The sequence below is a fragment of the Somniosus microcephalus genome, chromosome 2 (genome assembly GCF_052327205.1).
Source record: "Somniosus microcephalus isolate GS21.2 chromosome 2, FLI_Smic_1.0, whole genome shotgun sequence".
NCBI lineage: Eukaryota > Metazoa > Chordata > Chondrichthyes > Squaliformes > Somniosidae > Somniosus > Somniosus microcephalus.
Genome location: NC_140988.1, coordinates 360,154,452 through 360,298,630, shown reverse-complemented (window position 1 = coordinate 360,298,630; position 144,179 = coordinate 360,154,452). Strand labels below are relative to the sequence as shown.

At 47.5% G+C, this 144,179-nt stretch overlaps 1 protein-coding gene across 1 annotated transcript; it reads right to left on the bottom strand.

Moving 5' to 3' along the window:
• Positions 1–73,286: 73,286 nt before the first annotated feature.
• eif2ak3 (eukaryotic translation initiation factor 2-alpha kinase 3) lies at positions 73,287–142,225 on the bottom strand. Its single transcript, XM_085975540.1, has 16 exons — positions 141,098–142,225; positions 123,605–123,799; positions 121,553–121,686; positions 120,818–121,052; positions 120,504–120,678; positions 117,347–117,484; positions 113,044–113,166; positions 107,795–108,018; positions 106,123–106,235; positions 100,988–101,110; positions 99,689–99,838; positions 92,683–93,427; positions 83,163–83,330; positions 82,962–83,063; positions 81,994–82,056; positions 73,287–78,983 (listed from the first exon to the last, which is right to left on the bottom strand). Exons 1-16 carry the CDS (start codon positions 141,302–141,304, stop codon positions 78,807–78,809), a joined length of 3,072 nt encoding a protein of 1,023 aa, XP_085831666.1. The 5' UTR covers positions 141,305–142,225; the 3' UTR covers positions 73,287–78,806.
• Positions 142,226–144,179: the final 1,954 nt, after the last annotated feature.

Genomic DNA, 144,179 nt, shown 5'->3' with positions numbered 1-144,179 from the left:
GGGGGGGGGGGGGGTTTCCGGAGGCCGGGGACGGGAGCGCAGGCAGGTGCTGGCAGGCGGCCAACAACAAAAATGGCCGCCCCGCACCTCGCCTTTAATTTGCACCTCCCCGGCCGCAGGTACGCCACCCTGACCCTGTCGGACATAGCGTCTGCGGTAAATCAGGGGGCGCGCTCGAAGGTCGCGGCCAGGGTGTGAGCGGGGCGCTGCACACACCGATGACGTGCTCCAGCCCAGGTAACATCCTGGTGAATCTCCTCTGCACCCTCTTCAATGCAATCACATCCTTCCTATAGTGTGGCGACCAGAACTGCACACAGTATTCCAGCTGTGGCCTAACTAGCGTTTTGTACAGCTCCATCATAACCTCCCTGCTCTTATATTTTATGCCTCGGTTAATGAAGGCAAGTATCCCATATGCCTTTTTAACCACCTTATCTACCCATCCTGCTGCCTTCGGGGATCTATGTACATGCATACCAAGGTCCCTCTGATCCTCTGTCCTTCCTAGGGTCCTACCATTCATTGCGTATTCCCTTGCCTTGTTAGTCCTCCCAAAATGCATCACCTCACACTTTTCAGGGTTAAATTCCATTTGCCACTGTTCTGCCCATCTGACCAACACATCTATATCGTCCTTAGCCTGAGGCTTCCCTCCTCGCTATTTACCACTCCACCAATTTTCATGTCATCTGCGAACTTACTGATCATACCTCCTACATTCATATCTAAATCATTAATGTACACTACAGCAAAGGATCTAGCACCAATCCCTGCGGTACACCACTGGACACAGGCTTCCAGTCACAAAAACAACCTTCGACCATCACCCTCTGCCTCCTGCCACTAAGCCAATTTTGGATCCAATGTGCCAAATTGCCCTGGATCCCATGGGCTCTTACCTTCTTTCAGGGAGATTTTGAATCATTTACTTCCACAATAAAATGCACATTCCTCTCTAACACGTTATAATTAATTATCTCTGACTGTCAACATCTTCTGGGCTGAGTTTTTGGTCTGTTTTATGTAAGGGGTTTTTCGATCGCCGAGGTCTCTCTCTCTCTCTCTCTTTATCTAGAGGCCTCGCTCTCTTGCACAGTGATACACCGAGTGGTTCGACCCACTCACCCCTTAGGTTCTATACACTGGACTTTGAGGCAGGAACTGCAATGCAGAGAATACTCTATAGACCAAGTTTAATGAAACAAAGTGAAATTTTATTGCCAAAGGAAAACATTGAATATCAGCCAATAAGGTACATGGGAGGGGAAAACAAATCATAATACAGTACTAGCCAACATATCTACAGGCATATTATGTTTTACAAGGTTCATCCTGAAATAGGGAAACAAACGTAACGTCGAGGGACAACAACGCATTGTTAAATTATTCCCAAAATGCCCACCCCCTAAGCCTAGCTAGATTAGATTATGAGGGGCCAGAAACATGCTCACCAATCCCAGTTAGAAACATAGAGGTTTTGAAGTCTGCGTTTTGATCCTATAAGAACATAAGAAATAGGAGCAGGAGTAGGCCAATCGGCCCCTCGAGCCTGCTCCGCCATTCAATAAGATCATGGCTGATCTGATCCTAACTGCCAATCTACTATCACAGAACCATCTCCTGAATCTAACAGAATTAGACACACGAAATAGGAGCAGGATCAGGCTACACGGCCCCTGGGCCTGCTCCGCTACCCACAGGGCCATGTCCGATCCGAACCTAGACTCATGTCCAAATCCCTGCCCGCTCCCCGTAACCCTTAATTCCCTTTACTTCTAGGAAACTGTCTATTTCTGTTTTAAATTTATGTAATGATGTAGCTTCTACAGCTTTTTGGGGCAGCATATTCCATGGACCTACCACCCTCTGAGTGAAGTAGTTCCTCCTCATCTCAGTTTTGAAAGAGCAGCCCCTTATTCTAAGACTATGCCCCCTAGTTCTAGTTTCACCCATCATCGGGAACATCCTCCCCGCATCCACCCAATCCAACCCCTTCACAATCTTATATGTTTCAATAAGATCGCCTCTCATTCTTCTGAACTCCAATGAGTAGAGTCCCAATCTACTCAACCTCTCCTCATATGTCCATCCCCGGGATTAACCAAGTGAACCTTCTTTGTACTGACTCGAGAGCAAGTATGTCTTTTCTTAAGTATGGACACCAAAACTCAGGCGTCCTGTCTCCACGTGGTCAGCGGAATGCAGCGGGCTGCGACACACTCTTTCCTCCCTCGGGGTAATGGACTCAGACAGGCTGGATGTTAGCAGGCCTGGACATCAGTGTGGAGAGAGGCCATCTGTTTTACCATTGTCATATGGGTTTCTTCGCGTCTCGTCAACGTCCCGGGGTTGGTCGATGATCTCCCAACAGTTACCCCGGGGCTGGATGCTGACTTGATCTCCCCTCTCGAATCTCGATCCTCCGTCGTCTCCACTCGAACTCTGCACCAATGAAGCTGATGCTCCTCAATGGCTACCGAAAACCCGATGGTCTCTGCTCCCAATTCCCTCTCTGGGCTTTTACCCCAGGTCTCTGATCCGAATTCCTTCCTCTACCCTTCAACACTACCCCAGGACTCCAGTTATACTTTTCAAGGAGGCCCTTATCTCCCGCCAAATCAAGGTTAGTCTTTGTTTAACTTTTGGCGAGCTTGTAGCTCAGCGGGGTAGTCTTTGTTTTTAAAGTATCTTCGGGCTGGCCGGTAACTGCCATCTCTGGTCTGGAACGACCCTGTATTGTCTTTAATGTCCTTCTTCGAACGTGAATCTGTTCCCCTTTGTCCGGGTAAACATTTAGATGGCCTTTATCTACAGGCCGATCTGATCGGATCTGCATCCAATCTATATGCATGGGGCTCTGTCTGGTTTCGTTTTCCCTGAAACTGCCTTCCAGAACCTACTGTGGGCTGAATCCACAAAAGCTGTCTGGGGACTGCAGGAACCATTTTAAAGTGTCCCAAAAGCTGGTCACGGGGTCTGGCGGCCATTTTGTGTGTCCCTTTTTCTGGGCTTCTTTTAAAACAGTCTTTAAAATTAAGGCCTTTTCTGCCAATAGACCCTTATAGGACAATGTTCAATTTTGCAAATTCTACATTTATCCTTTTTCTTTGTTAAAATGTAAGCATTGTGTTAGATAAAAACTGCAAAATTTATCAGTTAAATGCCTATTGAGAGGGCTATGAACAAGAGACAATAATTTTATGGTGTAATTAAATGCTTAAAACTGCTGACTGCGATCACTTTGTAGGAGGTTTAGCAAACTGCACTAAAAAAAAAACTTCAGGAGGCTGTCAACATGTTAATGGAATGGGCAGACTGGTTACAGATGCAATGTAATGTGAAGAAGTGTGGGAGGAATAACAGGGAATGGTAGTTTATAATTAATGGAAAGAGGGTGTGGATAAACACAGGGTTCAAATACATAATTCCCTGCAGGATTTTGTCAAAAGCCTAACTGAAGTCCATGTAGACTACAGCAACTGCACTACCCTCATCCATACACCTAGTCATCCCCTCGAAAAACTCAATCAAATTGGTTAGACATGATCTCCCCCTGACAAAGCTATGCTAACTATCCTTGATTAATCCTTGCCTCTCCAAGTGGAGACTAATTTTGTCCCTCAGAATTTTTTCCAATAATTTTCCTACCACTGATGTTAGGCTCAGTGGCCTGTAATTCCCTGGTTTATCCCTACTATCCTTCTTGAATAATGGTACTACGTTAGCTGTTCTCCAGTCCTCTGGCACCTCCCCTGTGGCCAGAGTGTTCTGAAAATTTGTGTCAGAGCCCCTGCAATCTCTTCCCTTGCCACACACAGCAGCCTGGGATACATCTCGTCTGGGCCTGGGATTTATCCACTTTTAAGCCCGCTAAAACCGCTAGTACCTCCTCCCTCTCAATACTAATTTGTTCAAGTATATCACAATCCCCCTGCCTGATTTCTATGCCTACATCGTCCTTCTCCATAGTGAACACAGATGCAAAATATTCATTTAAAACCTCACCTACATCTTCCAGCTCTACACACAGATTGCCACTTTGGTCCCAAATGGGCCCTACTCTTTCCCTGGTTATCCTCTTAATATACTTATAAAACACCTTGGGATTTTCCTTTATTTTGCCCGCCAGTGTTTTTTCATGCCCCCTCTTCGCTCTCCTAATTTCTTTTTTAAGTTCCCCCCAGCACTTTCTATATTTCTCCAGGGCTTCCACTGTTTTTAGTCCTTTGTATCTGCCAAAAGCCTCCATTTTTTCCCTAATCCATTCTTGTATATCCCTTGACATCCAGAGTTCCCTGGGCTTGTTGGTCCCACCCTTGACCTTTACGGGAACATATTGGCGCTGTACTCTCTATTTCCTTTCTGAAAGACTCCCACTGCTCTGATGTGGATTTTCCTACAAGTATCTGATCCCAGTCCACTTTGGCCAGATCCTGCCTTATCATATTAAAATCAGCCTTCCCCCAATTTAGAACCTTTACTTCCGGTCCATCCTTGTCCTTTTCCATGACTACTGTTAAGTCTGTGTGTTATAATGAGAATTATTACACAGACCACAAGAGTAACTTTTAACAGGTCTTTACTAGTTGAAGGTCAGGGCGGAACTGCCCAATAAATCATTACACAGCACTTATATACCGGTGTGGTCACCACCGGTATTACAGTATACAGCAGCCAAGATAAAGTAGTGCAACCCTTAAAATAGTTCTCTTAAAGGTGGAACAGTTACATACACTACAATCCTCCCTTTTTAGGTTAACAGTATATATTCCCATTAAACATAACATCATAACATATATACACAACTTCATGTAAAAACAGTTCACAGATTCAGTCTCTCTGGAGGCTTCCTGACTCGGTCCGGATAACGCCTCGGTGGTGTAGTAGTTTTCGGTGGTGTAGTAGGTTCTTTTGGCAAGGTCGATTCGGCTTGAATGTCAGTGTCGGGTTCATCTGGTTCCAGTATCACCGGATCGGAGGTAGATACTATGGGTATCTCTGCTTCATCATTAGGCGTATAGAGTTGTGGTGTAGGTTGTCCCTTTTCGGATGACGCTATGATCTGGTCAGCATGGCGCCTTATTATGCTTTCACCAATGTCCACGGTATACATCAGCGGTCCTAGTCGTGTGCAAATAGTTCCAGGCTGCCATTTCTCGGTACGGTAGTCCCGGGCCAAAACTTGTTGACCTATCTGGAAGGTTCTAGTTGGCCTTTCATTCATGCCTTGAAATTGCCGGTTCTCTACGTCCCTTCTGATGTTTGGCTTGATCAAATCCAGCCGGCATCTTAGTCTTCTATTGAAAAACATCATGGCGGGAGTTTGGTTTGTGACCGCATGTGTTGCATTCCTGTATGCCAACAAGAAGTTATCTACCTTATGTTGTAGATTTATGTCTTCATTACCCATGGCCTTTATGGCCTTCTTGAAGGTCTGGACAAACCTTTCAGCTAATCCATTGGTGGCGGGATGGTATGGGGCGGACGTGTAGTGCTTAACCACATTGTTTTTTAAGAACTTCCTGAATTCTTCGGACACAAATTGCGGTCCATTATCAGAACAGATCTGTTCCGGCAGCCCATTCCTGGCAAATATGGTCCTTAATACTGTGATGGTTTTTTCCGTGGTGGTGGAGGACATCTTTATTACCTCCGGCCACTTGGAGTGTGCATCCACCGCGATTAAGAACATTGAGTCCATAAATGGACCAGCAAAGTCGATATGTACCCTTTGCCATGGAGATGAGGGCCACTCCCATGGATGCAGAGGAGCTTGTGGTGGGGCGTTTTGGACCTTCTGGCATCCTAGACAGCTCTTGGTCATTTCTTCGATGTCTCCATCGATACCCGGCCACCACACGAACGCTCTGGCTAGGTTCTTCATTTTCACTCCACCCAGATGCCCCTCGTGAAGCTCCTTTAGCACTTTATGCTGGAGTTTGGGTGGAATCACCACTCTGGATCCACACATCAAAGTTCCTCGGCACACTGACAGCTGTTCTCTTCTTTGCGAAAATGCTGGCAACAGTGGTTCGCCATGTGCTGGCCATCCCTTCACCGTTAAATCGTAGACTCGAGAGAGAGTCGGGTCATTTCTTGTTTCCTTTTCGATCGTAGAATTTGTTACTGGTAGACATTCCACTATGGTTGAGTGGAACATCTCTACTGGGTCCACTGTAGGCGCCTCTTCTACCGTTGGCAACGGTAGGCGTGATAAACCGTCAGCATTCCCATGCTGTTTTGATCCTTTGTATTCTATGTCATATTGGTGTGCCCCTAGGAAAAGGGACCACCTCTGTAGCCTTTGCGCTGTCATAATGGAAACGCCCTTTTTAGGGTTGAATATGGATACCAACGGCTGGTGGTCTGTCAGCAGTGTAAACTTCTGGCCCTGCAGGTAATGATTAAACTTCTTTACTCCCCACACCAGGCCGAGAGCCTCTCTATCTATCTGAGCATAGTTGCGCTCAGCGGAGGTCAATGATCTGGGTGCAAATGCGACTGGCCTTTCCGAGCCATTTGGCAACTTGTGTGAGAGTACTGCTCCAATACCATAAGGAGAAGCATCACAAGCTAAACGAATAGGTAGCATTGGGTTGAAGTGAGCCAACACTTCCTCCGAGGTGATCAATGTCTTGCTTTTGCGAAAGGCCTTCTTACAGTCTTCGCTCCACTTCCACGGTACTTCTTTCTGCAAAAGAGCATTCAGCGGGTGCAGCACCGTGGATAGATTTGGCAGAAACTTATGGTAATAGTTAATCAACCCTAGGAACGATCTCAACTGGGATACATTTTCCGGAGCGGGAGCCTTCACAACAGCTTCGATCTTGTCAGGTGACTTGTGCAGCCCCTCCTGGTCAATGACATGACCACAGTACGAGATCCGTTTCTGAAAGAACTCACATTTCTGGCGATTAACTCGAAGGCCATATTCCTTCAACCTGGTGAGCACCAGTTTCAAATTTGCAAGGTGTTCCTCATCGTCATCTCCTGTAATCAGGATGTCGTCCAAGTAACATTGAGTGCTTGGAATTCCCTGTAATACCTGCTCCATGGCCCTCTGCCAAATTGCCGGAGCCGAAGCCACTCCAAAAACCAGTCTATTATATCGATACAAGCCTCTGTGCATGCTGATTGAGAGATACTGGCGCGACTCTTCCTCAACTTCCATCTGTAAGTACGCTTGCGCCAGGTCTATCTTGGTGACGCGTTTCCCGCCAGACAATGAAGCAAAGCTATCCTCAATCCGCGGAAGCGGATATTGCACCGTGTGAAGCACCGGATTAACTGTGATCTTGAAGTCTCCACAGATGCGGACCTTCCCCGGTTCCCCTGGCTTGTTACTCGATGAACGCTTCATGACGGGAACAATGGGCGTGGCCCACTCACTCCAGTCCACCTTAGACAGTACTCCTGAATGTTCCAGCCCTTCCAGCTCAGCTTCCACAGGTCGTATCGCATACGGTACCGGTCTGGCTTTGAAAAATTTTGGGTTTGCATGTTCTGCAATCTTGATTTTTGCCTTAATTCCTCTTAGTGTTCCCAGTCCCTGTTGGAACACCTCTTTAGCCTCATCCAATATTCTGGACAATCGTTCAGGTTTGACATCTTTTTTTCCGGAATCTACCGTTATTGCGTTTAGGGAGTGCCAGTCCATATTTATTTTTCTGATCCACTCCCGTCCCAGAAGTGGTGGACCTCCCTCAGGTAGTGCATATAAGTCCATTCCTTGGTGTTCTTTGCCCTTGTGTATCACCTTGACTTTTATCTTTCCGATGGGGTATACTTTTTGCCCCGTGTATGTCTGCAATACTATCTCCGTATCCCGTAGGGGAATATGTTTGAATAACTTTTTGTAATCTTGCTTATTCATGACCGTCAACGCCAATCCGGTGTCCAATTCCATCTTCACTTGGACTCCTGCTATCTGCAGTGTGACCCAGATAGTTTGTCGGTCAGCTTCCTTACTCACGTTGTGAATTCTCAGACTACCCAGTTCCTTGCTGTTGGAGTCTGAATCCGAATTCTGTTCATCCGAACTCTTCTCAGCCACCTTATGTACCTTTCTGCACTTTTCCTGTGGTGACTTTTTGTTGCTGGTCTTCTTTCCTGACCGGCATACTTTAGCTATGTGACCAAGCTTGCCACATTTTCTACATTCCTGGTTTTTAAACCAGCATTGGTTCTGATCGTGTGTTGTCTTTCCACAACGATAACATTTCGTTGTACCCAAAGCCATTTGATCTACGCTGAGTACCGCTGCCTTCAGCTGCATTTCCGCAGTGCCTCTCGCTGCGGCTTCGTGCGATGCTGCAATAGTGACAGCCTTATCAAGTGTAAGATCATTCTCTTCAAGTAGCCGCTTTTGTGTTCCTTCTTTCGACAACCCACACACGAATTTGTCTCTCAGTGCCTCTGTCAGGCTTTCCCCAAACTGGCAGTATTTCGCTAGCTTACGCAGTTCAATTAAATACTCCGCGTTGCTTTCCTCTTTCAGTTGCGTTCTCGCATAAAATTTAAATCGTTCCGCTAACATCAGTGGTGTGTGGTTCAAATGATTCTTCAGGACAGCAACAATTTTAGTGAAAGTCTGATCCGCCGGTTTAGCTGGTGATAGAAGATGCTTCAATAGCCCGTATGTCTTCGCACCCATTGAGTTTAGTAAGGTTAGTGCTTTATCTTCATCTGATATTTTATTTGCCTTACAATATATCTCTATGCGTTCTACATACGTGGCCCAATCTTCAACATCGGGATCGAAATCGTTGATGTTACCACGCTTAGGCATCCTCGCGATCTTCTTGAGAAACAAAAGAATTATTATTATTTTTTTTTCTTTTACAAAATGGCGGTTTCCCGTGCTTGTCTTCTTCCCCCGCCTCCGAAAATGGCGGCTTCCCGCATTTGCCTTTCTCCCCCACTGGCTGTAATGGCAATTGCCGTATTGCTGCGTTCGCCCTCCCCCAGCGGTTTTCAAATCGTGCCTCCCAGCCCCTCTTGCAGTCCGGTCCTTTCCCCCCGGCTGCGGCTAAGTTCTCCGCGGTTTTTTTATTTTTTATTTTCTCCCGCGCCTTACGCTGACCCCGCGGCCTCGGTAGCTGCCCGGCCTTTTTCACCGGTCGCGGTCGAGCTCTCTCTCGACGCTGTTGCATCTCCCAGCCCGCTTGCAGCCCGGTCTTTTGCACCGGCTGCGTTTGCATTCACCGCGGCTTCCGTGCCTTACGCTGCCCCAGTCTCAGCGCCTCTGGCCCTGACTTCTGTCCGGCTCTTTTCCCCGGCCGTGGTCGAGTTCTCCGCCCTTATATCCTCCGTTTTTTTTTGTTATTTTCTCCCTTACTCACAGTCAACGTGGCCGACTTGCTGCTCGTCGCTGATCGGCTTACCCACCACCGTGATAGAAGGGATGATCACTGCCTGTTGCTGATGGAAGGCTTCGTGTCAGAATTCTTCCTTTGCTCTGCAGACCCGAGTCTTTTCTCAGCAGAATGATGAGGGCGGATGCCTCCTCTCGACGCCCGTTAAACTGCCTTGGATGTATCTCTGCCGCAGGGTAAGATCGTACTCGTCGCCACTGTTAAGTCTGTGTGTTATAATGAGAATTATTACACAGACCACAAGAGTAACTTTTAACAGGTCTTTACTAGTTGAAGGTCAGGGCGGAACTGCCCAATAAATCATTACACAGCACTTATATACCGGTGTGGTCACCACCGGTATTACAGTATACAGCAGCCAAGATATAGTGCAACCCTTAAAATAGTTCTCTTAAAGGTGGAACGGTTACATACACTACAACTACCTTAAATCTCACCGAATTATGGTCACTGTCACCAAAATGCTCTCCTACTGACACTTCTACTACTTGCCTGGCTACATTGCCTAGAATTAGGTCCAGTACCGCCCCCTCTCTTGTAAGACTTTCTACATGCTGGCTCAAAAAGCTGTCCTGGATGCACTAAGAATTCCGCACCCTCTAAGCCTTTCACACTCTGACTATCCCAGTTAATATTGGGGAAGTTGAAATCCCCTATTATTACCCTATTATTTCTACACTTCTGAGATTTGCCTACATATCTGTTCCTCTATCTCCCCCTGACTGTTTGGGGGCCTATAGTACACTCCCAGCAAAGTGCTTGCCCCCTTTTTGTTTTTAAGTTCTACCCATATGCCCTCATTAGAGGAAATTGCTAAGATATCATCCCTCCTTACAGCCGTAGTTGACTCCTTGATTAATATTGTGACACCCCCTCCTCTTTTACACCCCCCTCTGTCTCGCCTGAAGATTCTATACCCCAGAATATTGAGCTGCCAGTCCTGCCCCTCTCCCTCAACCATGTCTCTGTGATAACAATATCATACTCCCATGTGTTCATCAACACCTTCAATTCATCTGCCTTACTCGCAAGACTCCTTGCATTAAAATAAATGCCATCCAGCCTTGCCATACTCCCTTGCGCCGTTACATATTTGCTCTGCCTTCCAGGCTGACTTGTTTTTTCCTCTATATTTGGCTGTGCATCACCCTCTACTATAGCTCCACTCCGTATCCCATCCCCCTGCCAAGTTAGTTTAAATCCCCCCCAACAGTACTAGCAAACCTCCCCACAAGGATGTTGGTCCTGTTCCGGTTCAGGTGCAACCCATCCGACTTGTACAGGTCCCACCTTCCCCAGAAGCAGACCCAATGATCCAGGAAACTAAAGCCCACCCTCCTGCACCAACGCTTTAGCCATGCATTCATCTGCTCTATCCTCCTATTGCTATACTCACTAGCACGTGGCACCGGGAGTAATCCAGAGATTACAACATTTGAGGTCCTGCTTTTTAATCTGCCACCTAGTTCCCTAAACACTTGTTGCACCACAGCCACCTGAACAAGCAGACAGGGTCTGAGGTTAACAGCTCATTTGATGGACAGCAATAACGTAGCATTCCCTCAGTACTGGAGTGTCAATCCAGATTATGTGCTGGGTATCCTGGGTTGGATCTTGACCCTACAACCCTCTGACACAGATTTTAATGCCTTCATTCAGATCACTTCTATAAACCGTGAATAGCAGAGGTCTCAGGACTGATCCCCAGCAGTGCTCCACAGTCCATTAAATTACAAATGGCATATGTAACATCACTCAGGCCAGAATTTTCCCCTAAAAGAATGGGTGGGTTTGGAATGTGGGGGCAGTTAAATTGTTAAAAATGGGATTCCCGGCCTGATCCCGACTCCAACCTGCCAGCTTCCGGTTTTAACGGAGGCGGGTGACAAACCCGCTCTCAGGGAGTGTTACCTCAATTTAAATATTGTAATGAGGCTGGAAGACTCTTTCCCCCGTCCATTTTGTGTTTAACTGCCTGTGGACGGGTTTCATACAATTCGTGAAACCCGGCAGTTAAATCGAGGCTGGGAATGCTGCACCCAGGGGGTAAGTGGATTTATACCTACCTCCTGGATCCAGGGTCCCTGCCTAACCCACCCCTTGCGATCGGAGACCCCCCCATCCCCCACCGATGATGCGGAGGTCAGCTACAATCCTCCCTCCCCCCCCGCCAACCCCATTGATGCACCAGCCGACCCCCCCCCCACCCCTATCGCCGATCCCCCCCAATACCTGGCCAACCACCCCCACCCCCCGTCCTCCGTCGACCCCCCTCCTGTGATCCCCGATGCCGACCCCTCTCAATCTGGCTGGCTGCGGGCAGGAATCCGAGGCCTCGCATTCAACGCAGGCCCTGCCGTTAAAGTGGGCAGGGCCTGCAGGAGTCCCGGCCTCCCGGGTTTCCTGCCCACCTCAGAGGCCCCACCCCCCGGCCCCCAACTTGCCTCCCTGGAGAAAATTCCAGCCTCGGTGCCATGTGGGGTCAGGTGTCAGCTGTGGTTCAGTTGGTAGCACTTTCGCTTCTGAGTCAGAAGGTTGTGGGTTCGCAGTCCCACTCCAGGGCCTTGAGCACAAAATCTACGCAGACACTTAGGAGGTGCCGTCTTTCAGACGAGACATTAAACCAAGGCCCCGTCTGCTCTCTCAGGTGGACGTTAAAAGATCCCCTGCCACTATTTTGAAGAGCAGGGGAGTTATCCCCGGTGTCCTGGCCAATATTTAACCCTCAAGCAACATCACTAAAACAGATGACCTGGTCATTATCACTTTGCTGTTTGTGGGACCTTGCTATGTGCAAAATTGGCTGCTGTGTTTCCTGCATTATAACAGTGACAACACTTCACAAAAAAAGTACTTGATTGGCTGTAAACGGCTTTGGTACATCCTGAGGTTGTGAAAGGCGCTATATAAATGCAAGTCTTTCTTTATGTTAGCACTATCAGATCAATGTCACATGGCCATCTCAAAAGAGGGGTGACACTGATCTAGCACCCATAGGGAGTACACCCCAGGGAATTTTACGAATCTATATTCCATCTTAAATAATGGTACGATCCTCGGTCAAAAATTGTTCAATTTCTTTTCTCCTCCTCTACCCAATCAACAAATTTTAATCACCTCTCTCCGAACATGATCATTTTGAATTAATTTTAATCATGTTCTGGTGAAGAAGCGACGTGATTACAAAATCTGCCAAAAATAGTTTCGGCATTTATGCATAGCTGCCAAAGGAACAATTATTAGGGGCTTGGAGGCTCCTCAGGATGATATCGTTAATTAGGAGATATATCTACTGGTGCAAGAAATGCTAATGTACGTAGCTGGAAATATGCTAAAAACATAAGAAATAGGAGGAGTAGGCCAATCGGCCCCTCGAGCCTGCTCCGCCATTTAATAAGATCATGGCTGATCTGATCCTAACCGCCAATCCACTATCACAGAACCATCTCCTGAATCTAACAGAATTAGACACACGAAATAGGAGCAGGATCAGGCTACGCGGCCCCTGGGCCCGCTCCGCTACCCACAGGGCCATGACCAATCCGAACCTAGACTCATGTCCAAATTCCTGCCCGCTCCCCGTAACCCTTAATTCCCTTTACTTCTAGGAAACTGTCTATTTCTGTTTTAAATTTATGTAATGATGTAGCTTCTACAGCTTTTTGGGGCAGCATATTCCATGGACCTACCACCCTCTGAGTGAAGTCATTCCTCCTCATCTCAGTTTTGAAAGAGCAGCCCCTTATTCTAAGACTATGCCCCCTAGTTCTAGTTTCACCCATCATCAGGAACATCCTCCCCGCATCCACCCAATCCAACCCCTTCACAATCTTATATGTTTCAATAAGATCGCCTCTCATTCTTCTGAACTCCAATGAGTAGAGTCCCAATCTACTCAACCTCTCCTCATATGTCCATCCCCGGGATTAACCGAGTGAACCTTCTTTGTACTGACTCGAGAGCAAGTATGTCCTTTCTTAAGTATGGACACCAAAACTGTATGCAGTATTCCAGGTGCGGTCTCACCAATACCTTGTACAACTGAAGCAATACCTCCCTATTTTTATATTCTATCCCCCTAGCAATGAAAGCCAACATTCCATTGGCCTTCTTAATCACTTGCTGCACCTGCATACTAACCTTTTGAGTTTCGTGCACCAGGACCCCCAGATCCCTTTGTACTTCAGTACTTTCCAGTTTCTTGCCATTAAGATAATAACTTGCTCTACGATTTTTCCTGCCAAAGTGCATAACCTCACACTTTCCAGTATTGTGTTCCATCTGCCAAATCTCTGCCCACTTACTTAGCCTGTCTATGTCCCCTTGCAGGTTTTTTATGTCCTCCTCACTCACTACTTTCCCTCCCATCTTAGTATCATCTGCAAACTTTGATATGTGACACTCGGTCCCCTCCTCCAAATCATTAATATAGATTGTAAAGAGTTGGGGACCCAGCACTGACCCCTGCGGAACACCACTAGTTACTGATTGCCAGTCTGAGAAGGAACCATTTATCGCAACTCTCTGCCTTGTTAGATAGCCAATCCTCGATCCATGCCAGAATATTACCCCCAATCCCGTGATTTTTTATCTTAAGCAATAATCTTTTGTGTGGCACCTTGTCAAATGCCTTTTGGAAGTCTAAATACACTACGTCCACTGGTTCCCCTTTATCCACCCTATATGTTACTTCCTCAAAGAACTCCAGCAAATTTGTCAAACATGACTTCCCTTTCATAAAACCATGCTGACTTTGTCCTATTAAATTATAATTATCCAAATGTCCTGTTACTGTCTCCTTAATAATGGACTCCAAAATTTTACCTACCACAGATGTTAGGCTAACCGGTCTATAGTTTCCAGCCTTCTGTCTACTGCCCTTTTTAAATAAGGGTGTTACATTAGCAGTTTTCCAGTCTGCCGGGACCTTTGCTGAGTCCAGGGAGTTTTGGAAAATTACCAATGCATCCACAATCCCTACCACCACTTCCCTCAAGACCCTAGGATGTAAGCCATCAGGTCCAGGTGATTTATCCGCCTTGAGTCCCATTATTTTACCGAGTACCACTTCCTTAGTGATTTTGATCGTGTTTAGCTCCTCCCCCCCATAGCCCCCTGTTTGTCCAGTGTTGGGATATTCTTAGTGTCTTCTACTGTAAAGACTGATACAAAATATTCAGTGTTTTTGCCATCTCCATATTCCCCACCATTAATTTCCCGGTCTCATCCTCTAAGGGACCAACATTTACATTAGCCACCCTTTTTCTTTTTATATAACTATAAAAACTCTTACTATCTGTTTTTATATTTTTTGCTAATTTACTTTCATAATCTATCTTCCCTTTCTTAATCAATCTTTTTGTTATTTTTTGCTGTCTTTTAAAGTTTTCCCAATCCTCTATCCTCCCACTAGATTTGGCTACCTTATATGCCCTTGTTTTTAGTTGAATACTATCCTTAATTTCTTTACTTATCCACGGATGGCTGTCTTTTCTTTTACACCCTTTTCTTCTCAGTGGAATATATTTTTTTTGGAAGTTGTAAAATAACTCCTTAAATGTACACCACTGATCATGTATCGTCTTACCCTTTAATCTATTTTCCCAATCCACTCTACTCAATTCCGCTCTCATACCTTCATAGTCTCCTTTATTCAAGCTTAGCACGCTTGTTTGAGATCCAACCTTCTCACCCTCTAATTGAATATGGAATTCAACCATGCTATGGTCACTCATTCCAAGGGGATCCTTTACTAGGACATTTTTAATTAATCCTGTCTCGTTACACAGGACCAGATCTAAGGTTGCTTGCCCCCTGGTCGGTTCAGTTACATACTGCTCAAGAAACCCATCCTCAATCCTCAAACAACTCACGGAACTGAAAAATGGCCCAATTCTTGAGTCTGTGTGAAGCTGAGGCTTGTACCTCATGTAATATTCAATTGCCAAGTCTCGGTCCTTATTCTAGGTCGCTGCTTACATCTCAATTAGAATGCTAATCTGTAATCATGGCCATTTGCTGGATTTTTTTCCCTCCACTTTCTCTGATGAGGGGATTTCAGTTAACGTGGAGAGACTGGAGAAGCTGGGATTGTTCTCCTTAGAGCAGAGAAGGTTAAGAGGAGATTTAATGGAGGCGTTCAAAATGATGAAGGGTTTTGATAGAGTAATTAAGGAGAACCAGTTTCCACAGCCACGATGGGTTGACTGGCCTCCTTCTACACTGTATGATCCTGTGATTCTATGAATCGAGGCAGTCGGCTATGAAGAGGAGGAGCACTGAAGGAATGCCAACATCCACATCTGCAGACTGCGGTGAATATACCTCGCACTGACAGATGATTAGTGAATGCAGATGCTCCCATTTCCAGAGGAAGCCTTCACCCAACCCCTCCAAACTGGTCACAAGTGGGAACCCTGGCCAATTTCTCCCCCGCCCCCACTTCCACCTCACTCATTACCCCAGGAACACCGAGGTCAATTTTAGTGCCCCAAACAGCTAACTCTGCACAGACTGGGTGTAGTGTCCACGTATCAATAACACACGGACTGCAGGAGAATGGTAATAACAGGTGTTTACTGAACAGAGGGTATGCTGGAACTAACTGTACAAATTACTACATGGTGTTATATACAGGTGTGGTCACTACTGGTACTGCAGTATACAGGGGCTGTAAAAGATAGTTCCTCTCTTAAAGGTACATACGTTACAATTCCTCCCCTTTTAGATAAACAGTACATAACATTCATTTAACATTTAAATAACTAATTACAATTACAATTTTCTTTGTACTATATACACATCAGCTGAAAGTAATCATTTATAAATTCAGTCTTTGAGGAGGCTTCCTGATCCTGTCTGGATAGCGCCTTTCTCGAGTATCCTGTTCTTGCGGCGGAGTCGATTCTGGCTCATTGTCATTGGTTGGTTCGTCAGCTTCCAATACAACCGATTCTGAGGTAGACGCAATCTGTACTTCGGGTTCATCACCAGGTGCGTATGATCGTGGCATGGGTTTGACTTGATCCTGTGACTCTAGAATCTGGTCAGCATGGCGTCTCACGATGCTCTCTCCAACGTCCACTGTGTACATTAGTGGTCCCTGCCATGTGCATATCGTTCCTGGCTGCCATTTTTCTGTTCGGTAGTCGCGGGCCAAGACTGGTTGCCCTATCTTGAAGCTCCTGGTTGGCTTCTCATTGATGTGCTGGAATTGCTTATTCTCAACATCTCGTCTTATGTTTGGTTTGAGCCAATCCAGGCGACATCTTAACCTTCGGTTAAAGAACATCATGGCTGGAGCTTGGTTGGTGACTGCATGTGTCGCATTCCGGTAAGCAAACAAGAAATTATCCACCTTGTGTTGCAGTGGTATGTTGTCGTTATACATCGCCTTTAATAGCTTTTTTAAAGGTTTGAACAAACCTCTCAGCCAATCCATTTGTGGCTGGATGATATGGGGCGGATGTGTAATGCTTTACCCCATTATTCCTCAAAAACCTCCGGAGATCCTCGGACACAAACTGTGGTCCATTGTCGGAGCAAATCTGTTCTGGCAAGCCATTCCTGGCGAAGATGGTCTGTAGGACTGCAATAGTTTTCTCCGTGGTGGTGGTGGACATTTTGATGACCTCTGGCCATTTCGAACGTGCATCCACGGCAATTAAAAACATTGAGTCCATAAATGGACCAGCAAAATCAATGTGTACCCGTTGCCATGGAGATGAGGGCCACTCCCATGGGTGTAGCGGGGCCTGTGGTGGAGCATTTTGGACTTTCTGGCATCCTGTGCATCTCTTGGTCATTTCCTCGATTTCTTTATCAATTCCCGGCCACCACACAAGCGCCCTGGCTAGGCTCTTCATTTTTACCCCTCCCAGATGACCCTCATGAAGCTCATTGAGCACTCTCTCTCTCAACTTGGGTGGAATTACCACTCGAGATCCACACATCAAGGTCCCCCGGCACACTGACAGCTGTTCTCTCCTTGGTGAGAATGCTGGCAACAGTGAGTCGCCATGTGCTGGCCATCCCTTCACTGTCAAATCATAGACCCGAGCGTGTGTTGGGTCATTTCGGGTTTCCTTCTCTATACTTGAGTTTGTAACAGGTAGACATTCGACTATGGTCGCATGGAATATCTCAACAGGGTCCACTGCAGGTGCTTCCTCCACCGTACGCAGCGGCAGGCGCGACAGCCCATCAGCGTTTCCATGCTGTTTCGTGCCCTTATACTCTATTTCGTATTGATGTGCCCCTAGAAAAAGGGACCATCTTTGCAGCCATTGCGCCGTCATCACCGGAACGCCCTTCTTTGGGTTAAAAATGGAGACAAGAGGCTGGTGATCAGTCAGTAAGGTGAATTTCTGCCCGTGCAGATAGTGATTGAACTTCACCTCCCACACCAGGCTGAGGGCCTCCCTGTCAATCTGGGCATAGTTACGCTCGGCTGAGGTTAACGAGCGTGACGCAAAGGCTATTGGCCTCTCTGAACAGTCAAGGAATTTGTGCGACAGCACCGCTCCAATGCCATAGGGAGGCGCATCATATGCCAACCGAATCGGTAGTGTTGGATTGTAGTGGGCCAATACTTCTTTTGAAGTGATTAGGCATTTACATTTCTGAAAGGCACGCTTACACTCATCACTCCATTTCCATGCTACTCCAGTTTGCAGCAGGGCGTTCAGTGGGTGCAGAATTGTAGACAAATTTGGCAAGAACTTATGGTAGTAGTTCACCAACCTGAGGAACGACCTCAGTTGCGACACATTTTCCGGTGCTGGAGCCTTGACTACTGCCTCAATCTTGTCTGGTGACTTATGTAACCCCTCTTCATCAATCACGTGGCTACAATACGAGATTTGCTTCCTGAAAAACTCGCATTTGGGGCGGTTGGCTCGTAGCTCATATTCTTGTAATCTAGTGAGCACCTGCTCCAGGTTACATAGATAGATACATAGAAGATAGGAGCAGGAGTAGGCCATTCGGCCCTTCGTGCCTGCTCCGCCATTCGATGAGATCATGGCTGATCCTTTAATTCAGTATCCCGTCCCCGCCTTCTCTCCGTAACCCTTAACCCCTTTTGCCCGTAGAAATATATCTAATTCCCTCTTAAATATATTTAATGAGCTGGCGTACACTGCCCTCTGTGGCAATGAGTTCCACAGGTTCACCACTCTCTGAGTGAAGAAATTCCCCCTCATCTCTGTCCTAAATGGTTTAGCCCTTATCCTTAAATTATGTCCTCTAGTTCTGTTCTCACCCGCCAAGGGAAACATTCCTTCTGCATCCAGTCTGTCTAGACCTGTCAGAATTTTATACACTTCTATGAGGTCCCCTCTCAATCTTCTAAACTCCAGTGTGTACATCCCTAAACTACATAGTCTCTCCTCATAGGTCATTCCCGCCATTCCTGGTATCAGCCTGGTGAATCGCCGCTGCACCCCCTCCATGGCAAGAACATCCTTCCTCAGATGAGGCGACCAAAACTGTACACAGTACTCGAGGTGTGGTCTCACCAGTGCCCTGTACAGCTGCAGCAAGGTATCCCTGTTCCTGTATTCTAACCCTTTTGCTATGAAGGCCAGCATACCATTTGCCTTCTTGACCGCCTGTTGCACCTGCATGCTCGCCTTCAGTGACTGGTGTACAAGAACACCCAGGTCTCTCTGTACTTCCCCCTCTCCCAATCTATTGCCATTTAAATAATAATTTGCCCTCCCGTTCCTGCACCCAAGGTGGATAACTTCGCACTTGTCCACATTATAGTGCATCTGCCATTTATCCGCCCAATCGCCCAGTCTGTCCAAATCGCTCTGGAGCTTCCTGGTCTCTTCCTCTGAGCCCACCCCCCCTCCTAGTTTAGTGTCGTCTGCAAATTTGGAAATGCTGCATCCGACTCCCTGATCCAGGTCATTAATGTAAATTGTGAACAGCTGGGGGCCCAGGACAGATCCCTGTGGTACCCCACTTGTTACTGCCTGCCATTCAGAAAATGAGCCGTTTATTCCAACTCTCTGTTTTCTATCTGACAGCCAGTTCCCTATCCACGCCAAAACTTTCCCCTTTATCCCATGAGCCTCAATTTTCCATGCTAATCTTTTATGTGGGACCTTATCGAAGGCCTTTTGGAAGTCCAGGTACACCACATCTACTGGCTCTCCCCCATCTATTCTACCAGTTACTCCCTCAAAAAATTCCAATAGATTAGTCAAGCACGATTTACCCTTTGTAAATCCATGTTGACTCTGTCCTATCCTGTCCCCATTTGCTAAGTGCTCCGCTATTTCATCCTTAATGATGGACTCCAGCATTTTGCCCACAACTGATGTAAGGCTTACAGGTCTGTAATTACCTGCTTTTTCCCTACCCCCCTTTTTGAATAGTGGGGTAACGTTAGCTACCCTCCAATCCATCGGCACTGTTCCCGAGTCTAATGAATTCTGAAAAATCATCCTTAGTGCATCCGCTATCTCTAGGGCCACCTCCTTCAGTACCCTAGGATGCATGTTATCAGGCCCTGGGGATTTGTCCACCTTCAATCCCTTTAGCTTCCTTAACACCATATCCTTAGAGATATTGATTTGCGTCAGTTCCTCCTTTGCCAATGTCCCTATTTTTCCCGATATCCCAGGGAGGTTTTTTGTGTCTTCCTTCGTAAAGACTGACCCAAAGTATGCATTTAGTTGATCTGCCATTTCCTTATTTCCCATTATATATTCCCCCGTATCTGACTGCAATGGACCAACTTTGGTTTTCACCAGTCTTTTCCTTTTGATATATTTATAAAAGCTTTTGGAGTTAGTTTTTATATTTTCCGCCAGCTTGTTTTCGTAAGCTATTTTGCCCCTCTTGATCATGCCCTTTGCCCTCCTTTGCTCTATCTTAAACTGTTCCCAATCTTCCGCTCTGGCGCTTTTTTTGGCTATTTTATACGCCCTATCTTTGGATTTTATGCTGTCTCTAATTTCCCCTGTTATCCACGGTTGAGTCACCTTTTTAGATTTCCTTTTATGCCAGATTGGTATAAACAATTTTTGCAATTTTGTCATTCTATCTTTAAATGTTTGCCATTGTTTATCTACCTCCAGTCCTCCCAGGAACGTTGTCCAATCAGACCTACTCAGTTCCCGTCTCATGGCATCATAATTCCCCTTGTTTAAATTCAGGACCTTAGTCTCTGAGTCAATTTCTTCGCTCTCCATTTCGAGTGAGAAATCGATCATGTTATGATCGCTCTGACCCAAGGGTCCCCGTACAACAAGATTACTGATTAGTCCCTTCTCATTGCACAGTACCCAGTCCAATATAGCCTGTTCCCGAGTTGGTTCCTCGACATATTGATCCAGATAACCATCCCTTAAACACTCAAGGAATTCCTCCTCCTCATTATTTTTACTGATTAGGCTAGTCCAATCTATATGTAAGTTAAAGTCACCTATGATGACAGCTGTGCTCTTATTGCACGCTTCTCTAATTTCCCTCGTGATGCCCTCCCTAACCTCTATTTTACTATTTGGAGGCCTATATACCACTCCTATTAATGTTTTTCGCCCCTCGCTATTTCTTAGCTCCACCCATATAGATTCTGTATTAACTGAGTTAATATCCTTCTTTTCAATTGCATTTATCCCCTCTTTTACTAGCAATGCTACCCCTCCTCCCTTTCTTTTTTGTCGATCCTTCCTTTGGCAAGGTGTTCACTGTCATTTTCACCCGTAACCAGGATGTCGTCCAAATAACACTGGGTCCCCGGGATCCCTTGCAGGACTTGTCCCATCGCCCTCTGCCAAATAGGCGGAGCTGATGCTACCCCGAATACCAGTCGGTTGTACTGGTAAAGACCTTTGTGAGTGTTTATCATGAGGTATTTTCTAGATGCTTCTTCTACCTCCATTTGTAGATACGCTTGGGCCAGATCAATCTTCCCTCCAGATAGTGAGGCGAAAATATCTTCTATCCGCGGAAGTGGATATTGTACTGTGTGAAGGACTGGGTTCACAGTTACCTTAAAGTCCCCACAGATGCGAACCTTCTTCGGCTCCCCAGGCGTGCTGCTCAATGATTTCTTCATTACAGGAATGATGGGTGTGGCCCACTCGCTCCAGTCCACCTTGGACAGCACACCCGAATGCTCCAGACTCTCCAGCTCTGCTTTGACGGCTGGGCAAATCGCATACGGTACCGGTCTGGCCTTAAAAAATTTTGGGTTTGCGTTTTCAATTTTTATCATTGCCGTTACGCCTTTTAGAGTCCCAAGTCCTTGCTAGAACACCTCTTTCATGTCAGTTAGAATTTTTGACAGTCGTCCAGGTGTGACGTCGTCATCCTTTTTGTCAGCCACAGTTAGCGCCTGAATGGAATGCCAATCCAATTGTATTTTTCGGATCCATTCACGTCCCAATAATGGTGGTCCTCCATCTGGTAGTATATATAGATACAGTTTCTGTGTTTCCTTGCCGTTGTATTTAACTGGCACCCTTATTTTTCCTCTGGGGTAAACTTTTTGCCCAGTATATGTCTTCAAGACAATGGACGTGTCCTTCAAGGGTATGTGTGAGAATAGCCGCTCGTAGTCTCGTCGGTTCATGACTGTTAGGGCTGATCCTGTGTCCAATTCCATCTTTACTTGGGACCCTGCTATCATGAGGGTGACCCAAATGGTTCGGTGATCCTCCTTTGCGATCACGTTGTGTAACTTTAGACAACTTAGTCTCCTGCTCCCGGAGTCATTATCACTCTTCTGATCTACTGAACTACTGTCCGTCATCTTTTGTACTTTCTTGTACTTTTCCTTAGTAGTTCTTTTAGTGTTGGTTTTCTTTCCCGACCTGCAGACTCGTGCTATGTGTCCCACTTTTCCACATTGCCTGCATACTTTGTCCTTAAACCAGCAATCCTTCTGGTCATGGGTTGTTCTGCCGCAGCGATAGCACTTTTCTGCTCCATATGCCATTTCATTGGTGCTATATTCTTGCGGTTTGTGTTATATTTCCGCAGCTCCCCGTGCTGCTGCTTCGTAGGATACTGCAACGCTGAAAGCCTTTTCTAGCTTAAGGTCCTTTTCCGAAAGTAGTCGTTTCTGGGTTCCTTCACTCTGGAGCCCGCAGACAAACTTATCCCTTAAGGTATCTGCCAGTCCTGCTCCGAACTGGCAGTGTTTCGATAACTTGCGTAGTTCCGTAAGATAGTCAGCATTACTCTCGTCTTTGTGCTGGTTTCTTTTATGGAACTTGAATCTTTCTGCTATCAGCAGCGGTGTAGGGTTTAGATGTTCCTGTAAGATATTGACAATCTCTTCAAAGCTTTTCTCCATTGGTTTAGCTGGGGTAATTAAATTCCGCAGTAGGCCGTACGTTCTCGCGCCCATCAAATTCAATAATACCGACGCCTTCTTTTCATCGGCCACCTCATTTGCCTTGCAGTACACTTCAATTCTTTCCACATACGTGGTCCAGTCTTCTATTTCGTTGTCGAAAGCAGTGATGCTGCCACTCTTCGGCATCTTGGGTGGTTTAAAATGGCACCTCCCGCGCTTTTCCTTCTTCCCCAATGGATTAAAATGGCGCCTCCCGCGCTTTTCCTTCTTCCCCCCGCTGCTGCCAATGCTGCTCCTAGCGTTCTAAATATTAATGGCGGCGCCCTGCGGCTTTCTGCGTGTCTCTCTTTTGTTAATTAATTTTCTTAGTTTTATTATTCTTCGACGCTGTCCACTGCACGTCTCTTTTCCTTCCCCCTTTTTTATTTTCTTTAACACTGCCTGGCTCTTGAGCACCGGCCGCGCCCTGTGCGCTCCACCCTCTCTCTCTTTTTCTTCCCGACGACGCTGCTCGGCCCCCTTGCAGAGCCACTCGATCGAGCTCTAGCCCGCCGCAGTCCGGGTAGGGTCAGCGCACTACCTGCTACCAGCCCGATTTGCTGGAACACCTTGACTGGGGAACCAAGCCCAGCTCTCCACAGCTTCCCCTGCGATTCTCTGAACTCCAATGGATCACTGGGCGGTTGCCCACGGTCGACGCCCGTTGCTCTGGCTTCGACCTCCAAGAAGCTTCTTTTCAGGGATGGATCCCCGTGAGGTGATGCAGTACTGCAGGTGAGTTTGAACATGCTCGTCGCCACTGTAGTGTCCGCGTATCAACAACACACGGACTGCAGGAGAACGGTAATAACAGGTGTTTACTGAACAGAGGGTATGCTGGAACTAACTGTACAAATTACTACACGGTGTTATATACAGGTGTGGTCACTACTGGTACTGCAGTATACAGGGGCTGTAAAAGATAGTTCCTCTCTTAAAGGTACATACATTACACTGGGGAATCAGGCTGTGTGGCTCAGCACCACACCAACAATCCCCCCCAGTAAGCCCTTCTTTCATACAATGGCCCAGAACTTCGGGTCTCCACAGGTGAGTACGCACGGGGTACTCACCTGTAAGCCCAATGGAAGTGCCGGTTTCCTGCATGCACTGCGCATGCGCAGGAAACCGGCACTTCCGTTCCCCTGAAAGGAGGGGTTCTATGATTGATGCAGTCATTGCCTTATACAATTTGCAGTAATCACCCTTCCCCCAATTTGAATGTTTTCTTTCCTTCCACCTGTGAGGCAAGAGTTGCTGTAGTTGCTATTTGCAACAACATCAAATGGCATTTATATAGCACCTATAATGTAGTAAAATGTTCCAAGGCACTTCACAAGAGCGTAAATCAGACAAAAATTGACAATGTTCCCGTTAAGCTGGAGGTCCCGCGCAGCCGGCTCACTGGCTTTTAAGTGGAAAAACCACGCATGCCTGGAAATTTGAAGGGGCCGCGCACCCAAAAAATAATTTGAGGGAACATTGATTGCACGTGCTTGTGAAGATGACCTTTGTTCCTTGGCTCTGGTCAAATCTAAGCGCATGCCAATTTTCTGAGCTATGCAGTGGTGTGTGGCCCATACAGTGAGCAGGATAAGCCTCGGGAGTGGAGAACCACGATCTGTTCTGACTGACCTTGAGGGTGCCAGTCAGTTCCTTCTGTAACCTCTAGATGGCACCTTCACTTGTTTGTTCTCTTTTGGTGGGCCAAATAAATTAAACAAGTAAACTGTAACTAAACCAGTAAAAAATCTTTAAACAAACCTTAACAAATCAAATTAAAATTTGGTCGTTTAATCCAATTATGCACTCCAGTCCCCGCAGTGCCCACCGGTCACGGAAGTGCTCGAGCGCGCCGGCGGACACCGCGTGCTCCATCTCCAGGGCCACCCGGGCGCGAACATGGCCACAGAAGAGAGGGAGGCAATCTGGCTGGATGGCCCCCTCGACCGCCCGCTGCCTGGACCAATTGATGGCTTTTTTTGCCAGGCCCAGGAGCAGACCCACGAGGAGGTCCTCCAACCTGCCCGCTCCCCTCCGCACCGGGTGACCGTAGATCAAGAGCATGGGACTGAAGTGCAACCAAAAATCGAGGAGCAGCCCCTTCAAATAATGAAAGAGGGGCTGCAACCTCACACATTGAACATAAACATGGAAAACGGACTCCTCCAGACCGCAGAACATACAGGCGGTCTGGGTGTCCGTGAATCTATTTAACAATATAAGGCAAAACGGCACGCCACGGCGTGTCCGGACGGCAGGCGAAGATGACAAAGTGGAAGGTGTGCAGGAGCAGCCCGTACAGGAAACCCCTCCGTGCGGAATGAAAAGGCACGGAGGGCATCTCCTCGAGACGGCTCAAGTTGTGAGGCGCCGGTACCCGAGGGGGGTTTCGGGGCAGGGCGCCGATAAGGAATTCCGTCCGAACGGGGGAAAGCTCGGACGGGATCGCCCCACGCGCTTGAGCCGCCTCAATACACCTCGTGGCGCCGGGGTGCAGCGTCGCTTTCACCGCCTCGATGGCATCGACCGCGAGCCGGACGTTGTCCCAAGACATGCGCCGCGCCAACTCCTCCGGCGCCATCCAGCCCGCTCCTCCGCCATCGAGTAGGTCCCCGACTCTAGTCACCCTGCCAGGCACAGCCCTGCGTTCTGCCAGCCACCCGAACTCGCGGACGTGGAGGTGCGGATTCCTGAACAGCGGCTCCCGGAGGACAGCCGCCATTCCTGACGGGGGAGAGCTCCGCCTGGAGGCGACGTAGTTCCAAACCCATAGCAGTTCCTGGTAGAAGACAGGCAGCTCCCGCAGGCTGGCACGCCTGCCGCCCACTTCCAAAAACAGGAGCTGCATGTCGTAATTGAGGCCGTGCAGCTGGCGGAAAAAATACATCGCCAGCGCACACCATCGCGGAGGATTCTCGACGTACAGGTATCTCTGCAGCGTCTGAAGACGGAAAGTCGCAGCCTGGGTGCGGAGGCACACCAACGCCTGACCGCCCTCCCTAAGCGGGAGACTGAGAACCGCGGCAGAGACCCAGTGCTTCCTTTTGTCCCAGAAGAAGTCAACGAGCTTCTTCTGTATCTTGGCGACAAACGCAGGGGGAGGGATCAAAGTGACGAACCGGTACCACAACATGGCGGCCACCAGTTGGTTTATGACCATCGCTCGACCCCTGTAGGACAACACTCGGAGCAATCCTGTCCAGCGTCCTAAGCGAGTGGTGACTTTGGCCTCCAACTCTTGCCAGTTCGCCGGCCAGGCGTCCTCGGCAGGGCTGAGGTAGACTCCCAAGTAGAGGAGGTGCGTGGTGCTCCAGGCGAAGGGCCTGAACTCCTCCGGCAGGGAGTCCACCCGCCACTGACCCACCAGGAGTCCAGAACATTTCTCCCAGTTGATCTTGGCGGAGGATGCGTCCGAGTAAATCTGCTGGCATTCCCGCATCCTCCGCAAGTCAGCGGGATCCGTGACCGTGAGGAGCACGTCATCGGCGTAAGCCGAGAGGACCACCTCCACGCCCGGCCCTTGCAGAGCCAGTCCCGTCAACCTCTTCCGCAAGAGGCGCAGGAAAGGCTCTACGCAAACGGCATATAACTGGCCGGACATGGGGCATCCCTGACGCACCCCCCTCCCGAAGCGAAGGGGCGCCGTCAAGGACCCGTTAACTTTAATCAGACACTCCGCGGCAGCGTACAGAAGTCGGATCCGGGCGACAAAATGCATCCCGAACCCGAATGCGCGCAGAGTCCCGAAGAGATACTCGTGATCCACCCTGTCGAACGCCATCTCCTGATCCAGGGAAAGAAAGGCGACCGACAGACCAGCCCTCTGGGAATGGTGGACCAGGTCCCGGACCAGATGGATGTTATCGTGGATGGTCTGGCCCGGGGCCGTGTAGGACTGGTCGGGGTGGATAATGTGGGCCAGCACGGCGCCTAGGCGAGCAGACATAGCCCTGGCAAAACTTTTATAGTCCGTGCTGAGGAGGGAGACCGGGCGCCAGTTTTTAAGGAGGCGGAGATCACCCCTCTTAGGCAGCAGGACAATAACCGCCCTGCGCCAAGAGAGGGGCATCTCCCCGGTCGCCGAACTTTCCCCCAGGACCCGCGCGTAGTCGCCCCCCAAGACGTCCCAGAACGCCCTGTGGAACTCCACGGTCAGCCCGTCCAGCCCCGGGGACTTTCCCCTAGAGAGCTGGCGGAGGGCGCCGGTCAGCTCCTCCAGACTCAGAGGAGCGTCCAATTTTTCGGCGTCCTCCAGGCCGACCTTCGGCAGGTCCTCCCACAAAACTCCGCGCACATCCTCGCTGGACGGATCCGGAGAGAACAGAGCCCCGTAATAGGCGCGGGTCTCCGCGCGGATTCCCTCCGGATCCGAAACCAGAGATCCGTCGTCGGCCAGCAGCTCCAAGAGCTGCTTACGGACCCCCCGTCTTTTTTCCAGCGAGTAGAAGAAGGGGGAGCCGCGGTCCAGGTCCCGCAGGAACTGGATCCGCGACCTCACGTACGCGCCTCGGGACCCGACAAGCTGCAGGTCCTTCAGCGCGCCCTTCTTCTCTTCGTACACCATCCGCAGGGCCGGGTCCTCGAAGACTTGACCGAGACGGGACTCCAGGTCGAGCACCTCCTTCTCCAGCTGCCCGACCCGGGCCTCCTGCCTCTTGGTCGACCCCTTCGCGTACTCCTGACAGAAGAGACGGATGTGAGCCTTGCCCACATCCCACCATAGCCTCAAGGAGGGGAAGCCCCCCCGCTTCCTTCTCCAGCTGGCCCAGAACCGACTAAACGAATCCCGGAACCGTGCGTCCTCCAGCAGCAGGTTGTTAAAGTGCCAATACGCGGACCCCCCGTGCGCGCAGCGGAACGAGCTCCGCCCACACCAGGTGGTGGTCCGTGCACGGCACCGGCCGCATGGAAGCTGCCGGAACACAGGAGACGTATGCCCGGGAAATGTAGAGGCGGTCGATTCTGGACGCTCCTCTCCCAGACCTCACGCAAGTGAAGGCGCTGGAGTCGGGATGGAGATTTCGCCAGACGTCCACCAAGTCAAGGGACCCGACCAGGTCCCTCAACTTCTCCATCGCCACCGGGCATGGCAGGGTGCCCGTGCGGTCCCTCGCCTCGAGGGTACAATTAAAATCCCCCCCGAGGATGACGCACTCGCCCGCGTCGATGGAGCCCAGAAGAGTGGACACTTCTTCGAAGAAGCGCGCTTGCTGCGCACCGGCCCCAGGGGCGTACACGTTCACTAGATGGAGCGGCACGCCCCCCCAGGCGAACAGTGACCTGGAGCAAGCGGCCCGGCACGAGCTCCTTGACCCCCAAGATCTCCGGCTGAAAATGCGGGGCCAGCAAGATAGCCACCCCACTGGAAGCACTGGAGAGGTGACTCATGCTGACCCCTCCTTGCCACTCCAGGAGCCACGTGGCCTCATCTCCCGGAACGGTGTGGGTTTCTTGCAGGAAGCACACCGCATATTTCCCGTCCCGAAGGACCGAAAAGTTATTAAATCTGCGGCTAGCTTCCCTGCTGCCATTGTTGTTGAGGCTGGCTATGGTTATCTTCATCTCAGAAGCATAATTCACCCTCTACTTAAGACTAACGGGGGAAGGGAGAGGGCGGCCGCTAGTCAACCGCGACTCCCTTAGCAGCCCAGTGAGGAACGACCGGAGCTGACGCCGCCCGAGCGGGCTTACGGCCGCGGCAGCGCCCGTGGTTCCGACGGCGGCGCGGGCCGACCCGATGAGCAGCGCCAGTCCCGACCATCTTTCGAGGGCCAGCCGGGTCCTGTGACGACCCTGGCACGTGGCCACAAAGTCCCGGAGTTCCCCGATGGGAATGAGGTGGGTCCCGGCGAGGGGCGCAAGGTCATCCATCGCCTGATCGGCGATGGATTCCCAGTCGTCCTCCGCCCCCTCCACCGAGTCCCCGTCCTCCTCCGGGGGGTCGCCACCGGCGGCCAACCCGTCCGTCACGCAATGCGCAGTGAACGGCTCGGCCGCGACGGCCGGCCCCGCCTCCGCCCGGATCCCACCCCCAGGATCGGTGGCGGAGGATTCCTCCCTGGGCTCCTGTAGGGGCGCCGGGCCAGAAGATGGCGGCGGTTCGGAGCCCCCCTCCGCCCCAGGCGCCGGAATGACCGGAGAGACCGGAGAATATGTAAAACCGAGCTCCTCCAAATCGCCCGGCGCCGGAGACACAGACAGAGGGCTTTCCTCTACCGCGCCACCGGCCTCCTACCCAGCAGAAGGGGTATTTCTTGCGAAATCCTCGACGAGGTCGAGCAGCACCTGGGAAATGTCCGGGCCGCTTTGGGCGAGCTCATCTTCCGCGAGCTCGCCCGACCCAGACTCCAGGCCGCCCGACTCGCCGAGGGGTAACGCCACCGAAAAGGGATCGATTACGTCCGCGGGTTGTTCCGCGGCCCCCCCCACGGGTAGGGTCTCGTCCCCATCCCCGGGAGGCACGAGCTGGACAGACACCTCTGCCTCAGCCTCCCTAGGGACAGGCGACCCCTGCCGATCGCCCACGATGGTGACAGCGGTGGGGAGGGGCGCAGCACCCGCGGCAGGTGACGACTCCCCCCGTCCGGAGGGACCTTCCTCCTCGTCCTGGGGGTCGTGCCTTCTTTTTAAGAGCGGAGGGATAGTGGGAGAACTCCATTTCCACAGGGGCCTCCCCCGCTCCCTCCGGTGGAGGTTTGTCGGGTCCCCCGGGCCCGAGCCCGGCCGCAGGTTTTGATGCTCCCGCCTCGGCGGTTGCGGCCACAGGCTCGGGCACGGGGTCCCCCCCACTCACGCCCTCCCTGATCAACTCGGCGATGCTTTCGAGTGACAGGGGCACCAAGTCCAGGGGCACGCCCTCCACGGGGGGACCCACCCCACGGTGTTTATTTTTCCGCGCCCTCTTCCCGACCGGACGCACTTCCTCCCCCTCGCCGGAGGCCTGGATGGCATCGACCTCCGATGACGACCGCACCTCGGTAGTATTTGTTTGGGGGGTGGGCGCGGCCAGACCCGGGGGGAGGAGCGGCGGCGGCGCCAGCCTCGGCCACGCCAGACGATCTGGCGGCCTTGGAGGCGGGGCAATTTTTTCGTATATGCCCCACCTCCTTGCAGGCGTGGCACCGCACGCCGTCCATCGTCCAGAAGACGCGGTGAAGGGTCCCTTCGTGGAGGACCGAAAAAACCCCGTCGGTCTCCCCCTCCCGCGCCAGCTGAACGAAGGCCTGGCGCCGGAAGGAGAAGACATGGCGAAGGCTGGCTTCCCGGAATCCGAGCGGGATCGGCGTGATCCCCGACCTCACCTCCCCAAGTTGGAGCAAGTGGGGGAGGAGGAGCTCACTCGAGGTGTAGGGCGGGACGTTCGATAATACGACCCTCTGCGCGGTGGTCTCTAGAGGGTCCACCGGCAGCAAGGTCCCGCCCACGGTGAGCCCCTTGGTGATGGCCAGGGCCACCGCCCACTCCGACTCCAGGAAGAACACAGCCCTCCCGTACATTTTTGAGGCGGCGAGTATGGCTGGAGGGCCGACAACCCCAGCCATGGCCTTCACGCACGCCTCGATGGTCATGTTGGGGTGGGTGTAGCTCTTCACCCCAAGCTTCTTTGTTATAAGTCGGAACGGCGACGGGGCAGCAGCAGAAGCGGGAGCAGCCGTGGCTTTGGCCGTCGCTGCCGCATAGGTCATTGCCGGCCCCGTCAAAGATGTGCAAGCCATAATGGGGTGGTTCTTTAAAGAGCTACACACACCCCAAGTCACAGGCCTGAAGGTGTTAAAAGGCCTCAGGTAGGTTTTTTTTGTTTTGAGTCTTCCCTTGAGCAGAGGGAGCTGTTAAACTAAAGGCCCGCCTCTCCCCTTGATGAAAGTAATTGGGAGAGGGGCCTACTGCCCTCTGCTCAATTGGCAATTAGTTGGAAGATTTAGAAAGAGGTGCCTCCTGAGAGACAGGGAGAGAGAGAAAGACAAAGAGAGGGAGGGGGGAGGGGGGGGGGAGGGTGGGAAGGAGGGAGGCCGCAAAGGCAGGGGCGCCACACAGGATGGCAGGTGGGTGGGTGGGTGTCAGCAGGGGTGCACTCCCCGATGGAAAAATAGATAAAGTCTCTGTGGGTGGCCTTCAGGCAGGGGGAGAAGATGTCTTCGCCTGGGAGAGCTGGAGAAAGCCCAGGCTCAGCCCCACACCAGGTCTTCGCGATGAAGGCTTCACCTGGGCAGCTCCAGCTAACCCAGGCCAGGCAATGGAAGGGGCTTTTGACACCCCTTGTTCTTCCGGCTCGGTCTTCTTTCCTCCCCCTACCCACAATACAAAGTCTTTGGGGAATGCACGAATGACACCCCCCTGCAGAAGTTTCAAAATAAAAAAGAAGTTGCTCCTACCCTCCTTCCAAGCAGCAGGTGTTTGAATGCAGCTCCTCTCCCCTCTCTCCCCCTCCCGGAATGGAGGCCAATTTGGGGAGGCAGTGATGGAAAAAGCCTCTCCAGGTGTAATGCTGGCCTCCTCTGTCCTCTCCTCCTCTCTCCCCAGGCACCTCAGTAGATGAAGTTGGTTGTAGATGGATGGTTGCTGGTCGTGGTGGCCTGGGGTCTCGCCTTCCCCTCCACTCCCAGGCCAAGGTGACCACACACTCTCCACTCAGCAGCAGCACAACCTGCTCTACAGAGAGCAAGGTCTGCAATGAGGTTGTGAGGGTGCCAGTCAGTTCCTTCTGTAACCTCTGGATGGCACCTTCACTTGTTTGTTTCTAGCCCTTTGTTAATTGTTCCTAGCCTCCTGTGTTAATTCTTAACGGCCTGTTAGCTGTTCATGGGTTTCACCTGGTTTTCTTGGTATATAAGTTCTGTGGTTGCTTTCCTCTGTGCTCAGTCCTAACTGGGGAACCGGGGACTAGCCTTCGCTCTGTGGCTGCTGGCTTTGACTAGCTGGCTGCCATGGTTCTCGAGCTCTGTATTTAAGATGTATCTAAGTCTGTGTTCTTGTTGTTCTTAGTCTTGATAAGGTGCTGGGCTGGACTAGCGTGTTGCCATGTTGGCGCTTGTCTTGAGCTCTGTATTGATAAGCCTGTTACCCCTGTGGCAGCCCCTTGTGATAGCTTGTCTCGAGTCTCGTCTAGCTGGTTGCGCTTGTGGTAAGCTTATCCCAGCTCAGTATGGACAAGTAGGTTGCCTCATGGAAGCTGTCCTGAGTTCCTATCTTGACTAGCCATTTTGTAACTTGTCTCGAGTTCTATGTATATTGTTGTGTTCCTTGTATGACTCTAGTTGTGTGTGAATTTAGTAAATTACCTTAAAGATTGTATACCTGCCTCTAAGCCTGGTTTCTGCACTTGGGTCCAGAACCTACCTTGCCCGGAGAGCACGGCCCCGTATCTACACGGCCCCGTGGCTCCCCAAACCCGTGACAGACCTACTGAGTCTCTTCAAAAGAGTGAGCCAATTGACGTGGTGAGGGATTCTCTCAGGGTGGCAAGGGGTTGAGAGCTCTTGATTCCCATTAGATTGTCAAGTCAAACTCATTAGTATTCATCCACCCTCGTATCTCCCGCTGTTCAAGCCCTAGCCTGTTGCCCTCCAAACAGAACAATCCAGCAATCTCCCTCCCCCTATCTCTCCGGCAGTATATAAACCATCATGCCCTGTGGAATCATGAGAACAACAATAACAGCTCACGTCAACAGAGCTGCTTTGATGTAGGAGGCAAATTGCTGGATTGTTATCTTTGAAGGGCAGCAGGCCAGAGCTGAGCAGGGAGGGTGAATAAATACGCTGGAGTTTGGTTATCTTGAGGAATGAAGGAGTCAGACCCTCTGCCACTGAGCGAATCCCTTCACCACAGTAACTGACTTCCTCTTCTGAAAGAGCTCGATAGATCAGTCAGAACAGATAGAAACTTCGAACAGCTTTTTAAGATCATTGCTTTAATTTGAAATTGTCTTAGTCTGATCACAGAAGCTGTCTCTCTCCCCGAGTCCTGTGATTTTGGGACACCTTTCCTATTATTTTGCGAGTTAGTTACTGGAGACATTTTGAAATTTTCAAATCATACCTTTAATTCGAAACTTCGAAGATAATTTAATCGGTTCCTTTTGCCAGGGTCATCGGCCTCGTTCCTCACTCTGTTAGTGAGCCTGCCACGATTCAGCATCCACGAACCACATGTACTCTGTGCTGTCTTAGCTCAGCTTGCTCCTCTGCAGCTCACAGTTCACCCGGTAACTCTTTAATGCACTTTTCCATCAGTTTTGGGATGTTAAATCAGCTCCCTCACTCCAGTTTGTACTCCAACCCCACTCTCTGTAGGCATTCCGTCCGTTGGATTTTGCCTTTACATAGAATTAACAGCACAGAAAGAGGCCATTCGGCCCTGCTGTTCTGTGACAGTGTTTAAGCTCCACACGAGCCTCCTCCCACTCTAATTCATCTAACCCTATGAACATATCCTTCCATTCCTTTCTCCCTCATTTGTTTATCTGGCTTCCCCTCATATGCATCTATGCTATCCGCCTCAAGTACTCCCTGTGGCAGCGGGTTCCACATTCGCACCACTCTCTGAGTCAATGCAGTTACTATAAGCAATACGTACCGGAGAAATGGCTGATCCCAAAAGATATCCAAAATCTGCCCTCCAACACACAAGATAATCATGTCGAACTGAGGGAAACCAGACCCGGTGGAGACAAGATTGGTGCTGACTTCAATGTAGTGTGAACTAACAATGCACAGCTGGTCCATATTGGCATGTATTGTACCGTGGAACCTCATGGGCCACATATAAAGGTTAAGTCACTGTTCCCATTAGTTTGCACATATTTCAAGTTGCAGACACCAGCAGATCTTAGTGTTCTGCTTTAGGGTTTATCCACCAGAGAGGTAATTACAATAAAATCAAACCTTTCCAAACCTCCTGGCCACAAAATTCAAAACAGGTTTAATTCATAACTAAGAAATAAATACAAATAGATCTAATTTTCCAAAGCTCGGGGCTCTGTGTGTTCCTACGGTCCAGGTTAGACAGAACAGTAAAACCTCAGCCAATGAATCAAGGTATATGGGGATAGTGCGGGAAGGTGGAGTTGAGGTCGAAGATCAGCTATGGTCCTTAACTGGACCAGTCACATAAATACTGTGGCAACAAGAGGCTGGGTATTCTGTGGCGAGTGTCTCACCTCCTGACTCCCAAAGCCTTTCCACCATCTACAAGGTACAAGTAAGGAGTGTGATAGAATACTCTCCACTTGCCTGGATGAGTGCAGCTCTAACACTCAAGAAGCTGGACACCATCCAGGACAAAGCAGCCCGCTTGATTGGCACCCCATCCACCACCTTAAACATTCACTCCCTCCATCACCGGCGTACCATGCAGTGTACACCATCTACAAGATGCACTGCAGCAACTCGCCAAGGCTTCTTCGGCAGCACCTCCTAAACCCGCGACCTCAACCACCTAGAATGACAAGGGCAGCAGGCACATGGGAACACCGCCACCTCCAAGTTCCCCTCCAAGTCATGCACCATCCTGACTTGGATATATTTCGCCGTTCCTTCATCGTTGCTGGGTCAAAATCCTGGAACTCCCTCCTTAACAGCACTGTGGGAGTACCTTCACCACACGGACTGCAGCAGATCAAGGCGGCGGCTCACCACCACCTTCTCAAGGACAACAAGAGATGGGCAATAAATGCTGACCTTACCAGCAACGCCCACATCACATGAATTAATTTTTTTTAAATGGCAGAGCAGGCTCGAAGGGACGAATGGCCTACTCCTGCTCCTATTTCTTATGTTCTCAGTCACCAATTGAAACTTAATGGTGTCCATCGCTCAAAAAAGCCTAAACTCTGAGAAGTGAAATAACGGGAAAAGAAATGTACTTCTATAAACCAAGAAACATTCAGATAGCATGAGTCCAAACTTTGGAAACATCTTGCACTAAGCAATATAGCCAACTCCTGCTAATTGAAAACCACTTAATGTGGACTATTGGATAATGCTATTTGTATCAGAACAAAAAAGACTTAAAATTTACTCCTAGTTTTCTTTGCCCTTGTACAAGGTTGAATTGAAAAATACGGTCCTTATAGAATCTTACAGCACAGAAGGAGCCCATTCAACCAGTCATGCCTGTGGACGTCTTTGAAGGAGCTGTCCAATTTAGTCCCACACTCCAGCTTTTACCCCATAACTCTGTAAATTAGTCCTCTTCGAGTACATGTCCAATTGCCTTTTGAAAGTTCCTATGGAATCTGATTCCACCACCCTTTCAGGTCGTGCGTTCCACATCTTAACAACTCTGTCTGAAGAAATTTCTCCTCATTGCCCCTCTAGTTCTTTTGCCAATTATTTTAAATCTATGACCTCTGGTGACCGACCCATATGCCAGAGGAAACTGTTTCTCCCTACGTGCTCCATCCAAACCCCTCAATTAGGTCTCGCCTTAACCTTCTCTGCTCCAAGGAGAACAATCCCAGCTTCTCCAATTTCTCCACATAACTGAAGTACCTCATCCCTGGCATCATCTTGGTAAACCTCCTCTGTACCCACTCCAAGGCTTTGACATCCTTCCTAAAGTGTGGTGCCCAGAATTGAACACAATACATCAGCTGAGGCCTAACCAGTGATTTGTAGAGGTTTACCATGACTTCCTTGCTTTTGTATTCAATGCCCCTCTTTACAAAGCCAAGGATCGTATATGCTTTGTTAACCTGCCTTATCAACTGGCCCTGCCACCTTCAAAGATTTGTGAATATGCACCCTAGGTCCCTCCGCTCTTGCACACCCCTCAAAATAAGACCATTTAGATTATGCTGCCTCTCCATGATGTTCCTCCCACTTATCTGCATTAAATTGGATCTGCCATGTGTCTGCCCATTTCACCAGTCTGTCTATGTCCTTCTGAAGTCTGCTACTATCCTGTTCACTATTTATTACGTTGCCAAGTTTTGTATCATCCGCAAACTTCAAAATTGTACACACTCTACCCAAGTCCAGGTCATTTATATGTAACAAGAAATGCAATGGTCCGAATACCGACCCCTGGGGGACCCCACAGCATACTTCTCTCCAGTCAGAAAAACATCTGTTCATCGCTACTCGCTGCCTCCTGTCCCCTTAGCCAATTATGTACCCAAGTTACCACTGTCCCTTTAATTACATGTGCTTGTATTTTCCAAATAAGTCTGTTATGCGGTACTTTATCAAAAGCCTTTTGAAAGTCCATATATACATCGACGGCATTGAGGCTGTTCCTTATTAACATTTGTGACACAAAATGGTGTCTGCAATTCTGAGGTGTCTATAAAGTTGTATCGTAAAATTGCAACCTAGTTTTGTTGCAGCAATTTATCCCTCTCCCTCCCACAGAGCAAGTTGTGAAATTGGGTAGAAATTGATATTAGTAATGAGCACAACACACGTGTTTAGGAAGTTCCTTTGACTATTTTAAAATAGTGTGTTAGTCACTAATTGCACACTGCATACTTTCAAGACAAATTTCATTTCAACCCACATAGTTCAGGTTAATGACCCAATCCTGGAATCAACGTTAGAATTTCAAATAGAATAAGGCTGGATTTCTGAAACTCTAGGGGAAAAAATTGAGTAGCGCCGCCTGGGGGACTACTTTTAGCGGCCCGAAAAAATTTGCACCCCCGCAGCCGAAATTGAATGGTAGCATCCCAAGAGGGAAGTGGGACGCTACTGGAAGCGCCCCGCCTTCCTCTTGGGGTGTTTTGAGGGAATATCGCGGCGTTGCGGCATGTCACGCCGCAGTACTGCAGGCCTTCCTCCCCTTCTTAAAGGGCAGTGGCCTTGCGCAGCGCATCCCGGCGCCCAGCTGAGCCACCAGGAATTGAAGTGTCGGCAAAAGAGCCTGGCACTCAAGACAACTGCCGGGCTCATGGCGCGCAGCCAGCACTCCACGGGGGGAGGGGGGAGACTACAGAGGAGGCCGGGGACACCAACAGGGGCAGGTGCTGGCAGGCGGCCAGCAACAAAAATGGCCGCCCGGCACCTCTCCTTTAATTAGCACCGCCCCGGCCACAAGTAGGCCCCCCTGGCCCTGTCAGACATGGCGTCCGGCAGTAAGTCAGGGGGCGCTACTGAAGATCGCGGCCAGGGCGCTGCACACACCAATGACGTCATCGCTGGCGGCACAGCGCTGCAGGGCGCTAAAGGTTACCGCCACCGCTAACCCCCCCCCGTTGAATTTCGCGGGAGACGTTGGCGGCGCCGTGCCCAGGCGCTAGTTGCTTTGTGCCCTGTTAGTGTCCTCTTAGGGCGGTAACGGGAGGCACAAAGCAACCGAATCTTTCCCCCATGGGCTCAGTATAATGGAGGTTCAATATATATAACTCAGGGTAAATATTATACAACCATATTCAAGTCTGAGATAGGCAGACTTTGAGACTCCAGGGGAATCAAGGGATATGGGGATCAGACAGGAAAGTGGAGTTGAGGTCGATGATCAGCCATGATCTTATTGAATGGCGGAGCAGGCTCGAGGGGCTGTATGGCCGACTCCTGCTCTTAATTCCTATATATAATTACGCCTTATTATAATCAGGGATTAATACATACAACCGGGGCTTAGAATATATTTGAATTCGGGATGTGGGCTGTGCCGCATCCCTGGTTGCCCCGAGGCGGTAGTGGTGGGTCTTCTCCTGCAGTCTCTGTGGTGCTGATGCTCTCACCATGGTGTTAAGTAGGGAATTCCAGGATGCTGACCCAGCGACAATGAAGGAATGTTGATATATGTCCATGTCAGGATGACGTGAGACTCAGAAGTGACGAGTGTTCCCACGGCATTGCAGCTTCTGCTCTTCTAGACATTGCACGGGAGGGAGCTGCTGCAGTACATCCTGCAGTCACTGGTGGTTTTGAGGGAGTGGATATTGAAGGTGGAGATAGACAGATTTTTGAACGGTAAGGGAGTCAAGGGATATGAGAAGCGGGCAGGGAAGTGGAGTTGAGACCAAGATCAGATCAGCCATGATCTTATTGAATGGCAGAGCAGGCTCGAGGGGCCAAATGACCTGCTCCTACGTCTTATGTTCTTATATTGAGTCCAGTGGCAGGGGCGCTGTTCAAGCAAACTGCTCCACCCTGGAAAGTGTCAAGCTTCAAGTGTTGTTGAGGCTACACCCATCCAGGCGAGTGTGGAGTATTCCATCACACTCCTGATAAGGGGTCGGCCGTTTAAGACTGAGATGAGGAGGAATTTCTTCACTCAGAGGGTGGTGAATCTTTGGAATTCTCTACCCCAGAGGGCTGTGGATGCCGAGTCTTTGAGCATATCCAAGGCCGAGATAGATAAGATTTTTGGATTCTAGGGGAAATCAAGGGATATGGAGAGCGGGCAGGAAAGTGGAGTTGAGCTCGATGATCAGCCATGATCTTACTGAATGGCGGAGCAGGCTCGAGGGGCCGTATGGCCTACTCCTGCTCCTAATTTGTACGTTCTTACGTGCTCCTTTAAACTTACCTCTTGTCCTGATGTCTCCTCCTTTGGCTCAGCGTCAGTATTTGTCTGATTACACTCCTTGGGACGTTTTACGACGTTACAGGTGCTATATAAATGCAAGTTGTTGTTGTAGGCTGGTAAGGGCTAAACAAGCTGGGCACAGCAGCAGATCGTGAACTGGTTACATTTCAGCTTGCAGCCAGCCAAGCAGGAGTTCGCGGAGCTTCGCACGTGCTCCTTCTCCCCACAAGGGTGTCAACACACAGAAAACACAACTTCAGTTTCACTTTCAAATAAGGACGCTAAAAATAAATAATTTCCCCCCCCCACACAATAAAGCAACAGCAGCCAGCTGATAAAAGGTTGCCAAATCTCCTTAATGGAAAGTGAAAACCACTTTGAAACATGTTCCGACTGCGAGGGTAACAATGAATCGAGGCAAGGAACTCACCATCAGAGAATTGATTAAATTGTCTGGAACCTGCAGTTTTGGTTAAATGATGCTTTAAAAGCTTCTAGCTGCATTAGTAAGATTTTTCTTAAGCTCCCCTGTTGGTGCCATGGAAAAGGTGAACCACCTGGTGTGTTGTTAAGCTACCACGGGCATAGTGGCTAGCACTGTTGCCTCACAGCGCCAAGGACCCGGGTTCGAATCCGGCCTCGGGTGACTGTGCAAACTCCACACAGACATTCTCCCCGTGTTTGCGTGGGTTTCCTCCGGGTGCTCCGGTTTCCTCCCACAGTCCAAAGATGTGCGGGTTAGGTTGATTGGCGATGATAAATTGACTCTTAGTGTTAGGGGGATTAAATACGTGGGGTTACGGGGATAGGGTGGGATGTGTGTCGGTGCAGGCTCGATGGGCCGAAATGGCCTCTATCTGCACTGTGGGGTTTCTGTGATTCTGTGAAGTAAGTGTGTGTAAGTGTGTGTGGGGAAAAGAGTGAGCGCGCGCAAGAGTGAGTGAGTGTGTGCGCGTGCAAGTGTGCGCGCGCAAGTGTTGAGTTAGCTGATTTCTGCCAGGGTATTAAAATTGGCCTCAAGCTGCCAGAGCTGGGGTCGGGGGAAGGAAGGGGGTAAAGAGAAAGGAAAGCAATCAATTAGCGTTCCTGCTCTTGATGGCCGTCCAGTGACTGTTACTGGAGGGTGACGGATGGGCATCAAGCTCAGGCACACAGCAGCCGAATTGTCCGTCAACATTCACCACCAAGCCTCACACATAAAGGAACCCCACTTTTGATGAGGTACGGGAGGGCACCTAGTGTTCATGGAAGCAGAACCCCAGCTGGATCCAATACCTTCACGAATGGGAGAAAATAATGACAGATGGGGATTGATGTAAACAGCTAAGCTTCATGAATTCAACTTTTGAGGAAATGTTAAGGAAGTTCAGCTTGTTGTGCTTGCTGAATTTTGATACAAGTTAATTATTCATTCACGACAAGAGGTTCAAATACCAGGGCACTGAAGTTTAAAGATCATCACACGTTAAAAAAAAAAACAGAATATGGCAGATGCTGGAAATCTGAAACAGCAACAGCTGGCAGGTAAACATCTGTGGAGAGAACAGACAAGGCAACAGGGTGTAGAAGTTGTTTTGAAGGGCGGCCCAAGATGTTAACATGTCTGTTCTCTCCACAGAACTCACCTGTTGTGTTTCTGGCATTTTCTATTTTTGTTTAACAAAAAAAATAGATCATTGTGTTGGGAACAAGAGATGAAACTTCAGAACATTTTCTACAAAAAACCCAAATAGATTTGAAGAAGTTACTGGGAAAGACCATTAAAGCAGACAGTGAAGATGGGTATAAGAGGCAATCAGATCTCCTGGTGAAGTGCGTATTCAGTCCACCTTTCAAAGAGAGGAGATCCACATCGGTACATGATACTTTCATGTGGACTAAGAGCTGTTTGCTGCGATCCTTGGGCATCTCATCATCAGTTACCTAGATATCAGACAGGTTAAGGCACACTCTGGCCCATAGGAGATGACAGGTGTGCTTACAGCAGCGGGGTGACACTGAATGCAAAAGAATATCTAGTGTAAAACCCCAAAAAGCTAATATCCACCTGCAGCCTTCAAATGCCCCCCCATCCCACACTCACTCCTATAAAACAACAATTTGTATTTATATAACAACTTGTATTTATATAGCGCCTTGAACGTAGAAAAACATCCCAAGGTGCTTCACAAGAGCATTAAAAGACAAAAAAATGACACCGAGCCACATAAAGAGAAATTAGGGCAGGTGACCAAAAGCTTGGTCAAAGAGGTAGGTTTCCAGGAGTGTCTTAAAGGAGGAAAGAGAGGCGGAGAGGTTTAGGGAGAGAATTCCAGAGCTTAGAGCCTAGGCAACAGAAGGCACGGCCACCAATAGTTGAGCAATTATAATCGGGGATGCTCAAGAGGCCCGGATTAGAGGAGCACAGATATCTCGGGGGGTTGTGGGGCTGAAGGAGATTAGAGATAGGGAGGTGCGAGGCCATGGTGGGTTGTGAAAACAAGGATGAGAATTTTGAAATCAAGGCGTTGCTTAACCGGGAGCCAATGTAGGTCAGCGAGCACAGGGGTGATGGGTGAACGGGACTTGGTGCGAGTTAGGACACAGGCAGCCGAGTTTTGGGGTACCTCAAGTTTATGGAGGGTAGAATGTGGGAAGCCAGCCAGGAGTGCGTTGGAATAGTCAAGTCTAGAGGTAACAAAGGCATGGATGAGGTTTCAGCAGCGGATGAGCGGAGGCAAGGGCGGAGACGGGCGATGTTACGGAGGTGGAAATAGGCGGTCTTAGTTATGCTGCGGATACGTGGTCAGAAGCTCATTTCAGGGTCAAATATGACATCAAGATTGCGAACAGTATGATTCATAGAAACATAGAAGATGGGAGCAGGAGTAGGCCATTCGGCCCTTCGAGCCTGCTCCGCCATTCAATGAGATCATGGCTGATCTTCTGCCTCAACTCCATTCACCGGCCCTATCGCCATATCCTTTGATGCCTTTACTAGTCAGAAATCTATCAACTTCTAATTTGAATATACCCAATGACTGAGCCTCCACAGCCCTCTGGAGTAGAGAATTCCAAAGATTCACCACCCTCTGAAAAAATTTTCTCATCTCAGTCCTGAATGGCCTACCCTTTATCTTGAGGCTGTGGCCCCTCGTTCTAGACTCCCCAGCTAAGGGAAACATTCTCCCAGCATCCATCCTATCAAGCCCTGTAATAATTTTGTATGCTTCATTGAGATCCCCTCTCATTCTTCTGAATTCAAGAGAATACAGGCCTAGTTTACTCAATCTCTTCTCATACAACAGTCCTGCCATCACAGGAATCAATCTCGTGAACCTTCATTGAGCTCCCTGAGGTTACAACTTAAAACTAAAGGCTTTTATTAAGTAAGAATCTTGGCATCAAGTTAACACAGGGCAACCATCATTCATCACCGACCCAGCCCTTATAAGTAAAACCCAGCTCTTATAAATAAGACTCAGACCAATCAGGAGGATCCATAAAGGCGGAGCTAGGGAGGAACATTAGTGGTTACACCTGTAAAACATTTACAGACATTAACAAGTACAACAACAGACAATCCAGAACACAAAGTTATTTCATCAGTCACCTGTCCTAATATCTCCTTGTGTGGCTCGGTGTCAACTTTTGTTTGATCACGCTCCAGTGAAGCGCCCTGGGACATTTTATTACGTTAACGGCGCTATATAAATGCAAGAGATTGTTGTTGATTCATTTACCTCAAGTGAATGGCTGCAAGCTGTCCAGGCAATGATGATCCTGGCCACCAGTTACAGCTTCTCATTAGTGATTTTGCCAGTAAACTTATTTCAAAGCACTTGTAGCACTAAAATGACCCACCCAGGGCAGGCCCAACTCCCACCTTCGCTGGCCCGCCTGCACTCGCTCAGAACTCTGCTCAAAAAATCATCCACCCTCAGCTCAACACATGCTGCCCTGCTCTTTTGTCTTGGAGCATTTAGGTGCTTTGAAACTAGTTTGTCAGTTGCCTGGCAAAGGCAGCACTGGCACAGGCAGGCTTGGTGTGGGTGATATTTAAGAGTAGTTGTCAGCCGTGGCTCAGTGGGTAGCACCCTTGCCTCTGAGTCAGACGGTTGTGGGTTCAAGTCCCACTCCAGGAACTTGAGCACATAAATCTAGGCTGACACTCCAGTGCAGCGCTGAGGGAGTGCTGCACTGTGGGATGTGCTGTCTAAACAGAGGCCCTGTCTGCTCTTTCAGGTGGATGCAGAAGTTCCAATGACATTATTTTGAAGAGGAGCAGGGGAGTGTTCCCCGGTGTCCTGGCCAATATTCATCCCTTAACCTCTTTTGAGCATCCCTGATTATAATCGCTCAACAATTGGTGGCTGTGCCTTTAGTTGCCAAGACCCTAAGCTCTGGAATTCCCTCCCTAAACCTCTCCGCCTCTTTCCTCCTTTAAGACGCTCTTTCAAACCTTTTTGACCAAGCCTTTGGTCACCTGCCCTAATTCCTCCTTAAGTGGCTCGTGTCAAATTTTTTGTCTTATAATCACTCCTGTGAAGCACCGTGGGACGCTTTACTATGTTAAAGGTGCTATATAAATACAAGTTGTTGTTCGTACTCAACATCACTAAAACAGATTATCTGTTCATTATCACGTTGCTGTTTGTGGGAGCTTGCTGTGCGCAAATTAGCTGCCGCGTTTCCGACATTACAACAGTGACTCCACTTCAAAAGTACTTCTTCATTGGCTGTAAAGCGCTTTGGGACAACCCAAGGTCGAGAAATATGCTGTAGAAATACAAATCTTTTATTCTTTATTCCAAGGGGGACTCAAGTGAGGGAGCTGGGACGACCAGGGTTAGGTGATTTAGCACTCACCCGGAGAAGACAAAAGCCGCAGATAGGGCCACGTAGCCCGATCAAACGGCGCTAGAGGGCTGAAAGACCAGGAAGTGGCAGAGGGAGGCCCCTCCCCCAAAAGGCATTAGGGGAGGCCTGCAATCAGGCAGAGAAAGGTGGCTGGGGGAAAGTAGGGCTACCAATACCACTATAACATTAATTACATAAAGAAATTTATTTCAAAATAAAAAGCAAAAAAGGTTTAATATAACGTCGAGTACTGACTTGCTGGAAGCTGACCAGAAAGAGATGGCAGAAACAGTTCAGAGGTTTGGTCCACACAGCCACCCAGTGCCCAGAGTGCGCCATTACAATGGCAACAGTAAACACCAATTTTCAACACAAGATGTACTGGAATTTATAATGGAGAGAACAGACACAAAAGTATGACTAAAATATGTGACAACAGGAGGAAAGGTATGTAGACAGGAAGTGTGTGCAGATGCAAGGTCTTTTAACGAAGCTAAACGGCATACAGTGTGCACCATCTACAAGATGCACTGCAGCAACTCACCAAGGCTTCTTCGGCAGCACCTCCCAAACACGCGACCTCTTCCACCTAGAAGGACAAGGGCAGCAGGCGCATGGGAACACCACCACCTCCAAGTCACACATCATCCTGACTTGGAAATATATCGGCCGTTCCTTCATCGTCGTTGGGTCAAAATCCTGGAACTCCCTCCCTAACAACACTGTGGGAGTACCTTCACCACACGGACTGCAGCGGTTCAAGGTGGCAGCTCACCACCACCTTATCAAGGGCAACTAGGGATGGGCAGTAAATGCTGGCCTTGCCAGTGACGCCCACATCCCATAAACAAATTTTAATAAAATGGGGGTGGAGTTGGTCTTGGACACCAGCACAAAATGGGCGATAGCGAAATGGCCGCCTGTTTTACAGAACAATGGCCCAGAAATTTGGGTCGGAGGCTTCCTGCGGGTGCAAGCCTCCGACCTGCACTTACCTAGCGCGCTGGCCGTTGTGCTGTGGGCCCGCGTGGGATTCTGATCCTGGGCCTCCTCCAACTGCCGGCGCGCAGTGCTTGCATATCCCAGGGACGCGGTTAGTTCGAAGCGTCCCCTGGGATCACGTGGGTCATGGAGAGCCAATGGTAGCAGGGAATCTGTATTCATAGATTTGACAGGAATATCTGTCAAATCTATGAATACAATTCAGCCCCAAAACATAACTAAAACTTCAAATAATTTTTTTTTTTTTTTTTTTTTTTTTAAATCACATTTTAAAATAACAATTACATAAAATAATTTTGAACAATAATTTAAATTTTTGAAAAAAATTACAGTTTCTAACAGGGCTAAAAATAAACTTACCTTTCTTTAAAGTATTTAAAAATAATAAACCTGTGGAAAAAATGTTTTAATTTTACTTAATTCACCACTTACCTTGTTAAAAGCAGGCCTTGCGCCTGCTTTTTAAAAGCATAGCTCCTGGAGACTTACCCTCCCGGAGAAACCTGCAAAAAAAACGGAAGCTCCAGACGTACGCGCTGCCGCTTCGGCGCATGCGTTCAACCTGTGAACCCCTTCCTTTAAGGGAACGGAAGTTCCGGTTTCCCGCGCATGCGCAGTGCACACACAAAACCGGCACTTTCATTGGGCCTATGCGCGAGTACCCAGCACGTACTCACCTGTGGGGACCCGAAGTTCTGGCCGCTGATTTTCCACTTACACTAAAGTCAATAGGAACGAAAAATGGGGTGATGTGTGTAGTGTCCGTGTGTTGATAGAGACACTGAAGACAGGAGTTGGTTCATAGGTGTTTACTAAGCAAAGTCTGGAGGGGTACGAACGGATATAACACAATATACAAGCTTATATAGCCCGAGTGGCCATTACCGGCATTACAGCACATATGGGGCTCTTAAAGGCACATACACTACAATTCCTCCCCTTTTAGCTAACCAGTACATCATATTTTAAGTAATTATTAATTACATGTTATAAGAAAATAATATACACATTGCTGTAGTTAATTAATTATAAAAGTCAGTCTCTCTGGAGGCTTCCTGACTCGGTCCGGATAATGCCTCGGTGGTGTAGTAGTTTCTGGTGGTGTAGTAGGTTCTTCTGGCAAGGCTGATTCGGCTTGAATGCCAGTGTCGGGTTCATCGGGTTTCCAGTATCACCGGATCGGAGGTAGATATGGGTATCTCTACTTCATCGTTAGATGTATAGAGTTGTGGTGTAGGTTGTCCCTTTTCGGATGACTATGATCTGGTCAGCATGGCGCCTTATTATGCTTTCTCCGATGTCCACGGTATACATCAGTGGTCCTAATCGTGTGCAGATAGTTCCAGGCTGCCATTTCTCGGTACGGTAGTCCCGGGCCAAAACTTGTTGACCTATCTGGAAGGTTCTAGTTGGCCTTTCATTCATGCCTTGAAACTGCCGGTTCTCCACGTCCCTTCTGATGTTGGGCTTGACCAAATCCAGCCGGCATCTTAGGTTTCTATTGAAGAACATCATGGCGGGAGTTTGGTTGGTAACCATATGTGTTGCATTCCTGTATGCGAATAAGAAGTTATCCACCTTGTGCTGAAGTTTTATGTCTTCATTACCCATGGCCTTTATGGCCTTCTTGAAGGTCTGGACAAACCTTTCAGCCAATCCATTGGTGGCGGCATGGTATGGGGTGGACGTGTAGTGCTTAACCACATCAAGGTTCCTCGGCACACTGACAGCTGTTCTCTTCTTTGCGAGAATGCTGGCAACAGTGGTTCGCCATGTGCTGGCCATCCCTTCACTGTTAAATCGTAGACCCGTGAGAGAGTCGGGTCATTTCTCGTTTCCCTTTCAATGGCAGAATTTGTTACTGGTAGACATTCCACTATGGTAGAGTGGAACATCTCCATTGGGTCTACTGTAGGTGCCTCTTCTACCGTTGGCAACGGTAGGCGTGATAAACCGTCAGCATTCCCATGCTGTTTTGATCCTTTGTATTCTATGTTGTATTGGTGTGCCCCTAGAAAAAGGGACCACCTCTGTAGCCTTTGCGCTGTCATAATGGGAACACCCTTTTTAGGGTTGAATATGGAGATGAGGGGTGGATGGTCAGTTAACAAGGTAAATTTTTGTCCGTGTAGGTAATGGTTGAATTTCTTTACTCCCCATACCAGGCTGAGTGCTTCCCTGTCGATTTGGGCATAGTTACGCTCAGCTGAGTTCAATGAGCGTGACGCAAAAGCTATCGGCCGTTCCGAGCCATCAGGGAATTTATGCGATAATACTGCTCCTATGCCGTAAGGGGATGCATCGCACGCCAGTCTGATTGGCAGTGATGGGTTGTAATGAGCCAAAACTTCTTTGGATGTGATTAAGTCTTTGCATTTATGGAAGGCACATTTGCAGTCTTCGTTCCATTTCCAAATCACTCCTGTTTGTAGCAGTTCATTAAGAGGGTGTAGAAGAGTTGATAAGTTCGGTAAAAATTTATGATAGTAATTTATTAATCCCAGGAACGACCTTAATTGTGAAACATTTTCAGGTGCTGGGGCTTTTATGACCGCTTCAATTTTTTCAGGTGACTTATGCAACCCTTCCTTATTAATTATGTGGCCACAATATGATATTTGATTTCGGAAAAATTCGCACTTGGGCGATTTGCTCGTAGGCCCCGTTCTCTCAACCTAGTGAGCACCTGCTCTAAATTGGCAAGGTGCTCGTTGTCGTTTTCTCCTGTTACAAGGATGTCGTCTAGGTAGCATGGAGTCCCCGGAATCCCTTGGAGGACTTGCTCCATAGCTCTTTGCCAGATAGCTGGAGCGGATGCTACTCCGAAAATCAGTCGATTGTACTGGTACAGACCTTTGTGTGTATTTATCGTGAGATATTTTTTAGAGGCCTCTTCAACCTCCATCTGTAGATATGCCTGTGCCAAGTCAATTTTGGTGAAACGTTTCCCTCCGGATAGTGAGGCGAAAATATCTTCTATCCTCGGAAGAGGATACTGTACCGTGTGAAGGACCGGGTTTACAGTCACCTTGAAGTCTCCACAGATGCGAATTTTTCTCTGTTCTTCAGATTTATCATTCTTCAATGCTTTCTTCATGACTGGGACGATGGGTGTTGCCCACTCGCTCCAATCTATTTTAAATAATACGCCTGCCTTTTCCAAAATCTCCAGCTCTGCCTCGACTGCTGGACGAATTGCGTATGGCACCGGTCTTGCCTTAAAAAACTTGGGAATTGCTGCATCTTCCACTTTTATTGAGGCGGTGATGCCTTTCAAGGTTCCTAGTTTCTCTTGAAACACTTCCTTGGCGTTGGCCAAGATGTCTTTTAATCGTTCAGGTATGACGTCATCATCGTTTTTTTCCTTACTGGTCACCGTCATCATCGTTTTTTTCCTTACTGGTCACCGTCAGTGCCTGAATGGAGTGCCAGTCTAAACGTATTTTTCTGATCCATTCGCGTCCCAACAGCGGCGGACCACCATCTTGTAGAACGTATAAATACAACTTCTGTATTTCCTTGCCATTGTATACAACAGGCACCCTTATTTTTCCTCTGGGGTATACTTTCTGCCCCGTATATGTTTTCAAGATAATGGATGTGTCTTTTAAAAGTATATGCGGAAATAGCCGCTCGTAATCCCGTCGATTTATGACGGTCAGAGCTGATCCTGTATCTAGCTCCATTTTAACTGGGGACCCTGCTATTGTGAGGGTAACCCAAATGGTCTGGTAATCTTCTTTGGCAATTACATTATGTAATTTGAGAGAGCTTAGTCTCTTGTTCCCGGAGTCGCTATCGCTCTTCTGGTCTTCGGAGCTACTGTCCGTCATCATTTGTACCTTTCTGTGCTTTTCCTTATTGATTCTTTTCCTGTTAGTGGATTTTTTGTTTCCAGATCGGCACACACGTGGAATGTGTCCCATCTTTCCGCATTGCCTGCATGCTTTGTCCTTGAACCAGCAGTCCCTCTGGTCATGGGTGGATCTGCCGCAGCGATAACATCTCTCGAAACCCCATGTCATTTCATGGGTGCCGAAGTCCTGTGGCCTTTGCTGTATCTCTGCAGCTCCTATTACACTGAAAGCCTTGTCCAGTGTTAAATCTTTCTCAGAAAATAGCCTTTTTTGTGTTTCTACACTTAGGGGATCGCAGACGAATTTGTCTCGCAGAGAATCTGCCAGTCCTGCCTCGAATTGGCAGTGTAGGGTATCAACAATCTCCTTAAAATTCTTGTCCATCGGTTCGGCTGGAGTGATTAAGTTTCGTAACAGCTTGTATGTCTTTGCGCCCATTAGATCCAGAAGTACTGAAGCTTTTTTCTCATCTTCTATTCCATTTGCGGTGCAATATACCTCCACTCTTTCCACATATGTGGTCCAATCCTCTATCTCGTTATCAAAAGCATCAATATTGCCAGAATTAGGCATCTTAGAAAAGATATGGCGCTACCCGCGCTTTCCCGCCGCTGCTGCCGATGACAACGCTGTTTCCCGCGGTTTCCTATCTTTTTTTTTATTTATTTACAGTTGGAGACTCGTTCCCGCCGGACTCTCTCTGTAGGTCTGAACGCCGACCTGCTTGCAGCCGCGGCCGTCTCCCGAGTGCTCCCTCCCCATCTGTTACTGCTTGCCTCTGCTTTCGCTGCTTGGCCCAGCTGCAGAGCCAGCCGCTGGAGCCCCAGCCTGACGCCCAGGAAGGATTAGAGTCATAGAGTCATACAGCACGGATAGAGACCCTTCGGCCCATCGTGTCCGCGCCGGCCATCAAGCCCTGTCTAATCTAATCCCATATTCCAGCATTTGGTCCGTAGCCTTGTATGCTGTGGCATTTCAAGTGCTCATCCAAATGCTTCTTAAATGTTGTGAGGGTTCCTGCCTCCACAACCCTTTCAGGCAGTGAGTTCCAGACTCCAACCACCCTCTGGGTGAAAAAGTTCTCTCTCAAATCCCCTCTAAACCTCCCGCCCTTTACCTTGAATCGATGCCCCCTAGTTATTGACCCCTCTACTAAGGGAAAAAGCTCCTCAGCATCCATCCTATCTATGCCCCTCATAATTTTGTACACCTCAATCATGTCCCCCCTCAGCCTCCTCTGCTCCAAGGAAAACAAACCCAATCTGCCCAGTCTCTCTTCATAGCTGAAGCGCTCCAGCCCTGGTAACATCCTGGTGAACCTCCTCTGCACCCTCTTCAACGCGATCACATCCTTCCTGTAGTGTGGCGACCAGAACTGCACACAGTATTCCAGCTGTGGCCTAACCAGTGTTTTATACAGCTCCATCATAACCTCCTTGCTCTTATATTCAATGCCTCGGCTAATGAAGGCAAGTATCCCATATGCCTTTTTTACCACCTTATCCACCTGTTCCGCCGCCTTCAGGGATCTGTGTACTTGCACACCCAGATCCCTCTGACCCTCCGTCTTGCCTAGGGTCTTACCATTCATTGTGTATTCCCTTGCCTTGTTAGTCCCCCCCAAAGTGCATCACCTCGCACTTTTCCGGGTTAAATTCCATTTGCCACTGTTCCGCCCATCTGACCAACCCATCTATATCGTCCTGCAGACTGAGGCTACCCTCCTCGCTATTTACCACCCTACCAATTTTTGTATCATCTGCGAACTTACTGATCATACCTTTTACATTCATATCCAAGTCATTAATGTAGACCACAAACAGCAAGGGACCCAGCACCGATCCCTGTGGTACCCCACTGGCCACAGGCTTCCAGTCACAAAAACAACCTTCGACCATCACCCTCTGCCTTCTGCCACTAAGCCAGTTTTGTATCCAATGTGCCAAGGCACCCTGGATTCCATGGGCTCTTACCATAGTACCTGCCACCAGCTTGGCCAGCTGGTGAAACAAAAGCTTCTTTCAATTCTTGATTCTTCTGGACGCCAGAGGAATCGATGTCCTTGAGGTGCTGCCGAATTGTAGGTAAGTCCGTTTCCACTTCGTCGCCACTGTAGTGTCCGTGTGTTGATAGAGACACTGAAGACAGGAGTTGGTTCATAGGTGTTTACTACACAAAGTCTGGAGGGGTACTAACGGATATAACACAATATACAGGCTTATATAGCCCGAGTGGCCATTACCGGCATTACAGCACATATGGGGCTCTTAAAGGCACATACACTACAATGTGTAAAACGGGCAGCTGATCCGCTACCACCAAAGACCAATTTCACCCTCAATGTGTTTAAATACAGCCTAGTGCCCGTTTGCCTGTGATTTTAAATGTCCACAACCGGCATAATCTTAACCACTTTTTAAAGTGATTCAGCATGTTCCTGCAGTCCATTGTGTACTTGGCTTGAATTCCTTCGTGTTCAGAAGGTAGAGGGGTGATCTGATCGAGGTGTTTAAAATTGAAAGGATTAAATAGGGTAGATACTATTTCCTCTCAGAGCTAATTTATTTAGGAGTGAAGTCAGGAACCACTTCTTCACACAAAGGGTAGCGCAAATCTGCAACTCAATCCCCCCAAAAGGCAGTAGATGCTGGGACAATTCAAATTGTGAAGACTGGAATGCATAGATTTGTTAGGTAAGGGTAGTAATGGGGTATAGAACAAAGGCAGGTAAATGGGGTGAAGGTATTGATCAGCCATGATCTAATTGAATGGCACAAGTTCGAGGGGCTGAATGGCCGACTCCTGTTCCTAAGAAACTGTCCACACCCTGCCCATATGTCGTGCTGGTCCTTTTCTCACTTTGACACTGTGGATTTTCCCTTCCCGCTAACTAGTTAAAATCTTTCCCTGCTGTCCCATTTGCCTTTTCCACAAGACGACGGGTGCCTCTCTGCCTGTGCAGCCTTCCCTGGCACCAAAAGTGTTTCCAGTGTCCCAGGAATGTCTTGCTGCAGTTGTACAGGGCCTTGGTGAAACCACATCTTGAGTATTGTGTGCAGTTTTGGTCGCCTTATCTGAGGAAGGATGTTCTTGCCATGGAGGGAGTTCAGCGAAGATTCACCAGGCTGATACCTGGGATGGCAGGAATGACGTATGAGGAGAGATTGGGTCGATTGGGCTTGTACTCGCTGGAGTTTAGAAGAATGAGAGGGGATCTCATTGAAACTTATAAAATTCTAACAGGGCTAGACAGACTAGATGCAGGAAGGATGTTCCCGATGGCGGGGGGAGTCCAGAACCAGGGGTCACAGTCTAAGGATAAGGGGTAGGCCATTTAGGACAGAAATTAGGAGGAATTTCTTCACCCAGAGAGTGGTGAACCTGTAGAATTCTCTACCACAGAGGGCAGTAGAGGCCAATTCATTAAATATATTCAAGAAGGAGTTGGATATATTTCTCAAGGCTAAAGGGATCAAGGGGTAGGAGGAGAAAGCAGGGATCGGGTACTGAATTTGGATGATCAGCCATGATCGCATTGAATGGCGGAGCAGGCTCGAGGGGCCGAATGGCCTACTCCTGCTCCTATCTTCTATGTTTCTATGACTCTGAAACCCTCCCTTATACATCAACCTTCCATTGAATAAAACACTGTTGGGGATTTTGTTTTAGAATGCAATGAGTCCTCCAATTCTAGCCTCTTGCACATCTCCGATTTAGTCACCCCACCATTGACAGCCGTGCCTTCAGCTGCCTCAGCCCAAGCTCTGGAATTCCCTCCCTAACCTCCTCTGCTCCTTAAAATTACCGCTTGATCAAGCTGTTGGTCACCTGTCCCGATCTCACCTTCTGTATCTTGGTGTCAAAATTTATTTATTGATATTTATTTATTGAGCAGCGGCGGCAGTGCGGACCTGGGAGGAGCAGCGAGGCGGTGGCGGTGATATAAAGTGAGCCCGAGGCGCAGGTAGGCCCCACAGCAGCAGCAGCGGCGGCAGTGCGGACCTGGGAGGAGCGGCGAGGCGGTCGCGATACCAACTCAGCACCGGCAGAATTTTCAAAGAGTGACATCAGAAGTCAAAAGTGACGTCGGCACAAGGGGAGGGAGCTGATTGAGGTCAGTGGCGGGAGCGGAGAGCACGGCGGTACAAGGCTTACCAATCTCAGAACGGCAGCGGTATTCCGGAGCCACGTCACGATGCAAAAAGTGACACGGGCAAGAGGAAGCAGCTGATTGGGTGAGTATGGCCAGGTGAGTATTTATACTACTCTATAGTTTGACAGTTAAGATTAATAGTTTATAAAATTTAGAAGGTCTTAATTTTTGTGGTTACAGTTTCTAAGGTCCCTGTTGTGTATCGGGGAGTGCTAGTAACCAAGGGCCCTTGAGTATATCATTTAATTGTATATCATGTAATTAGTGGTCATGGCAGGACAGCTCAGCCCCGTGGCATGCTCCTCCTGCGCTATGTGGGAAATCAGGGACACTTACTGTGCCCCTGACGACCATGTGTGCGGGAAGTCTATCCAGCTGCAGCTACTGACAGACCACATTGCGGCGCTGGAGCTGCGAATGGATACATACTGGAACATTCACGATGCTGAGGACATTGTGGATATTACGTTTAATCAGTTGGTCACACCGCAGGTAAAGGCTGCACAGGCAGGAAGGGAATGGGTGACCACCAGGCAGAGTAGTAGGTACAGGCAGGTAGTGCAGGGGTCCCCTGTGGCCAACCCCCTCTCAAACAGATATACCAATTTGGATATTGTTGAGGATGGCTTATCAGGGGAAGGCAGCAGCAGCCAACTTCCTAGCACCAGGGGTGGTTCTGCTGCACAGGACAGGAGGAAAAAGAGCGGGAGAGCACAGTGATAGGGGATTCTATTGTAAGGGGAATAGATACGCGTTTCTGCAGCCACAAACGAGACTCCAGGATGGTATGTTGCCTCCCTAGTGCAAGGGTCAAGGATGTCTCGGAGCAGCTGCAGGGCATTCTGGAGGGGGAGGGTGAATAGCCAGTTGTCATGGTGCATATAGGTAAAAACCAGGATGAGGTCCTAAAAGCTGAATATAGGGAGTTAGGAGGTAAATTAAAAAATAAGACCTGAAAAGGTAGTAATCTCAGAATTGCTACCAGTGCCACATGCTAGTCAGAGTAGAAATAGAAGGATATTTCAGATGAATACGTGGCTAGAGGAATGGCGCAAGGGGGAGGGATTCAAATTCCTGGGACATTGGAACTGGTTCTGGGGGAGGTGGGACCAGTACAAACTGGACGGTTTGCACCTGGGCAGGACCGGGACCAATGTCCTAGGGGGAGTGTTTGCTAGTGTTGTTGGGGAGGGTTTAAACTAAAATGGCAGGGGGTTGGGAACCTGTGCAGGGAGACAGAGGAAAGGGAAGCAAGGATAGAAGTAAAAGACAGGAAAGAGAAAAGCAAAAGTGGCAGTCAGAGAAATCAAGGGTTTAAATCAAACATGGCCACAGTAAATAATAATTCTAAAAGGTCTAAGAGTGTTAAAAAAGCAAGCCTGAAGGCTGTGTGTCTTAATGCGAGGAGCATTCGTAATAAGGTGGATGAATGAGCTGCGTATATAGATGTAAACAGATAAGATATAATTGGGATTACAGAGACATGGCTCCAGGGTGACCAAGGCTGGGAATTCAACATCCAGGGGTATTCAATATTCAGGAAAGATAGGCAAAAAGGAAAAGGAGGTGGGGTAGCATTGCTAGTTAAAGAGGAGCTTAACACAATAGTAAGGAAGGATATTAGTTCTGATGTGGAATCTGTATGGGTAGAGCTGAGAAATACCATGAGGCAGAAAACGTTAGTGGGAGTTGTATACAGACCCCCAAACAGTAATGCTGAGGTTGGGGATGGCAGGAAACGGGAAATTAGAGATGCGTGCAATAAGGGCACAGCAGTTATCATGGGTGACTTTAATCTACATATAGATTGGGCTAACCAAATTAGTAACAATACTGTGGAGGAGGAATTCCTAGAGTGTATACGGGATGGTTTCCTGGCCCAATATGTCGAGGAACCAACAAGAGATCAGGCCATCTTAGACTGGGTAATATGTAATGAGAAAGGATTGATTAGCAATCTTGTTGTGCGAGGCCCCTTCGGGCGGAACGATCATAATATGATGAATTCTTCATTAAGACGGAGAGTGAAGTATTTGACTCAGAGACTAGGGTCCTGAATTTAAATAAAGGAAACTACGATGGTATGAGGCGCAAGTTGGCTAGGATGGATTGGGGAACATTACTTAAAGGGTTGACGGTGGATAGGCAATGGCAAACATTTAAAGATCGCATGGATGAACTACAGAATTTGTTCATCCCTGTTTGGCATAAAAATAAAACAAAGAAGGTGACTCAACCGTGGCGAACAAGGGAAATTAGGGATAGCATAAGATCCAAGGAGAGGACATATAAATTGGCCAGAAAAAGCAGCAAACCTGAGGATTGGGAGCAGTTTAGGATTCAGCAAAGGAGGACAAAGGGATTAATTAAGAGGTGGAAAATAGAGTATGAGTGTAAGCTTGCAGGGAACATAAAAAACCAATGTAAAAGCTTCGATAGATATGTGAAGAGAAAAAGATTGGTGAAGTCAGGGTAGGTCCTTTGCAGTCAGAATCAGGGGAATTTATAATGGGGAACAAAGAAATGACAGACCAATTAAATACATACTTTGGTTCTGTCTTCACAAAGGAGGACACAAATAGCCTCCCAGAGATGTCAGGGAGCATGGGGTCTAATGAGGGAAAAACTGAATGAAATCAGTATTTGTAGGGAAATGGTGTCAGGGAAATTGACGGGATTGAAGGCCAATAAATCCCCAGGGCCTGATAATCTGCATCCTAGGGTACTTAAGGAAGTGGCCCTAGAAATAGAAGATGCATTGCTGGTCATCTTCCAAAATTCGATAGACTCTGGAACAGTTCCCATGGATTGGATGGTCGCTAATGTAACCCCACTATTCAATAAAGGTGGTAGAGAGAAAACGGGGAATTATAGACCGGTAAGCCTGACATCGGTAGTGAGGAAAATGCTAGAGTCCATTATAAAAGATGTAATAGCAGAGCACTTGGCCAACAGTGGCGGGATCGGACAAGGTCAACATGGATTTACAAAAGGTAAATCGTGCTTGACTAATCTACTGGAATTTTTTGAGGATGTAACTGGTAGAATAGATAAGGGAGAAAGTGGATGTGCTGTATTTGGACTTTCAGAAGGCTTTCGATAAGGTCCCACGTAAAAGATTAGCGTGCAAAGTTAAAGCACATGAGATTGGGGGTAAGGTACTAACTTGGATAGAGAACTGGTTGGCAGGCAGGAAGCAAAGAGTTGGAATAAACGGGTCTTTTTCAGAGTGGCAGGCAGTGACTGGTGGGGTACCACAGGGATCGGTGCTAGGACCCCAGCTATTCACAATATATATTAATGATCTAGACGAGGGAACTAGATGTAATATCTCCAAGTTTGCAGACGACACAAAGCTGGGTGGGCGTGTGTACTTTGAGGAGGATGCCGAGAAACTCCAGTATGATTTGGACAGGTTGGGTGATTGGGCAGATGCATGGCAGATGCTGTATAATGTGGATAAATGTGAGATTATCCACTTTGGTGGCAAAAATAGGAAGGCAGATTATCTGAATGGCAATAGATTGGGAGAAGGGGAAGTGCAACGAGACCTGGGTGTCCTTGTGCACCAGTCGCTGAAGGTAAGCATGCAGGTGCAGCAGGCGGTTAAGGTGGTAAATGGTATGTTGGCCTTCGTAGCGAGAGGATTCGAGTACAGGATCAAGGATGTCTTGCTGCAGTTGTACAGGGCCTTGGTGAGACCACACCTTGAGTATTGTGTGCAGTTTTTGTAGTGTATGTACCTTTAAGAGCCCCTGTGTACTGTAATACCGGTAGTGACCACTCGGGTATATAAGCCTGTATAGTGTCTTGTATCTGTTAGTTCACCTCCAGACTTTGTTCAGTAAACACCTGTTAAACCAACTCCTGCATTCCGTGTCTCCATTAATACACGGATACAATTTGGTCGCCTTATCTGAGGAAAGATGTTCTTGCCATGGAGTGAGTGCAGTGAAGATTCACCAGACTGATACCTGGGATGGCAGGAATGACATATGAGGAGAGATTGGGTTGATTGGGCTTATATTCACTGGAGTATGGAAGAATGAGGGGATCTCATTGAAACTTATAAAATTCTAACAGGACTGGACAGACTAGATGCAGGAATTATATTCCCGATGGCAGGGGAGTCCAGAACCAGGGGTCACAGTCTAAGGATAAGGGGTAAGCCATTTAGGACAGAGATGAGGAGGAATTTCTTCACCCAGAGAGTGGTGAACCTGTGGAATTCTCTACCACAAAAAGCAGTTGAGGCCAATTCATTAAATATATTCAAGAAGGAGTTAGATATATTTCTTAAGGCTAAAGGGGTATGGGGAGAAAGCAGGGACAGGGTACTGTATTTGGACGATCAGGCATGATCTCATTAAATGGCGCAACAGGCTCGAGGGGCCGAATGGCCTACTCCTGCTCCTATCTATGTTTCTATGATAATGTCAGTGAAGCACCTTAGGATGTTTTGCTACGTTACAAGTGTTATATAAATGCAAGTTGTTGCTTTTTGTAGCATAGTCACTGGACGTCCCAAAGCGCTTCAAAGCCAATGAAGTACTTTTTGAAGTGTTGTCACTATTGTAACATAGGAAATGCAGCAGCCAATTCGCACACAGCAAGCTCCCACAAACAGCAATGTGATTTTTGAGCGATGTTAATTGAGTGATAAATATTGGCCAGGACACCAGGGACAACTCCCCTGTTCTTCAAAATAGTACCATGGGATCTTTTACATCCACCTTCGGTTTAACGTCCACAAGACAGCACCTCAAACAGTGCAGCACTCCCTCAGCACTGCACTGGGAGTGTCAGCCGAGATTTTTGAGCTCGAGTCTCTGGAGTGGGACTTGAACCTACAACCTTCTGACTCAGGCGAGAGTGCTACCCACTGAGCCACAGCACAGAAGGAGGCTATGCAGCCCATCGTGCCTGTGCCAGCTCTTTGAAAGAACTATCCAATAAAGATGAACGTACTTAATTTATTTTCCTTCTCCCTTAATATTCAGTTTTACCAAACTATTTGCAGATATTTCTAAAATTCACTTGTTCTTCGCCATTATTGAACAGGCCAGGTTATATATTTCACAGCTGTGTGGGAATGATCCAGAGGGTAAGAACGTAAGAAATAGGAGCAGGAATAGGCCCCTTGGCTCTGCTCCGCCATTCAATAAGATCATGGCGGATCTTGGGCTCAAAGCCACTTCCCAGCCCGCTCCCCATAACCCTTCACTCCCTTATCTTGAAAAAATCTGTCCATCTCCACCTTAAATGTATTTAATGACCCAGCCTCCACAGGTCTCTGGGGCAGAGAATTCCACAGATTTACAACCCTGAGAGAAGAAATTCCTCCTCATCTCAGTTCTAAAAGGGCGACCCATTATTATGAAACTATGCCGAGTTCTAGATTTCCCCACTAGGGGAAACATTCTCTCTGCATCTACCCTGTCGAGCCCCCTCAGTATCATATGTTTCAATAAGATCCCCTCTCATTCTTCAAAATTCCAGTGAGTATAGGCCCAACCTGCTCAACCTTTCTTCATAAGTCAACCCCCTCATCTCTGGAATTAACCTAGTGAATCGTCTCTGAACTGCTTCCAATGCAAGTATATCCTTCCTTAAATATAAATATAAATAATTCCTTAGAATACAAACTGGAGGTGAGCCAGGCACGTCACTACAAATTGGCAACAGACTTGCAATCAAATTTCCTTTTATTTGCCGATCTGTCAGCCTATTCCAAATTTGTTTACTCTTCATTAAAACAGATTGAGAGCCCACTTGAAAAGTGACCTCAACACTCTTCACAGACAGAAATGAAATTCAAAAACAGCCAGGTTGGTATAAAATACAACCACTGTACAGATTTAATTATGCACAGGGTCTCACACAAACAAGGTATCCCCGAGAAACATAGAAGATAGGAGGAGTAGGAGTAGGCCATTCGGCCCTTCGAGCCTGCGCCGCCATTCAATGAGATCATGGCTGATCATCCAAATTCAGTACCCTGTCCCTGCCTTCTCCCCATATCCCTTGATCCCTTTAGCCTCAAGAAATATATCTAACTCCTTCTTGAATATATTTAATGAACTGGCCTCCACCGCCCTCTGTGGCAGAGAATTCCACAGGTTCACCACTCTCTGGGTGAAGAAATTCCTCATTTCAGTCCTAAATGGCTTACCCCTTATCCTATGACCCCTGGTTCTGGACTCCCCGGCCATCATAAACATCCTTCCTGCATCTAGTCTGTCCAGGCCTGACAGAATTTTATAGGTTTCGATGAGATCCCCTCTCAATCTTCTAAACTCCAGTGAGTATAAGCCCAATCGACACAATCTCTCCTCATACGTCATTCCTGCCATCCCAGGTATCAGCCTTGTAGTGTATGTACCTTTAAGAGGAACTATGTTTTTGAAGCCCCTGTATGCTGTAGTACCAGTAGTGACCACTCGGGTATATAAGCCTGTGTAGCGTCTTGTGTAGTTAGTTCACCTCCAGACTTTGTTCAGTAAACACTTGTTAAATCAACTCCTGCATTCCGTGTCTCCATCAACACACGGATCTAACAAGCCTGGTGAATCTTCGCTGCACTCCTTCCATGGCAAGAACATCCTTCCTCAGGTAAGGCGACCAAAACTGCACGCAGTACTCAAGGTGCGGTCTCACCAAGGCCCTGCACAACTGCACAAGACATCCTTGTCTTGCTACAGCAAAATATTGCGGATGCTGGAAATCTGAAATAAAAACAAAAAATGCTGGAAATACTCAGCAGGTCAGGCAGCATCTGTGGAGAGAGAAACAGAGTCAACGCTTCAGGTTGATGACCTTTTGTCAGAACTGGAAAAAGTTGGAGATGGACCAGGTTTTTAAGCAAGTGCAGGGGCAGGGAAAGGGGGGAGGGGAGAATAGAACACTTCGTCTAGAGCCATCTTGTGTTTAACTTGTCCTATTACCATCTCCTTTTGCCTTGCACCATCTCTTAATCTCTCTAAATGTCTCAATCTCTCCTGCCTTCCATCCTATCACAAGCCTTCCCTTTTGTTCTTTCCTCCCCTCCCCCCTTTCCCTGCCCCTACACTTGCTTAAAAACCTCTTCCATCTCCAGCTTTTTTTCCAGTTCTGACGAAGGGTCATCGACCTGAAGCGTTAACTCTGTTTCTCTCTCCACAGATGCTGCCTGACCTGCTGAGTATTTCCATTCCTGAGAGACACCTTGGTTTATTGCATCACAAACTCTGTCAGCTGTAGCTCAGTGGGAAGCACTCTCGCCTCAGAGTCAAAGCCCCACTCAAGAGACTTGAGCACTGAGGGAGTGCTGCACTGTCGGAGGTGCAGTCTTTCAGATGAGACGTTAAACCGAGACCCCATCTGCCCTCTCAGGTGGACGTAAAAGAGCCAATGATACTACAGGAAACTCTTGGGTATCTGGCACCGATGGGACTGGCGTGTTGCCGGTTGATCACAAATCCCGGATGACGGAGAGGGTTATCTACCAAGGCTATTTCTAACAAAGAAAACTAAAAAAATGTGCAGTATACAGTAATTGGGTACTCACCTGCAGAATGTTGTGTTAAATGGATGGTGGAAGATGCTTCATTAAGTACAGTACTGCCAGTTGAGGGTAATGCAATGCAATGACTACCAGCAGCGAGGGAGACACAGTACCCCTGTAAAATGGCAGATCAGAAGAGACTACCGGCAGCACGGGAGAGTCAGACTCCTGTTACAGGGGTATTGAGGTGTTCCGACTTCCAACAGCTCCAAGAAGCCGAGTAGTGGCAGTTTGGAGAACGACCTCCACTGACTAACTCGGCCACCGCGGGAGACTCGGGAACATTGCCGGATATCGAGGTGTTGTTTTCGGAGTGAGAATTTTGCCGGTTAAGAGAGAATTCTGGATATTTAAGTGCCGTTTAAATGAGAGTTTCCTGTATTTCAACGAAGAGCAGCTAAGTTTTCGCGGTGTCCTGGCCAATATTTATTCTTCAACCAACATCACAAACAGATTATCTGGAACGGTAGCCTAATGGTAATGTCACTGGGCTAGTAATCCTGAGGCCTGGACTAATGATCCAGAGACGTGAGTTCAAATCCCACCAAGGCAGCTGGGGAATTTAAATTCAGTTAATTAAATAAATCTGGAATAATTACCAGCATCAGTAATGGTGACCATGAAACTACCGGATTGTCATAAAAACCCAGCTGCTTCACTATATCCTTTAGAGAAGGAAATCAGCCATCCTTACCTGGTCTGGCCTACATGTGACTCCAGACCCACAGCAATGTGGTTGACTCTTAACTGCCCTCTGAAATGGCCCAGCAAGCCACTCAGTTGTAACAAACTGCTAAGAAGAATGAAACCGGACAGACCACCCTGCATCAGACCTCGACCTCAGCCGAGGCAAACGGCACACCCAGCCCAGTCAACCCTGCAAAGTTCTCCTCACCAACATCTGGGGACTTGTGCCAAAACTGTCCCACAGACTAGTCAAGCAACAGCCTGACAGTCATACTCACAATCATACCTTTCATCCAATGTCCCAAACTCCTCCATCACCATCCCTGGGTATGTCCTGTCCCAACAGGGGTGGTGGCATTGTGGTATACAGCCGGGAAGGAGTGGCCCAGGGAGTCCTCAACATTGACTCCGGACCCCATGAAGTCTCATGGCTTCAGGTCAAGTATGGGCAATGAAACCTCCTGCTGATTACCACCTACCACCTCCTTCAGCTGATGAATTAGTACTCCTCCATGTTGAACACCACTTGGAAGAAGCACCGAGAGTAGCAAGTCACAGAATGTACTCTGGGTGGGGGACTTCAATGCCCATCACCAAGAGTGGCTCAGTAGCACCACTACTGACCGAACTGGCCGAGTCCTGAAGGACATAACTGCCAGTCATAGAGTTTTACAGCACAGAAAGAGGCCCTTCGGCCCATCGTGTCTGCGCCGCCCATCCATCCCTGTCCAGTCTAATCCCATTTTCCAGCATTTGGTCCATAGCCTTGTATGCAATGGCATTTCAAGTGCTCATCCAAATGCTTCTTGAATGTTGTGAGGGTTCCTGCCTCTACCACCCTTTTAGGCATTGAGTTCCACATTCCAACCACCCTCTGGGTGAAAAAGTTCCTCCTCAAATCCCCTCTAAATCTCCTGCCCCTTACCCTGAATCTATGCCCCCTTGTTATTGACCCCCCTACTAAGGGGAAAAGTTCCTCTTTGTCTACCCTATCTATGCCCCTCATCATTTTGTACACCTCAATATGGTCCCCCCTCAGCCTTCTTTGCTCCAAGGAAAACCCCAGCCTGCTTAGTCTTTCTTCATAGCTGAGGCGCTCCATCCCAGGTAACATCCTGGTGAATCTTCTCTGCACCCTCTCCAAAGCAATCACATCCTTCCTATAGTGAGGCGACCAGAACTGCACACAGTACTCCAGCTGTGGCCTCACCAGCGTTTTGTACAGCTCCGTCATAACCTCCCTGCTCTTATATTCTATGCCTCGGCTAATGAAGGCAAGTATCCCATATGCCTTTTTAACCACCTTATCTACCTGTTCCGCTGCCTTCAGGGATCTATGTACATGTACACCAAGGTCCCTCTGACCCTCTGTACTTCCTAGGGTCCTACCACTCATTGTGTATTCCCTTGCCTTATTTGTCCATCCAAAATGCATCACCTCGCACTTTTCAGGGTTAAATTCCATTTGCCACTTTTCCGCCCATCTGACCAACCCGTTTATATCGTCCTGTAGCCGGAGGCTTTCCTCCTCGCAATTTACCACCCCACCAATTTGTGTGTCATCTGCGAACTTACTGATCATACCTTTTACATTCTCATCCAAATCATTTATGTAGATCACAAACAACAAGGGGCCCAGCACCGATCCCTGAGGTACCCCACTGGACACAGGCTTCCAGTCACAAAAGCAACCTTCGACCATCACCCTCTGCCTCCTGCCACTCAGCCAGTTTAGGATCCAACGCGCCAAGGAACCCTGGATCCCATGGGCTCTTACCTTCTTGACCAGTCTCCTATGCGGGACTTTGTCAAAAGCTTTACTGAAGTCCATGTAAACCACATCCACAGCATTTCCCTCATCCACCCCCTCGAAAAATTCAATCAGATTTGTCAGACATGATTTACCCTTGACAAAGCCATGCTGACTATCCCCGATTAATCCTTGCCTCTCCAAGTGGAGACTAATTTTGTCCCTCAGAATTTTTTCCAATAATTTCCCTACCACAGATGTTAGGCTCACTGGCCTGTAATTCCCTGGTTTATCCCTGCTACCCTTCTTGTATAATGGTACTACATTAGCTGTTCTCCAGTCCTCTGGTACATCCCCTGTGGCCAGAGAGGTTCTGAAAATTTGTGTCAGAGCCCCTGCAATCTCCTCCTTTGCCTCCCACAGCAGCCTGGGATACATCTCGTCCGGGCCTGGGGATTTATCCACTTTTTGGCCTGCTAAAACCGCTAGCACCTCCTCCCTCTCGATGCTAATATGTTCAAGTATGTCAGTCCCCTTGCCCGATTTCTATGTCCGCATCGTCTTTCTCCATAGTGAACACAGATGCAAAAAATTCATTTAAAACCCCGCCTACATCATCTGGCTCTACACACAGATTGCCACTTTGGTCCCTAATGGGCCCTACCCTTTCCCTGGTTATCCTCTTGCCCTTAATATACTTATAAAACATCTTAGGATTTTCCTTTATTTTGCTCGCCAGTGTTATTTCATGGCCCCTCCTCGCCCTCCTAATTTCTTTTTTAAGTATGCCCCTGCACTTTTTATACTCCTCTAGGGCTTCTTCCGTCTTTAGTCTTTTGTAACTGCCAAAAGCCCCCCTTTTATTTCTAATGCATTTTTGTATATCCCTTGTCATCCAAGGTTCCCTTTGCTTGTTGGTCCCACCCTTGACCTTTACAGGAACATGTTGGCGCTGTACTCTCTCTATTTCCCTTCTGAAAGTCTCCCACTGTTTTGATGTGGATTTTCCTATAAGTAGCTGCTCCCAGTCCACTTTGGCCAGATCCTGCCTTATCATATTAAAATCGGCCTTCCCCTAATTTAGAACCCTTATTTCCGGGCCGTCTTTGTCTTTTTCCATGACCACCTTAAATCTCACCGAATTATGGTCACTGTCGCCAAAATGCTCTCCTACTGATACTTCCACCACTTGCCCGGCTACATTCCCCAGAATTAGGTCCAGTACCGCCCCCTCTCTTGTAGGACTTTCTACATGTTGGCTCAAAAAGCTCTCCTGGATGCACTTTAAGAATTCTGCACCCTCTAAGCCTTTCACACTCTGACTATCCCAATTTATATTGGGGAAGTTGAAATCCCCCACTATTATTACCCTATTATTTTCACACTTCTCTGAGATTTGCCTACATATCTGTTCCTCTATCTCCCCCTGACTGTTTGGGGGCCTATAGTACACTCCCAGCAAAGTGCTTGCCCCCTTTTTGTTTTTAAGTTCCACCCATATGGCCTCATTAGAGGAACCCGCTAATATATCATCCCTCCTTACAGCAGTAATTGACTCCTTAATTAATATTGCAACACCCCCTCCCCTTTTACACCCCCCTCTGTCTCGCCTGAAGATTCTATACCCCGGAATATTGAGCTGCCAGTCCTGACCCTCCCTCAACCATGTCTCCGTGATAGCAACAATATCGTACTCCCATGTGCTCAACAACAACTTCAGTTCATCCACCTTATTTGCAAGACTCCTTGCATTAAAATAAATGCCTTCCAGCCCTGCCATATTCCCTTTTGCCTTCACATATTTGCTCTGCCTTCCCAGCTGACTTGTTTTTTCCTCTGTATTTGGCTGTAAATCACCCCCTACTATAGCTTCACTCTGTACCCCATCCCCCTGCCAAGTTAGTTTAAACCCCCCCCAGCAGTGCTAGCAAACCTCCCCGCAAGGATATTGGTTCCCCTCTGGTTCAGGTGTAAACCGTCCGACTTGTACAAGTCCCACCTTTCCCAGAAGCAGACCCAGTGATCCAGGAAACTAAAGCCCTCCCCCCTGCACCATCCCTTTAGCCACGCATTCATCTGTTCTATCTTCCTATTCCTATACTCACTAGCACGTGGCACCGGGAGTAATCCAGAGATTACAACCTTTGAGGTCCTGCTCTTTAATCCTTCACCTAGCTCCCTAAATTCTTGCTGCAGGACCTCATCCCTCTTTTTACCTATGTCGTTGGTACCAATGTGGACCACGACCTCTGGCTGTTCACCCTCCCCCTCCAGAATGCCCTGCAGCCGCTCAGTGATATCCTTGACCCTGGCACCAGGGAGGCAACAAACCATCCTGGATTCACGTCTACGGCCACAGAAACGCCTATCTGTTCCCCTTACTATAGAATCCCCTACCACTATTGCCATCCCACTCTTTTCCCCCCCTTCCTGGGCAGCAGGAGCACCCCCAGTGCCAGGAAGTTGGCTGCTGCTGCCTTCCCCTGGTGAGTCATCCCCCTCAACAGTATCCAAAGCGGTATACCTGTTTGAGAGGGGAATGGTCACAGGGGTCCCCTGCACTACCTGCCTGCTTCTATTGCTCCGCCTGGTGGTCACCCATTTCCTGTCTTCCTGTGCAGCCCTTCCCTGCGGTGTGACCAACTCACTAAACGTGCTATCCACGAACCTCTCAGCATCGTGAATGCTCAACAACCCATCCACCCGCAGCTCCAGCGCCTCAATGCGGTCTGCTAGTAGCTGCAGATGGATGCATCTCTGGCACACGTGGTCATCAGGGGCACCGGGGTCCCTGAATTCCCACATAGAGCAAGAGGAGCATATCACGGGGCTGGGCTCACCTGGCATGACCTTCCCTTAATTTAAATTAATTTACTATCACCAATTAAAAATATCTCTAAGGCGCTTGTATAGTCTACCAACAGTCCCTGCTACACCAGAAAGACCCTGGTAACTATAAACTACAGAGTTAAAGTTTAAAAAAGAGAAATACTCACCAACCAATCACTTACCTGCTCCCTGGTGACGTCACACTCTGATTACTTTTTACCTCTCTCCCCGCTGCTGAGTTGGTCGGGCCTCGCCTCTCTCCGGTTTTTATACCATCTGGGCCTGCAACAGGTGGTGAGAGAACCAACATGAGGGGAAAAACCTACTTGACCTCGTCATAAGAACATAAGAAATAGGAGCAGGAGTAGGCCATACGGCCCCTCGGGTCTGCTCCACCATTCAATAGGATCATGGCTGATCCGAATCTAGACTCACGTCCACTTCCCTGCCCTCTCCCCGTAACCCCTAATTCCCTTATCTGCTAGGAAACTGTATATCTCTGTTTTAAATTTATTTAATGTTGGAGCTTCCACACCTCTCTGGGGTAGCAAATTCCATAGATTTACTACCCTCTGAGTGAAGAAGTTTCTCCTCATCTCAGCTTTGAAAGGGCAGCCCCTTATTCTAAGATTATGCCCCCTAGTTCTAGTCTCACCCATCAGTGGAAACATCCTCACCGCATCCACCCGATCAAGCCCCCTCACAATCTTATATGTTTCGATAAGATCGCCTCTCATTCTTCTGAATTCCAATGAGTAGAGGCCCAACCTACTCAACCTTTCCTCATAAGTCAACCCCCTCATCTCCAGAATCAACTGAGTGAACCTTCTCTGAACCGCCTCGAGAGCAAGTATATCTTTTCTTAAATATGGAAACCAAAACTGCATGCAGTATTCCAGGTGTGGCCTCACCAATACCCTGTATAACTGCAGCAAGACTTCCCTGTTTTTATACTCCATCCCCCTGGCAATAAAAGCCAAGATTCCATTGGCCTTCCTGATCACCTGCATACTAACTTTTTGTGTTTCATGCACCAGGACCCCCAGATCCCTTTGTACTGTAGCACTTTGCAGTTTCTCTCCATTTAGATAATAACTTGCTCTTTGATTTTTTCTGCCAAAGTGCATAACCTCACACTTTCCAATATTATATTCCATCTGCCAAATCTCTGCCCACTCACTTTGCCTGTCTATGTCCTTTTGCAGGTTTTTTATGTCCTCCTCACTCACTGCTTTCCCTCCCATCTTTGTATCGTCGGTAAACTTGGATATGTTGCACTCGGTCCCTTCCTCCAAATCGTTAATATAGATTGTGAAGAGTTGGGGTCCCAGCACTGACCCCTGCGGAACACCACTAGTTACTGATTGCCAGCCCGAGAACAAACCATTTATCCCAACTCTCTGTTTGATAGCCAATCTTCCACCCATGCCAGTATATTACCCCCAATCCCGTGATTTTATATTTTGATCAGTAATCTTTTGTGTGGAACCTTGTCAAATGCCTTTTGGAAGTCCAAATACACTACATCCACTGGTTCCCCTTTATCCACCCTGTATGTTATGTCCTCAAAGAATTCAAGCAAATTTGTCAAACATGACTTCCTTCATAAAACCATGCTGGCTCTGTCCTATTAAATTATGTTTATCCAAATGCTCTGTTACTGTTTCCTTAATAATGGACTCCAACATTTTGCCAACCACAGATGTTAGGCTAACTGGTCCATAGTTTCCAGCTTTTTGTCTACTTCCCTTCTTAAATAAGGGTGTTACATTAGCAGTTTTCCAATCTGCCGGGACCTTTCCTGAGTCCAGGGAGTTCTGGAAAATAATCACCAATGCATCCACAATCCCTATTACCACTTCTCTCAAGACCCTAGGATGTGGGCCATCAGGTCCGGGGGATTTATCCGCCTTAAGTCCCATTATTTTACTGAGTACCATCTCCTTAGTGATTTTAATTGTCTTTTAGCTCCTCCCCCCCCCCCCCCAATTGCCCCCCGTTTGTCCAGTGTTGGGATATTTTTAGTGTCCTCTACTGTAAAGACTGATACAAAATATTTGTTCATCGTCTTTGCCATCTCCATGTTCCCCACCATTAGTTTCCCGGTCTCATCCTCTAAGGGACCAACGTTCACTTTTGCCACCCTTTTTCTTTTTATATAGCTGTAGAAACTCTTGCTATCTGTTTTTATATTTTTTGCTAGCTTACTTTCATACAATCTATCTTCCCTTTCTTAATTAATCTTTTAGTTATTGTTTGCTGGCTTTTAAATGCTTCCCAATCTTTTATCCTCCCACTAGATTTGGCTACTTTATATGCCCTTGTTTTCAGTCGGATACTATCCTTTATTACTTTACTAAGCCATGGATGGCTGTCTTTTCTTTTACTCCCCTTTTTCCTCAGTGGAATATATTTATCTTGAAAGATGTGAAATATCTCCTTGAATGTAGACCACTGCTCTTGTACCGTCTTACACTTTAATCTGTTTTCCCAGTCCACTTTAGTCAATTCTACTCTCATGTTGAAACGGATTCTTTTGCCCTCAATCTGGTTCAGTACAAACACTGAGTCGAATACTGGTTGAGTTCAACAGTTGTTTTATTCTGTTGTCCCGGGAGACTTACTCTGATACAGCACAGTTCTGACTCCAGCAGAGTCTCGACAGGTTCCACCAGAGCAAGTAATCTTTCATACAGAGTACCACATTATTATACTTGCTTTTGAGAAGACATTAACACATCTTACAGTCTGCACCAATCCCGAGCTGGGCGCGTACACATTTAAATTGATTTCCTGGCCTGGCAGTTTGAAATAAAGAAGTCACATTTCACTGAATGGTTTATAGTTTAGGAAATATGCGGGTAATGGTTTCACGATCACCGAATCAGTATGGTAATGCGTTTGCAATAATGGTAATGTGTTTTCTGATCGCCTATTGTCTGTATATCCTCTGCACTCCGCCCTACACTGTTTCCACCAGCAAGGTGTGACATTGTGGGTGCCAGCCATATTAGCAGCCACAGATCAGTTCAGCTTCTTTTATTTTACTTCCTGCTGCCTTCACAGCCTCCCGAGTTAACATGATCATCTCTTACAATATGCAAGTGACTCAGCGATGTTGACATTGCACCACCATTTTAGGCTAACAGGATCCTCCATTTTAGATTGACAGGGTCCTTGGCCATGCGAAGCGAGTTGTTACCCTATTTTGGCATTCTATATTCTCACTCATACCTTCATAGTCTCCTTTATTTAAGCTCAGTACACTAGTTTGAGATCCAACTCTCTCACCCTCAAACTAAATTTGGAATTCAACCATATTATGGTCACTCATTCCAAGGGGATCCTTCACGAGGACATTTTTTATTAATCCTGTCTCATTACACAGGACCAGATCTAAGATTGCCTGCCCCCTGGTTGGTTCAGTTACATACTGCTCAAGGAACCTGTCCCCAATACACTATGAACTCTTCCTCAAGGCTGCCATGCCCAATTTAATTAGTCCAATCAATATGAAAGTTAAAATCCCCCACGATTATAGCTGTTCCCTTATTGCAAGTGCCAACTATTTCCTGATTTATACTCCGACCAACAGAGTTGCAACTGTTAGGAGGCCTATAGACTACGCCCACTAGTGACTTTCTCCCCTTCTTATTCCTTATCTCCACCCAAACTATTTCACTATCCTGATCCTTTGACCCAATATCATTTCTGACTATTGCAGTGATTCCATCCTTTATTAACATAGCCACCCCACCTCCCTTTCCTTCCGGTCTGTCCTTCCTAATTGTCAAATACCCTTGTATGTTTAGTTCCCAGTCATGATCATCTTGCAGCCATGTTTCCGTAATGGCCACCAGATCATACCCATGTCTAGTTATTTGTACCGTCAACTCGTCAATTTTGTTACGAATGCTGCGTGCATTCAGATAAAGAACTTTCAAATATGTTTTCTGACAATTTATTCCTGCTTTTACCCCTTTTACTACTTTACCTTTTATCATTATATACATTCTGTCCCTTCCTGACACGCTCTGGTTTTTAATTCCCCCACTGCTATCTTGCTCTATTGCCTTCTCCGCTGTCATTTTTATTTTTTGCTCTCTTAAAACCTCCCCCCCTGACTAATTAGTTTAAAGCCCTCTCTACAGCCCTAGTTATTCGATTCGCCAGGATTCCAGTCCCAGCACTGGCCAAGTGAAGTCCGTCCCAACGGAAAGCTCTCTCCTATCCCAGTACTGATGCCAGTGTCCCAAGAAGCAAAACCCATTTCTCCCACACCAGTCTTTGAGCCACGCATTTAACTCTCTAATTTTATTTACCTTAGCCAAATTTGCACATGGCTCAGGTAGTAATCCAGAGATTATTACCCTTGTGGTTCCGCTTTTTAATTTGGCCCCTAGCTGCTCAAACTCCCTCAGCAGATCCTCTTTCCTTGTCCTATCTATGTCGTTGGTACCAACATGGACCACGACAACTGGATCCTCCCCCTCCCACTCCAAGTTTCTCTTCAGCCCAGAGATGTCCTTAACCCTGGCACCGGGCAGGCAACACAGCCTTCGGGACTCTCGCTCTCGGCTGCAAAGAACCCTATCTATCCCCCTAACGATACTATCCCCTACCACTACAACATTTCTTTTAACTCCCCCCACTTGAATGGCCGCCCGCTCCACGGTGCTGTGGCCGGGTTGCTCATCCTCCCCGCAGTCCCCGTTCCCATCCTCACAGGGAGTAAGAGCCTCGAACCTGTTGGACAAGAGCAAGGGCTGCGGCTCCTCCAACACTACCTCCTGGATCCCCGTACCTGCCTCACTTCTAGTCACACCATCCTGTCCCTGGCCACGGACTACATCTGAATTAATTAATCTAATTGGTGTGACTACCTCCTGAAACAGAGTCCAGGTAACTCTCCCCCTCCCTGATGTGTCTCAGTGTTTGAAGCTCGGACTCCAGCTCTTCAACACGGAGCCGGAATTCCTCAAGCTGCCAGCACTTACTGCAAATGTGATCACCGTGAGCATCAATGGTGTCCACCAGCTCCCACATATTGCAGCAGCAACACATCACCTGATCTCCCATTCTATGTAATTAATTAAATTTATTATTTTTTAAATACCCTCTGCCCTGATTCTAGATGAATATCACACCTTAGAAACTATAAACCAGAGTTTAACTTTAAAAAGAGAAATACTCACCAACCAATCACTTACCTGCTTTCTGGTGACGTCACACTTCGATTATTTTTTACCTCTCTCCTTCCCTCTGAGTTCCGAGTTCAGGGACTGGTAGGCTTTACCTGGTCTCTGGAGCCTTTTATAGCCCCGCTGCTGCCGCTCGAGTTTCCCGCCGACGTCCTCGCCAATCTACCTGTCGCAGATGTATCTCTCCATGACAGTATTGGTAGCAGTCCCATCTTCACACTGAGGTCACCCTCCATCGTGTTGTGTGGCACTACCACCGTGCTAAATGGGATAGATTCAGAACAGATCTAGCAGCTAAAACATGGGCATCCATGAGACGCTGCAGGCCATCAGCAGAATTGTATTCGACCACAATCTAACCTCATGGCCCAGCATATCCCTCACTCTGCCATTACCATCAAGCCAGGGGACCAACCCTGGTTCAATAAGGAGTGTAGAAGAGCATGCCAGGAGCAGCACCAGGCGTACTTAAAAATACGGCACCAGCCTGGGGAAGCTGCAACACAGGACTATATGCATGCTAAAAAGCATAAACATGCTATAGACAGGGCTAAGCGATCCCACAATCAACAGATCAGATCAAAGCTCTGCAGTCCTGCCACATCCAGTCGTGAATGGTAGTAGACCATTAAACAATTAATGGGAGGAGGCTACATGAATATCCCCATCCTGAATGATGGTGGAGCCCAGCACGAGTGCAAAAGGCAAGGCTGAAGCATTTGCAACCATCTTCAGCCAGAAGTGCCGAGTGGATGATACATATCGGCCAACTCCCGAGGTCACCACCATCACAGAAGCCAGTCTTCAGCCAATTGATTCACTCTACGTGATAAAGAAATGGCTATGGGCCCCAACATCCCGGCTATTGTGCTGAAGATGTGCGCCAGAACTAGCTGCGCCTCTAGCCAAGCTGTTCTAGTACAGCTATAACACTGGCATCTATCCCACAATGTGGAAAACTGCCCAGGTATGTCCTGTCCACAAAAAAACAGGACAAATCCAACCCAGCCAATTACTGCCCCATCAGTCTACTCTCAATCATCAGCAAAGTGATGGAAGGTGTCATTGACCGTGCTCTCAAGCGGCACTTACTCACCAATAACCGGCTCACGACTGCCCAGTTGGGGCCCGCCAAGACCACTCGGCTCCTGACCTCATTACAGCCTTGGTCCAAACCTGGACAAAGGAGCTGAATTCCAGAGGTGAGGTGCCTTGACATCAAGGCAGCATTTGACCAAGTCTGGCATCAAGGAGCCCTAGTAAAACTGAAGTCAATGGGAACGGGGGGAAAACACTCCATTGGCTGGAGTCATACCTAGCACAAAAGATGGTTGTGGTGGTTGAAGATCAATTATCACAGCCCCAGGACATCGCTGCAGGAGTTCCTCAGGGCAGTGTCCTAGGACCAACCATCTTCAGCGGCTTCATCAACGACCTTCCCTCCAACATAAGGTCAGAAATGGGGATGGTCGCTGATGACTGCAGTGTTCAGCGCTATTCACAACTCCACAGATAATGATGCAGTCCATGCCTGCATGCAACAAGATCTGGATGACATTCAGGCTTGGGCTGATAAGTGGCAGGAAACATTCGCGCCACAGAAGTGCCAGGCAATGACCATCTCCAATAAGCGACAGTCCAACCACCTCCACTTGACATTCAACAGTATTACCATCGCCGAATCTCCCACCATCAACATCCTGGGGGTCACTATTGACCAGAAACTTAACTGGATCAGCCACAAATACTGTGGCAACAAGAGCAGGTCAGAGGCTAGATATTCTGTGGCGAGTGTCTCACCTCCTGACTCCCCAAAGCTTTTCCACCATCTACAAGGCACAAGTAAGGAGTTTGATGGAATACTCTCCACTTGCCTGGATGAGTGCAGCTCCAACAACACTGAAGAAGTTTGACACCATCCAGGACAAAGCAGCCCGCTTGATTGGCACCCCATCCACCACCTTAAACATTCACTCCCTCCACCACCAGCATACCTTGGCTGCAGTGTGTACCATCTACAAGATGCACTGCAGCAACTTGTCAAGGCTTCTTTGGCAGCACCTCCCAAACCCGCGACCTCTTCCACCTAGAAGGACAAGGGCAGCAGGCATATGGGAACACCACCGCCTCCAAGTCACACACCATCCCGACAGACGTATATTGTCGTTCCTTCATTGTTGCTGGGCCAAAATCCTGGGACTCTCCCCAACAGCACTGTGGGAGTACCTTCACCACACTGACTGCAGCATTTCAAGGTGGCAGCTCACCGCCACCTCAAGGGCGATTAGGGATGGGCAATAAATGCTGGCCTTGCCAGCAACACCCACATCCCAGGAACGAATAAAGAAGAAAATTCACATTGCTGTTTGTGGGAGCTAGCTGTGCACCAATTGGCTGCCGCGTTTCTAACATTTTAGCAGCGACTGCACTTCAAAAGTACATCACAGGCTATATTGCAGATTGGAACATAGAGTTCGCAAAAGGCGCTATATAAATGCAAGTCTTTTATGTGAAGCAGGGTGCAACAACTGTAGTCAAGTATTGTAACTAAATATTCAGATTCTACTGGCCGCTAGACCAACCCTAACGCCTCCAGAATTGAAAAAAATACATGAGATTTTAAAAGGGGTTAGAAAAATGCCATTTTAAATATGTCTGCATTGTGGCTTTGAATGGGGCAGGACCCGTGACAGTTAATCCCCCACCGTAGCCCAGGAGTAATTAGTGAAACAAACAACTTGCATTTATATACAAGCATCTTTCATAACCTGCATGTCCCAAAGCACATCACAGCGAAGAAGTGTAGGCAAACACCACCAATGTGCAAAATGCCCACGAACAGCAATGAGATGAATTGGTGATCTGGCCGAGGGATGAATGTTGGCCAAGACACTGCGGGAACTCATACCTGAATAGACGGACGATGTCTTGGTTTAACATCTCATCCAAAGATGGCATTCCAAGGATGCAGCATTCCCCCACTCTAGAGTGGGGCCTTAACCCCTGGCCTTCTGATTCAGAAGCGAGAGTGCATTGCCAATCGTGCTAGCGCTCTCCAAATTATAGAGCTCCCGGCTAATGAGTATGGATAAAACCTGGGCCCTTCCTGGTATGTATTGCTTGGTAAATGTGTTCTAAATATAGAAATGTGGCAGAAAGTCTTAAATTTACCAGCCAATTTACATTTAATGATGAAAAAGCAGAACTACATCAGCGCAATTCAATCGTTTATTGACTCTTTTAGACTTGTATGAAGTCACAATGTTGCAATGCACCAATTATTGCAAGGAGTGCATGCCCAATACCACCAACCCAAATGGATTGGTAATGAAGATTAACAAATATACAGTTTTACATTGTATGACAAAAAAAAAACTAAAATCCTCTGCAGTCAAATCTACCCAGAAATCTTCCATCATAATAGATTTAAAATGTAAAAAGTTACTGCACAATCCTGAATGAATTCTATACATAATTACTCTGAATATCAATTAGATCTTTTTGATTTGAGAAAAAGCAGTTTTTTTATAAAACAGTAGAAGCTTAATGTACACACCAGTAGAATGAGACATCATGACTCCCGCACAGGAGGATTCAGCACAGTAATACGACCGTTTCCAACAGATAACACCATCCTTAGGGCAACTCATTTATAAAACTGCGTTCTATGCAAAGAGTATTGATAAAGAGTCACATACTGATTCCACAAGAGAAAAAAAAAAGCACATTACAATTTCTACCAAATATGTTTTAGATACCCAGCTTACAAGCCGGGTACTGGGCATCTCAAAAAGGTCAAATGATTTAAAGAAGCAAAGTTTGGGAGAGAGAAGAAAGGATACTTTCAGAATAAAAAGCACCTCCCGACCCCATCAGTCTGTACACTCCGGTTAGTGCATGGATTTAGTAATTTCCCCCTCCAAACATTTCAGTTCTCCACTTCCACCAGGAGTTACTCCGATGGCAAGCCCAGGCACATGCCACCTTAACAGGGGAGGTGAACCCTCCCACACTGGCCTGAATGCTAATGTGAAGGGCCACCCAACCAGGAAAAGTTGATGCCAGTTTGGTACTGCCAAACACATCAGCTCACACCAACTCGTCCCAGCTACGATGCCTTCAGATCATGAATAGCACCTCTTCAGACTGTGCCCATAGCCATCAGAAAACCTGCGGGTGCAAGCGGAGGCAGATTCCATCAGGAGTGAAAGGCTTTATTAATCCGACAATACGGGTAGTTTTAAAATACCTGAATAGGAGAGGACTCTCAATTTAAAATTTTGAATCTTAATTTGCAAGCTCATGATTGAAAGGTATATAATCACACACATTTAATGAGTAAAAGTGCATTTCTAAAGATCCATAGTCACTTGGGTATGAAAGAAAATTGATTCATACGTTTGAATTGTATGAACAGTGTGCACTTTCACATACAAGGGAAGGACTGCAGAGCAAGGGATGGCTGTGTGGACTGTACAAGGCATGCAGCTTCAGTTACAGGGCTCCCTTCGGCAGCCTCACCATTCAGTTCAGTTGCTTATCCGCATCACCCCCCAGACAGTACAAATGGCCACCAATGCGGTTACATTTAACAGTTAGGAATAGCAAGGGATTTTCCAATCGGTTCCAATCACCTTGGTAAAAGCAGCCCTGCGGAACAAATCTTGGAAAGGCTACTTCAGGTGGTTCAATCCAATCTGAATCTAGGGCAAGCCCACGACTGACATTTGCTATGTTTTTGCATGATCTGAAAACGCATGGTCAATGCAAGGTGGGAGCTTTGTCGACTAAAAGCAGTCGTATAACCAGAGGTCAGGAACTGTAATGAAATACAATTGCATATTATGTTTCATACTGGATAGTAACAGCACGGTTAATCTCAGCTTTCAAATCAGTATTAATACATCAATATTCATGTAAGGCAAGTATGCAACTGGTTTTGAGCATCAGAAAATAAAAAAAGAGGAATACTTTGTACAAAATAAAAATTAAATGCAGTAAATCAACAGAAAATGTTGGAAATACAGGTCAGATCAGAGCAGACTGCATAGCAAGCAGCAACAACAGTATACAGGAAACTTTCGATTAACTGGCCCCTAAATAACCGGAAATGTCAGTTAACCGGCAAAATTCAGGAGAAGGTTCAGGTAACTTTTATTACTTTTTTTACTCCATTTGTTGCTGTGCAAGGGTGTAGCTGCAGCTGTTGCTAAGCTACAGAGACGCTTGCAACTTGTGCCGATTGTTCTGAAGCGGTTAGCAACAGGGTTTGTTGCTTTATACGGAGCTCTCAGCTCCGTATCTTTTTACTATAGCGTTCGGTTATCCGGAATTTTTGATGAACCGGCACCACGTCGGTCCCGTCTGTGCCAGATACCAGAAAGTTTCCCTGTAATAGGAATATATTACAGTACACCCTCTACACAGATTAGGTGCTGGCTTTGCTGAACACTTCCACTCGGTCCGCAAGTGTGACCCTCGGCTCTCTCTGGCTTACGCCAACTCCACCCCCTATTCCCACTCGGAATTCTGTTGTTGGCCTCCAACAATGTTCAACAACAGCATCTCATTTCTCCAGGGCATTGTGCAGCCCCTCTGGTATCTCGAGCTACCTTGCTCACTCTTGCTGGTTAGGTGGCGGGAGGGTGGGGTGCTGTCACTCTCTAGGGTGGGGAAATCAGGTTAGTGTCCCAGGTGCAGACCCTTCTGTGAGAACACAATTCTGGCAACAAAAAAACAAAGTTTGCACTCTTTTTTTTCCTCCTTGCAAGACTTATCCAGCATTTTAGACTTGCATCTGCAGACTCTTTCTCCCCAATTTCATGCACTTTTCCCCAGATATTCACTGTATTAAGTTAGTTGAGCATTCTTTTGTCATTCAAGGTCTATGCATTGTCTCACTAATGACCTTTCATAACAATTTTCTGCTTTCCTTTTAAGCAGATAACAGGTCATTCAGCCCATTAACCTCCTCTGTGATTGCAGCATCTATCATTTTTTTTTGTTTTATCCTCCTTCCCCCAATTCTAAGATGTTTGCTTATCTTTCACTTTTGTTCGGAAGGGTTGTTCCTACAACGTCAACGTATTTTTTTTCTGGATGCTGACTGACCTGCTGTATATTTCCAGCATTTTGTGTTTCGGTGGGAAGTTTACTTTGTACTTTATATCAGGTTTGACTTGGAAAGTTGACATTCCCCCAGCAAGAGACTTCTACGACAACATGAAAAGAACAGCGGCAATAAAGACACCTCAGTCCGGGAGGCCATTTTCCCCCATTAGCCATCTGTGCAAGTGCTAATTCTTGCACCACTTATCCAATTCCATTTGTGCTCCTTCCCACTATCTTTCCGTAGTCCAAATCATAATTTAGTACAGTGACGTTTCTGTATACTCACTGAGGGGGTGGTATCATCTTCGTTGGCTTAAGGTGCTTCCAAGTAAGATGGGGTGGGTACTTTTATTGATGAGTCCACAAGTTAAATAGTTTTCTCTCAGGCTGAATGCGTTGAGCATAAATTAAAAGAGTCACCTTTATTAGCCAGAATGATGGCCAACACACGCTGGTATCCTATAGATGTTGATCTATAGAATTGACCAGTCCCCAATACACGCTGGTATCCTATAGATGTTGATCTATAGAATTGACCAGTCCCCAACACACACTGGTATCCTATAGATGTTGATCTATAGAATTGACCAGGCCCCAATACACACTGGTATCCTATAGATGTTGATCTATAGAATTGACCAGTCCCCAACACACACTGGTATCCTATAGATGTTGATCTATAGAATTGACCAGGCCCCAATACACACTGGTATCCTATAGGTGTTGATCTATAGAATTGACCAGTCCCCAACACACTGGTATCCTATAGATGTTGATCTATAGAATTGACCAGTCCAACACACACTGGTATCCTATAGATGTTGATCTATAGAATTGACCAGGCCCCAATACACACTGGTATCCTATAGGTGTTGATCTATAGAATTGACCAGTCCCCAACACACTGGTATCCTATAGATGTTGATCTATAGAATTGACCAGTCCCCAACACACACTGGTATCCTATAGATGGAAAAAAACAATTGTCATTTTAAGTATGCACAATCTGATACAACAGCCAGATAAGATCCTGCAGAAATAACTAAAAATTGGGCAGACTTCTAAGCAGATGATTTATTACAATAAGCATTCTGTTCACCAGTTTCAGCTTGGTATTCAGTCCACAGACTGAAAAAAATTTAGACCACTGACAAAAAAAAAATATCTGGATTTAAATATTCAACTGCAACCATGTGCTTGAAAGTCAACCTCGTCAATATGACAAAAGGAACTGATTTTTTCACTGCACCCTGATGGGGTATGATACCACCAGCGCCAGCACCGCCCAGTACAAGCCCAAGGGCCTGCTCGCCACGTCTGCCCAGACAGTGAGTGTGCTTGGAGACTCTGTTTATACAGGAGACGCCTTCCATCAATCAGGAGCAGGAATCCTGCCTGACATTTTTTCCTCTTCCGACAGCCCACATGTGCTGAAACAGTGGCATCTCAATCAAGAACAGCTAACTGAACACTGATGGGAATGGAGCCTGGGGACCTTTGACCTCTACGGTTAGTGGTTCACAGACCAGGGCTGTTACCAATGGTTCGATGGGAGAGCTGGAGACACTTGGACAATTTCTGCACATTTATCCATTTTTCGTTGGCCAGAAACTCGAGGGGACTTATGACAGGAACTGAAGTACCTTCAGTCAATGCTGTAACATTAACAAAATGCCAAATATAAAAGACATGTATTTTTCATGATTAAGAATGTAGAAATTGCCCATTCACTGTGAAACATGCACAGCAAGACAAAGATTATTTGAAAATCCATTAGCTCCTCTTAACCAGTTTAGCTGATACCCAATGAACGTTTGCTATATCTATACCATTACTTGTGCCTTCACAGCAACACAAAGGCATTCTAACTCCATGATTCGCTACATCCAGCGACACAAGCTCCCAGCAAACGGGTGGGTGGGGGTGGTTTCAAACCACGATTGAAATTCACAAGTGGCAGCATCGCTTCAGTTTCCCGGAGTTCGGGGCGGTTGCAGCAGTTAAGTTGGAAGGCAGGGACAGGGTACTGAATTTGGATGATCAGCCATGATCTCATTGAATGGCGGAGCAGGCTCGAGGGGCCGAATGGCCTACTCCTGCTCCCATCTTCTATGAATGTGCTTTGACACGAGGACGCAACCAAGTCGGGAGTACCGTAAGCAGCACCCAGCCCGCTCAGCAATTTAGAGCCCGCATGCTGAGTCGAAGTCCCAGCTCTCGCTTTCCCTCAAAATGCATGCATCTGATCTGATGTGCGGAAGTATGCACAACGGAGTCCACAATGGAATGGGTGAAGAATTAACTGAAGCCTGCGCAGCTGCAGTGCATGCAGGACGAACCAGGCCTCCAATCAGCAGAACTGCACCCGTAGTCACTTCAGATGTGCAGTCTTCCAAACGGACACTTTTTTTTAAACAAACGTTTCGGATTTCAGTTCGGTTGTACAGTATAAAATGGGAATAGTATCCAGTCGCTTGACCTTTAAACTTTTGGCAACTCTTTCTTGGAAATGAATCAAGAGAACGCGGCTTCGTAAACATGCGCAAATACTGACTGACTGCGCGTCGACAAATGAAACGGAAGATATACGAGAAGAAGAACCTGCCAGGTCGACTTTCCGCTGCTAGGAGACAGACGCCCTCAAAGCCTTGACGCCGCTGGAACTGAGCGTCCGCGTCCTCTGCCTCAGCAGCTGCTTTTCGGGAACGTCGAAGCTCTCGAAGAGTGGGTTGTTGACAATGTCCACAGCCTCGGGACGCTCGGCGGGTTCGTGAGAAAGCATTTGCTGCACCATTTCATGCTGCACCGGAGGGGGGGGGACAAAAATTCAAAGTTAATTTCCACAGAGGCTTGTTAGTTTCGCCTGACTTCCGTCACGTTTTATGTACATTTTATTATAAATTGTTGGTTAGGCCTCAGCTGGAGTATTGTGTCCAATTCTGGGCACCACACCTTAGAAAGGATGTCAAGGCCTTGGAGAGGGTGCAGAGCAGATTTACTAGAATGGTACCAGGGATGAGGGGTTTCAGTCATCTGGTGAGAATGAGGAAGCTGGGGCTGTTCTCCTTAGAGCAGAGAAATTAAAGGGGAGATTTAATAGAGGTGTACAATACTACGAGGGGTTTTGGTAAGAGTAGATGGGGAGAAATGGTTTCCACTGGCAGGAGGGTCGTTAACTGAGGACACAGATTCAAAGTAATTGGCAAAAAAGGGGCGGAGAAATGTTTTTACTCTTTAGTTATTAACAACTTGCATCTATATAGCACCTTTAACATTGTAAATCGTCTCAAGGCACTTCACAGGAGTTTTATACGAAAAAATGTGACACATGAGATATTAGGACAGATGACCAAAAGCTTGGTCAAAGAGGTAGGTTTTAAGCAGCATCTTAAAAGGAGGGAGTGGTAGAGAGGTGGAATGGTTTAGGGAGGAAATTCCAGAGCTTAGGGCCGAGGCAGCTGAAGGCACGGCCGTCAATGGTGGAGTGATTAAAATCAGGGATGTGCAAGAAGTCAGAATTGGAGGAATGAAGATATCTCGGCAGGTTGTAGGAGGTCACAAGAGATCGTGGCCAGACCAAGAGCCAATGTAGGTTCGCGAGCACAGGGGTGATGCGTGAACGGGACTTGGTGCTACTTAGGACACGGGCAGCAGAGTTTTGGATGAGCTTGTTTATGTAGGGTGCAAAATGGGAAGCCAGCCAAGAAAGTATTGGAAGAGTCAAGTGTAGAGGTAACAAAGGCATGGAGGAGGGTTTCAGCAGATGGGGCAGGATGGAGTCGGGTGCTGCTACGGAGATGGAAGTAGGCAGTCTTGGTGATGAAGCAGATGTAGTCGGAAGCTTATCTTGGGGTCAAATATGCAATGCAGTTGCGAACGGTCTTGTTCAGCCTCAGACAGTTGTCAGGGAGAGGGATGGAGTCAGTGGAGTTTGTAGCAGGACCGAAGCAAATGGCTTTGGTCTTCCCAATATTTAGTTGGAAGAAATTTCTGCTCATCCAGTACTGGATGCCAGACAAGCAGTGTGACAAATCAGGATGTCCTACAAGCAGTGTGACAAATCAGAGTCGCGGGAAAGGTGGGCTCAGATTTGGGAGGCGACACCACGTTCAAGGATTTTGTCTGGAATGCACTGCCTGAAGAGGTGGTCCAAGCAGATTGAATAGTAACTTTTAAAAAGGGAATTGGATCTCTACTTAAAAAGGAAAAATCTGCAGGGCTATGGGGGAAGAGAGCAGGGGAGTGGGACTAATTGGTAGCTCATTCAAAGAGCTAGCACAGACACGATGGGCCAAATGGCCTCCTTCTGGCTGTATGATTCTATGGCTGCGTTGCTTAGAATTCAATCGCCATTTAGAAATATGAATATTCACCCAGCACAGACTGCTGCTTTGCATCCGACGCCAACTTAAATGCAAAAAGTGTTGAGCCTGCGAGAATTAAACAGTTGCAGCTAAACACCTCCCACTGTGCTCGCCATTGGTCAGCCCACTCATTTACTTACGCCGCTCATGTGGTCCAATGTTGAGCAATTAAGTTTCCAACGAGAGGGTTCCTCAGACTAATCCTCCCTCTGCCAAAAAGTTCCTCTCGCCCCCTCCAGCCAGCCCCAGTCTACAGATCTGCTAAATAGGCATCAGTAATGCTCAGAAGTGAACAGGAATTACATATTCCCAGCCCTGGGCTCCTAAGGGGTGGGCACTCCCCATGCGACCAGCTGATCAATATTTAAAAGAACATTTAATAATCATTAAGCAATAAGTTTATTCTGTCCCATACGTCACTCAACTGCCTGTCTTAGCAACCCAATATGTAGATTTATGCTTTTCCCCCCTCCTCCCCATCTCTGCTTCTCACTTTCCCAACCGAGATTGGGACTTCACTGTGCATGTAGCCGACAAGAACAGATCCAGCTACGCTGCATTCCTCCATCCCCAGGTTATTCACAACTGCTAAGGATTGAACAAGTAGACCTCAGTCGACAATTACAGATCCGTATCACTGTACGTGAAGCCATGCATTTTATATTAGCCACTGCGCAGTGCAGAAACATTAAATGCAAGGTCCGTAACATTTTAACGGAACACTGGCTCAAAATGTAATGGTCCAAAAGTTTTGCTGATAAACTAGAATAGGACAAACAATTCAACTGGGATTGCATTTCACTTGACCAAAGCTCAGCTTCAGAGTCTCAAAATTAGATTTTAAAATTGACTTTAAAATTCTCATCCTTGTGTTCAAATCCCGCCATGGCTTTGCCCCTCCCTATTTCTGTAACCTCCTCCAGCCCCACAACCCTACGAGATCTCTCCGCTCCTCCAATTCTGGCCTCTTGCGCAGCCCCGATTTTCATCGCTCCACCATTGGCGGCCGCGCCTTCAGCCGTCTAGGCCGTAAGCACTGGAATTCCCTCCCTAAACCTCTCCGCCCCTCTATCCTTTTAATCCGCTCCTTAAAAAACTTACCTCCTTGGCCAAGCTTTTGGTCACCTATTCCAAAATCTCATGTGGCTCAGTGTCAAATTTTGGCTGGTAACGACGCTGTGAAGCACCATTGTACGTTTTACTACATTAAAAGGCGCTTTATAAATGCAAGTAGTTGTTGTTAAAGGGCACGTCAAGTGACGACGATTTTCATCCCACTGTTGGAATTAAGCAAAGTTCCAGGAGCTGAAAACAAGGGTGTCCACTCCCACTTAGAAACGAGGTTTCTGCCACCCCCCACCCTTTTAAGTGAACAAATTAATACCGACATCTGGTACAATTAAAAACTAAATACGATCATACAGTATTTCATATACAATGACTTACCTCCTGAAGATATTCCTCAAGAAATAAAGAGGGGAATTTCAAATCCCGAACTTCTGTTAATGTCTGTAAAGGGAAAGGAGTTATTCAAACGTTAGAACCGAGGTCAGAAACTCAGGGATGATTCAGTGGACAAACACGCTGACATGCAATCGGCGCAGTCCACGAAGGCCCTAGATTGGATCCTTGATGTGCACGGAGCTAAGTAATGTCACCCAGGACAGCAGAAGGAGAGCTACAGTGGCTTCAAAGTTAATGACTGAAAGAAGACGGGGCTGAGAAGTCAGCCAGCATCTTCGCCCCTTCGCCCCACCTCTGGAGGCAGGGCCTTTGCTCTGCTCTCTGGCAGCCCCTCATCTCCTCCCTGCTTCTACTTCTCCAAGCTCCTTTCAAGGAGGAGGTTTCCCCTGGCTTTGGGGGGGGGGGGGGGGGGCTCTAAAACAAGGGGTCAGTCTCATGATACGGGGTAGGGCATTTAAGACTGAGGTGAGGAGAAATTCCTTCACTCAGAGGGTGGTGAACCTGTGGAATTCTCTACCACAGAAGGCTGTGGAGGCCGAGTCACTGAATATATTTGAGAGAGATAGATTTCTGGACACAAAATGCATCAAGGGGCATGGGGAGAGCGCAGGAATATGGTATTGAGATAGAGGATCAATCATGATCATATTGAATGGCAGAGCAGGCTCGAAGGGCCGAATGGCCTACTCCTGCTCCTATTTTTCTAAAATGCTTCTCAAAATCCACCTTTTTGGCTTAGCTTTCAGTCACCCGATCCTCTCATTAAGAATATGCCATCTAGAGCTGTGAGAACTGCATGTACTGTCCACACATGACCCTGCAGAACACATCCACACTCATGAATTACTTTCTACCGTGTTGGGTAATGCACCAAGTTAGTCCCCAACTGCCCAGTCCACTGGTCGCGGATTGATGAACACACAAGTTACACAGCCCGTAGTAATGCTTACCTGGACTCTCTCCATCTGCGTGCTGAAGGGATACAACAATTCAAATAGGATCAGGCCCAAAGAAAAGATGTCCACTTTGTGGGAGTAAGTATTCCCAGATAGCTACAAGACACAAAGATTACTTTAATATATATATCCACACTTGTGCAACTGCAGCATTTACCAAGCTTACTGGAAAATATGGTGAATTACTTTACTCACCTGCTCTGGACTCATGTAGAGCTTAGTGCCCACTTGCCCAGTGTGTCTAGCGTACACTGGCATTGGTGTGAGTATGGATCCCTCCTCTTCCTCTTGGTCCATTGCAGTCACCAGCCCAAAGTCACCCACTTTCACCACATCATCCAATGTAAAGAATATATTTGAAGGCTTAAATGGAAATAAAAGAAGCCCATTTCAAATGAGAGTCCACCAAAGATGACAATCATGAGGGGAATTATCTAAAGAATTGCAATTAGGAGTATAAAACGAAACCGATTTTCAAAAGTTAAAGGTTTTATTTTAAATTGCATGTGTGCACCACTGCAGTTTAATGGTGGTTTGCAATGGCACCATTAAAACACAATTCAAATTCTGCATCTGTAATGATAGGAGTGGAGCTGTTCACAGACGATTCCAGTGTTCAGCTCCACTCAACTCCTCTGCTAATGAATTGGCCCATGATAGTGGGACCTGGATACCAGCCAGAATTGGACTAACAAGCAACTGATAGCATTCATGCTACTTAAGTGACAGCTAATGATCATCTCTCGCAGAAGTAAGGCCAGCCAACACCCATGCCCTCCAACGGCACCACCATCACCAAGTCTACCACACTTGGCTGGACCAACAGAATCAGCACCGTCACTACAAGAGCATGGCAGAGCCTGGGCACGAGTGACTCGCCTCCTGACCCTTCAAAGCCTCGGCACCATCTAACACGTTCAAGTCAGTTCATTAGTGCCGAATTTAAACTATTACAGAACACTTCCATGCAGTACAGAGAAGGGCAAAGGAAAAAAAATGGCTTGGCCATTGGCAAGTAAAATGACAGCCTATTCAGATCATAGCAACCAATCTACTGATGTTTGTTCAAACTTGTACAGCAATGAGAAATACTCTAAAGGGAACGATCTTTACAAGCAGTGGACCCAATCTAACACCTATTATACTACCCCCAAAACAAGCCCCTTTAAAAAAGACTTATGGAAGATTAGGGCCCAGTGCCCTGGTGGACCCCAAGTTCCTTGGCTGTAGCACCACAGAATTCCAATGGCCCAGAGTGACAAGGCAGTGCTTACAGCACTAACCAACAAGCCAAGGAAAGTTAGTTTGACAAAGAAAAATCACGAGACACAACAGTTTAGTGAAACTGGAGCCCAACATCAGAAATCAAACACGCATTCTTGATTTAGTTTTATAGCCTCCACACAGGAGTCAAAGGGCTCTTTATGGGTATAGTTGGTGTTGGATTGGACGTGCAATGAGGAAAATGCATGTGCTGAACAGAACCTTGAACACCCGACTCAATTTCACTGCTTAAAATTTAATCCCCACAGCTCTCAAACTCACCTCATTTACTTCTCAATGTTGCTACTGCTAGAAAGCCCCTGTAACCAGAAAAACAATTGCTCAAGTTCACCATCATCCCAAACCCCCAACGCACCCTTTCATTTAAAACTTTATCTGCAGCCATTTTTTTTAAAAAAAATTTAAATGTCATTCTTGGGATGTGGTTGTCGCTGGCATACATAAGTAGGAGCAGGAGGTGGTCATTCGGCCCCTCGAGCCTGCCCCGCCATTCAATAAGATCATGGCTGATCTGATCTTGGCATCAACTCCACTTTCCTGCCCGCTCCCCATAACCCTTGACTCCCTTATAGCTCAAATACATGTCTATCTCCACCTTGAATATATTCAATGACCCAGCCTCCACAGCTCTCTGGGGTAGAGAATTCCAAAGATTCACGACCCTCAGAAGAAATTCCTCCTCATCTCAGTCTTAAATGGGCGACCCCTTATTCTGAAACTATGCCCCCTAGTTCTAGATTCCCCCATGAGGGGAAACATCCTCTCAGCATCTACCCGGTCAAGCCCCCTCAGAATCTTATATGTTTCAATAAGATCCCCTCTCATTCTTCCAATCTCCAATGAGTATAGGCCCAACCTGCTCAACCTTTCCTCATAAGACAACCCCTTCATCTCAGGAATCAACCTCGTGAACCTTCTCTGAACTTCCTCCAATGCAAGTATATCCCTCCTTAAATAAGGAGACCAAAATTGTACGCAGTACTCCAGGTGTGGTCTCATCAACGCCCTGTACAGTTGTAGCAAGGCTGCCCTACTTTTATACTCCATCCCCCTTTGCAATAAAGGCCAACATTCCATTTCCCTTCCTAATTACTTGCGGTACCTGCATGCCAAAATTGTGTTTCATGTACAAGGACCCCCAGATCCCTCTGTACTGCAGCATTTTGTAGTGTCTCTCCATTTAAATAATAATTTGCTTTTTTATCCTTCCAAGCAAAGTGGATAACCTCACATTTTCCCACATTATACTCCATCTGTCAAATATTTGCCCACTCATTTAACCTATCTATATCCCTTGAGATTCTTTGCATCCTCCTCACAACTTGCTTTCCCACCTATCTTTGGATCAGCAGCAAATCTGGCTACATTACATTCGGTCCCTTCATCCAAGTCATTAATATAGATTGTAAATAGTTGAGGCCCCAGCACTGATCCCTGTGGCACCCCACTAGTTACAGTTTGCCAACCTGAAAATGACCTCTTTATCACGACTCTGTTTTCTGTTAGTTAGCCAATCCTCTATCCATGCTAATATATTACCCCCAACCCCATGAGCTCTTATCTTGTGTAGTAACCTTTTATGTGGCACCTTATCGAATGCCTTCTGGAAATCCAAATACACAACATCTACTGGTTCCCTTTTATCCACCCTGCTCGTTACATCCTCAAAGAACTCCAGCAAATTTGTCAAACAATTTCCCTTTCATAAAACCATGCTGACTCTGCTCGATTGTACAGGAAATTCTTAACCGGCACCTAAATAACCGGAAATCTCTTAACTGGCAAAATTCAGGAGTAGGTTCAGGTAAGTTTTACTTCATTAGTGGCAGTGTAACTGGGGTTTGTGCACTTGTTGCTAAGCAACAGGGACGATTGGTCTGTGGCCAGAGTTCCTGCACATGTTGCTAAGCAACAGGGAAGCCTGGATTTGTTGCTGTGTACAGAGCTCTCGTACCTTTTAAACTATACCTCTCTGTAATCTGGACTTTTTGATAAACCGGCACATAGTAGAGAGTTTCCTGTATTATGATTTTCTAAATGTCCCGCTACTACTTCCTTAATAATGGACTCCAGCATTTTCCCAGTGACAGATGTAACTGGTAGATTACAACCAATGCATCCACTATCTCTGCAGCCACTTCTTTTAAGACCCTAGGATGCAGGCCATCAGGTCCAGGGGACTTGTCCACCTTTAGTCCCATAAGCTTGTCTAGTACTTTTTCCTCTAAGTGATGGTGATTGTTTTAAGTTCCCCCCTCCCTATAGCCCCTTGATTATCTATTATTACTAGGATGCTTTTAGTGTTTTCTACTGTGAAGACAGATACAAAATATTTGTTCAAAGTCTCTGCCACTTCCCTGTTTCCCATTATTGGGCCAGAAATTCCAGAACGGGGCTTGCAGCGCGTGCAAGCCCCATATTTGCACTTACCCCGCGCTCCTGCCGATCAGCTCCAGGGACGCCTGCACTTCCAGAAACTGAAGCAAGAATCCCGGGCAGCGTATGACGTCACGCCGCCCAGGAGCGCAGCCAGCGCGGACCCAGGAGCGTGCAGTGTAAGTGAGACACGCCCCTTGAGGTCTCAGTTTCACTGGACACGCCCCCAATGTTTCTGTCAAGCTGCTTTGCTTTTTTACATGCAAAGCAGCAGTTTAAATAGGTTTTTGGAAGTTTTTTGAAGATTTTGGTAACTTTTATAAACTTTTTAAAATGTTTACATTATTTTGAGTAATCTGAAGTAGTTTTAAAGAGAATTAAAGCAATTTAAAATAACAGAAAATGCTGGAAAAACTCAGCAAGTCAGGCAACATCCGTGGAGAGAAATTTGAGTTGACGTTTCGGGTTTGACCCTTCTTCAAAACTGGAGAGAAAAGGAACTAGATCGAAGGCAGGGCTGCGATCAGACAAAAGAATAAAAGAACCAAAAGAAGTAAAAGAGATTAGAAGCTAGACGAGATGGTAATAGGCTGTGATTAGGTGTAAAGTGTACTGGCAGGGTAAAAGATAGCTGCCAGGTGTGAGAGAGAAACAAAAGGAAAGGGGGGGGGAAGGAAAGGAGTGGAAAAATATAAGTGAAAATGAAATAGGGGCCGAGGTTATGATCTGAAATTGTTGAACTCAATATTGAGACCGGAAGGCTGCAGAATTTAAAGACTTTTAAAAGCCCTAAAAGAATTTTTTTAATTCCATTTATTTATTTAGCAATGTCGTCATCATACGTGTCTTCACACTGTTCCCTTTGGGGAACTGTATGAAGTGGTGGAAGGATTTATGGTCATGATTAACGCTCATTCCGTGACCGTAACCATCTTTGAACCAGCCATTAGGGCGGTTAGTCCTATGGCGGGAGGGTTTTACGGGCTCCCACAAGCTATACAAGGAGGGGGGGCCACCCACACCCACGGACGCAAATATCCCACTGGATGTCAACCCAGAATTTAGAGCCGGAGCTCCGACTCCACTTGCCGGGACTGTCTGGAGCGGGGTTCGAAACCCTACCCTGATCTGGCCCAGCGGCAGGGATCCTACCGCTATGACAAAGGCCCAATCCGATTAGCAACGTGAAATGGCAGCATAGGGCTCCAGTCACGGGGAGGGAAAAGGCACAGGAAACGTATGGGTGTCACCTTTTGTGCGGAGTGGGCCTTTTGCGTAGCAGTAAGCATCCCCGCCGCTGGGCCAGAAGGAGTAGGGTTTTGAACCCCACTCCAGACAGTCCCGGCAAGTGGAGTCGGAGCTCCAACTTTAAATTCTGGGTGGACATCCAGCGGGATACTTGCGTCCGTGGGTGTTGGTGGCCGCACCCCCCTGCTCAGATGGGTTGTGGGAGCCCGTAAAACCCTCCCGCCATAGGACTAACCACCCTAATGGCTGGTTCAAAGATGGTTACGGTCACGGAATGAGCGTTAATCACGGCCATAAATCCTTCCACCACTTCATACAGTTCCCCAAAGGGAACAGTGTGAGGATACGTCCGATGATGACCTCTTGCGCAATGCACCTCCTTGGACCCTCAGTCGCAGGTGCGAGGGGGCAAGTGGTGCAAGTGTTAAATTTTTTATTTTATTGACATGTAAAATGTTGGCCCAATAATTCCCTTCCAAATGCGCTAGTACGGTCGGGGTACTTACGCATCTGGCCGGATGAAATGCCGGTTTTCAGCATGCACAGTGCATGTGGGGAAAACCGGCATTTCCTGTCCTCTGAACGAAGGGGTTCAGAGGCAGAACGCGTGCGACTGCACATGCAGCGCGTGCGCAGTATAATTCGCCGCTTTCATTAATGCTTTCAGTGAGGTCCAGTCATTACAACTTACACATGAAAAAAGCATGGGTACAGTTGCTACAGAGGCTGCGGAGGAAGATATTTCTTATCGTGGAGCTTCTGAAAGTATGTATGTCTGTATATATTCCTTTGCGTGTTATGTATATATTCCTTTACTTATGTGTATGAATGTATTATTTAATTATGACTTTCAGAGAAAGTAACTTATTGGAAAATCATAATTAAAAACATACATTCATAGTAAAGGAATATAAAACATACATACATATACGTAAAGGAATATATGTGGACATACATACATAACTCATTCTCACATTCCATTCACACAGCCACAATTGCTCCTTCTACCTACCGTTCTGAAAACCCTTTAAAAAAAAAATTTTAACTTTAAAACTTACTTAAAATTTCTTAAAATAACTTCCCTCCCTTTCCCAAACAAAAATATTGCATTTCAAAAGCTCCACGATAAAATATATCTTCCTCCGCAGCCAATGAACCACTTTACACTTGCTTTTTTTCAGTGTAAGTTCTGAGGACTTACCCTCACGGATTTCATGAATGAAATCCACGAAGTTCACTGCGCAAGCGCTGCCTGTGCAGTCGCACGCGCTCGAGGTCTGGAAATGCCGGCGTTCCCCGCATGCGCTGTTCCTGCTGAACGCCGGCATTTCCAACGGCCAGAAGCGTGAGTACCCCGAGCGCACTCACGCTTCTGGCCTGGAATTTCTGGCCCATTAATTCCCCAGTCTCATTCTCTAAAGGGACCAATGTTTACTTTAGCTACTTTTTACCACACACACCTGGAGAAGCTCTTGCTGTCTGTTTTTATATTTTTTGCTAGTTTGCTCTCAATCTATCTTCTCCCTCGATTATTTTTTGTCGTCGTCCTTTGCAGGTTTCTAAAAAGTTTCCCAATCCTCTGGCCTACCACGAGCCTTCGCAACATTGTATGCCTTTGTTTTCAATTTGATAACTTCCTTAGTTAGCCACAGATGGTTCATCCTTCAGAGTCTCTCTTTCTCACTGGAATATATTTTTGCTGAGAGTTATGAAATATCTTCTTAAATGTCTGCCACAGCTTATCTACCATCTTACCCTTTAATCTATTTTCCCAGTCCACTTTAGCCAATTCTGTCTTCATACCTTTGTAATTGCCTCAAGTTTAGGACACTAGTTTGAGACCCAAGTTTCTCACCCTCAAACTGAATTTGAAATTCTAACATGCTATGGTCACTCTTCCCAAGAGGATCCTTTACTAGGAGATTAATTAATCCTGTCTCATTACACATTACCAGATCTAAAATAGCGCCCTGGTTGGTTCCACAACGTATTGTTCCAAGAAAACATCCCGAATGCACTCTATGAACTCTTCCTCGAGGCTACCTTGGCCAATTTGCTTTGTCCAATCAATAAGATTAAAATCACCCATGATTATTGCAATACCTTTCTTACAAGTCTCCATTATTTCTTGATTTATACTCTGTCCTACAGTGTAGCTGCTGTTAGGGGGCCTACAGACTACTCCTACCAGTGACTTCTTTCCCTTATTATTTCTTAGCTCCACCCAAACTGATTCGACATCTTGATCTTGAGCCAATACCATTTCTCACTGATGCACTGATCTCATCCTTTATTAACAGAGCTACCCCACCTCCTTTTCCTTTCTGCCTATCTATCCAAAATGTCAAATACCCCTGAATATTCAGTTCCCAGCCTTGGTCACCTTGCAACCACGTCTCTGAAATGGCGATCAGATCATACCCATTTATTTCTATTTGTGCTGTCAACTCATCTATCTTGTTACGAATGCTGCGTGCATTCAGATAAAGAGCTTTTAATTTTGTCTTTATACCATTTTTCCCTACTCTGAGCCCACTTTCTGATGCACTCATTTATACACCCTGTCCCTCTGGTTATCACTACCCTGCACCATTGCCTTCTCCTTTCTCTGACTTTAATTTCCCCATCCCCCCCAACTATTTAGTTTAAAGTCCCATCTACAGCCCTAGTTATGCAATTCGCCAGGACTCCAGCTCCAGTATGGTTCAAGTGGAGCCCGTCCCAACGGAACAGCTCCCTCTTTCCCCAGTACTGGTGCCGGTGCCCCATCAATCAAAACCCATTTCTCCCACACCAATCCTTGAGCCACGCATTCAACTCTCTGATCTTATTTATCCTATGTCAATTTGCTCGTGGCTCAGGTAGTAATCCAGAGATTATTACCTTTGTGGTTCTGCTTTTTAATTTAGCCCCTAGCTGCTCATTCTCCCTCAGCAGAACCTCTTTCTTTGTCCTACCTATGTCGTTGGTACCTACGTGGACCACAAGAACTGGATCTTTCCCCTCCCACTCCAAGTTCCTCTCCAGCTCAGAGGAGATGACCTTAACCCTGGCACCGGGCAGGCAACACAGCCTTTGGGACTCACTCTCGGCCAGTATTTAAGATAGTCAATAATAAATCCAATAAGGAATTCAGCAAAAACTTCTTTACCCAGAGTGGTGAGAATGTGGAACTCGCTACCACAGGGAGTAGTTGAAGTGAATAGCATAGAAGCATTTAAGGGGAAGCCAGATAAATACACAAGGGAGAAAGGAATAGGAGATGAAGATAGGGTTAGATGAAGGGTTAGCAGAGGTTCGAGTAGAGGCCTGTTGGGTCGAAAGGACTGTTTGAGCTGTAAAATTCTATGCAATTTACAAGGTGGTATTAAAGATCAACTCAGTGGGCAAGTGGACTCCCTGCAACACAGCACCATGCAAAGGCCAGACCCTAGCAATGTCACATTAAGAGTATCTCAATCTATGGGGACAAATAGTCAAGGGAAAAATATCAGCCGGATGCAGAAGATCAGGCTTGTTTTCAAAGACATCACAGGCCCCAACATGCTATGATCACTCTTCCCAAGAGGATCCTTTACTAGGATATTAATTAATCCTACCTCATTACACAATACCAGATCTAAAAAAGCCTGCACCCTGGTTGGTTCCATAACGTATTGTTCTAAGAAAACATCCCGAATACTTGCATTATATAGCACCTTTCACGACCTCAGGACGTCCCAAAGTGCGTTACAGCCAATTAAGTATTTCCTTTTGAAGTGTAGTCATTGCTGTAACGTAGGAAACTCGGCAGCCAATCTGCATACAGCAAGCTCCCACAAACAGCAATGTGATAATGACCAAGTAATGTTTTTGTGATGTTGATTGAGGGATAAATATTGGCCAGGACACCGAGGATACCCCCCCTGCTCTTCTTCGAAATAGTGCCCAGAGATCTTTAAATTCACTCGAGAGTAGATGGGGCCTCAGTTTAAAGTCTCATCCGAAAGACGGTACCACCGACAGTGCAGCACTCCCTCCGCACTGTCAGTCTAGATTCTTTTGTGCCCAAGTCTCTGGAGTGGGACTTGAACCCACAACCTCTTGGCTCAGAGGCAAGAGTGCTACCCACTGAGCCACAGCTGACACTATATAAATCACACTTATGTGACAGCATGAACATTATAAAGGGTCACACCTCACTCCTCCAGTCGACCTACAAGATGTACGAAGTGACTTAAAAAGAGGAAGAAAGTGTTGGAAACAGGCCATTCCCACTTAAATACCCCATTACTCTTGGTCCCATCATACTGCCAATCAGTTGCTCAACTGCTAAAAACAGCAGAATCCCTGTAATAACAGGGAGGAACCCTCACACAGCTCTGTAGAAGTCATCAGTCCAGTCAGTCATTAGGGACACGTTCACCTATGTTTGCAATCCTGTTGGTGCTTTAATGCTAAAGATAAAATGGGTATTATTCCATACTGTGGGCTGAATCATGTGGCTTCTGTTGCCTAGGCCCCAAGCTCTGGAATTCCCTCTTACCTCCTTTAAGACTCTCCTTAAAACCTACCCACTTTGTTTAGTTCAGTTCTATTAAAAGGAGTTTTAATTAGTTTCCAGTCACTGGGGTCTACAACTGAAATATTAAACCTGTCTTTCCTTGTTTCAGATTTAAATGCTTACACAATTTCTAGCAATTCCGGTGTTTAAAATTGTATCACTGAGTTCTTTTCACAGGTGAAGTGTAGACCGTGCGACAGTTCACATGTGCACCTTTTCTGGATGTCCTAATGACAACACTGGCTTGTGCATATTTTGTCATACCTTAAGATCTCTGTGCATTAATCCTTTGGTGTGCAAGAAGCAGACAGCATCAGCCATCTGTAAGAATATCCTTAGACATTCAGTTCGGTCCCGGTCCTCAATCTGGCATCGGCCGTTCATCCAGTCTTTCAGAGTCTCTTTCCGGCAGAGCTGCATCTGAATGTACAAGTAAACTTTGGGGGACTTGGGTTTCGCTTTCTCTTCGGGGCCTTGACACGGGCCCAGATTTAACGAGGTGGGTCGCGGCAGAGAGCACGATAAAGTACTGCCGGGGGCCAGCCCCTCAGTTCTACCCGTTGTCTCGACCCGAGAGCTGGTGGTTTGTTTCCCGCTGCTGCTCGTAGTGTGGCCCGATGGCTCAGAGCCCGGATCGTGCTCAGAGGCCCGGTCGCAGCCGGAATCTTCAAACACCACGTCGAAGGACACAGTCCCGTCCTCGCTCGCGATGCTTCCAGCAGCTGAAGGGAATATTTCGAAGGAATGTGCCAGGTCAGAATTGCTCTCACTTTCACACTCAGACAGAAGGCTATCTTGGCCGCTCTGGCGGTGCTCCACTGGCTGGCTGAAGTCCGTGGAGCGGTCCAGACACACGCCTGGCTCCGGCGAAGATTGCTGACCAGCAGCAATGACCGAGTAGGAGCTGAACTTCACTGAAGGCGTAGAACTCCCCGAACAGTTTCCCGCAGCTGGCAGCTTCAGTCGGTTAACGGAGGGAACATCTGGAGAACTTGCAGGCCATTCCGTGCTGGGAAAGTTAAAGCAAAAAACAGAATGAAATCCAAGATCAACATGTCTGGAGATTAAATCACGCCACGACTTTAGGCAAAAATAGCATGTTCCACTGTAAATGTGGTCACATAGGAATTTATGATGGAAAAATGGAGATTAAAAACTGACAAATATACAACAGGAGTAAGAAAACTTTTTTAGACCGAATGCAAGTGCAAACACAAGGTTACACAGCGATAACCTGTACTTGGAAACAGAATTTGCAGATGATACAAAGCCAGGAGATATATTGAATTCTGATGGATAGCAGAAATTGCAAAGAGACAGATTAAGATGAGTGGGCAGAACAATGATGGATGTAGCTTAACACAAGTGAGATAGTTCACTTTGGGCACAAGAAAAGGTAGATCAGATTACAGTCTAAATGGGGAAGTACTAGGGGGCATGTGAACCAAGGGATTTAGTGGTCCAGGCAAACGGGCAGCACGGTGGCATAGTGGTTAGCACTGTTGCCTCACAGCGCCAGGGACCCGGGTTCGAATCCGGCCTCGGGTGACTGTCTGTGTGGAGTTTGCACATTCTCCCCGTGTTTGCGTGGGTTTCCTCCGGGTGCTCCGGTTTCCTCCCACAGTCCAAAGATGTGCGGGTTAGGTTGATTGGCTATGATAAAAATTGACCCTTAGTGTTAGGGGGATTAAATAAGTGGGGTTACGGGGATCGGGTGGGATATGTGTCGGTGCAGGCTCGATGGGCCGAAATGGCCTCTATCTGCACTGTGGGGTTTCTGTGAAACCAATTATTAAACAGCTGCTTATAGATGCAAAAAAGGGCAATGGGATGGTAGACGTTAAAATGAAGTACAGAAGCAAAGAATTGCTACAAGTTATAAAAAGCATGAGTAAGACATCATTTGGAACATTATGTTGAGTTTTGAATTACTTAGGGGATATATTTATCCCTTTATTTATGGCCAATATTTATCCCTCAATCAGCATCACTAAACAGATTATCTGGTCATTATCACATTGCTGTTTGTGGGAGCTTGCTGTGTGCAAATTGGCTGCCGCGTTTCCTGCATTACAACAGTGACTGCACTTCAAGAAAGTACTTCATTGGCTGTAAAGTGCTTTGGGACGTCCGGTGGTCGTGAAAAGCGCCATAAAAAATGCAAGTCTTTCTTTCATATTCTGGCCTTGGAGAAAGTCCAGTGATGATTCACCAAGAGGATACCTGGGATGAATAAGAAGGACTAGAGAGCAGACGGCACCTCCAACAGTACAGCACGCCCTCAGCACTGCACTGGAGTGTCAGCCTAGCTTTGTGCTCAAGTCCCTGGAGTGGGACTTGAACCCACAACCTTCTGACTCGGAGGCGAGAGTGCTACCCACTGAGCCACAGCTGACTGAAGGGACTGAACCATGGAGGAGACTGGGTAAACTTAGGTTAGGTTCTTTAGACACGAGGTGGCGATCAAGGGGAGACCCTGATCAAAGTGTTTAATATAATGAAAAGAATGCTCAGACCGCGGGTGTCGGCGGGAGGCGCGAGCGGGAAGCTTAAAAAGGCTACAGAGACCCAGGTAAGGCGTACCAATCTCCAGTCTGGGACCTCAGAGGGAAGGAGAGGGGTAAAAAGTAATCCAAGTGTGACGTCACCAGAAAGCGGGTAAGTGATTGGTTGGTGAGTATTTCTCTCTTTTGAAGCTTAAACTCTGCGGTTTATAGTTTCGAAGGTGCGATATTCATCATCTAGAATCGGGGCAGAGGGTATTTAAGAATAATATTCATAAATTTAATGAATTACATAGAATGGGAGATCAGGTGATGTGTTGCTGCTGCAATATGTGGGAGCTGGTGGACACCATTGATGCTCACGGTGATCACATTTGCAGTAAGTGTTGGCTGCTCGAGGAATTCCGGCTCCGTGTTGAAGGGCTGGAGTCCGAGCTTCAAACACTGAGACACATCAGGGAGGGGAAGAGTTACCTGGACTCTGTATCAGGAGGTAGTCACAACAATTAGATTAATTAATTCAGATGTAGTCCGTGGCCAGGGTCAGGATGGTGTGACTAGAAGTGAGGCAGGTACGGGGATCTAGGAGGTAGTGTTGGAGGAGCCGCAGCCCTTGCTCTTGTCCAGCAGGTTTGAGGCTTTTACTACCCGTGAGGATGGGAACGGGGACTGCGGGGAGGATGAGCAACCCGGCCACAGCACCATGGAGCGGGGGGCCATTCAAGTGGGGGGGAGATAAAAGAAATGTTGTAGTGGTAGGGGATAGTATCGTTAGGGGGATAGATAGAGTTCTTTGCAGCCAAGAGCGAGAGTCCCGAAGGCTGTGTTGCCTGCCCGGTGCCAGGGTTAAGGACATCTCCTCTGGGCTGGAGAGAAACTTGGAGTGGGAGGGGGAGGATCCAGTTGTCGTGGTCCATGTTGGTACCAACGACATAGATAGGACAAGGAAGGAGGTTCTGCTGAGGGAGTTTGAGCAGCTAGGGGCCAAATTAAAAAGCAGAACCACAAGGGTAATAATCTCTGGATTACTACCGGAGCCACGTGCAAATTTGGTTAGGGTAAATAAAACTAGAGACTTAAATGCATGGCTCAAAGCCTGGCGTGGGAGAAATGGGTTTTGCTTCCTGGGACACTGGCATCAGTACTGGGACAGGAGAGAGTGTTCCGTTGGGACGGACTTCACTTGGCCAGTGCTGGGACTAGAGTCCTGGCGAATCGAATAACTAGGGCTGTAGAGAGGGCTTTAAACTAATTAGTGGGGGGAGGATTTGAGAGCGCGAAAACTAAAAATGACAGCAGAGAAGGCAATAGAGCAAGGTAGCAGTGGGGGAATTAAAAACCAGAGCGTGTCAGGAAGGGACAGAATGTATAATAATAAAAAAGGTAAAGTAGTAAAAGGGGTAAAAGCAGGAATAAATTGTCAGAAAACATATTTGAAAGTTCTTTATCTGAATGCACGCAGCATTCATAACAAAATTGACGAGTTGACGGTACAAATAACTACACATGGATATGATCTGGTGGCCATTACGGAAACATGGCTGCAAGATAATCATGACTGGGAACTAAACATACAAGGGTATTTGACAATTAGGAAGGACAGACAGGAAGGAAAGGGAGGTGGGGTTGCTATGTTAATCAAGGATGGAATCACTGCAATAGTCAGAAATGATATTGGGTCAAAGGATCAGGATAGTGAAATAGTTTGGGTGGAGATAAGGAATAAGAAGGGGAAAAAGTCACCAGTGGGCGTAGTCTATAGGCCTCCTAACAGTTGCAAATCTGTTGGTCGGAGTATAAATCAGGAAATAGTTGGGGCTTGTAATAAAGGGAACAGCTATAATCATGGGGGATTTTAACTTTCATATTGGCTGGACTAATCAAATTGGGCATGGCAGCCTTGAGGAAGAGTTCATAGTGTATTGGGGACGGGTTCCTTGAGCAGTATGTAACTGAACCAACCAGGGGGCAGGCAATCTTAGATCTGGTCCTGTGTAATGAAACAGGATTAATAAAAAATGTCCTAGTAAAGGATCCCCTTGGAATGAGTGACCATAATATGGTTGAATTCCAAATTCAGTTTGAGGGTGAGAGAGTTGGATCTCAAACCAGCGTACTGAGCTTAAATAAAGGAGACGATGAAGGTATGAGAGTAGAACTGACTAAAGTGGACTGGGAAAACAGATTAAAGTGTAAGACGGTACAAGAGCAGTGGTCTACATTCAAGGAGATATTTCACATCTTTCAAGATAAATATATTCCACTGAGGAAAAAGGGGAGTAAAAGAAAAGACAGCCATCCATGGCTTAGTAAAGTAATAAAGGATAGTATCCGACTGAAAACAAGGGCATATAAAGTAGCCAAATCTAGTGGGAGGATAGAAGATTGGGAAGCATTTAAAAGCCAGCAAACAATTAATTAAAAAAGGGAAGATAGATTATGAAAGTAAACTAACAAAAAATATAAAAACAGATAGCAAGAGTTTCTACAGCTATATAAAAAGAAAAAAGGATGGCTAAAGTGAACGTTGGTCCCTTAGAGGATGAGACCGGGAAACTAGTGGTGAGGAACATGGAGATGGCAAAGACGCTGAACAAATATTTTGTATCAGTCTTTACAGTAGAGGACACTAAAAATATCCCAACACTGGACAAACAGGGGGCAATGGGAGGGGGGGGGGGGTGGGGGTGGGGAGAGAGGAGCTAAAGACGATTAAAATCACTAAGGATGGTACTCAGTAAAATAATGGGACTTAAGGTGGATAAATCCCCCGGACCTGATGGCCTACATCCTAGGGTCTTGAGAGAAGTGGTAATAGGGATTGTGGATGCATTGGTGATTATTTTCCAGAACTCCCTGGACTCAGGAAAGGTCCTGGCAGATTGGAAAACTGCTAATGTAACACCCTTCTATAAGGGAAGTAGACAAAAAGCTGGAAACTATAGACCAGTTAGCCTAACATCTGTGGTTGGCAAAATGTTGGAGTCCATTATTAAGGAAACAGTAACAGAGCATTTGGATAAACATAATTTAATAGGACAGAGTCAGCATGGTTTTATGAAGGGGAAGTCATGTTTGACAAATTTGCTCGAATTCTTTGAGGATATAACATACAGGGTGGATAAAGGGGAACCAGTGGATGTAGTGTATTTGGACTTCCAAAAGGCATTTGACAAGGTTCCACACAAAAGATTACTGATCAAAATAAAAAATTACGGGATTGGGGGTAATATACTGGCATGGGTGGAGGATTGGCTATCAAACAGAAAACAAAGAGTTGGGATAAACGGTTTGTTCTCGGGCTGGCAATCAGTAACTAGTGGTGTTCCGCAGGGGTCAGTGCTGGGACCCCAACTGTTTACAATCTATATTAACGATTTGGAGGAAGGGACCGAGTGCAACATATCCAAGTTTGCTGACGATACAAAGATGGGAGGGAAAGCAATGAGTGAGGATGACATAAAAAACCTGCAAAAGGACAGACAGGCTAAGTGAGTGGGCAGAGATTTGGCAGATGCAATATAATGTTGGAAAGTGTGAGGTTATGTACTTTGGCAGAAAAAAATCAAAGAGCAAGTTATTATCTAAATGGAGAGAAACTGCAAAGTGCTAAGGGATCTGGGGGTCCTGGTGCATGAAACACAAAAAGTTAGTATGCAGGTGCAGCAGGTGATCAGGAAGGCCAATGGAATCTTGGCTTTTATTGCAAGGGGGATGGAGTATAAAAACAGGGGAGTCTTGCTGCAGTTATACAGGGTACTGGTGAGGCCACACCTGGAATACTGCGTGCAGTTTTGGTTTCCATATTTAAGAAAAGATATACTTGCTCTCGAGGCGGTTCAGAGAAGGTTCACTCGGTTAATTCCGGAGATGAGGGGGTTGACGTATGAGGAAAGGTCGAGTAGGTTGGGACTCTACTCATTGGAGTTCAGAAGAATGAGAGGCGATCTTATCGAAACATAAGATTGTGAGGGGGCTTGATCGGGTGGATGCGGGGAGGATGTTTCCACTGATGGGTGAGACTAGAGCTAGGGGGCATAATCTAAGAATAAGGGGCTGCCCTTTCAAAACTGAGATGAGGAGAAACTTCTTCACTCAGAGGGTAGTAAATCTATGGAATTTGCTTACTACCCCAGAGGTGCAGAAGCTGCAACATTAAATAAATTTAAAATGGAGATAGACATTTTCCTAGCAGATAAGGGAATTAGGGGTTACGGGGAGAGGGCAGGGAAGTGGACGCGAGTCTAGATTCGGATCAGCCATGATCCTATTGAATGGCGGAGCAGGCCCGAGGGGCCGTATGGCCTACTCCTGCTCCTACTTTTTATGTTCTTATGTAATGGACAGATCAGGTAGGGAATGACTCTTCTCTAGTAGGAGAACTCAGAACAAGGGGTATAATATTAGATTTCAAGCTAGGGAAATTTAAAGCAAATTTTGGAAAAAAAACCTCCTTACAAAATGAGGTCGAGAGGATGTGGAACGCTGTCCCAGAAGGCCGGAGAAGCAGAATTAATTAAGGTGCTTAAAAGGGAGAGATATTTACTTGGGAAGTCAGGATATTAAAAGCAGCAGGAAATTGGGACTGCAAAGAAAGAACACAGGTTAAAGGCGCTCCTCCTGCTTTTACAATCTGTGGTGGAGGTTGGAACAATCCATCACCCTGGGTGCAAGTCACGTAACAAATGGCAGAGCATTCAGGTTTGCTTGCTGGCCATTCAATGCTAGAGCATTGGAGCTAATGTTTCATTTGGTCATCGCTTTACCCTTCATCTTTCAGCAGCTGCTTATCCATCTCCTCCTGCCAGCTCTCGGGCGGTGCCTCCAACCAGGCATTGAAATAGCGGACGATCCCTGGGTGCTCCAGTTTAGCCAGTGCCTTCACCTCCCGCATCACCTTCTCCCGCGCTTGATCGCTGTGGGATTATGAACAGCTATTAGATTGGAGACAATTCCAGCGCCAAATAGCAGCCTCCTCCTCACTGCATAAACAAAGGGAGAGAGACTGGTTTCATTCCATCGCTTGGTTTAAGTCGCAGGATTGTGAAACTTCCAGACAAAAATACGTATCAGGATTCATTTTTGTTTTTAAATTAAAAAGAATGTGGTTCAGGAAAACCTGTTCATAAAAAAAAAGAACAAAATGTGGGCATCGCTGGCAAGGCACCCGAGTTGTACAACAGAGTGGCTCGCCAGTTAAGAGTCAACCACGTTGCTGTGGGACTAGAGTCACGTGTAGGCCAGAGCGGGTAAGAACACCAGGTATCCTGTCCTAAAAGGACTGTAGTCAACCAGTTGGTTTTGTTTAAATAAAAATGACATTCCGACAGCTTCATGGCCACTTTTGATGCCAGCTCTATTTCTAGATTTATTTATTTATTTATTTATTTATTTATTTTTAAACTGAATTGATTCCTGAAAGGACACAACAGCAGCACTGTATTCACATTTTGTGACACAATGTGCGTACATGCGACTGGCTAAAAGCCATGGCGATCAGAATGCTGTTTGAAAGGACGCGCTACCAACTGCGGCAGCGCACAATGAAAACGCAGCAGCTCGATCGGCACCTGGACGAGAAAGAGGCGGCGAGCAAGCATTTTGGGTGGGACCCACGATCACAGACACAAACAAGGTAGTTAGGCTGCTAGCCCTTTCAGGCTTTCGAAACGCAGACAGGTATTAGAGTGGAGCAAGGATGAACTGCAGAAACGGCCCTCGGTGCGGACTGTTAGCTCGCTCGGCTGCTCCGGCTCTCTTGGACTTGCCAACAATCTCAAGTCGGCGGGCAAAATGAAGGCACTCCTGAAGTCAATTGGGTCACAGACCCGACAGAGGATATCTTACTTTGACTCCAGAGCAACTCTTGCGTTCTTCAGGGCCGGGGCTGCAGAAACCCCACCTGATGGGAACTGGTGGTGCAAGCACCCTTTAAGGCCAATACCGTCTAAAAGTACAGACACGTGCAAACGTTCTCCCGAAATATTCTGGCAAAGTAGGTTGTCCTGAGACACTCTCAGCGAGAAACCCTTTGAAACGACTAAACTTCACAGACGGTTGCTCACCGATTTGGGAGGCGGATCCTCTTGATGGCGTAGTTACAGTCGTCGACTTTGTTTTTTGCCTCGAACACGACGCCGAACCCTCCACGTCCAAGACACTGAACCAACTCAAAGTCGGTAAGACATCTGAAAAAGAGAGGGATCTGCATTACCGACACCACTTACATGGATGCTTCACAAGTACGTGTTAAAGACCAAAACACTGGAGGACCCAAAACTATAAAACCTCCAAATTTAATGTCTGCCAAAAAAGTCATGAATTAAGAAAAAATTGGAACACAGGAACAGGAGTCGGCCATTCAACCCCTCGAGCCTGTTCCCCCATTCAATGGGATCATGGCCGATCTGTATCTTAACTCCATCGACCGGCCTTTGTTCAATATTCCTCGATACCGTTACATAGAATCATAGAATGGTTACAACACAGGAGGCCATTCGGTCCGTGCAAGAGCACTTCAGCTAGTCTCACTCGCCCGCCCTTTCCCCCGTAGCCCTGCAAATTTCCTCTCCTTCAGGTACTTATCCAATTCCCTTATGAAAGCCATGATTGAGTCTGCCCCTACCACCCTTTCAGGCAGTGCATTCCGGATCCTAACCACTCGCTGCCTAAAAAAGTTTTTCCTCATGTCGCCTTTGGTTCTTCTGCCAGTCACCTGAAATCTGTCTCCTCTGGTTCTCGACCCTTCCGCCAATGGGAACAGTTTCTCTCTATCTACTCTGTCCAGACCCCTCATGATTTTGAACACCTCTATCAAATCTCCTCTCAACCTTCTCTGCACTAAGGAGAACAACCCCAGCTTCTCCAGTCTATCCACGTAACTGAAGTCCCTCAGCCCTGGAACCATTCTTGTAAATCTTTTCTGCACCGTCTCCAAGGCCTTCACATCCTTCCTAAAGTGCGGTGCCCAGAATTGGACACAGTACTCCAGTTGAGGCAAAAACAGTGTTTTATAAAGGTTCATCATAACTTCCTGGCTTTTGTACTCTATGCCTCTATTTATGAAGCCCAGGATCCCATTTGCTTTTTTAACTGCTTTCTCAACCTGCCCTGCCACCTTCAACAATGTGAGCACATATACCCCCAGGTCTCTGTTCATGCACCCCCTTCAGGATTGTACCATTTAGTTCATATTGCCTCTCCTCTTTCTTCCTACCAAAATGTATCACTGCGTGCTTTTCTGCGTTAAATTTCATCTGCCACGTGTCCGCCCATTTCACCAGCCTGTCTATGTCTTCCTGAAGTCTATCACTATCCTCCTCACTGTTCACTATACTTCCAAGTTTTGTGTCATCTGCAAATTTTGAAATTATGCCCTGTACACCCAAGTCTAAGTCATTAATATACATCAAGAAAAGCAGTGGACCCAGTACCGACCCCCGGGGAACACCACTGTGTACCTTCCTCCAGTCCCAAAGACAATCGTTCATCACTACTCTGTTTCCTGTCACTTAGCCAATTCCGTATCCATGCTGCCACTGTCCCTTTTATTCCATGGGCTTCAACTTTGCTGGCAAACCTATTGTGTGGCACTTTATCAAACGCCTTTTGGAAATCCATGTACACATCAACCATATTGCCCTCATCAACACGGTTACCTCATCAAAAAACCTCAATCAAGTTAGCTAAACACGATTTCCCTTTAACAAATCCATGCTGGCTTTCCTTAATTAAACCATAAAAATCTGTCAATTAATAGCTAACAAAAAGCTGTCAATCTCAATCTCAAGCTCCAATTGACCCCCCAGCATCCACAGCCTTTTGTGAGGAGCGAGTTCCAAATTTCTACTAGTGTGAGAGAGAGAAAAGCGATTCCTGATTTCGCTCCGGACTGGCCCGGATCTAATTTTAAGAATAAGTCCCCTTGCTCTGGATTTGCACACCAGAGGAAATAGCTTCTCTGTATCTACTCTAAATGAACCCTTTTATAATTTTAATAAACACCGATTAGTTCACCCCTCAACCTTCGAAACTCAAAGGAATACAAGCCAAGTTTGTGCAAGCGGTCCTCAGAATGTAATCCTTTAACCGGTGGTATTAGAGTACAAATTAGTAAAGCTCCATTTATTAAGAACATTCTGGACATCAGGGTGTAGAAGCAACATCTGACAAGAGTCCAGATAAACGGAGCCCCATCTACCGACTTGGAGTTGCATGGCCATTACTTGAGAAAGGCCCATTTACTGCCCCTCAGTTTGGGGTGGGATGGCAGGAGATTCGTAAAAGGCGCCTCCCAGAGATTTGTTTCTTGACTGATCTTTATATTGTAGTATGGGGAAAGTGTAGACAGATAGTATTGGATCGTCAGACACCTACAGGAGAAATACTCAGGTTATGGCTCTCGGAATACCATAGTAGGACCTCAAGCACATCATTTGGACGAGGAGCACCACGCACTCTTGACGACAGTAGGGAATTACAGTCAGGCGAGCCATTAAAATGGAGGGCAGGCAAGTGAACACACGAAAGGCTACTGGACCGGATACTCAAGGAATGTGATCAGCTGGCTGATGTCTTCACCGCCATCTTCAACCTGTCATTGGCCCAGGCAGTAGTCCCTACATGCTTCAAGACCGCCACCATCATTCCTGTGCCTAAACAAGCGGCTGTGACGTGTCTGAACGACTATCGACCTGTCGCACTCACACCCATCATAATGAAGTGTTTCGAGAGACTGGTCTTAGCCCACATCAAAGCCAGTGTTCCTCCCTCCCTTGACCAACACCAGTTTGCCTATCGGGCAAACAGATCAACGGAGGATGCAATCACAACTGCTCTACACTCGGCACTGAATCACCTAGATGGTAAGGAGACCTACATCAGAATGTTGTTTATAGACTACAGCTCAGCATTCAACACTATCGTCCCCAACATGTTGGCCACCAAACTCCAAACTCTTGGCCTGAACACTTCCCTCTGCAACTGGACCCTGGACTTCCTAACAAACAGACCCCAGTCTGTCAAATTAGGCAACCACACCTCCCCCCCCCGACCCTGAACACGGGGGCCCCACAAGGATGTGCGCTGAGCCCCCTCCTCTACTCCCTCTTCACCCACGACTGTGTGGCTGTTAATGGTTCCAACACCATCATCAAGTTTGCAGATGACACCACGGTAGTAGGCCAGATCACCAACAACGATGAGTCAGCCTACAGGGAGGAGGTCCAGCATCTCGAAGTGGTGCGCCGACAACAACCTGGCCCTTAACACCAAGAAAACAAAGGAAATAATCGTGGACTTCAGGAAGTCCAAAGGCGGAAGTCACACCCCCATCCACATCAATGGGGCGGAGGTGGAAAGGGTGGCCAGCTTTATGTTCCTCGGAGTCCACATCACGGAAGACCTCTCCTGGTCCCTCAACACCTCCTCTCTGGTGAAGAAGGCCCAGCAGCGCCTATATTTCTTGAGGAGGCTGAAGGGATGTAATCTGTCACCCCCGATCCTCTCTAACTTCTACCGCTGCACTATAGAGAGCATCCTGACAAACTGTATCACGGTATGGTACGGCAGCTGTAGCTCCCATGACTGGAAAGCCCTGCAGCGGGTAGTCAAAACTGCCCAACGCATTACCGGCACCCGGCTACCGACCATAGAACATATATATCAGAAACGCTGCCTACGGAGGGCACGGTCCATCATCAAAGACCCTACCCACACCAGCCACAGTCTGTTCGCCCTCCTACCATCTGGAAGACGCTACAGATGCATTCGCACCCGTACGACCAGATTTAGGAACAGCTTCTTTCCCAGGGCTGTCATCCTACTGAACTCCACAAATAAACACTAAAGCCTGCACATCTGCCGATGCACTTTATTGGTCATATTTATGCTAATATATATATGTACAAAATGTATGTTGAAATGTTTAAGTGTCCTAATCCAAATTGTACACACTCGGGAGCCGCAAGCCTACATTTCGTTGTACTGCACTTGTGCACTAACAATGACAATAAAAGTTGATTTGATTCGATTTGATTCTCCCAGGCCACGCCCGCTACCACCAGCTGCCAAGTGCGCTGGCAGATATGTGGAAACAAGTCAGCTGCTCAGCTTTTGTTAGCTGACAAGTGGTAGACTGGGGAAGGCGAGGGAGAAATGGTGACGGCAAGCCAGGAACGAGTACAAAATCCGAGCATCAGTAAATGAACCAATGCAAGATGGACGACACGCACACCTGCAGTTCAGTACACTTTCACTGTAAATAACCTTAAAGGGAAGGAAAGGAGAAATGGGCTTCCATGATACAGCAGCTGACCACATCTCTCAAACATACCAAAGAACTTCACGTACAACAAATCACCCCGAAGTGCATTGACTTATGTAGGGAAATGTAGCAGCCATTTTTCACACACCAAAACTCCAGAAGCAGCAGCAAGATGAACGACCAGTGAATTGCTTTATTCAGTGGAGTTTGTCGGAAAAAAACACACCGGTTCGGACATGGAACGCTGTTCTTCAAATAGTGCACACAGGAAATCATTTAACATCCACTTGCACTACAGGAACAAGCAGATGGGGCCTTGGTTTCACATTTGATTCAAAAGGTGACACCCTCGGCAATGCAGCATTCCCTCAGTACTGCACCAAAGTGTCAGCCTTGTTTCGTTTGCTCAAGTCTTGGGAGCGGGTGCTGGAAGCCACAACGTTCTGATTCGGAGGGCAAAAGGCAATGGCCAGAAGCAGATCCAAATTCGTTTTCCAGTATCAAAAAAGGGGGCAATTCGGCGGCAACATCCCGCTGCGGGAAGAATTCATCACAACACACACACGCACCTCCAGACAGGAGTGTACAGGAAACTTGTTTATCCGGAGGTTAACTGTCCGGAATGCTCGAGCCACCGGCAAAAATCAGGAGCCGTTTCGTTAGGTTTTTTTTCTTTTCGTTGCTTTTTTCCCCCCACCAGTCAGGCTCTGCAAGGTCTCGCTGAAGCTGTTGCTAAGCTACAGAGACGCTTGCAAGGTACGGCCGACTGTTTAGAAGCTAAGCAACAGGGTTTGTTGCCAGATACGGAGCTCAAAATCTCCGTATGCTTCAACATTAGCGCTGGTTTGTCCGGCAGTTTTGATGGGGCGGCAACAGCTCGGTGCCGGATAGCACAAAGTTTCCTGTACAATGAAGTTTAATTTAATTTGCCTTTACCTGGACACGTAGTCCGCTGCCCCAGAGGAATTTCCCAGCTCAACCTTTATTTCTTCAACAGTTGCATCGCTTGTGCAGTCAGTCTGACGCGGTGCCTCCCACTCCTTCCTTTGCTGCAGAGCAGACAACAGACGCGTTAGTCAACCATCACCCTACCAACCAAGAGCTACGAAGGACTGAAGAGCTGATCCCACAATCCGAGTGGATAAATACTGAAAAATTTGGATGGCTCTTTCAGAAGAGCCGGCACAGTCACGATGGGCTAACTGGCCTCCTTCTGTGCTGTATCATTCTGTGATTCGAGTGGGAGGACCGCACTTGTCGGGAATCCATATAGGAGCCAGGGCTAGGATGCTGCACCCAGAGTCTTTGACCTCCACGGCCTACGAGTGTAAAACCATCCCTTGCAAATGAGGTGCATGCATCTTACAGTAAATTTATAAAAGGGGAGGGGCGGCTGGATATAAATTGATTTGCCAACATGACATCACGGCTGCACGTTTGATAAACGACCTGCTGCAGGATTTTCTTTGTGCGAGTCAGTCGATCCTCCTGCAGCTCATGCATAGCTAGTTCCCAACAATGCTTCAATGGGAAGCTGCCGAGACTCCCCACATCCACTCATTCACCACCCAACCACAGATAAGGCGGCCAGGCAGCAAGTCCCAATCCATCCTCTCAGATCTGGTTAAAAAAAAAAGGAAAAAAAAGGGAGGGAAACTAAAGGGCGAAATTCTTCAAGTTCTCTCCAGTGTGTCTGTTCGGAGCCTGCTTGGCCATGGACCCAGGTACATCAGGTCCTGTTTTGAAGGAGCCCTCCCACGTGAAGCATGAATACTGGGATAGCTCAAACAGCATCCAACAACTTGCATTATACAGTACCTTTTAAAGTAGTAAAACGTCCCAACGCGCTTCACAGTAGAATAATTGGATAAAATGCGACAGAGCCACAAAGCGACATTAGGAGAGGCGAGGAAAAGCTTGGTCAAAGAGGTAGGGTTTCAGGAGTGACTTAGAGGAGCAGAGGGAGTGAATTCCAGAGCATAGGCCCGCGGCAGCTGAAGGCACGGATGCCAACGGTGGAGCAATGAAAAACCGGGCATGCGCAAGAGGCCAGAATTGGAGGAACGCGGAGATGTCGGAGGGTTGTAGGAGGTTACCGAGATAGGGAGGAGCGAGGCAGTGTTGGCAGGGGGGAAAAAGGTGCAAAGGGAGAAGGCCAAACACAAGCACCAGCCGCACGACACCCACACAGACCAAGAACGAAGGCAGACAAAAAGCATCCACTCAGCTTTGAGCCCCAGCCAATCATTGAAATTATTTTTAAATAAGAATTTTCAAAAGGATGTCTCGAAGACTAGGACCTTTTATATCCTCAGCCACCTACCAACATACCTTGACTGAGCCGTTCATTAAATGATAAATAGTTTTGCAGAAGCGAGTACTAGAGCGAGACAAAACCCAGAAATTATTTAATGAGTCGCATGAAGAACAGCAAGAATACTTTGAAGTGACAGCGGATTCTATACAATAGGGATGGATGCGTTAAGCAAGGCTAGACCTGAATATTAAAAAAAAGGTACATATTTATCCAGAGTGGACTAGTCCAGGAATGAATTAAAAGCAGAACATTTTTGGAAGGTGTATAAAGAGACTGACTGGCAGCACGTACTCTGACTGAAGCTGGGTGCCGGACGAGCTTGCGAACAATGTAGATGGTTGCAAGGACACAGAAGAGGATGGCGCCGGCAATTTCCCTCCACCACTCCAGCAGGAGAACGGGGTCTTTGCTTTTCACTTTCTTCTTCACCCTCGAGGAGGCGAAGTGTCTGATGGAAATCTGCGCGTCGCGCCGGTTTCTCTCTCTCTTGTAGTAAGGCAGATAAAAACCGCTGTCTGGCAACACAAACGCAGACAGGCGTTCATCAGCAACAGTAACGTCAGCTCGCACTCAACCAAAACTCTGCTGCCCCGCGTCCCAACCCCACAACCCTCCGAGATCTCCGCGCTCCTCCAATTCTGGCCTCTTGTGCATCCCCGATTTTCATCACTCCACCATTGGCGGCCGTGCCTTCAGCTGCCTAGGCCCCAAGCTCTGGAATTCCCTCCCTAAACCTCACTTTCCTCCTTTAAGACACTCCTTAAAACCTACCCCTTTGCTGTCCTAATATTTCCTTATGTGGCTCAGTGTCAAATTGTTTGATAACAGTCCATGGGACGTTTTACTACGTTAAAGGCGCTATATAAATGTAAAGTGGTAGTTGTTAAAGCACTCATTGCGCTAGAGTTGTAGAACTGCAGAGGGTTACTGCACAGATGGAGGCCATTCAGCCCATTGCGTCTGTGCCAGCTCTTGGCTGCAGCAATCCAAAGCCATCTCACTGCCCTGCTCTTCCTGCCCCACTACCATACATCTTCCTTGGAATATTTATCCACTATTCCCCTATAAGTAATTGTCTCAACTGATCCCTTCGAGAAAGCATTCCGCACTCCGAACAAATTCCTAACCCGCTCTTCTTCCTCAGTTCAGGAGTTTAACCCGATGACCCCGCGACACGCAGTCAGCGTGCAACTGGAGGCAACAAAGCACAAAGAGAAAAGAAAAGCTCTTTACTGAAAATAAAGTGGTTTTATTCTATCTGCACAGGTCGTGCAGGCTGCATTTAAGTAGGGGGTTATTTCCTGTGTGGATTACGAGGAGGTTTACAGATCTCATTAATTGTAGGACAGAACCACCAATGTGCCCTTTAATTTTTTTTGTGTGCGGTTTTTCCCAGTTTAAAAGCTGTCGCGCCGGCTGCGCAGGAGCTGCACCGCTTAAAGGGATGACCACCACCCAACTTTAAAGCTTCCACTTTTCTCACAGCAAAGCCCATGTGTTTAAACCTCAGTCGATTCGGTGCAACATTTGCAATTGTAGATCTGTGCATGGGGACACCATCAACTCTCCATTGGTGACCACGAGAAGTTCCTGAGGATCTGGACCTCCTATCTGGAGTCTTGTGTTATGCCAGCACGCTGATTAAAGTCCCCGCCAAAGCAGTTTGTCTCGGCTCTACCCAGAAGCACAATCAGTGCCAACGTCAGCACACCCACATGAGCTGCTATTGCGCTCGCTCATTCCCTTCAGTGCAATTTTGTTTTTTGTTAAAAACAAATGCAAAAAAGGACAAGTCTTGCCATGCAGTATCTGGCCTCCTGGCGCCCTCTGCTGCTCTACTGAAGGTACTGGGGGTTTTCCTCAATTCAATGTGGTTGACTCTTAATTGCCCTCTGAAATGGCCTAGCAAGTCACTCAGTTGTAATTAACCACTACGAAACATAAGAATGAAACCAGACAGACCACCCGGCATCGACCTCGGCACCGGCACACCCAGCCCAGTCGACCCTGCAAAGTCCTCCTCACCAACATCTGGGGACTTGTGCCAAAATTGGGAGGGCTGTTCCACAGACTAGTCAAGTAACAGCCGGACAGTCATACTCTCAGAATCATACCTTTCAGCCAATGTGCCCAAACTTCTCCATCACCATCCCTGGGTATGTCCCATCCCACCGGCAGGACAGACCCAACAGAGGTGGTGGCACAGTGGTATACAGTCGGGAAGGAGTGGCCCTGGGAGTCCTCAACATCGACCCCATGAAGTCTCATGGCTTCAGGTTAAGAATTGGCAAGGAAACCTTCCACCCTCCCCCAGCTGATGAATCAGTACTCCTCCATGTTGAACACCACTTGGAAGAAGCACTGAGGGTAGCAAGGGCACAGAATGTACTCTGGGTGGGGGACTTCAATATCCATCACCAAGAGTGGCTCGGTAGCACCACTACTGATCGAGTCCTGAAGGACATAACTGCCAGTCTGGGCCCGTGACAGGTGGTGAGAGAACCAACATGAGTGAAAAACCTACTTGACCTCATCCTCACCAATCTACCTGTCGCAGATGCATCTGTCCATGAGAGTACCGGTAGCAGTGACCACCGCACAGTCATTGTGGAGACGAAGTCCCGACTTCACACCGAGGACACCCTCCATCGTGTTGTGTGGCACTACCACCGCGCTAAATGGGATAGATTCAGAATAGATCTAGCAGCTCAAAACTGGGCATCCATGAGGCGCTATGGGCCATCAGCAGCAGCAGAATTGTATTCCAGCACAATCTGTAATCTCATGGCCTGGCATATACCTCACTCTACCATTACCACCAAGCCAGGGGACCAAACCTGGTTCACTAAGGAGTGTAGAAGAGTATGCCAGGAGCAACACCAGGCGTACCTAAAAATGAGGTGCCAGCCTGGGGAAGCTACAACATAGGACTACATGCATGCTAAAAAGCAGAAGCAGCATGCTATAGACAGGGCTAAGCGATCCCACAATCAACGGATCAGATCAAAGCTCTGCAGTCCTGCCACATCCAGTCGTGAATGGTGGTGGACCATTAAACAACTAATGGGAGGAGGGGGCTCCATGAATATCCCCACCCTCAATGATGGTGGAGCCCAGCACGTGAGCGCAAAAGACAAGGCTGAAGCGTTTGCAACCATCTTCAGCCAGAAGTGCCGAGTGGATGATCCATATCGGCCTACTCCCGAGGTCCCCACCAGCACAGAAGCCAGTCTTCAGCAAATTTGATTCACTCCACGTGCTATCAAGAAACGGCTGAGTGCACTGGATACAGCAAAGGCTGTGGGCCCCGACAACATCCCGGCTATCGTGCTGAAGACTTGTGCTCCAGAACTAGCCGCGCCTCCAGCCAAGCTGTTCCAGTACAGCTGCAACACTGGCATCTATCCGACAATGTGGAAAACTGCCCAGGAATGTCCTGTCCACAAAAAGCAGGACAAATCCACCATCTACAAGGCACAAGTAAGGAGTGTGATGGAATACTCTCCACTTGCCTGGATGAGTGCAGCTCCAACAACACTCAAGAAGCTTGACACCATCCAGGACAAAGCAGCCTGTTTGATTGACACCCCATCCACCACCTTAAACAGTCACTCCCTCCACCACCGACGTACCGTGGCTGCAGTGTGTACCATCTACAAGATGCACTGCAGCAACTCGCCAAGGCTTCTTCGGCAGCACCTCCCAAACCCACGACCTCTTCCACCTAGAAGGACAAGGGCAGCAGGCGCATGGGAACACCATCAACTCCAAGTTCCCCTCCAAGTCACACACCATCCTGACTTGGAAATATTTTGCCGTTCCTTCATAGTCGCTGGGTCAAAATCCTGGAACTCCCTCCCTAACAGCACTGTGGGAGTACCTTCACCACACCGACTGCAGTGGTTCAAGGCGGCTCACCACCACCACCTTCTCAAGGGCAATAAATGCTGGTCTTACCAGAGACGCCTACCTCCCAGGAACAAATTTTAAAAAATTCTCGTGATGTGGGTGTCGCTGGCAGGGCCAGCATTTATTGCCCATCCCTAGCTGCCGAGAAGCTGGTGGTGGGGCCTTCCGAAACTGCAGATGCGATACATCTGACTTGCTTGCTAGGCCACTTGAGGGTAGTTAAGGGTGTGGCACTCTAGTTGCACACAGACCGGACAAGGACAGCAGGTTTCCTTCCCTAAAGGACCATTAATGAACTCGTTTACGACAATCCAACAGCTTCATGGTCACTTACCAAGATTTCATTCCCATGCAAAGCACCCTCTAATTATTTGGGGGGGGGGGGGGGGGGCGGCCCCTTTAAACCGGGCTGCACAGCCCATTCAAAATTCCGCACGTGCACGTTTTTTCCATTTAAAAGCACGGGGCTTCCAGAGCGCAGCTTAAAAGGGAACAATGATTTCCAGATTTTTTTTTTCTTTAAAAATCCAATTCAAATTCTCAAATTGCAGTGGTGGGATTTGACCTCGCGTTCTCCAAATTTAGTCCAGGCCTCTGGACCGCAAGGGAGATAACCACTACACGACCGTATGATGCCGAGAGTAAAGACAGAGTACAAACGTGATTGGAAACTGAGAGCGCGCCATGGCAAGATTAAGACGCCTGATGGAAAATACTACCAAAGTTCAGAGTCTAGGCCCACGTGAGCAAGTGATAACCGGCACTCATGGAACTGCACCCCAACAGAGCTTCAGCAATGAGAGAGAGAGAGAGAATGGGAGACAACTGGAAAGGGAGGGTGCAAAAAAAAAAGGCAAAAACAACCACACACTAGTCTTAAACTAAACCATTCTCTAATCTTAAAATGCTTCTTTTTGGGCATGAAAACACACAGGTGATATTTTAGGGACTTACCCTAATCAAGCTTGACAAACACTTGAAATCAGAACGTAAGAAATAGGAGCAGGAGTCGGCCATTTGGCCCCTCGAGCCTGCTCCACCATTCAGTAAGATCATCTCCACTTTCCCACACTATCCTCATCCCACGATTCCCTTAATATTCAAAAATCTATCAATCTCTGTCTTGAATATACCCAATGACTGAGCATTCACAGCCTTCTGGAGTAGAGAATTCCAAAGATTCACCACCCTCTGAGTGAAGACATTTCTCCTCATCTCAGTCCTAAATTCTGAGACTGTGACCCCTGGTTCTAGACTCCCCAGCCTGGGGAAACATCCTCCCTGCATCTACCCTGTCAAGCCCTCTAAGAATTTTATGTTTCAATGATTCTGGGCAACCTCCCAATAATGTAACTGCACCTTCAGGTTTTCGTTAGCCCCCAGACTGCAGAGGAAAGCATGCAAACCACCGCCTTTCATGCCCACGCCTTCGAGCACAAACTGTACACACGCCTGTAAAGACTGTACAGCACCTTAAAATTGAGGAGATCTGAAAAGCATAGTTACTGACAAAAGATGGGAACTAAAGTGGAGTGGTATAATGGGGAGCCAATTTGTTGCGAGTGGTGTGGTCGTGACTAATGTACACTTCACAAGATAAAGGTGCTCAGTAGAGGCGTTAGAACACTTACCGTATGGATACTGCAAAACTGACAAAGCTCCATTGCTATATTCCTCGTGCGAGTGCCTGTCGTTACTGAGGCATTTATCGTGCTCATCAGAGCGAACCAATGCTGGCGTTCTAGCTGGCGAGTCTTAAAACAAAAGCAAACTTTAAATGACAACTTGTAGACAACCTTCTTGCGTCCCTCGTCTGCCTTGGCTCAGTTGGTAGTACACTCACCCCAGAGTCAGAAAGTCGCGGGTTCAAGTCCCACTCACGATCTGAGCACATAATCTAGGCTGGCACTGGAGTGCCGTACTGAAAGAGCGCAGCACTCTCGGAGGCGCCGTCTTTCAAACAAGACGTTAAACCGAGGCTCCCATCTCAGGTGGACGCAAAGATTCCACGGCATTATTCGACAAGCAGGGGAGTTCTCCCCGGTGTCCTGGCCAATATTTATCCCTCAACCAATATTTACAAAAAGATGATCTGGTCATTTATTCCACTGCTGTTTGTGGGACCTTGCCGTGCACAAATTGACAGCTGCATTTCCTGCATTACAACAGTGACTACACTTCAAAAGCTGTGAGGTGCTGCAGGTCGTCCCGAGGTCTTGTATAAATGCAAGCGCCTCAGAATGGTGCAACACCACCACCTGGTGGACAATGTGGAAATTGCACCCACCCACCCCTCTGCAGGACCTGTGTGTGAACATTAGAACATAAGAAATAGGAGCAGGAGTAGGCCAATCGGCCCCTCGAGCCTGCTCCGCCATTCAAGAAGATCATGGCTGATCTGATCCTAACCGCCAATCTACTATCACAGAACTATCTCCTGAATCTAACAGAATTAGACACACGAAATAGGAGCAGGATCAGGCTACACGGCCCCTGGGCCCGCTCCGCTACCCACAGGGCCATGTCCGATCCGAACCTAGACTCATGTCCAAATTCCTGCCCGCTCCCCGTAACCCTTTATTCCCTGTACTTCTAGGAAACTGTCTATTTCTGTTTTAAATTTATGTAATGATGTAGCTTCTACAGCTTTTTGGGGTAGCATATTCTATGGACCTACCACCCTGAGTGAAGTAGTTCCTCCTCATCTCAGTTTTGAAAGAGCTGCCCCTTATTCTAAGACTATGCCCCCTAGTTCTAGTTTCACCCATCATCGGGAACATCCTCCCCGCATCCACCCGATCCAACCCCTTCACAATCTTATATGTTTCAATAAGATCGCCTCTCATTCTTCTGAACTCCAATGAGTAGAGTCCCAATCTACTCAACCTCTCCTCATATGTCCATCCCCGGGATTAACCGAGTGAACCTTCTTTGTACTGACTCGAGAGCAAGTATGTCTTTTCTTAAGTATGGACACCAAAACTGTATGCAGTATTCCAGGTGCGGTCTCACCAATACCTTGTACAACTGAAGCAATACCTCCCTATTTTTATATTCTATCCCCCTAGCAATGAAAGCCAACATTCCATTGGCCTTCTTAATCACTTGCTGCACCTGCATACTAACCTTTTGAGTTACGTGCACCAGGACCCCCAGGTACCTTTGTACTTCAGTACTTTCCAGTTTCTTGCCATTAAGATAATAACTTGCTCTACGATTTTTCCTGCCAAAGTGCATAACCTCACACTTTCCAGTATTGTATTCCATCTGCCAAATCTCTGCCCACTTACTTAGCCTGTCTATGTCCCCTTGCAGGTTTTTTATGTCCTCCTCACTCACTACTTTCCCTCCCATCTTAGTATCATCTGCAAACTTTGATATGTGACACTCGGTCCCCTCCTCCAAATCGTTAATATAGATTGTAAAGAGTTGGGGACCCAGCACTGACCCCTGCGGAACACCACTAGTTACTGATTGCCAGCCCGAGAATGACCAATTAATCCCAACTCTCTGCCTTGTTAGATAGCCAATCCTCTATCCATGCCAGAATATTACCCCCAATCCCTGCAAGAGTCAGATACCAATCCTGTTCATGTTAGAAGTGGCTTAAAAAGCAAGTCTGAAGATGTTTCCACTTGCTCAAATACACTGACCCCTTTCCCAATCCTTGTTCTTTTGTCCCTCCTCCACACACTCACTGAAGAGAGTGGGTCTGACTTGGAACAGCAAAGTAGAAGCTGAAGGGACACACCTATGTTGTAACTGTATAACTATGCTGTCAATGTTCACACCCAAGTCAGTCAGAAATTAAGGTCTATACTAGTGCACACATGTGCACTAAATGGCACTTGGGAATTCCCCCCTCCCTCAATTTTAAGAGGGAAACCGAAGTTTATTAGTTGTATCTTTTCTAACTCTAGAGTCGATGAAATCAGACCCAAAAGTTATGAACAAAAATATATGCCCCAGGTGTTGTGGTAGCCCGGATAATTCATATTTACTAGTTGATCTCCTGTGACCTTACACAAAGGTAGTCAAGAACAATTTGCCTTAGAGGGGGTGCAGCGAAGGTTCACCAGACTGATGCCTGGGATGAGGGGATTGTCGTATGAGGAGACTTGGCCTATATTCTCTAGAGTTTAGAAGAATGGTAGATATAAAACAAAATTCTTACAGGGCTCGACAGGGTAGATGCTGGGAGGCCGTTTTCCCCTGGCTGGGGAGTCCAGAACCACGGGTCAGTGTCTCAGAATAAGGGGTCAGCCATTTAAGACTGAGAGGAGAAGAAATTTCTTCATTGAAAGGGTTGTAAATCTTTGGAATTCTCTACCCCAGAGGGCTGTGGAGGCTCAGTCGTCGAGTATATTCAAGACAGAGATCGATAGATTTTTGGATATTAAGGGAATCCAGAGATGTGCAGGAAGGTGGAGATGAGGTAGAAAATCAGCCTACTCCCATGTTTTTAATGTAATTTGAATTTCAGTTAAATCAGACTTAGAGGATAAGTGGTGGGAGGGCCCCCACGGGAAAGGGCTTGTTCAATGGACTATGTCTGTCTAGGAAATACTCAGTGCGAGGGATGAAGAGGAACGGTATTGTGGCACGAGACAGCCAGCCAACCATCGGAGGAGGGGAATGTCAGCCGGCCAGCAAGGATGGGAAATACACAGTCAAGGGGGGGGGGGGGGGCCCAGTTACTGAAAAAGGGGAATTAAAGCAGAGTGGGGTAACCACTGAAGATGAAAAAGTCAGCCTGGGGGAGGGGAGGGATTGCCACCTGGAAGATGAGAACAGGTCTTGCAGCCAGCGAGCGGCGGGGTGTGGCAGTTGGGGAGATGCAGCCAGTGAACGAATGGGAAGTTGAGCCAGCTGGTGGAGTGGGGAAGGGGGAGCCGAGTCTAATTCGCAAACTGTTTATTGTAGGGCACGGGCTTCAGGTACTGCATGGGGAGTACAGCTGCTGCTTATTCCAAGCCAACACTGCCAACTGGCAGCGTGCACCTCAGAAAAATCAAAAGCCTTCACTGAAGATTCCTTCGGAAACTTTAGTATCGCAGACTGGTCAGAGTTATACAGCACAGAAAGAGGCCCTTCGGCCCATCGTGTCCATGCCGGCCATCAAGCCCCGTCTAGTCTAATCCTATTTTCCAGCACTTGGTCCGTAGCCTTGCATGCTGTGGCGTTTCAAGTGCTCATCTAAATGCTTCTTGAATGTTGAGGGTTCCTGCCTCTACCACCCTTTCAGGCAGAGAGTTCCAGATTCCAACCACCCTCTGTTGTATTCGTGTGTTAATAGAGACACTGAAGGCAGGAGTTGGTTTCACAGGTGTTTACTGAACCAAGTCTGGAGGTGAACTAACTGATACAACACAATATACAGGCTTATATAGCCCGAGTGGCCATTACTGGCATTACAGTACACAGGGGGCTCTTAAAGGCACATACACTACACCCTCTGGGTGAAAAAGTTTTTCCTCAAATCCCCTCTAAATAGATTTAACTGGTCACAATGTAACGCTGGGGATTGATTACCTCTTTTTATTTAATCGGGAATTGAGGAGAAACCCCTTTACCCAGAGAGTGGCGAGAATGTGGAACTCACCACCACAGGGAGTGGTTGAGGCGAATTAGTACAGATACATTTAAGGGGATGTTAGATAAGTACATGAGGGTGAAAGGATTAAAAAGGAGACGCTGATGGGGTGAGGTGAAGTACGGTAGGAGGAGGCTTGTGTGGAACACAAGCATGGACCAGTCGGGCCAAATGGCCAGTTTCTGTATAATTCTATAATTAATATGTAATCTAAGTACCGGGAAAAAAAATCACCACTTCAGAAAGGGAATGCCAACAGCTGCATTTTCTGGGAAAAGCAAAGTTCAAGGTAACTGCGTGTCAATCGATTCAAGTCCTGCGTCAGTACGGAAGTAACTTACGGATTAGAGGCTTCCATCTTATGTTGGGCAAGGCGATGGCGTTATTGTCCCCATGGTCCTCAATAGCTGGCACCATCAACGGGAATTTGTTGCATAACCTAACAGATGACTGCATATACAGCTGCCCCTTGTACATGCCTGGAACAACAGGGCAAAAGGGATGGGAGGGTTTAGAAATGTCAGGAATAATACAATACACAAGAGTTCAGTGGGTTGGAAAATTCAGAGTATTTTACTGTTAAAAGGAAAGGACAAGGGCAGCAGGCGCATGGGAACACCACCACCTCCAAGTTCCCCTCCAAGTCACACACCATCCTGACTTAGAAGTATATCGCCGATCCTTCATCGTCGCTGGGTCAAAATCCTGGAACTCCCTCCCTAACAGCACTGTGGGAGCACCTTCACCACACGGACTGCAGCGGTTCAAGGCAGCGGCTCACCACCACCTTCTCAAGGGCAATTAGGGATGGGCAATAAATGCTGGCCCCACCGGCGATGCCCACATCCCAGGAACGAATAAAAAAAAGTGGTCTCAAATTCACAAAATTCTGCATTAAAAAAACCCACAAATTCAAAACAGAAAATGTCAGAAATCCAGTTAGCAACCTGACGCAGAAAGACAGCCTAGCTCAGGCTTCGCTCATCAGTACCAACGGGTGGGGGGGGGGGGGGGGGGGCACAGCTGAAATCTCGCTCACTCTTTCAAATGCTGACCGACCTGCTGTGGATTTCCTCACTGCTCTCTTCACCACTGCACAAAAATCACAAGCGGCTCTCCACTGCCGGCAGCATTGCTTGCTCCCTTCCATTAGTGTTTCATTACACAGAATTTGAAGCACAGAAACAGGCCATTCGGCCCGGCTGGTCCATGCTAGTGTTCAGGCTCCACACGCAGCTCCTCCCCACCCGACTCCATTTAACCCCCCAATCAACACATCCTTCGTCACTTCTTGGAAGCGCAATCTTAATCAGGGGCTGTGATTTCCTGAATTTCTTCCCACCAGCAGAGCCTCGGTATTGGTGAAAGCAGGAGTGGGTCATACTGCGGTCGATTGAGGCTCACGGGCAGGTGAAAGTTACGCCATGCCACAGCTGTGCATGAGCTTTAAATCTCTCAAATTTGGGCAAGACTGCCTACAGTGCATAACTAGCTGGGGGAAAAAATGCACGGAGTGTCCTGGGACCTTGCTTGATCTAGTGGGCTTCTTAAAAGGAAGGCAACTTGTGGGGTTTTTTTACATTTCGAATTACGCTTCGCTGCATTTTACTCCGTGCATTAGTTGCTTTTGCCAAGTATTCCACTTTTATATTTTCTCTTGTTATTCTTGAGGGTTTCCGAACAGGTTTCATCATTTACAAGATCACAAGGCGAGGCCATTTGTCCCAGCTTAGTACAGCCATCCAGAAAGATGGTAAAAGGTTTCCCACCCGCTTAAAATGATTCAGCCTTGGCTCAGTGGCAACGCTCCCGCCTCAGAGACAGAAAGTCGTGGGTTGAAGTCCCACGCCAGAAACTCGGGCACATAATCCCAGCAGAATCGCCGGTGCAGTACTGGGGAGTGCTGCTGTGACCGAGGTGCCGTCTTTCAGAGGAGGTTAAATCGAGGCCCTCTCGGGGTTGGGGGGGGGGGGGGGGGCGCAAAAGATCTCATGACACTATCTCGGAGGGGCAGGGGAGTTCTCCCCGGTGTCCTGGCGAATATTTATCCTTCAACCAACATCACTAAGTTATCACAATAGCAAAATGCTGGAAACACTAAGCAGGCCAGGTAGCGTCTGTGGAGTCTCTCTCCACGGATGCTGCCTGGCCTGCCGAGTGTTTCCAGCACTTTGTTGTTATCACTAGATTATCTGCTCATTGTTGTTTGTGGGACGATGCGGTGCGCAAATTAGCTGCCGTGTTTGTTTCCTGCATTACCTAGTGCCTGCACAGAGCCTCTGTTTACCCAAGTGCAACTTTTGTAATATAGGACTGCCAAAAGACAAGTGACTACACTTCAAAAGTACTTAATTGGCTGTAAAACACTTTGGGATGTCCTGAGGTCATGAAAGACTTGCATTTATATAGCACCTTTCACGACCACCGGACGTCTCAAAGCGCTTTACAGCCAATGAAGTACTTTCTGAAGTGTAGTCACTGTTGTAATGTGGGAAACACGGCAGCCAATTTGCACACAGCAAGCTCCCACAAACAGCAATGTGATAATGGCCAGATGATCTGTTTTTTTGTTATGTTGAGAGAGGGCTAAATATTGGCCCCGACACTGGAGATAACTCCCCTGCTCTTCTTCGAAATAGTGCCCTGGGATCTTTTACGTCCACCCGAGAGTGCAGACGGGGCCTCAGTTTAACGTCTCATCCGAAAGACGGCACCTCTGACAGTGCAGCACTCCCTCAGCACTGCACTGAGTGTCAGCCTAGGTTTTTGCGCTCAAGCCCCTGGAGTGGGACTTGAACCCACGACCTTCTGACTCAGAGGCGAGGGTGCTACCCACTGAGCCATGGCTGACACTACCGAAAGGCGCTGTATAAATGCAAGTCTTTCCTTCGTCTAGGCACAGCACATCGTCGGGCTTTCCACAGGCCACTTCAGTTGTCACTTCGAAGAAGTTAGTCAGGCAGGACCTAGCCTTCTTTCATAATCACAGAAACCCCACAGTGCAGACAGAGGCCATTTCGGCCCATCGAGCTTGCACCGACACATATCCCACCCGATCCCCGTAACCCCTACACCAACACATATCCCACCCTATCTCCGTAACCCCACACATTTTAATCCCCCTAACACTAAGGGTCAATTTATCATAGCCAATCAACCTAACTTGCACATCTTTGGACTGTGGGAGGAAACCGGAGCACCCGGAGGAAACCCACGCAAACACGGGGAGAATGTGCAAACTCCACACAGACAGTCGCCCGAGGCCGGATTCGAACCCGGGTCCCTGGCGCTGTGAGGCAACAGTGCTAACCACTATGCCACCGTGCTGCCCGGTATCTAACTAGCGGTCAGCAACTCACTACGCTGGGGAATTAAGTCAACAAACTTGCATCCTCGTGCTGTCTAATGCGACACAGCGTACACCAAGGGGCCAAGTTTAAAACGGCGCCAGCTCACTCCATGCGCGAGCACCGCACTTGGGCTTCGGCCCCCACTTACCGAGATAGACGCCAGACTCTGCCGACTCGGCCGCTCCTCTTGCTGCCTCCACGAGGTCTTCCTCGTCGTCCATTTCATTGCTGCGACTGGTGGAGTAGCTGGCGTCGTCGAAGAGGCTGACCGGGATCACTTCTCCATCCTCAACCAGCCAGGCCGAGGCGACGGGAGTACAGAACTGACCGGGCAACGGGAGAGGGCAAGTTAGCCACAAACCACTGAAAACTGTTTGCCGACAGATGTACGCAATTTTGAATTTGACCACTTAAAAAACAATCATTTTCTCTGGACCTGTACATCAAGGTTCAGTTCATTACCTGGTGCTCCCACTCCAGTTGGCCGCCTCGTTTGTTACTAAAGGACATCACCTTCCAGTCTGAAACGGAGATCTTTATGACCCGGTCTTTAATGGTGGCTTCCTGGTCCCCTTCAGAGAAGATCTTTGATCGCCCCTTCTTGCTGCTCGCACTGGAATCGCTCTCAATGTAGTTGATCTTTGACGTGGCATCTCGAACAAACCTCAGCTCATAGTGGCCAACACTAAAGTTCCACCTTAAGAAAACACAACACAATCGGGTTTGCCACACCGAGCAACAACTTGCATTTATACAGCGCCTTTCAAGGTAGTAAAACTCCCCAAAAGGAGCTTCGCAGGAGCGATTGTCAAACTAAATTTAACACCCAGCCACTTAAGGAAATATTAGGACAGGTGACTAAAAGCTTGGTCAAAGAGGCAGGTTTCAAAAAAGAGCAGAGAGAGGCCAAAACCCCCACTGTAAAAGATCCTCCAAACACCACACCAGAAGATATCCTCCAAACCAATGTTCCCGCTAAGCTGCGCAGCCCCGGGCAGGCTGTTCACCGGCTTCTACAGGGGAGAAACCGCGCACAAGTTTGAATAGGCTGCACCCGCGATCGAAAGGACCGCGCGCAAAAATAATTAGATGGGAACATTGCTCCAAACCCCCCACCGTAAAACAACCTCCTCCAAAACCCAACCCCCCCCACTAAATCGGAGTTCACCGATGAGTGGAGCGGTGAATCAAACTCACTTCTCGGCACCGGATAGAGGCCCCACAGCTCGGACCGTTTTCTGCGTGCGCTGCAGCAGCAGGAGATCCGAACCCTGCTCGACCGTCTCCTCGTCCCAGTGGCGGCAACCCCCCGCGGAGCAGGCGTACCGCATCTGTGGGTGGGGAGGGAAAAGAAGGAGGACCCCTTTCAATATACCAGGCAGTGCCAGACACAGAGAAACATCAACTTGTGGCGCACGCGCCCGTGAACAGCATCGGCAATCTGCGGAACAGCAAGGCGCGCGTGGAGCCTCGGCTGGGGTATCGCTCCCCCCCCCCCCACTTGCTGATCGTGCGGCAGCCAAATGCGACGGGACTTGTGCCGCAGAAAAGCCCACCTCACTTCAAGACAAATCTCCAAAGAGTCACCCCAGTGCCTCCTAGGGCATCGTAAATGAGACGCGCTCCATCTCACCTACCCAATGCACGTGCTCAGTCCATAGATGCTCGATGGCCACTCGATATTACCCAGTGCCGATGATTTTTCAAAATGACATGGAATTTACGGCACAGAAACAGGCTGTTCGGCCCACATTGTCCATGTCGGTGTTTATGCTCCACACGAGCCTCCTCCCACTCTAACCCCCATCAAGCATATTAGTCTTCATTTCTTGGAAGCTGGATCTTAAGCAGAGGCTATGATTTTCTGATGTTCCTTCCCACCAATGTCAGCAGGAATAAACAACTCAACACAGCCGCAGAATGTGGCGGTTTAGTAGCGGGGCAGGAAGGAGTACACGCCATTTTAGTTTTGAAAACGGGCAGAGAATTATGACAGGAACAGCAACCACATTTTTCAGATTGCCAGTTTGTACAGGCACAGCTCGGAATTAGCGCTGGCGCGTGGAGATTAGTCTGGTTCTAGTTTACGCTTACAAATGTAACGTCTGGCAATTGAGGGGCAAAATGGTGCAATCCCTCAACCAAAAGCACTTGCTGCCTTCATTTCTAGGACTCTGACGGGGCTTCCTGACGGTGTTGGTTGGTTGACCTCAATTACCTGCAGCAGTGCTCAATGCTGAATCGGCTAGCATTTACAGAACTCAAAAAACACTCAAGCAGTTAGGAAGGCAAATGGTATGTTGGCCTTCATTGCAAGAGGATTTGAGTACAGGAGCAAGGATGTCTTACTACAGTTGTACAGGACTTCAGTGAGACCACACCTGGAGTACTGTGTGCAGTTTTGGTCTCCTTACCTAAGAACGGATATACTTGCCATAGAGGGAGTGCAGCGAAGGTTCACCAGACTGATTCCTGGGATGGGGGGATTGTCGCATGAGGAGAGATTGGGTTGACTAGGCCTGTATTCACTAGAGTTTAGAAGAATGAGAGGGGATCTCATTGAAACGTATAAAATTCTGACAGGGCTAGGCAGACTGGATGGGGGGGTCTAGAACGAGGGGGTCACAGTCTCAGGATACGGGGTAGGACATTTAGGACTGAGATGAGGAGAAATGTCTTCACTCAGGGTGGTGAACCTGTGGAATTCTCTACCACAGAAGTGGTGGAGGCCAAGTCACTGAATATATTTAAGAAGGAGATAGATAGATTTCTAGACACAAAAGACATCAAGGGGTATGGGGAGAGAGCGGGAATATGGTATTGAGATAGAGGATCAGCCGGGATCATATTGAATGGCGGAGCAGGCTCGAAGGGCCGAATGGCCTACTCCTGCTCCTATTTTTCTATGTTTCTAAAACCCAATACGGGACTTGAACCAAATGACTCCGCTACAGTACTGCTGACTGTGATTTTAGGTAATAGTCTGTTTTTTCTATTTTTAAAAACAATTTCCGAATGAACCTAACATACATTTGATACATACAAAATGTGACAAGACAGATTTGTTTTCAAGTTGGAAAAATTGATACATACTGTAAAGAAAAATTTTACAGGGCTTTGGGGAAAGAAGAGTGGGACAAATTGGGCGCTCTTTCAGCACAGGCACGATGGGCCGAATGGCAGCCTCCTTCTGTGCTGCATCATTCTACACATTCTATGACAAGGAGTCACACCCACAAACTCAGTTACCTTTCCCGTGTATGCGTCCAACCCGTAGCTTGTGCGTGACTTCCCTCCAACCAAGACTACGTCATCGCCAAGTCGGTACGATGACTCCAGTAGAGACTCCACTGTAAAAGGAACCGCCTCCATGCTCTCCCGGTCTCGGTCCCATTGGAAAAGGTGGCCATCCAGAGACGGAATTATTACTTTGTTCCCAAAGACCTGCCGATAAGGATAGCAGTCACATCCTACGTGCAGTTTAAGCTATGGACAGCAGCAGCACGCAAACACAGCGCGCAGTTACACCCACACAGCGTGCAAACACAGCGCGCAGTTACACCCACACACAGCAGCAGCACGCAAACACAGCGCGCAGTTACACCCACACAGCGTGCAAACACAGCGCGCAGTTACACCCACACAGCAGCAGCACGCAAACACAGCGTGCAAACACAGCGCGCAGTTACACCCACACACAGCAGCAGCACGCAAACACACCCACACAGCATGCAAACACAGCGCGCAGTTACACCCACACAAAGCAACACGCAAACACAGCGCGCAGTTACACCCACACAGCAACACGCAAACACAGCGCGCAGTTACACCCACACAGCGTGCAAACACAGCGCGCAGTTACACCCACACACAGCAGCAGCACGCAAACACACCCACACAGCATGCAAACACAGCGCGCAGTTACACCCACACAAAGCAACACGCAAACACAGCGCGCAGTTACACCCACACAGCAACACGCAAACACAGCGCGCAGTTACACCCACACAGCAGTGCAAACAGCGCGCAGTTACACCCACAGCGCAGCGCAAACAGCGCGGTTACACCCACACAGCAGCGCAAACAGCGCGCAGTTACACCCACACAGCAGCACGCAAACACAGCGCGCAGTTACACCCACACACAGCAACACGCAAACACAGCGCGCAGTTACACCCACACAAAGCAACACGCAAACACAGCACGCAGTTACACCCACACACAGCAGCAACACGCAAACACAGCGCGCAGTTACACCCACACAGCAGTGCAAACAGCGCGCAGTTACACCCACAGCGCAGCGCAAACAGCGCGGTTACACCCACACAGCAGCGCAAACAGCGCGCAGTTACACCCACACAGCAGCACGCAAACACAGCGCGCAGTTACACCCACACAAAGCAACACGCAAACACAGCACGCAGTTACACCCACACACAGCAGCAACACGCAAACACAGCGCGCAGTTACACCCACACAGCATGCAAACACAGCGCGCAGTTACACCCACACAGCGTGCAAACACAGCGCGCAGTTACACCCACACACAGCAACACGCAAACACAGCGCGCAGTTACACCCACACACAGCAACACGCAAACACAGCGCGCAGTTACACCCACACACAGCAGCAGTGCAAACGTCGCAATCATCGGTTTATACAGCCAAAACGAAAAACACTTTGTTCTGTGGCTGCATGCTCCAAAATAGCTTCTTTCACTAATACATTTCTCAATGTACAAGTGCCAGAAGGGAACATCGGCACCAGGGTGGGGGTGGGGGAGGGGGGAAAAAAGAGAGGAGAAAAAAGGCCAGGAATTTCCAAATCGAAACAACGCCCCATTAGGGGGACATATAGTTCAGAAAAATCACGATAAGATGTTTTACTTTTGTTACAAAGCACACCATTAATGGCCCTCAAGTATAAGCAACCCAACCCCCACGACAGCCAAGATATACTTTCTCTGTGGGTTTCCTCAATCCGATGCTGGAACAACCACTTCCTCCTGTGGCCTACTAAAAACACTAACCCAGTTCAAATAAGTAAGCGTGTTTGAGCAGTCCCAGGTATTAATTCCTGGGACTGGCCGAATCAAAGTGTTAAATAAATGTACATATTTATACAATATATAAATTTGCAGAGCTCGGAGGATAGAGCAGGGAAGTGGGACTAATTGGATAGCTTTCAAAGAGCCAGCACAAGCGAGAGAGCGAATATATTATACACACATTATTTTTTTTAAATCACAGCATGCATTACCTGTAGCACAGGTATATGTATTGCACAAAGTAAAAAAAAATGCACATCACTGGATTGAGACTGTTTGACCAAGTTTGTGTGCAGAGGGAGAAAACCACATACACATAGCAAGAGTTCCAGTTGCAACAAATAAATCTTTAACGGACTTTTATTAAAAATGTAAGACAATATAAATGGGGGCAAACTGTGCACGGTGTCGCCCCTATTTGTTGTTTTAAGTGCGTGGCCCCTTTAACTAGCTGTGCGGCCCATTCCGATTTCCGCACATGCACGGTTTCTTCCATTGAAAAGCCAGTGTGCGGCCTGCGCGGGACCTGCAGATCACTGCGTGGCTTAGCGGGAACGTTGCCTGCTTCCCTCTACCCAGCCCCCCGCCCTCCAAGGACTGAGCAGAAACTGCTCCATTTCAATGCGCTCCTGAAACCATCAGGATCTTTCAAAGAGAATCTATGTTTCTATGTAAGTCTTTGCGGCTAATCTTAAATTAGGGCAAGATGAGGAACAGCCACCAGCACCCTACCACATTTTACCTGCTGTACTAGTTCAGCGAGATCATAACCTTACACAAATGAGAAAGCCTCTCATCACACCTCAAGTGTCCCAAAACCCTTCACATACAATTTGTGAGGTGCAGGAGCTGTTAGTTGAGCCAATATTTCTGCCACTAGGCACATGACAATCTGACCAATAGGGAGGTGAGAATGAGATGACGGAGTGGTCAATCTAGTGGGAGGGGGACATTTGTTCAGGAAAGAATACCGGCCAGGGTGCCACCTGTAGGAATTTCCTCTCACTGCAGACGAATGGATCTCATGCTGTCGACAGAAGTAGCAAGTACTGTACCAACAACCCGGGCTGAACACAAAACAGCAGCAGACATCCACATTTCCGGTATCCTCCCTGAACAAAGCTCGACTAAAGATGCATCGGTTCATTGAACTGGCGCAAGCACCAGCCCAGCATGCAATTCGGTCATCGCATCTGTTCTCAGGCTAGCTCCCTAATTCGGTCCCTGAAAGGGCTACGTGGAGATAAAAACCAAGTCAGCTGTACAACACAAAGAGGAAGGCAGTGGATAAGGTTCCGCACAAGAGATTAGCAAAAAATGAAAGCACACGGAATTGGAGGCAACCTTGTAACACGGGTTGGGAATTGGTTAGTAGGTAGGAGACAGTAGAGATAAAGGGAATGGTCTGTCCGACTGGCGGGATGTGACAAGTGGTGCTCCCCCAGGGATCTGTACTGGGGCCTCAGCTTTTCACTATATTTATCAACGACTTGGATGAAGGAATAGAGAAGGAACAGACCCAAGTTTGCAGATGACACTAAGCACTAAGCACACAAAAAGCACGGTGGCATAGTGGTTAGCACTGTTACCTCACAGCGCCAGGGACCCGGGTTCGAATCCGGCCTCGGGCGACTGTCTGTGTGGAGTTTGTGCAAACTCCCCGTGTTTGCGTGGGTTTCCTCCGGGTGCTCCGGTTTCCTCCCACAGTCCAAAGATGTGCGGGTTAGGTTGATTGGCTATGATAAATTGACCCTTAGTGTTAGGGGGATTAAATATGTGGGGTTACGGGGATAGGGTGGGATATGTGTTGGTGCAGGGGTTACGGGGATCGGGTGGGAAATTTGGATGATCGGCCATGATCACGTTGAATGGCGGAGCAGGGCCGAATGGCCTACTCCTGCTCCTAGTTTCTATGTTTAAGTTAGGAGGCACAGTAAGTGGCGCAGATGGGAGCAGGAAGTTACAAAGGGACGTGGATTAAGTGATTGAACTCCAGTTGTCACTGTTGCGCCCAATGTGGGAAAGTGCCTCACACTTTTCTAAATGGCGAGATGTTAGGAATTAAGAAGGAGCAGAGAGATTTGGGTGCCCGGTCTACAAATTAAAAGCTAGTGGGCAGGTGCAAAAAGGCCAACAGAAGGTTGACCTTTATCTCAAGGGGCTGGAATACAGGTTATGCTTTAGCTGTATAAAGTCTTGGTCAGACCCCATCGGAGCACTGCATTCAGTACTGGGCACCACACCTCAGGAAAGATATACTGGCCTTGGAGCGAGTGGCCCTGTACCCCATATCCCTGAATCCTAACATTAAGTGTGCCTTTAAATCCAGAAATGATACCTGATCACAGAAAGAAACCAAGCGTGACCTTTAATATTGAACACCTTTCACTGAAGTGAAGTTTAATAAGTTACTAAGTGCAGGTTGTTTGTGTGAAGGTGTGCAAGGAGTGGGCGGGTTTTCTAGAATGTTCAGTCAGGCAATCTTTTCCACCCAATTGGCAATCAGTCTAAATACACAACGGAATTTTTGATCTTCACAAGGACAGAATTCCCTGCAATAAACTGAAGGAACCATCAGAACATAAAGTACTAGGAGCTCTCGCGCACATTGCAAGACATCAGTAAACCTCACTAAATTACACTGACCGATCTGTTGAACATCAGCAGGTCAAACAGCACTTCAGAGTTGTACTAAAGCAACTGGTGGTATCTTTCAACCATCTCAAAACTCTAAACAGGTGATGGTAGGCCAACGCAGCAGCCATTTTGCACAGTAAAATTTACAAGAAACTGCAAGTCAAATTGCAGACGGCACCAACTAGGAATTTGAGAGAACATCTCAGAAATTAAAAGAATGTGTTGGACAATATATATTACACAAGTGGACAGAACAATGGCACAAGAAACTCAATACAGACAAATGTAAAGAACTGCTTATGAAGGAAAAACATAAGAAATAGGAGCAGGAATAGGCCACTTGGCCCCTCGAGCCTGCTCCGCCATTCAATAAAATCTGGCTGATCTTGGGCTCAAAGCCACTTCCCTGCCCGCTCCCCATAACCCTTCACTCCCGTATCTTGCAAAAATCTGTCTATCTCCACCTTAAGTGTATTTAATGACCCAGCCTCCACGGCTCTCTGGGGCAGAGAATTCCACAGATTTACAACCCTCAGAAGAAATGCCTCCTCATCTCAGTTCTAAAAGGGTGACCCTTTATTCTGAAACTGTGGCCCCGAATATATATGGGCAACATATATACTTGGCATTGAAATGGCTACGGATGAAGTTCAACCAAACTGAACAGTCTTAATAAACTAGACACTTGTGCCCAACAAGCAATCAAGCACAAATAAAATGTTCAATTACATTGCCAAAATAGTAGACTACAAGTCAGAAGAAGTTGTGATCAGACTGTTCCATGCTCTGGCCAGGCCACATCGCGTACTACGTCCAGCCCCGGGCACTGACACAAATGGAAAAAGTGCAAGATTGGAGGCAGTGCAGAGCTGAGCTGCGAGGCCGATTCCCAGTGTCAAAAGCTTTAGTTATGAGGAAAGACTGCAGAAACCTGGGTTTATCAGTCTGGGAGGTACTGAGAGAATGTCGGAGGTGGGGGTCATCGAATGGGACATTAAAACCGAGGCTCTGTCTGCCCTCTCAGCTGGATGTAAACAATCTCTTGGCACGGTTCGATGAGCAGGAAGGGTGTTCTCCCCGGTCACCGGGCCAATATTTATCGCTCAACCAAACAGCACTAAAACAGATTATTTGCTCATTGCTGTTTGTGCGACCTTACAGTGCACAAATTGCCTGCTGTATTTCCCTACATTACAACAGTGACTACACACTTCAAAAGTACTTCATAGAAGATAGGCGCAGGAGTAGGCCATTTGGCCCCTCGAGCCTGCTCCGCCATTTAATGAGATCATGGCTGATCATCCAAATTCAGTACCCCGTCCCTGCTTTCTCCCCATATCCCTTTAGCCTTAAGAAATATATCTAACTCCTTCTTGAATATATTTAATGAATTGGCCTCAACTGCCTTGTGTGGTAGAGAATTCCACAGGTTCACCACTCTCTGGGTGAAGAAATTCCTCCTCATTTCTGTCCTAAATGGCTTACCCCTTATCCTTAGACTGTGACCCCTGGTTCTGGACTCCCCGACCATCGGGAACATCCTTCCTGCATCTAGTCTGTCTAGTCCTGTTAGAATTTTGTAAGTTTCAATGAGATCACCGCTCATTCTTCTAAACTCTAGCAAATATAAGCCTAATCGACCCAATCTCTCCTCATACGTCATTCCTGCCATCCCAGGTATCAGTCTGATGAATCTTCGCTGCACTCCCTCCATGGCAAGAACATCCTTCCTCAGATAAGGCAACCAAAACTGCACACAATACTCAAGGTGTGGTCTCACCAAGGCTTCACTGAATGTGAAACACTTGGAGACATCCCAGAGTTGAAAAAAGATGCTATATAAATGCAAGTCTTTTAGAAAAGCGGCACCGGAGGTGATCTTAGAATATGGAACTCATAAATCCAGATTACTTTAAATATAAATTGAGAGCTTATGACAAGGGGGTGTAGAAATAAAATCGGCAAAGATAAGTTAAAGACTGGTATCAGGAACTTCACACAAAGAATTAATACATAGAATGGACTCCCAATAGAACCAATTAAGAAATATTTAGATGTTGCAATGAGGAAATGCGAGTCATTCTGGATGGATAAACCCTGAGCGGCATTGCCTTCCTCATCCGGAATTGCCTTGTGAATACAGTAAATTGCCACTTCAGTAGCTTTTGATGATGTAACGAGGGACGAATGTCAGGCAGGACAGCAGAACAACCATTTCAAAAAACGCTGGGGAGAGAGGCTAGCTGTCCCCGGTAGTACAGGTGGCTGACAAAATGGAAAACCACTTCATCCCAGGATGGCTCTTCCTACAATGCAGCACTCCCTCAGTACGGCACTGGAGCATGAACTTAGTCCCTTCAGAGTAGAAATCTCAATCTTCTAAAGGGCTCCAAACAGACTGTGTCCTACCAGTTGTGGTACAGGAAACCTTGTTATATCCGGCACCGACTGGACCGAGCTGTTGCCGATCTATCAAAACTGCCGGACATACAAAGTTAATATTGAAACATACGGAGGTTTTCATCTCCGTATCCGACAACAAACACTGTTGCTTAGCAACAGCTTGTAAACAGTCAGCCCGTACCTTGGAAGCGTCTCTGTAGCTTAGCAACAGCTTCAGAGAGACTTTCCAGAGCCTGACTGTTGAAAACAAAGCCACGAGAAGAAAAACAACCTAACAAAACGGCTCCCGATTTCTGCCGGTAGATCGAGGTTTCCGGACATACAACCTCCGGATAAACCAAAGTTTCCTGTACTGAGCGATGCTAAAGAGGTCCTGAAATTTGAACTTTGTCTCGACTTCATCTTTAAATCACTCTCGAGTTTCCCGATATACGGAATGAGATCTTGAATTACAAATGACAATCTTTTGGAATTTAATGGAGAAAAGTGTTTACTGCCTCCATAGCTTCGAAATGAAACACCTTGTTCTGACCTGCACTGAGTAAGGGCTTTCAATCGGAAATTGCTATTGTGTTGAAATGTCCCTCTAAGATCCTAACGATTAATGTGAATGAAAAGAAACAATGGCAATGGTTTAAGCCTGTTAAAGATGAACAGGTTGTAAATGAATACAACTCTTTAGAGTTTAAATCTAAAACAAGGAACAAAGACAGTACCGCACTCTTAAATCAGCTTACCCGATGTCAAGACTAGGACGAGCCAAACATTCAACCAGCTGATCAATGAGAGGCCATCCTCACTGGCTCCCTGCAGCACCAGATTCCATCAATCCCCATAGGCTCCATCTGAATCGGAGTCATGAACAATATAACCACGCCAGCCTTGGGCTTCCCTTCCTCCCCCACACTCACTAGCACAAGGTTTTAATAGAACATACAGCACAGAAATAGGCCATTCGGCCCAACTGGTCTACACCAGTGTTTATGCTCCACACCAGCCTCCTCCCACCCCCTTAGCATATCCTCCTATTCCTTGCGCAATCGCGTGTTTATCTAGCTTTCCATTAAATGCATCCATACTATTCGCCTCAACTAGGCGATCAGCAGCACAGAAAACCCTCTACAGCCATTGTAAGCGTATGAGGAGAGATTGGGTCGATTGGGCTTATACTCACTGGAGTTTCGAAGAATGAGAGGGGATCTCATTGAAACTTATAAAATTCTAACAGGACTAGACAGACTGGATTCAGGATGTTCCCGATGGCGGGGGAGTCCAGAACCAGGGGTCACAGTCTAAGGATAAGGAGTAAGCCATTTAGGACAGAGATGAGGAGGAATTTCTTCACCCAGAGAGAGAGTGGTGAACCTGTGGAATTCTCTACCACAGAAGGCAGTAGAGGCCAGTTCATTAAATATATTCAAGAAGGAGTTGGATATATTTCTTAAGGCTAAAGGGGTCAAGGGATATGGGGAGAAGGCAGGGACAGGGTACTGAAATTGGATGATCAGCCATGATCTCATTGAATGGCGGAGCAGGCTCGAGGGGCCGAATGGCCTACTCCTGCTCCTATCTTCTATGTTTCTATGTAAACGCATCTCCAGTCTACTGTGCAGTATCCCAAAAGAGTCACAACAGACTAAAACTGAAGAACAAATTGGATGTGTATGAAGGTACATGTAGCACCCGCACGTGGGCACCAATGTTCCCTCGAAGCTGTGCAGATGTGCCGCTCTCTGACGTGGCATTTTCAATGTTAAACTTTGCGTGTAACTGTGAATGGGCTGCTCACGCAGAAAAAATTAGGGGGACCATGGAGTTGAACATGCCATTTAATTTCTCAGGACATGATTCGATATTCAATATAAATTTATGGAATAGCATCTCAGCGCCTGTACATTTTAATAATAAAGAAAAAAAGTTAGCTGAAGTTGCGCCCTTGAAAGATTCTCTTGTACTATGCAGTTACATGTAGGAAGGCGTCAGACTGCAGCAAGTTACATCAGTGTGCCGTGAATAAGTGATGCTGCACTGCATCAGTCCCACATCTAGTGCTGCTTAAAGCCGAGCACAGCTAAATATTTTATAACACAAGCCGGCATCTTACTGAAAAGCTCCAGCTAAAAGGAAAGAAGGGATCAGCACTGAAATGTATCAATGACAAATCCTCAGCAATCCATAATCAGGTCTTAGCGCTCACTGCAGGTGGCAACACTGAAGGTGCAGTGCGAAAGGAGGTGACATCATCCGTCTCCCTCTCTCCAAAGACCATTACCTCACCAGCTAATCTGCGAGTATGACTCATACCAGACCAAAGGCATCCTTAATGCTTCAAAGTGGCACTACATTCAAACAGCAATTTCCCCTTCGAACAGTGTTTGAATGTTTCACAGAATGCCAGAGGGCAGCAGAGATTAAACTCAGCAAGAGCCGGGCATACGTTCTGGAAGACAATGTTTGCAGTCCACATTCTTTGGATTTCATTACTCACACGAGATCATTTAAAAAGGAAGATCCACGAAAGATATATCTGCCTCTTCCTCGGCAGCCTGCTAGTTACTAAAGTCAAAAAAATAAAAAATTCACTAACTTAGCAAACTGCAGCTGCGTGACAGCGAGGACCTTAACACTGTTTCCCACATTACAACAGTGACTACACTCAAAGTACTTTGTTGGCTGTAAAGCACTTTGAGACATCTGGTGTCGTGAAAGGCGCTATAGAAATGCAAGTCTTTCTTTTCTATTTGTTCTCCGTGTCCCCTTATTGGCTGTGAAGCACTTTGGGACGTCCCAAGGTCGTGACAGGTGCTATATCAATGCAAGTCTGTCTTTGCTTTCTCCAGACTAAGGAATAGGTGGAAGGCAGCCAGAGCTTCCACTCCTGATCCCCATCCTGTGACCCATGCTGGCGAGGATGAGACACAGCTCACCTGCAGTGCCAGCCACTGCCTGCCAACACACATCGCCATCCTACACAGATGGTCACTTCAGCAAGGAACTGGAGAGCTGCCAGTATCTGTGAAACCAGAATGAGATGACTCATTCTGAAGAGGATGCAAAAGGTGGAAAAGATGCACAAATGGCCACAGACCTATCAAGTAGATGATAGCCATCATATCGTTCTCATGCGCATTTTCAAAGCATTAAGTGTTTGAAAGTGAGGCAAAAATAAAGTGCAAAAGAACCGCATGCTGACAGAGCGACGCACTGCCAAAATACAAGAAACTTTGTGCTATCCGGAAGTGAGCTATCCGGCAATCTGGAGCCACCGGCAAAAATCAGCCGCCGTTTTTTATTCTTTTTGTTTGTTTTTTTTTTGCTTTGTTTGAACAGTCAAGCTGTGCAAGGTCTGTAGCTATAGCAACAGCTTCAGCTAGAGCGCTTTAGGGCCACACCCTAGAAACTGTTGCTAAGCAACAGTGTTTGTTGTCAAATACGGAGATAAGAATCTCCGTATCTCTCAACATTAACTCTGGAGAGTACGGCAGTTTTGAGGCAACTGCAGCAGCTCGGTCCCGTGGGTGCCGGATAGCACAAAGTTTCCTGTAAGATTATTTTTTGTGTCACTGCTCGACTCTGCAAGTGCCAAACCGCACAGATTCATTACACAAAAGACCAACAGCCAGTGTGGAGACCATCGTCCTACCAGTTTCAGTTGAACTGAAACCAAGTCCAAGAGGTAAAGAGCAGTCCAATGATCACCCGCTTCCACATACCTCTCCAAAACCCAGCGCGTCCAGCGAGTAGCTGAGCCACATGGGCGAGAAGGGTTCAAGGTTCAGTCTTTGGTTTGTGCTACATTAGTTAATCTCACCCAGCATGTCGAATCATAGAATAGCACTGCACAGAAGGAGGCCATTCGGCCCATCGAGGCTGCGCTGGCACTTTCAAAGAGCAAGCCAGTTAGTCCCACTCTTTCCCTACAATTTTTTCTCTCAAGTATTTATCCAATTCCCTTTTGAAGGCCACTATTGAATCTGTCGCCACCATCCTTGGGCAGCGCATTCCAAATCCTAACCACTTGCGCAAAAAGTTCTCTCATGTCGCCTCTGCTTCTTTTGCCAATCAGCTTAAATCTCGTTATCAACCCTTCATCCATCGTAAACAGTTTCTCTTTATTTAAAAGGAAAGGAAAAGTCTGCTGGGTTGATAAAGTGGGCCAATAACCTTCATGTTACCAACCCACTGGGCACTGGTATATCAGAGTATAATGGCTTTACAACAATCTAAACAACGCAAAACACTCCTTCAATCAGTCAGTCAACACTCCAAGTCACAAGAATAGTGCTTGCAAGCAGCCACACCCAATAGCGTATGAAAGCATAACAAGGTTGCCAAGAAAATTCAACTCTTCCTTGTAAGGCACGGAGCAGTGATGCAAGTTTGAAAAGGAGGAGAATTATGGGCTCAAGTGCCACAACTTAAAAAAATGTACAAACCTACAGTCACCAATGGTAGGAGTCACACCTACCATGGCTCAGTGGGCCACACTCTCGCCTCAGTCAGAAGGTTGTGGGTTCAAGTTCCACTCCAGAGATTTGAGCACAAAAATCTAGGCTGACACTCCAGTGCAGTGCTGAGGGAGTGCTGCACTGTCAGAGGTGCCGCCTTTCGGATGAGACATTAAACCGAGGTCCCGTCTGCTCTCTCGGGTGGATGTAAAAGATCCCACGGCACTATTTGAAGAGCAGCAGGGGAGTGGTTCTCCCTGGTGTCCCGGCCAATATTTATCCCTCAATCAACATCACAAACAGATTATCTGTTTGGTATCACATTGCTATTTGTGGGAGCTTGCTGTGCACAAATTGGCTACCGCATTTCCTACATCACAACAGTGACTACACTTCAAAAGTTCCAGAGCTTAGGGCCTAGGCAGCTTAAGGCACAGCCGCCAATGGTGGACCGATAAAAATCAGGGATACACAAGAGGGCAGAATTGGAGGAGTGCAGAGATCGAGGAGGGTTGTGGGGCTGGAGGAGATTAGAGAGATAGGGAGGGGTAGGGCCATGGAGGGATTTGAAAACAAGGATGAGAATTTTAAAAATCGAGGCATTGTTGAACCAGGAGCCATGTAGGTCAGCGAGCACAGGGGTGATGGGTGAACAGGACTTGGTGCGAGTTAGGATACAGGCAGCAGAGTTTTGGATCACCTCAAGTTTACGTTGGGTGGAATGTGGGAGGCCAGCCAGGAGTGCATTGGAATAGTCAAGTCTAGAGGTAACAGGCATGGATAAGCAGAGGCAGGGGTGGAGACAATATCAAATATCTGGAGTCTATGGCTAATTGTGTAACTTGAGCAACTTATGACAAATACTGTACTAAACTACGCTGGTGCTTTCGATACCCTGAACAAATCTGGAGGATAGAGCCTATTATATTTCAACGGGAGGGGGGCATAAACATCTACTCAATCGTGTTATTATACCTAGACTTGAATCAGCTTTGATTTCAAAGCTCACAGCACACATAATGATGCAACTCAGAACTTAACTAGCTGTTGTTTTAGGCTTTAATCCAACTTCAAAAGTTGGTCCTGATCAGATCAGTGGATCTTTTTATATATGATGTAATTGCCAGTCAGGTAACCTGGGTCATTATGCTGCCCTCCAACAAAAATTGGATTACTGGCTACTCATTTGGAAAAAAAACTGCAACTCCATACATTACAGCAATGCGCCCGCTAAGCTGTGCGGCCACACGGGAACGGGAAAGGTCCTGTTCGCTGGCTACTGCGCATGCATGGAAATTTAAAGGGACCGCGCACTAAAAGAAACCAGCCATGCAGAACAAAGCGCAGCTTAGAGGCCATTGCATGACAGCATCCCCATCTGTACCAATGCCCAAATACAAAAGTACCAGTCACAGAAAACAACACTTCTGCAGCTGCCAGAGATGGGGATAGGACAAGGGAGGGGCGGGAGTCAGGCGGGAAGAAGAAGAAAAAGACAGAAGTGGGGCTCTGGGTTAGGACACAGTCCTTTCCCCTTTAAGAACAAGGCTCAAGTTCTGATCAACTTTATGGGATAGGTGAACTGACACTTTTAAACACCAACACAGAGTCTCACTCCACGCTTTATATTCTAATCTGCTGCTGGTCAAGGTAAGCCATGTTGAAAAGTGGAAATCCTCAAATCTGCAGGAACTGTTCCAGAATCTACAGAATTTTGGAAGATGACAATCAATGCATCCACTATTTCCATGGCTACCTCTAAGTACTCTGGGATGCAGATTATCAGGCCCTGGGGAATTATCAACTTTCAGTCCCATTAATTTCTCCAGCACTATTTTTTTTTGTACAAATACCAATTTCCTTTCATTCCTACTTCCAACTAGACCCTTGGTTCCCTAGCACTTCTGGGAAGTTATTTGTGTCCTCTTCCGTGAAGACAGAATCAAAGTATTTGTTTAATTGCTCAGCCATTTTCTTGTTCCCCATTATAAATTCTCCCGTTTCTGACTAATCTTCACTCATCTTTTTCTTTTTACATACTTGTAGAAGCTTTTACAATCTGCTTTTATGTTCCTTGCCAGTTTACTCTCATACTCTATTTTGCCCCTCTTAATCAATCTCTTGGTCCTTTTTAGCTGAACTCTAAACTGATCCCAATCCTCAGGCTTGCTACTTTTTCTGGCAACTTTATATGACTCCTCTTTGGATCTAATACTATCCTTAATTTCTTTTGTTAGCCATGGTTGGGTCACTTTTCCTTTTGTGTTTTTGCGCCAGAAAGGAATGTATAGCTGTTGCAATTCATTTATTCGTTCCCCATTGCCTATCCACCGTCATGCCTTTTAATGACGCTCCCCAATCTATCATAGCCAACTCACTCCTCATACCATCATACTTTCCTTTGTTTAGATTTAGGACCCTAGTTTCAGATTAGACTTCTTCACTTGCCATTTTAAATGAAAAATTCTATCATGTTATGGTCACTCTTCCCTAAAGGACCCCGCACAATATGATTATTAATTAACCCCTTCTCATTGCACAATACCCAATCTAGTTGGCTCTTCAATGTACTGGTCTAAAAAACACCATCTCGTACACACTCCAGGAATTCATCCTCCACAGTATTATTGCTCATTTGGTTTGGCCAGTCCATATGTAGATTAAAGTCACCCATGATTACTGTAGTACCCTTGTTACATGCATCTCTAATTTCCTGTTTGATGCCAACATCTGGTTAACAATTTTAAATCGGAGATTGAATAATTTAACAATTGATCAAGCATCAATTGCCGTTTGCAGAAGAGAGTTCCAAACTTCTACCACCTTGTGTGTGTAGAAGTGTTTCCTAATTTCACTCCTGAAAGGTCTGGCTCTAATTTTTAGACTATGCCCCCAGTCCTAAACTCCCCAACCAGCTGGAATAGTTTCTATCTACCCTATCTGTTCCCCTTAATATCTTGAAAACTTTGATCAAATCACCCTTTAAACTTCTAAATTCCAGAGAATACAACCCGAGTTTGTTTAATCTCTCCTCATAATTTAATCCCTGGATTCCAGGTATCATTCAGAAAGAACTTTGGGATGTCCTGCAGTTGTGAAAGGTGCTATATTTTATTATCTTTCTTTATAACGCAGGCTCCTCAGTTGGGGTGGGAGCGCAAAAGAGTATAACAGGATAAATAAATATAAAGGCTGGTCGGAGGCTATGCCGGTGCAGAGGAAGGTTGCACATCGCCAAGGGATCTGCAAAATAAATTGATGGATATGCTCAGAAACAGCAAATATAAAGTTGCTTTCATATCGTGCAAAACCCTCGCTATTGATGGGGAGGTTTGGCACTGCCCACTACGACCCTGAGGTAAACCTGCTGGCAATCACTGGAGGCTGTAAGCAGGAAAGCACCATGCAAACGAGTCATCCGAGGAGAGTCCCACAACTTTACTTTGGGTTGCAGCCCCCACCCCGCAGAAGACCCGCACATCGGGAGCACAGGTCTGTAACGAAAGTTTTTGAGGAGGCGATTATCACATCTATATAAAACACTATCTTAAAGAAATTGAATTTGTATAGAGTGTGCAGTGACCAATGCGCCCCCTTTATTTTTTTGGTGCGCAGGACCTTTAACAGGCTGCGTGGCCCATTCAAATATTTTGCGCGTGAACGGTTTCTCCCATATAAAAGCTGGCGAGCGGCCTGCGCGGGACCTCCAGACTGCTGCGCAGATTAGCGGGAACATTGCAAGTGACTATTACGTAGCTGAACACAGTCAGCCATACTATGCCCACCAAGATCTCACAAACAGCAGCGAGATAAGTTACTGGGGAACGGCATTTCTCTGGTGCTATTGGTGGAGGAGGAAATGCAGATCACGGAACGCCCTGCCGATCCTCAAATAGGCCCCGGGATCTTTAACGATCATCTGAACACGTAGACGGGACTGCTGGTTTAACATCCCAACCAAAGGATAAACCTTGCAATGATGCCACAGATCTCTGCATTCAGCCCAGTGCCACGGTGACGGGCAGAAGCAAAGTCAACAGAAAAGTGCACGCAAGCCAGAGGGCCGGAATCAGATCAGGAAAATGTTATATCATGATTTTAAGGGGATTCCCATTTTCTGCTTCTGTACAAGTTACTTAGCAAGTGTGCAATTTAAGACACATCTGCTAAGGAGCCAATTTGTGCACAAGGGCCAATAAACAGCAAATGAGTTAAACGAACGGACGATCTGTTTGAGAGTGTTAGTTGGAAGTATGTGTGTTGAACACATCAGGAAACCCCTCTACACTCCTCCGAAAAGTGCCAGAGAATTTTTACACCACCTGAATAGGCAGGTGGGTCCTCGATTTAGTATCTTGTTTTGTGACAATGCAGCACTCCTTCAGAACAGCTATGAAGGGTCACCCTAATTATATGCTCCAGTCCTGCAGTAGGGCTTGAACACAAGAATTAGGAGCAGGAGTAGGCCATACGGCCCCTCCAGCCTGCTCCGCCATTCAATAAAATCATGGCTGATCTTTGACCTCATGATCTTCCACTTTCCCGCCCGATCTCCACATCCCTGGATTCCCCTAGAGTCCACAAATCTAGCTCAGTCTTGAATATACTCAACGACTGAGCATCCACAGCCCTTTGGGGTAGAGAATTCCAAAGATTCACAACCCTCAGTGAAGAAATTCCTCCTTGCTTCTAAAGGCCAACCCTTCAAACTAAAAAAGGCAGTGGAGGGGTCAGGTGAGGGGAAATTTAGAAATCTAAAGAGAAAGGTCAAGGCAATAGAGCAGTGTAGCAATTTGGGTAAAAATAAGCAGTGTGACAGGAAGGGGAAGAGAGTTTAAAGGTAGCAGTGCAGCAGAGAATAAGGTCAAGGCAGGGAATAATGGTAAAAAAAATTAAAGACTTTATCTGAATGCACGAAGCATTTCTAACAAGATAGATGAACTAGTGACACAGAGATAAATGGGTTTGATCTAATAGCCATTACAGAGACGTGGTTGCAAGGTGGCCAAAGTTGGGAACTAAATGTTCCAGGGTACTTGACGTTTCGAAAAGACAGGCAGAATGGAAAAGGAGGGGGGGGAATAGCCCTGATAATAAAGGATGAGATATGGACAGTAGCGAGAAAGGATCTCGGCTCAGAAGATCAGGAAGTAGAATCAGTATGGGTGGAGATGAGGAATAACAAGGGGCAGAAAACACTGGTAGGAGTAGTATACAGGCCCCTACCATTGGACAGAATATCAAGAAATAGTAGGAGTTTGCAACAAAGCTAATTCAATAATCTTGGGGAACTTTAACCTTCATATAGACTGGACAAATCAAAATCGGCAAAGGTAGTCCCCAGTGGGTTTTAAGAAAGGTCTTAAAGGAGAGGGAGGTGGAGAGGCAGAGATTGAGGGACGGAATTCATGAGCTTAGGGCCTAGATGGCGGAAGGTACGGCCAACAAGGAATGGGGGATTGACAAGAGGCCAAAGGTGAAGGAATGCAGAGCTCGTGCAGGGCTGAAGAGGGTTACAGAGGTAGGGAGGATCGAGGCCATGAAAAGACTTAAACATGAAAATTATAATTTTAAATTTGAGACATTGTGGTATTGGATACCAATGTATATCAGTGAGCTCAGGGGTGATAGATGTGTGGCACTTAAGGGGGGGAAAAAAACTTGCATTGATACAGCGCCTTTCACTACCTCAGGACATCCCAAAGTGCTTCACAGCCAATGAAGTACTTTCTGAAGTGTAGTCACTGCTGTAATGTGGGAAACGCGGCAGCCAATTTGCGCACAGCAAGCTCCCACGAACAGCAACGTGATAATGACCACAAATCTGTTTTTGTTATGTTGATTGAAGGACAAATATTGGCCAGGACGCCGGGGATAACTCCCCTGCTCCTCTTCGAAACAGTGCCATGGGATCTTTTACGTCCACCTGAGAGACCAGACGGGGCCTCGGTTTAACATCACATCCGAAAGACGGCACCTCCGACAGGGCAGCACACCCTCAGCACTGCACTGGAGCGTCAGCCTAGATAGGATGCGGGCAGCAGAGCTCTGGATGAGTTTACGTTTATGGAGGGAAGAGGATACCTTTGGAATGGTTGAGCCTGGAGGTGACAAAGGCATGCAGGAGGGTTTTGGCAGCTGATGAGCTGAGGCAACATTATGGAGGCGGAAGTTGGCAGCAAGATGTTACGGATAATGTCCCTTACCTCAGGCTTGCTGAGACTGGCGGACACTAAAGAACCAGCGCCCACATCCAGCTCCCAACGTTTGGTCCCACGATTCTCTGGATCCAATGCTGCAATGCGCCCATCCATCATACTGATAATAACCAAGGATCTGTGAGCAAAGACAAGAGGCTTTAAAATACAAGCAGGGGAAATGCAAGAGGTCCTCTGACAAACAAGGTTTCTCATCAAAAAGTCACAAGCCTTACATTATCCACTGCAATGACAAAAATGCGATCACTACGATTTCTGTAAAAGGTGGCTTGCGACATTTTCGCATTGTCTACTTGGACAGGTGCTCACCAGCATAAATCAACAACAACTATTTATATAGCGCCTTGAATGCAGTAAAACACCCCAAGGTACTTCACAGGCGCGTTATCAAACAATATATGACAAAGCCACATAAGGAGATGTTAGGACAAATGTCCAAAAGCTTGATCAGAGGTAGTTTTGAGGAGTTCCTTGAAAGAGGAAAGAGGGGTAGAGGGGGAGGAGAGGTTTAGGCGGAGAATTCCAGAGCGTGGGGCTTAGGCAGCTAAAAGCACAGCAGCCAACGGTGGTGCAATTAAAATCAGGGATGCGCAAGAGGCCAGAATTGGAAGAGCGCAGATATCTGAGGGTTGTAGGGCTGGAGGGAGGTTACAGAGATAGGGAAGGATTTGAAAACGAGAAGAATTTTGAAAATCGAGGCGTTGCTTAACCGGGAGCCAATGTAGGTTAGTGAGCACAGGGGTGATGGGTGAACGGGACTTGGTGCGAGTTAGGGCACGGGCAGCCGAGTTTTGGATGACCTCAAGTTTATGTAGGGTGGAATGTGGGCGGCCAGGCACAAGTGCATTGGAATAGTCAAGTCTAGAGGCAACAACAGCATGGATGAGGGTTTCAGCAGTGGGTGGGGGCCACAGAGCAGCCAGTGTCGGAGCAGTGAATGACTGACTGCAACGTCAGGATTCCCGCGCTAGGATGCTCATGCGCTACATCCTGAAGTTGCGGCCAGTTTCAAAAGGGGTAATGACAGCAAACGCTGTTCGTTCACTTATTACCCACCGCAAATTCCGGCCCATGTCCACTTGTGGAAAGCTTCTAAACGTCCATCAGACACTGCCCACCAATACTCCAACTATTACTTCCCCCCCCCCGCCCACCCCAAGAGCTTTAACAGCTGGCCTGCGGCAGGAGCTGGCATTTTGGGTCTAATAGCATTTCTTGTTCCTGCTTCGTTTTTGAGCTGTTCCTCCAGGGGTAATCATGAGAGAGCTGCCGATTGTGCTACCTAAGTTTACTTAAGGACCTTTGTCACATGTTGTTTGTTATACCTGGAGAGCATCCAACAAGTACAGGAAAGCAAGAGCTGAACAGGGAGAAGCAATTTCAAAAGTTCACCAACGGAAGTTTCAGCAGAAAGTGAAGCAAAACAAAGGCGAGGTTAGAACGAGGCTTAAGGAACCACCGCTTCTCAGATTACAAAAACCAAGTTCAATTAAACAGAAACTATTTCTCTTGATAGATCATGCTCATTTCTTTCATCTCTAGTTTTAATTGTAATGTCAGTCCTTTTCTCTTCTGTACACGGTTTTCTCACTCCATCCTTTAAGTCCTGTGGTTCGATAGGAAGATGAACGCTAACAACTTTGGAAAAAGTTCACCTTTCAGCACAAGCACTTCCCCTTCTATCATCAGCCTTTACGTTTGAGAGTCAGGGAGGGAAGGAGGCAGGGAAGGAGCTAGAAAGAAGGAAGGGGGAGGGGGGGGAAAGAAGAGAGAGAGAGAGAGAAAGGAGAGAGAGAGAGAGAGAGAGAGGGGGGGAAGAGAGAGAGAGAGGGGGGGGAGAGAGAGGGGGGGGGAAGAGAGAGAGAGGGGGGGGGAAGAGAGAGAGGGGGGGGAAGAGAGAGAGGGGGGGGAAGAGAGAGAGGGGGGGGGGAAGAGAGAGAGGGGGGGGGAAGAGAGAGAGAGGGGGGGAAGAGAGAGAGAGGGGGGGAAGAGAGAGAGAGGGGGGGGAAGAGAGAGAGGGGGGGGGGAAGAGAGAGAGGGGGGGGGAAGAGAGAGAGGGGGGGGGAAGAGAGAGAGGGGGGGGGAAGAGAGAGAGGGGGGGGGAAGAGAGAGAGGGGGGGGGGGAAGAGAGAGAGGGGGGGAAGAGAGAGGGGGGGGAAGAGAGAGAGGGGGGGGGGAAGAGAGAGGGGGGGGGGAAGAGAGAGAGGGGGGGGGAAGAGAGCGAGGGGGGGGGAAGAGAGAGAGGGGGGGGGAAGAGAGAGAGGGGGGGGGAAGAGAGAGAGGGGGGGGGAAGAGAGAGAGGGGGGGGAAGAGAGAGAGGGGGGGGGGAAGAGAGAGAGGGGGGGGGGAAGAGAGAGAGGGGGGGGGAAGAGAGAGAGGGGGGGGGAAGAGAGAGAGGGGGGGGAAGAGAGAGAGGGGGGGGAAGAGAGAGAGGGGGGGGAAGAGAGAGAGGGGGGGGAAGAGAGAGAGGGGGGGGAAGAGAGAGAGGGGGGGGAAGAGAGAGAGGGGGGGGAAGAGAGAGAGGGGGGGGAAGAGAGAGAGGGGGGGGAAGAGAGAGAGGGGGGGGGAAGAGAGAGAGGGGGGGGGAAGAGAGAGAGGGGGGGGGAAGAGAGAGAGGGGGGGGGAAGAGAGAGAGGGGGGGGGAAGAGAGAGAGGGGGGGGGAAGAGAGAGAGGGGGGGGGAAGAGAGAGAGGGGGGGGGAAGAGAGAGAGGGGGGGGGGAAGAGAGAGAGGGGGGGGGGAAGAGAGAGAGGGGGGGGGAAGAGAGAGAGGGGGGGGGAAGAGAGAGAGGGGGGAAGAGAGAGAGGGGGGGGAAGAGAGAGAGGGGGGGGAAGAGAGAGAGGGGGGGGAAGAGAGAGAGGGGGGGGAAGAGAGAGAGGGGGGGGAAGAGAGAGAGGGGGGGGAAGAGAGAGAGGGGGGGGAAGAGAGAGAGGGGGGGAAGAGAGAGAGGGGGGGGAAGAGAGAGAGGGGGGGGAAGAGAGAGAGGGGGGGGAAGAGAGAGAGGGGGGGGAAGAGAGAGAGGGGGGGGAAGAGAGAGAGGGGGGGGAAGAGAGAGAGGGGGGGGAAGAGAG

Excerpts from the sequence above, each read along its gene's own strand:
- eif2ak3 (XM_085975540.1), bottom strand. The coding sequence starts at position 141,304 with ATGAGAAACCTTGTTTGTCAGAGGACCTCTTGCATTTCCCCTGCTTGT. Across the intron at positions 117,485-120,503 it reads AGAGTCTGGCGTCTATCTCG|GCATGTACAAGGGGCAGCTG; the intron begins GTAAGTGGGGGC and ends CTGTTGTTCCAG. Across the intron at positions 106,236-107,794 it reads GGCACCCAGCTTCAGTCAGA|CAAAGGAAGGAGTGGGAGGC; the intron begins GTACGTGCTGCC and ends TCTGCTCTGCAG.